The sequence below is a fragment of the Pararge aegeria genome, chromosome 8 (genome assembly GCF_905163445.1).
Source record: "Pararge aegeria chromosome 8, ilParAegt1.1, whole genome shotgun sequence".
NCBI classification, from domain to species: domain Eukaryota; kingdom Metazoa; phylum Arthropoda; class Insecta; order Lepidoptera; family Nymphalidae; genus Pararge; species Pararge aegeria.
Window position 1 is genome coordinate 3,968,125 of NC_053187.1, and position 144,168 is coordinate 4,112,292.

General features: G+C 35.1%; 10 protein-coding genes across 10 annotated transcripts; 2 read left to right on the forward strand and 8 right to left on the reverse strand.

The window, feature by feature from the left end:
* Positions 1-2,428: 2,428 nt before the first annotated feature.
* LOC120625973 (catalase-like) lies at positions 2,429-4,952 on the reverse strand. The gene is made up of 2 exons (XM_039893254.1): positions 4,869-4,952; positions 2,429-3,850 (listed from the first exon to the last, which is right to left on the reverse strand). The coding sequence occupies exons 1-2, from the start codon at positions 4,950-4,952 to the stop codon at positions 2,429-2,431; spliced, it is 1,506 nt and encodes a 501-aa protein (XP_039749188.1).
* Positions 4,953-16,096: 11,144 nt separating this feature from the next.
* LOC120625974 (catalase-like) lies at positions 16,097-18,350 on the reverse strand. The gene is made up of 2 exons (XM_039893255.1): positions 18,246-18,350; positions 16,097-17,515 (listed from the first exon to the last, which is right to left on the reverse strand). The coding sequence occupies exons 1-2, from the start codon at positions 18,348-18,350 to the stop codon at positions 16,097-16,099; spliced, it is 1,524 nt and encodes a 507-aa protein (XP_039749189.1).
* Positions 18,351-21,686: 3,336 nt separating this feature from the next.
* On the reverse strand, positions 21,687-24,180 carry LOC120625975 (catalase-like). Its single transcript, XM_039893257.1, has 2 exons — positions 24,076-24,180; positions 21,687-23,105 (listed from the first exon to the last, which is right to left on the reverse strand). The coding sequence occupies exons 1-2, from the start codon at positions 24,178-24,180 to the stop codon at positions 21,687-21,689; spliced, it is 1,524 nt and encodes a 507-aa protein (XP_039749191.1).
* Positions 24,181-26,277: 2,097 nt separating this feature from the next.
* LOC120625548 (dnaJ homolog dnj-5) lies at positions 26,278-39,814 on the forward strand. The gene is made up of 9 exons (XM_039892600.1): positions 26,278-27,791; positions 28,329-28,495; positions 29,249-29,366; positions 30,697-30,850; positions 32,163-32,287; positions 33,307-33,409; positions 34,110-34,211; positions 35,587-35,699; positions 37,397-39,814. Exons 1-9 carry the CDS (start codon positions 26,278-26,280, stop codon positions 37,521-37,523), a joined length of 2,523 nt encoding a protein of 840 aa, XP_039748534.1. The 3' UTR covers positions 37,524-39,814.
* A 322-nt stretch (positions 39,815-40,136) lies between these two features.
* On the reverse strand, positions 40,137-47,055 carry LOC120625549 (pre-rRNA-processing protein TSR1 homolog). The gene is made up of 9 exons (XM_039892601.1): positions 46,861-47,055; positions 46,380-46,647; positions 45,218-45,968; positions 44,394-44,897; positions 43,936-44,202; positions 43,457-43,546; positions 42,116-42,223; positions 41,078-41,198; positions 40,137-40,330 (listed from the first exon to the last, which is right to left on the reverse strand). The coding sequence occupies exons 1-9, from the start codon at positions 46,955-46,957 to the stop codon at positions 40,176-40,178; spliced, it is 2,361 nt and encodes a 786-aa protein (XP_039748535.1). The 5' UTR covers positions 46,958-47,055; the 3' UTR covers positions 40,137-40,175.
* A 1,533-nt stretch (positions 47,056-48,588) lies between these two features.
* Positions 48,589-57,711, forward strand: LOC120625595 (protein transport protein Sec61 subunit alpha). Its single transcript, XM_039892659.1, has 10 exons — positions 48,589-48,752; positions 48,894-48,961; positions 49,206-49,271; positions 50,445-50,655; positions 52,024-52,185; positions 52,535-52,630; positions 53,052-53,218; positions 54,236-54,376; positions 55,592-55,840; positions 56,559-57,711. The coding sequence occupies exons 1-10, from the start codon at positions 48,746-48,748 to the stop codon at positions 56,820-56,822; spliced, it is 1,431 nt and encodes a 476-aa protein (XP_039748593.1). The 5' UTR covers positions 48,589-48,745; the 3' UTR covers positions 56,823-57,711.
* An 11,995-nt stretch (positions 57,712-69,706) lies between these two features.
* LOC120626084 (midnolin homolog) lies at positions 69,707-77,307 on the reverse strand. The gene is made up of 5 exons (XM_039893372.1): positions 76,954-77,307; positions 76,736-76,823; positions 75,134-76,602; positions 70,810-70,897; positions 69,707-70,141 (listed from the first exon to the last, which is right to left on the reverse strand). The coding sequence occupies exons 1-5, from the start codon at positions 77,151-77,153 to the stop codon at positions 69,719-69,721; spliced, it is 2,268 nt and encodes a 755-aa protein (XP_039749306.1). The 5' UTR covers positions 77,154-77,307; the 3' UTR covers positions 69,707-69,718.
* A 7,639-nt stretch (positions 77,308-84,946) lies between these two features.
* On the reverse strand, positions 84,947-115,738 carry LOC120625921 (ATP-binding cassette sub-family D member 3). Its single transcript, XM_039893191.1, has 15 exons — positions 115,358-115,738; positions 113,123-113,377; positions 99,334-99,403; positions 96,854-96,951; positions 95,921-96,101; positions 94,913-94,982; positions 93,667-93,761; positions 92,925-93,042; positions 92,434-92,531; positions 91,110-91,299; positions 90,350-90,479; positions 88,924-89,098; positions 87,507-87,680; positions 86,732-86,836; positions 84,947-85,429 (listed from the first exon to the last, which is right to left on the reverse strand). Exons 1-15 carry the CDS (start codon positions 115,462-115,464, stop codon positions 85,295-85,297), a joined length of 2,001 nt encoding a protein of 666 aa, XP_039749125.1. The 5' UTR covers positions 115,465-115,738; the 3' UTR covers positions 84,947-85,294.
* A 3,495-nt stretch (positions 115,739-119,233) lies between these two features.
* LOC120625559 (heat shock protein 68-like) lies at positions 119,234-121,496 on the reverse strand. Its single transcript, XM_039892613.1, has one exon. The coding sequence runs from the start codon at positions 121,361-121,363 to the stop codon at positions 119,450-119,452; it is 1,914 nt and encodes a 637-aa protein (XP_039748547.1). The 5' UTR covers positions 121,364-121,496; the 3' UTR covers positions 119,234-119,449.
* An 11,644-nt stretch (positions 121,497-133,140) lies between these two features.
* LOC120625976 lies at positions 133,141-134,492 on the reverse strand. Its single transcript, XM_039893258.1, has 2 exons — positions 134,099-134,492; positions 133,141-133,742 (listed from the first exon to the last, which is right to left on the reverse strand). Exons 1-2 carry the CDS (start codon positions 134,490-134,492, stop codon positions 133,141-133,143), a joined length of 996 nt encoding a protein of 331 aa, XP_039749192.1.
* Positions 134,493-144,168: the final 9,676 nt, after the last annotated feature.

A 144,168-nucleotide genomic window follows, 5' to 3' on the forward strand; every position in this document is an offset into this window, starting at 1 on the left:
TGTTTGATTTTTTTATGAATAAAATGATTTGCTTGGTTTGTTATTGTTGTTAACGGTCATTATTCTTTTTTTAGAATTAAAAACATTATTCACAAATGTAAATACCTTTTAGTGTCTTTTAAGTAAATTAAGGAACTAATATTATCGAATTAGTCTTTCGTTTTGAAAATAATCTATGAAACCAAACGCTCTCTAAATTTTGAAAAATGAATAATTTAGGTTTTCCAGGAATCATTGGAAAGTGAAAGAGTTAACAATAAATATGGTTTCTATTTATTGTTTAAATATCAAAATAAAATAACGTTCGTACCCATACTTACAAAAAATTAAAGACTATTTTGACTAATTTCGATTGCAATATTATCATTAGCATATTCAATCGCCATTATTGTTTACCTTCGAACAATGCTGTATGGCGTTGGTGATAAATAAACGGTTCAAGTGCATAAATTCAGTAACTTATAAAAGTTTGAGTAGTGATAGTTTAATGTGTTAAGGTTAATTTATAGTTTATTCATTCATTTTATAATGAAAGCATATTCGTGCGGTCTTTGTTTGGGTTCAGTGTGCCTGGAAAAAGTACTTAGAGAAAACTTTAATTTCTATCCCTATATCGTAAAATAAGAAATCATTCGCAAAGGAAGGAGTGTACCAATGTTACAAATATCCCAAAAAAAGGTGATAAAGTAACACGTATGTTTAATAATAAATATTACGAAAACTTTTCTTGGCTAAGCGGCTTTGTACATACCAATCGATTATTTTGCTTTCCTTTTATTTTATTGTACAATACACGTAAAGTGTGGCATGATAAAGGATATTGTGATCTTAATAATTTTCATAAAGACGCTAAAAACATGATATGTTGGAAAAATATTATCATCATCAGTGTGCTTAGAAAATGCTGCCGAATGGTATGTCATAATTTTGTGACGTAAATCAGGGTATGTACTTTTATTCAATTAGCAGTAGATAGACGATAGTATTAAATCAATCAAAAATATAACTTTCGTAAAGTAATTTGATTATAAACCGACACACTTATCTAAAATCTAAATTTTAATTTTACTTTATGTTTGTGCTAAACACCTTGTGCATACCCTGGGTCCAAGGGCTATGCACGCCAGTGGGCGATACGGCCTAGTACGGCTAGGCATTGCGGATTCAGTTTTACTGAAGCTTCGCAGCAAACAAAAGGTTCAGGTGTTAAGAAAATAACAAAAACAGATGAAGTGATAAAAATGGCTGCTTTTATATTTATTGTTAGGTTTCAGTCAATTATCTTTTTTTTTACAAGAAGAACACATTTAAAAGAAGAATTTCGAAATAATAGATAAACACTTTATTTCATTGTTATTTGTATACATAACATGGATTAATTGACAGTAAAATCATAACCAACTAACAAAGAGGAAATATCAATTATCACAAATCTAAAAAAACATTTTTTTTTTCTATTCGAAACGTTACCACCTTAAACAGCTGCAACTCTAATACATTTACTCTTTCATTGGAAAGCTACTGTCCGTCGAGATGTGCCAAAGAACTGAATAAGAGTTTCGACGTTATGCCACGTTTGTTAATAATTTCAGGCATTTTCAGGAGCACAATCAAACAGTAGGCTTCTCAGCATACATTCAGATTAATTTCCTATATTCCGCGGTACCCAGACAAATTCCTCTCCCAATTGGAGGTTTTGCCCATAATCACCACGCTGGGTAGATGGGTGTGTGATCGCAGTAGATGGTGGCTGTAGCTCAGAGGGCGTTGCTGCGTGTGCTCTGTTCATTCACAGGTATTAAATTTTACGACGAAGAAATGCAAATTATTTTCTTGTGTGTTGTTAAGTATGAGAAACATAGAAATTACATTTACAAATCACACCGTACAGTTTGGTCTGGTATTAGCGGAAGCAAATCAGGAATTATGGTTATTGTAAATCATGGAATTCCGCAAAGTAACTGCTGTACCTTACCAATATTTTCAACGGCTTTTTTTCTGTATAGACCACAGAGATAAGCGGCACCGCCGCGGCACGTATTTACTGTCATGGCAAATAGCCGCGGCTAAAGCCATACTTGAGATGATATATTAGCAAATTTGTCCGAATAGTGTACCAGCTTGTTCTATATGAAGGACACAAGGCTAAAACGATGAGGATAAAACTAATGCTGTTTCTTTTTTTTTATCATCTTTGCCGGTATTCCGCCGTTTAGTCCACGAACCAAATTATTTAACTCTGAGAGGCGTAGTAATATATTGCTCGATTTTCATAGTTATATACATAGCAATAAAACTTAATTTTGATAAATCTATCATAAACTGAACAGATATAATTTAAATTCTAGCCGTGTACTCTTCATAAGTGTTAAACATATTTTTAAGACATAACATTTACTTCTTATACAAATAAATTAGTAGTACGATATTAATCACATGTGGTCATATTCAATCCTTGAGCTACGCGTTGTCTTAAATCAGGGTGAATTTTACCAAAGGTTTTCAACAGACTAACGCGCACTATATCTGTGACTTCCGCAAGGGATTCGACTAAATTGTTCACTAATCGAACGCGCTCATCCTCTGTCATGTCCTCAGCATATAACTCTCTAGACTGTTCGAAATTATCTGCCTTAGTTTCCTCAATTTGTATTAAAGACGGTTCAAATTCTGGTGAATAGGGCTCGGGTCCATTAAACGAGTTAGGATAGTAGTTGGGAGCATCTCCTTCATTGTCTCCAACTGGACTAACGCCGTCTCTGTTGTATGTTAATGTTCTTGTTTGGAATGGACAATTCACCGGAATTTTATTGAAATTTCCTCCCAAACGATGTACTTGAGCAGCTCTGTATGCTAATACACGCGCTTCGTATAATTTATCTGGTGCACCAAGAATACCCTTAACGACATTACCCGGACAAAAAGCCATCTGTTCTATCTCTGCATAGAAGTTTTTAGCATTTCGATTTAGGCAGAATTCACCAATTGGTACTGGAGGAAAAAGTTTTTGACTAATTTGTTTTGTAGCATCAAAAGCATCCGGTCCCATTTTATCCACATCTGTCATATTTAAGACCTGTGCGTTTAAGGTCCAACACGGATAATCTCCATCGGCAATTAATCGATACATGTCTCTTGTTAAATAATCGGGATCTGCGCTACTCAATTTATTCGCCTCTTGAGCAGTTAGGGTTTTAAAGCCTGCAGTCGGCTCAAAATGAAATCTACAATAATGACTTTCCCCATATTTATTAAAAACCTGATACGTATGTATTGCATGGCCTCGCATATTTGAGTAGCTAACTGGAGTACTGCGATCGGAAAATACTGTTAAAAATGTGTTTAACGATTCAGGCAGTAAAGACAAGAAGTCCCAAGATGTATGGATATCCATGAGATTCGACGATGGATTTCTTCTTCTACCTTGAACAGATGAACGGAAATTATGTGGATCTTTATAAAAATACATAGGAATATTAATTCCAACTAAATCTAAATTCCCATGGTTGGTGTAGAACTTCACTGCAAAACCTCGAACGTCCCTCTTTAAGTCGGAAGTGCCCTTCTCTCCTGTTGTAGTTGAAAATCTTACTGCTATTTTCGTCTGCTTTCCAACTTCGCTTAGAAAATCTGCCATACAAACATCTGTGAAATCATGTGTCACTGTGAAGGTACCGAATGCACCAGTACCCTTGGCGTGGACAATTCGTTCCGGAATGTTTTTTGTAACTAAATGATTAATACTTTCCATAAAATGCGCGTTTAGAATAAGTGGTTGATTTAACGTGCTCGAAGCTTGTTTATAGCTAACAGGTGCGCCGGTGTCAGTAGTTAATACGCCTATGGACTCCTGAAAAGGAAACCGTTATGAATAAGTGAAATACTTTACAAAAAATAGCAAAGAAATAATGTTACCATCGTCATCATCATCATAACAACCCATTACCGGCTTACCACAAGTCACGGGTCTCCTCCCGCAGTGAGTAGGGGTTCAGGCCGTACCACGCTAGCCCAGTGCGGATTGGTGGACTCCACACACCTTTGGGAACATTATGCAGAACTCTCAGGCATGGAAGTTTCCTCACGATGCTTTCCTTCACCGTTGAAGCAAGTGTTATTTAAATTGCTTAAAACGCACATAACTTATAAAAGTTACAGGTGCGTTATGAAAGTAAGTCGAAGTCATACCCATTGGGCTATCACCGCTTCTAAGAAACAATGTAAACGAAATACTTTATTTGGAGCAGTTTCCTCGGATAATTCACATAAATTCCCAATTTTTTTTTCCACTGCATTGATGATGAAGTCTAAGATGGTAACGAGCTATCCTGTTAGGGGTATGGCAATTACATTAAACACGTACCCCTAATTGGTTTCTACGAAACGCTAAATAACTTAGCGGCACGCCAGCCTAGCACCAGAATTATTAATCTATCTTATAATAAAACTGTAAGATTGCTGTCCATTTGATATATTTTCAATATATTTTTTTATTTAATTTTTGTCTGCCTGTCTGTCTGTCTGTCTGTGAGGTAGCTGATATTCCCGGTCAACATATAGAATACTTTTTATCCCGATAAACAATAAGTTTCCTCCGGGAAATGGGATGAAAATATTTATCAATTTTGCTTCATAGCTCCGTTAAATTTATTTATTCTTTTTTGAAAGTGTATACTATCAAGCATGTATTGTCTAATTTTAATGAAGATCTGATAAATATTGTAAGAGATAAAATACATAACTCTTCACAGATCTCAAGTCAGCAAGTTGCAAGGCACATGAAACAACTGTTATAACCGATTTAGTGCAGATGAAGTTGCGCCGGTCAGCTAGTTCTCAAATAAATTAATTTTGAATTTGCAACTTACCTTTGTCCTTTCCTTGAAGTCTAATATGTGGTCTCTGGCTGAATCGTATGATCGATCGTATGCTACTGCCGCGGCAGCTAACATTAACACAAAGAAAAGCATTCTAAGTGTTAAGAATTCTATCTTCTTTTACTCTTACTTCCCTACTGACTGTGAATGCAGTCTTTACTCTTACCCTACTGTCTGAGAATGCAGAACACTACGTTATAGCCTTTTATATACTAAGTATAAATATTCAGGCTATTTACTTATGTGTCATGCAATAATCATTTTGATTATACTAGTTGTTCGCTGTTACTTCACTTGTGCAAAATTATGTCGTTTATTAGCAATATCACTACTCTGATGACTGATGTGATAAATGTGTATGCCTACACCGACGCGCCGCAGAGCATCGCTCGACCGCGCTATATCTTCATTTTTTAGTCTATAATTTTCCGCAAGAATGCAGAAAAAATCAAATCCGACTAGCAGTTCCTAAAATAAGTAACTTCAAATAAAATAATAAATTTGACAGATTTGTCTTGTCGTCTGCTTTGAGAACTTTATTATTAGTATAGGTTATTCAATTAAAAATAAAACCGTGCTCGGAATATGAAATAAAAGGCCATGGTCATTCGTAGGAATAACCAACTCTTACACAACGTGTAACAGAATTACGAAATAATATTGAAGGATTCATAAGTATATTTCATGAAGAATCACCCTGTATAAATATTAAATAAAAAGTAGCATATTTATTTTTCCATACAAACGAATTCAATAAATTTTATTATATTCAACAAGTTAACTTATTACAACCCTATTGAAGATAAAAGACCGACACGCGCATAGTACCTACGCTGCCGTACCAGTGGCACTACGTACAACGGAAAGTTCCGGCCGACGAACGGAGACTAGCCCAGGAGGAGCTGGAGGTCGAGGGAAAAGAACAGAAGAAGAAGTACCTACTGTACGCGACACGTACCTAATAAAGTGACAGGAGTCTTCTTCTTCTTCTAAACTTTGGCAGTGGTTTCCTCAAAAACATTAGGTTTTCGGTTTCACAGATAAGTTCAGAGACAGTACATAATGTACCTCTAAAGCCTGTGAAGTATTATTTCGGTTTTCATTTACACGGTGTATATACTTCCCTCTTTTCTATGATACAACGCCGACGTCATGCATTCAGGCACTTACTTCCTTTCATGACTCCTAATGGATACCTTTCTATTCTCTGCCGTATGATAAGTACTATAAACGGAAAAGCATTCCTTCCTGATCCGACCAACGCCTCGATCTATGTTCAGGCATCCACTTTCCTTCATTCATTCCTGTGAGCATCATCTTTTGAATGCTGCTTAAGTCTTTTTCACGACGAGTTGCACCTCTAAGTATCCAAAGTTATGTGCGTTTTAAGCTATTAGAATATTACTTGCTTCAACGGTCATGGAAAATATCCTTAGGAAAACCTGCATGCATGAGAGAGAGGTTTATGTAATATTCTCAAAGGCGTGTTGAGTCCACCAATCCGCACTGGGCACGAGGTGGACCACGGCTTTAACACCTTTTCATTGAGGGAGGAGACCCGTATCCTCTAGTGGGCCGGTAATGGTGTAAGCATCACAAAAGCATCGATACTCTTACGGTTGGTGGTATTTAAAACCCCACGCTTCAGTTCCATAAAAAAAGTTTTTGTGACAGAGATCTCGATCTCGATCTCTGTCTCTTTTCTTTCTCCTTATTATATGTTTGTGAGAAAGAGAAGAAGAGAAAACGACACTACTACTAATTAATATAAAAAAGATATTTAATACCTTGAAAGTCATAAGAATAACGTATTATCTAGTTATCTCCTTATCAGACCACCAATTTTCACTTAACATTGAAATTTCAGATTTGTGTACAATTTAATCACCGATTTTTGACAGTTGAAAGTGTACACTGTCAAATCTTTTTTTTTTAATCTAAAATGTTGACTAGCTAACTTCAGGGTGTCGGTTTTTTTTGACGGTGTGTATGCGCATTGTTAAATTCTATTAAATTTCCCTAACGCGCCAAAAGAAGTATAACATCAAGAAACAAACATTACCAAAAATATTTTTAGGTGCCAAGTAAAATGTAAATAGTTGCTATGTATAGATCATATACTTCGCATTCCTTTATAAGACAAGTACCAGTAATTTTCTGCATTTTATTTGATGCACCGACTTAAAAATGTTGTAGAAAATACTTATTTCTTGCTTTTTAGTTGTATAAAATAGTAAGGTTTTTTTTTGTCAAAAAATATTTCACCTTTTTAGTGGGTAGATTTGCAATTATTGAAGTTTTGGTAGCTAAATGTCAACTGCTCCTAACCTTTTACAAATTATTTATTTTACGAACCCAAATGCTTGAGACGTTCTCCCGGCACTCCACCTTTATCGTGACGAACATAAATTGCTTACCTACTGTATACCATAATCTAATCGGAGCCCGTGTAGTTAAACTTATTATTGTGTAGTTCCGCTTGCCATCCTTGGTTTTCATCATTCACTTAACCAAATGGGACTTTTCGATAGCAAATGCTAAAGAACTTTGAAAAATATTCAAATTGGTATCCTTATAATATTTCATAAGGTCCGACTTTTTCTCCAGGATCCGTATAACAGATCTTGTCCTGATAAAAACGGGACCACATGAAAATTATTGCGTCTCAAACAAAAAACAAATTTTGAAATCGGTTTATAAATTACAAAGTTCTGAGTTAACAAACATAAAAAAATAAAAAATATAACCGAATTGAGAACCTCCTCCTTTTTGTAAGTTGATTAAAAAGGGTTGGAATAACTGATAGTCAACCTAAACCGCAGAATGTAGAAATTTCACTCTAGAAGTGTATTTTGAATCCGAAAATCACAAGCACTAATGTTATTTACCCAGCAAATCTCAATAATTGACTGACTGTCTCTCTGTCTGTTTTTTGCCTAGAGGCTGAAAGAGATCGCTATGAATCGATAAGGTGACCAAATTGTACCCTTTATCTAATTTTCCCTGTATTCTTATGTTCTGTTTGTTTTTCATTCATTCATTTATTCACTGCTCATTTATGGTCTATATTTCATACAATTTATTAATTGATTGTTTGTGAAATAAAGTTTACGAAAATAAAAACCCCTCAAGTTTTTTAAATACATCATAAACAGTAAACATTCAACATACAACTTGTAATGCTTTCAAAAATATTATGTAGTCAAAATGAAGGGAAGACAAAAGATGTCTTTTACATGAAAATTTTGACACTTGAGCAAAGATAAATATGTGTTTTAAACTATTTGTAAAATAGTTAATCTATAATGTTTAATAAGTTGCAAGTGTATGGTTAAGCCAAGGTCGCTTCTTTTATGGAAGCCTTTTATATTGCATTAAGACAAGACAATAGTTATTTATTCAAACAGAGAACAAACTTGTTTTTTTTTTGCGAGCGCCAAATTTGAATCCCGAGCTTCCTAGCGCTACGTAGAATCCTGATAATACTGAGAGTTTCAATGCAACAGAACGCCTAGTACACACAGTGGACAATTTTTTCCCAGGGAATGGATAAAAACCACAGATCTTCTCCCACAGCTTTATCAACACTCGGAGCATTGGCGCACAAGTGTAAATAATATCCTAATATACGGGAAACAAACGGGGGTAAACTTCTCCTACTTCCTGTTGCCGAGCTTTGACAGGTGGACAACCTAATTTTGTCCCTTGTCCGGGGATAAAATCGCGGGATATAATTTTTGTCTTCTCTGTGCTAGCCGTGCAGGAAACCAATTACTTTGCCTTCTGTAACTAATCTTCCCTACACGCTAAACAAACAATATTTTTAAATCGAGAGAAAATCGGACCTTATAATTTTATTTCTGAAACAAATCTGATCAAACCTACCCAATAGTTAAGTTTAGAGACATATTAAACATGGCATATATAAATAAATACATTTTTAAGGGGCCGATGCGAGTTATAGTATTGTGTCCATATGAAATTTAGTGCGGATGACGTGTAAACGCATTGTGGAGGCAAACGTTTGAGAGATAAATTCAGTACTACTGATAATTTTAACAATTTCAATAATTTGAACTCACAATCGAACTTGTTTCTAGTCCGAGCTCTTGTAGTAGTCCACCGTTGCGCTGCGTGTGTTGGGGCTCGCAAGTACCATTATTTCAATTAGAGATATTGGTACCATGAAGACTTCTTTCTGTGCTAAGAGGAAGGAGTGATGCATAGTGAATCCACTTTGCCGTTTAATGGAAATATGAATGCCTGAAGTAGGGAGAAGAAGTTGAATATGAAGTATTATAATATGAAGTATTGAATGATGAGGAGATGGAGACGTGATGTTGATAAAAAGATCTAGTGTTTATCTAGATCCTATTTTTTTGCTAGTTACGGAAATCTGGTCTTGTGCACTCGTTGCTTCTGACGCTCTTAAAGTCTTGAGTTATTATGGGACAACAAGTTTAGAGTCTTAGCTTAGTCTGGGTGATCAAGTGCCAGTATTATTTAAGAAATTATGAAACCTTACGGAGATATCTTTGATAGGACCCAGTTGGTTTAGTTACACTTCGTGTGACACAAAATATCACTAGCAAGACCACACAAAAAAAGTAAAAAAAGGAATAATCTTTATTGCACATTTGATAGAAGCAGGCGTTACTTTGCGGAAATCCATATTATATTATGAAAATTAAGCTTAATTTGCTATACTCCGCGAACAGTCAGGTCTTTATAATAAATTATTGTGCAATTAATATGTATAAAATTTTCACGACAGTCTTACATCGGCGGTCATTTCAATCTATCCGATCTTGAATATCTCTAGGCAATATTTTAAATGTATTGGCGGTTTTTAAAAGAGGGTATGCGCGAGTCAGTTTGCGTGTACATGCAAGGAATAAAAAACGGTCCAGTGCGGGTCGGACATGCAGGAATAGGGTTAATATATATATATTTAAATTGTTGTTAAGGTGTTAAATTGCGCTCCATGTTAGGCAGCATCTGCACTGCACTGAATTTATTATCAATTTATTTTAATTAGTTATTCTTATTTAAATGTTCCTTATTTATTTTCAACTAGCTGACCCGCGCAACTTCGTCTGTATAAAATCGGTTATTATCGGATTTAATATCTTTTAGCATAACGTAACGTACGTAACCCGTAACCAATTTAAATAATTTAAAGAACAATTTGCAGGTACATAATCAATTTTAACTATAAAACTATTTATTTGGATAAGGACCTGATAGGAACGTCACTATCTTAAGCTTAAGATTGTACCCGAGTTTTGATTGACAAATTATAACAAAAAGCGGTTATTGTGACTTAACGGTTAGACATTTAGCCTCCCGGACTTTTTTGTAGGTAATAATGGTTACTTTAAACATGTCCATCCATCCATACATACATACATACATCCATCCATCCATCCATCCATCCATACTTCCATACTCCCAAATTTTCGCATTTTTTATATTAGTGGGATGGTACGCATGCATTCGATCGTTTTCCCATATACCTTGCGACTCGCTGTTATCTGTGAAGAGTTATGTCTTTTATCTCCGACAATATTTATCACATCATCATTAAATTTACACAAAACATGCTTAATAGTATACACTTTTAAATAAAATAATAATGATTAAAATCGGTTCAAATTTAACGGAGCTATGAAGTAAAATTGATAAAAAAATCCCGGGAGAAGCTTATCGGTATAAAAAGTAGCCTATATGTTGACCCGTAATATCAGCTACCACTATACCAAATTTTATTTAACTACTTTCAGTAGTTTTCACGTGATGCCCGGACAGACAGAAAGACAGACAGACAGACAGACAGACAGACAGACAGACAAAAATTAAATACAAATCTGTTTTGGACTCAGTATCGTAAGTATATAAAGCATCCCCCGGTCAAAATTTTCAAAATATATTAAATTTACAGAAATCTTCCAGTTACAGTTTTATTATAAGTATAGATATTCATAAAAATAATATTTTTATAGATTACTTTATTATTGGGCACATTAAACGACCCGTCATTGTAGAAAGAAATATGTCACCTTGTATTATATGAAAAAAAAAATTGTTGATAAGTTTCGGCATTTATATTCTATTGATTAAGTTTCCGTTTCCGTTTTCTAGAATAGCATAAACATTTAAGTTTCTACTAATTAATTATTTATAAATTGAATTATATATAAAATATATAAAGTTATTTGTATGAGAATTTCATTTTCTTTTATTTTGTACTAATGCAAGCCGCTCTCCCCGCGTGTATGTTTTCTTCCTTACTTATCTATACTATAACATTTTATTAATCGTGCTATCTCTTTCCCACAATATTCGCACGACTATATTGTCTGAATGAGTGGTGCGAATAATATTTTTATCCCATATTAACTAAAATCAATATAAACCTAACACTAAAAATTAATAGTGTACATTATTCTACTAGTCAAGCCCCTGAATTTGATACCCATATTGTGGGAGCTGTGAAACAGTGTAATCTTCACTTTTGTGGTGGCGGCCATTTCATCAATACTGCTGACTAATTCACCTTCCAAACAATGAAAACAAAATCAAAATCGGTTCATCCGCTCGGGAAATATGCACAGTCAGACAAGTCAAAGCTTTGTGTCCGTCGTGTTTGCGTGGGGGGGTTAAAAACAGAACCAGTGTTATCATCATTAAATGTTATCACCACTACGGGTACGGGTGTTGCCTCTAGTGAGAAGGGTTTAGGCCGGGTGTGGATTACGGTCTAATAATCCTCGACTTAATTATAAAAAAAAAAAAAAATCATTTCTTTCAGGCTTTACCTATAGGAATAGAAACAAAGATGGGTTATTTTTTTGTTGTCTGTCCGAAGGATTATGAATATTGACCATACAACTTTGTTACTCAAACTATAGTATCAATAGCAGAGACCATAATTTCATTACTTACAAACTCAAACCATTAATAAAACCTTTATAAATTATAGACACTCTTATTTAATGAGGCCATTTGCATAAACCAAATGCCATTGACACTAAGTCGTTACCGACATTAATGACAACTGGTGTCACGTTCCTACTACACAAATCCGGAAATACCACGGACCCTAAAAACTTCCGACCGATTACATGCTTACCCACCATCTATAAGCTACTTACATCATACACATTTTGACATCAAAAATAACAAAAATAACTACTCGCCAGGTCAATCCGGAGATTCCCTGAAAGTTTTATTGAAATCGGTCCAGCCGTTTCGGAGCCTATACGGAACATACCCACACACTTTCTCTTTTATATATATTGAAAAATGTCTCTGAAAAATCAGTTTTTTTTTTTTCAATTATTTTTTACTGTTATTACTGCCTTAAGTCAAAAAACCATCTTGTATAATTGTAATTTACATTAAATTTTTTGTTAAGTGGTAATAATGGTGTAATTTTTTGTATTTTGGTACCCTCTTAAGTGGTTTCTGAGATAAGCAAGACACAGACAAAGTTTGCATCTGGAATTTGTTTTATAAATACACTAGCGTACCCGGGCTAGATTTTACTTTATTTTATTTAAACAAGAAACTTACATCATTAAATTTTTAATTTAAGTCTCATAATATATTAAATCATTTATTTCTCTCCGTATTATTCATTCTCTTCTATTCTTTTCTAGAGCGGGTGGAGATCATTATCTACACCCATGTACACCCAACAATAGAATATCATCATAGTAAAAAAAAGCTGTATTTGACAGTTTGACAGTTCAAAAATAGGAGTGCTCCGATCGTCACCAAACTTTACAGGGTTACTCGCCAGGTCAATCCGGAGATTCCCTGAAAGTTTTATTGAAATCGGTCCAGCCGTTTCGGAGCCTATACGGAACATACCCACACACTTTCTCTTTTATATACAGTGTAAACTCTTTATAACGTTATCCTTTATAACGATAAACTCCCTATAACGTTGGAGTGAGCCCAAGTTGGTTGGTTTGCGTTAAAACTCACATATTGAAACACTCTTTATAGCGATACGCCATTCTCTATTACGAAGAAATGTGTTCATATTTGTAGACAGTAAATATTTATTATCGGTATTATTGTTTATGTTATGTTATCAGGTAACAAAAGACTTTGAAGCTCCGAAACATCCGAGGTCGGTCTAGCTTTTGTTATCCTTAATTGCCTTGTACACGTGCAGTATGACGCATTGTTTTCTCGGAAGTGATGGTCTTCGACCAAGCATACTAGGTACCTATCGTATTATCAGTCGTAAACCTACTTTGAAACTGTTAACTTGGCCAGTAAACGGAAAGCGATTAGTGTTGACGAAAAAATTTGTGTGATACGTGCGATTGAAAAGGGAGAAAAGAAAAGTGACGTTGGAAGGCGTTTTGAACTAAGTCAATCCACTGTTGCTGTCTTGTTTTTTTTGTTCACTCCATATAACGATAACTCTCTATAACGACAAAAAATGCTCAGTCCCTCGAGTTTCGTTATAAAGAGTTTACACTGTATATTGAAAAATGTCTCTGAAAAATCTATTTTTTTTTTTCAATTATTTTTTACTGTTATTACTGCCTTAAGTCAAAAAACCATCTTGTATAATTGTAATTTACATTAAATTTTTTGTTTAATTACAGCCAACAACTGAGAAAACCTCGCCAATTAGTCACCAATCACGCTTAGCACAGTACTCAGAAAGACCCAGTGGACCCTTACCATTGGTTGATGACTTTTACGCAATAATACAGAACAGTTTGAAGGTGGTGTGGATTCATTTATCGACAGAAAGGAAACCACATCAGAACCGCATAGAAGGTAAACGTTAGGTACCGCTAACCGCAACTTTCTGCGATTTCTGAATGTATAGAATATTATCGTTATTTGTATTTGAAGCAAAATAGCCAGCACAAAATGGCGGTGCTCTAAGCGAATAAAATTAACAAATACTGTTTCATGAATTGAGTAGCCCCCTTATCAGAGGTTTATAAATAATACTTATACATTAATTTAGACATATACAGTTAAGTACAGTAAATAATTGTGTTGTGGCAAATAGATTGTATAAATTTTCATTTAAATAATTTAACATTATTAAATTTACTAAACTACCGTTTTAATGATAAGATGTAAGTAATATAAAATATAGTGCCACTAGGTACGGTTCATGAGATCCTGGATTTGAGTAACGGCCACGGGTCGGGGAAAAAATTATAGGATTCTTTTTTTTCTATTAAAGAATTTACGGTACCAACTCGGAGTTAGCAAAATTGCCACTGTCAATCCGTGCCTCAGCGAGTACGCAATCCCTGACTTGCGATAAAAGTCCTTAAAAATCACCAAAACGCATTGTAATAACATAGTGGGCTCTTAAGCCGTTTCTCCTTTGAGCGGACTTGTTTCCAGCTGCGTATTATGATGAATGAAAATATATTACGCATGTTAACATTAATTTACGAAGTTTAAATTAACGACGAAATAGAACTGACTTTGTTTAACAACCAAAAAAGGAAGAAATAAATATTTTCTGCAACATTTTTAAGTCGGTTCCAATTATACTTAAAAATGTTGTAGCAAATATTTATTTAACGAAGTCGAATCTTTCTTGTATTTTTTTTTTCATTTTTTAGTAGGTATCTTTGTAATTGTCTTAGTTATGATAGCTTAAGGTCAATTGCTCATAAGCTTTTACAAGATATAACTTTTCCCGAGGCCGGGGTGTTAATAATTGATTAGTTCTACTAGCACTTCACAACAAAAACAGTAACAAGTATACAAAAAAAAAACATGCAGTTGAATTGGGAACCTCCTCCTTTTTAACCTTCCTCCTTAAGTGAAGTATAGTATGGTGAACGTAAGTTTAAAAATTATTGTAACGCCAACATTCCGAATTCTGATTTTGTGCTTTATAACAATCTATAAGGGAAATATTGGATTATTCATTTTACATATCGTTATTTTGTATGGTACGTGATAGTTTCGAGGGTATTCATAAAGAGTTATGCATATAATTCTTTTAATGAAGAAACGGCAATAATCATTTAGAGTTATGACTATACTTCGTTTATCTATCTTATATATATTATTTTATTAATCGGCGATTAGCCTCTTATATTATCAATCATTTTCGCGGCGTACGCCAGTAAAGCTCCAAGTCGGTGTGAGATCTTTAACACACATCGTTATATTTCAGCCAGTTTACAGAAAACCATAATAAAATACACTAAAACCTTCCACAGGAGTCACTCTGTTCATTAGTAAAAACTGTACGAAAATCCGTTCGGTAGGTTTTCAGTTTTTCGCTAAGCCAGACAGACAGATTAGCTTTTGTCACTTTTCAGGTTCTCAACTAAGCCTATCCAAAAAACCACGTCAATCTAAAACGCGAATTGCGCGGATTTTGAAAGACAATTGCGAAAAATAGCGATGCTATCCTGTTGGACCTTTTGCTTTTCCGGGATAAAAAGAAGCCTTTGAGTTATTCTAGACTATATTGTATGTCCCTGCCAAATTTTAGCCAAATCGGTTCTTTCGTTGTGGCGTTAAAGCGTAATAAACATCCATCCATCCATACAGATATCCATTCATCCATACATCCATTCTCACAAACTTTCGCATTTATAATATTAGTAGGACGGTACGCATGTATTCGTTGTCCCATATGCCTTGCTACTTGCTGTTATCAGTAAAGAGTTATGCGCTTTATCTCCGAGAATATTAATCAGATCTGTAGAAAAGTTACAACCCTAGGGGTCAACGTTAATTACCTACTCCTGTAGGTAATTACCTACTCCTGTAGGTAATTAACTCGCCGATCGGCCTTAGTTAGCCTACTATTCTGTAGTACTGTTTGTACTATGGTTAAAGGTTGCAATGAAAAAAAACAATCAAATAACATTTTAATGAAATTACTTCAGAAATTAGGCAGGTACTCATTATAATTGGCATAGCTACAAAAAGTTACAAATACCTGTAAGTATATTAGATAAACATTATTTTTCTATAAATATAACCAACATTGATTTTCTGTTAATAATACCAAAATATGCAAAAGAAAATAGGTAATTTTATTCTTGGCCAAAATCTTTGTTATTTGTGATATTGAAGAGAAAATTACTCAATCCAGCGTTATCAGAACTGATGATTAAATCTGACATTCTTCAAAACATAAAATATGTTTTTTTTTATTCGGTAGAAAAGTAATAAAATGATTCTGCAAAAAGTTTAAAGGATTAATTGCTTTGCAGCGTGCAATTGAGTCCTTTAGCTAAACGCCTAGCTAAATCTGGAAGATTTGTCGTAAATATATCAACAACTTTCTTTTGAAGAAATTGATCAATTGTTTTCAAAGGCATTAACAAATTTTCACTTAATATTTCACGTCCTTCTTCGGTCAGATCGTTGTAAAATTCGACAATTTGATCAGTATTATCTGCTGGGGATTCTTTTATTTGTATCAAACCTGGGCATCTGGCTTCACTTGTGCAGTTACTTTGCTTATTCATGAGAGGTTGTGGTCCATTATACGAGTTGGGAAAGTAATTGGGATCATCTCCACCATTTTTTCCCACAGGCGGCATACCATCTCTATTATAGGTATAAATGTTATGAAGTGGACAATTAACAGGTATATTATTGTGATTTTTACCCAAACGATATAATTGTGTATCCTTATAAAATAGTACGCGACTTTCAAACAATTTATCTGGTGCTCCGAGTATACCAGGTACTAAATGACATGGACAGAAAGCAAGCTGTTCTATTTCTTCGTGGAAGTTTTTAGCATTTTTATTTAAAACAATTTTGCCCACCGGGTGTAAAGGATATTTTTCCGAAGAAAGTTTTCTTGATGGATCAAATGCATTGGATCCATCTTTGTGTACGTCATCCATGGTTAAAATCTGAACACTCACTGTCCATGAGGGAAATTCACCTCTTTTAATTGCTTCATATAGATCTTTTATTGCATGATCAGGGTCAGTAGCGCCAAGAGTCATAGCGTCCTGTGTCTTAATAGTTTTCACGCCAGCATCAGGCATGAAATGAAATCTAACAAAATGGTAATCTCCACATTCATTTTCTACCTGATACGTGTGAATTGGGAAGCCGGGCATGTGTCGGTAATTGAGAGGTATACCGTTATCAGCATAAATATTTAAGATAAAGTTTAACGTCTCAGGAACTAAAGTGACTGCGTCCCAGTATGGATTGAAGTTATACAGATTCGTACCGGGCATTCTCTTTATACCATGAAAAATAGTACTGGCACGAAGTGGATCTTTGTACAAATACATTTGGGTGTGAAACCCGGTTAAATCGAAGTTTCCTTCTTTGGTATAAAACTTCACTGAAAAGCCTCGACTGTCCCGATTAAAGTCAGAGCTTCCTCGTTCTCCTGCTCCTGTCGAAAACCTTACTGCAATCGGTGTTCGCTTCCCTGCACTCCTTAGAAATTCGGATTTACATATATGCGACATATCATGTGTTAGTTCAAAATAACCAAATGCTCCGGTGCCTTTCGCGTGAACAACTCTTTCCGGAATTCTTTCTCGATTTAATTTGGTTATATCTTGCATAAAATTCTTATTATTAGTTAATGGGCCATCAAACTCGTCTGTATAGCATAGAGGTAAACCGCCGTTTGAAGAACCCTGAAAAGTTAATAAACCATACATATATTTAAGGAATATTCTCTAGTTCGGTAGGTTTCCAGCTGTCAATAACCATTTTACTCCGATGTTCGGGTATTTCACTCAAAAACGACTCCTCGATTGCGAGTTACTTTAAATACACAAATACTATCTAAATCTGTGGCCTAAAGCTGAAATATAAAGTAAGAGTTATAAAAAAATTATATTGTTGGGATGTGAGGTTGTGAACTCGTGGGCAAAGTCACATAATTATAATGAAAAAGTTGTGTGCGAACATTATTAAAATATTTTTTTTTTATTTATTTATACTCTTTATTTGTTCACCACATCACGTTCAGAAAAACAAAAAACAAGAACAGACGCTAATGCGTAGTAGAATACAAAAGGCGGTCTTATCGCTAAATAGCGATGTTTGACAGGTATCCTTAAAATTAGAATACTAAAATGAAAAACGAAAAGGTTGGGTACACTGTTTAAAACATACATACGAATAACTACATACTAATATATAAAACAGACTACACACATACAACAATACTATTGATAAATAAAAAAATATATATACTAATCCATACTTTAGCATACCATAAATAATTAAATATGAGTTAGAGTAGATAAATAATAGTCGTTCCTATTGAGCGAGATAATGAGCCTTAACAGCAATAATAAGGCCCAGCATTATCTTTATAAAAGTTTAATTTCGATTACCTTTTAAAGTTGCAAAGCTTACCTCTGTCCTATCGTTGAAATCTACAAACTGGTGCATTTCTGGAAGCCATTGGTTGTTATCGGTCGCTACCACTGATACAGCGAACAGTAAGAGTAAGGCAAACATCCTCACTACGAAGTTATAAAGTGCCTGCTTGATTCAGCAAGCAGCATTGTGTTCAAGAATGACGTCTCAGGTCTTAAATACTGAACATCTTATTTACTCGAACACTAAATACAAATGCATTAATTATTTATGAATATACTCGTATTAGCAAATGCCCGCGACTTCGCCATTACCTAATACAACAACTACAGAAAATATATTAACAAGAGAATTTTAATACCTATTATTTGACTAACTTTGTGATTCGTCAGACGGACTTAAAGCATGTTGCCCGCGTTCTCTTCCTCGTTTATTACAGTTTTTTAGAAATTACGTCGGTCGAACGTGATTTCATTCTTCGGGATGAAAAGCACTTATCTTTTATTTTAATCTGAAGCATTAGCTATAAATGTACCAAATTGTATTCAAATCCGTTCAGTAGTTCTTGCGTCATGCCTGCACAAACCAACATACATAGAAACAAACATTTAAGTATTCCAAAAATTGCATTTTCACGTTCAATTGCTTATTTCTTAACGTCTTCCAGTCATCTTTTTGCAAAAATCTTATATGTTATACAGACACGGCTAGTCTACGATTTTATGACATGCATAGATAGATTGTAAACAAGATTTTGAGGTTCCGTTAATACATGAGCTTTTTCACAGGAGGATTCTTCTTTCTACATACACCCGAATCATAAGTGTTTTTGGCCTCTTTATTGTTATTTAGATTTATCGCATGATAGTTAAATCTAAATAATATATTATCATCATCGGCCCAACCCATTACCGGCCCACTACGGAGCACGGGTCTGTTCCCACAATGAGGAGAGGTTAACTGTTAAGGCCGTAGTCCATCACGCTTTCCGGTTGGTGGACTCCACGCACCTTTACTAGGCAGACAGTCAAGACAGTCTAAATCATTAAACATCTCTATGTAATTTTGTGTGTATGTTAAATTGTAATACGTATTTAATATTGATATTATATATTTATATGTATAGATTATAGATATTTATATATGTATGTATGTTTTAACTATGTATATGTCGTATCTATAGTATATGTACAGTATATAATTAGTAAATTTGGGTAGGTATTGCACTATCCCGTTATATGTAATATGTTTCTTCGACCAAAGGTTGTCTGGAGGAGATCGCTTTAAACGATAAGACCTCCTTTGCGCTATACATTTTGTATTATCGTTTGTTTTTTTAACCTAGCTTTCTATTTGTATGCGCAATAAAGACTTCTTCTTCTTCTTCTTCTTTACGAACAGTATGTAGAACTCTCAGGCATGCACGTTTCCTCACCATGTTTTACACGGCTTCTGTATGTTCTCAATTCTGTGACTGCAATGTAGGCAGGTCGCGTGGAGTGTAGGTAGTAATTTAATCAATTGGGTCTTGTTGCCATCCTGCTTTAGCTTATATATTTACTGTGCTTTCTGTTCGTGCTTTGGCATTGCTGAAGCATTACATAATCGCGGTTACCGCAGTGGCAGCAGCATCCTGAACGTATTATGTTAGAACTAGCAAACTGTTAAACTGCAGCTGTCAAAACATTGCCTACACATATGTCATAATTATGTTTTTACCTATTTGATTATAGAAAGTGTGCATCTACCAACAGATAAACCGACAATGCGATTGCATTTCTTATCTATATATTGTCAGTTAAAAAGTATTTCGAAGGTTGTTTTCCAGACGTCTTATGTGTTTAAACACTTGAACTAACATTAGCTATATTAATTTACCTAATTGAATAATAAACGAAATTGCTCCAATGAGGCTTCTACCAACTGACTTTTATCAGGGGAAGTTATCAAACATCATATCAATCCAATAACGACCGACTACAGGGCACGGGTCTCCTCCAGCAGATAAAAATTTATTGTCTCCCACAGCTTTATCAACTGCTCTGAGAGTTCTAAATAATATACAAATAATATATGTGTAATAAAGATCGGGGGTAAACTTCTCCTATTCCCTGTTCCCGTGCTTTAGAAGGTGGGCACGTGAATTATATCCCTTGTTAGGGGAAATAATCGGGGGATATAATTTTTGTCTCCTGCCCGTACTAGCCCTGCAGGACGAGATGTTTACGCCGTAGTCTACCACGCTGACCAAGGGCGGATTGTTGGACTCCATACGCCTTTGAAAACATTATGGAGAACTTTCTGCCATTCAACACATCGTTTTTCTTCACCGCTCAATGAAGTGATAAATAATTGTTTAAAACGCACATACATAAAAATTAGAGACGCGTTCCGGAGTTCCAACTCTTTCACCGCGAAAGGAAAGCCGAAGTTTTACCCAACAGGCTATCACCAGTTTCGATGTTTTTTTGTTTTGTTTGAAAGGATTTACCATATATGTAATTCTATGTACTCTACATTTATTGTGCTTTTCGAGACACAGTGTCGTAGCTGACCGCATGGGTAGGTAACTAGTGAGGCTCCATCGAGACAGAATAAAGGCAAAGGCCGAATCGAACCTCCATGTTTAACACCCGTCAAATTACTCCTGTCTCCCCCCATGGAGTGCGAAATAAATAAAATATACTACAATACACACATCGCCATCTAGCCCGAAAGTAAGAGTAGCTTGTGTAATGGGTACTAAGACTAATGGATATTTTTATGAATAATACAAATAAATACTTATTTAATGTCATGTTCATCACACAAACATTTTCTTTGCGGGAATCGATCAATTGCTTCTTTACAAATTAAGGTTAGGATAGAGTTACAAATTTATACTTACTTTTCATAATTGATAAACTTCTTTTTCCTTTTTCCTCTGAGCTGAGTAAAATACTGATAAATATCATCAAAAAATTAGCATAACAAATTTTCGCAATAAGTATTTGTATTAAATATATTTTAGAAAAAAATACTTACCAAAAACTGACTTACAAAGGTTCGAATGCAGCAAATCATACCTTTCCTTACTTTTTCGCGGAGTATAGCAAATACAGCTGAATTTTCATAATATATAATAGATTTCCGAAAAGTAACGCCTGCTCCTATCCAATAATTATACCTGTTACTAAATAACAGAAAGGTTTTTGTTAGAAGCGACCTACCCCTGATAATTTAGGCCCTGAAACAAAAAGTGCGTGTTCAACACAAATTAACAAATTATAATCAAAGAACTATAGTAGTAGTTAAATCATTTATTCCAAATCATGTTCAAATATTATGAATAATGTACAAGCAGGATAAACAGAAAAGCATGTACCTTCGTTCAATAACCCACAATTAAAAATTGTGGATTATTTTCAAATATAATTCACATTTTCTTCAAATATAATTTCTAACCCACAATTTCTTCAAATATAATTCTTACATCATTTAGTATTCATCAGATAATAAACCTTGTGCAATTCGACGACCAAGTTCAGAAGATATAAAAGTCAATTCTCTGACAGCTCTTTTTTGTATAAACTTAACCGCTTGACGCAAACTGTACAATATATTTCCAACTAATCTATTGAATTCTTCGTCGTTCAATCCGTTTACATAATCAGTTACTTGGTCGTAGTTATTAGCTTTACCTTCGATTAATTCAATTAAAGTAGTGCTATTATTATCAAGATATGGTACCGGACCGTTAAATGAATTGGGGTAGTAGTTAGGAATATCATATCCATTAGCCCCTATTGGTGGTCTGCCATTTCTGTTATATGTCAAAACTTTCGTATTAAATGGGCAGTTAACAGAGATTTTATTATAATTAACACCTAAGCGATAAAACTGGGACTCCTTGTAAGCGAAGCGACGCGCTTCAAATAAATGGTCAGGCCCTCCAAGTATTCCAGGAACTAAATTCGCTGGATTAAATGCTATTTGCTCAGTCTCCAGGAAATAATTTACTACATTCTGGTTTAATACTAACTTGCCCACTGGCCATAAAGGATATTTGTCCACGGGTAGGATTCTTGTTACATCAAACACGTAAGAGCCACATTCGTGCACCTGGGCCAATGTCAAGACTTGAATGCTAACAGTCCAGCTTGGGTAGTCTCCATTACCAATAGCTCTGTACAAATCTCTGGTGAAATAGTCGGGATCTCGAGATTGAATACGTCTAGCTTCATCGGATCGCAAATTTTTCAACCCAGCATCGGGTGTAAAATGAAATCGAATGAAATACGCTTCTCGAATAACATTCTCTACTTGGTATGTGTGAACACCGAAACCAGGCATGTGCCGATATCCGTCGGGAATACCACGGTCCCCGAAATATGCCATTAAATACATGAACAAAGCTTCAGGTGTAAGAGTCAAAAAATCCCATATCATGTTCGGATCATATATGTCAGTTACCGGGTTTTTACTCTGTGAATGTACAAACGATGTAAACAAGCGGGGATCTTTGTAGCAAAATACAGGTGCATTTGCACCGACTATATCAAAGATTCCATCCTCGGTGTAAAACTTCACGGAGAACCCACGAAGGTTTCGATCTAAGTCATTGCCACCTCTTTGTTGAAACGCTGGTGAGAATCGGACGGCTACTTTGGTTCGTTTGCCGACTTTACTAAACAATTTTGCTCTACAAACGTGTGTGATATCGTGTGTTACTTCAAAGTATCCCCATCCTCCAGCGGCTTTGGCATGAATGATGCGTAAAGGAATTCTCTCTCGAACAAACGATGCCATCAAGTCCATGAAATGTTCGTTAAATAACAAACGTGTGTTCAATGTAGAATTGGCGTCAGTGGAAGAAACCGGTGCTCCTGAACTTGTGGTAAGCATGCCGATCGGGTTCTAAAAAGGATGATAAAAATGATAAATTTTTATTTTATACCATTTATTATTATGCTATTACCCAAGTTATTAGTGCACACGATATCCAAATTTTTTTATAATGCGACTTTACTGGAATGGAATTTAAAAAAAATGTGGTGGCCCTTGACTGCAACCTGACCTCATGGTAAGCGATCTTGGTTTGCTAATATTAGATTAAGTAGAAATGTATAGTAGTAGCTCATAGGTTGCGTTCTGGACATTATCCATCTAATAAGTTCGCATTTCTAATGAAGAAAGCTAGTTCTGCGATGTTTGCGGTACGATGGATGATGTCCAGCATGTACTAGTGTAATGTAGCAGATACAATTTGTAGCGACTAGATGTTATGCGGCGGTACAACATCTACAGATTTGACGTGGGTGCTCTAACGAGCCTTCTCTCTCAACCGACCACAGAAGGTTTCAGGTCTGTTGTTGAGATATTTTTGCGTAGGCAGCAATAACAGATTGTATCTGTTGCATTTCTCTTATAGAAGGTATTAATATAATAATTAAGTTGTTTGTTACCCAGTTACTTAAGGGATGATGGGGCTGGCATATCCGTGTTGGAAAAGTCCCAAAAAAAAAAAAAAATGGTAAGCGATGATGCAGTCTATGATGGTAACGGGCTATCTTATTTGCCCGTCACCTAATAGGTTTGTACGCGACATCGTACTTAAACGCTAAACCACTTAGCGGCACTTGTCGGTAAGGCTGTAACTAACCACGGCCAAGCCTTCCCAAATTACCCATGCCGGGGTTCGAACGCAGGATTTTCCACTTTAAAGCACCGCTGCGCCCGCGCCAGGGTGGTCGTCAAGACCATGACACGGTATTTGCACACGGCACGGAGTCCTTTGCGAAACGAGTCATAGCGAACGATGGCAGGAACGGATCACCCGGAACCTTTGACGATGATCAAAACTTAGGTATAAAGATTTACGCCTTACCGGATTTCTCTCTCTAAACATAACTATTTGCTCCAAGGCAGGATCTCTCGACATTTGCATTGAAATCGCTGTACCAAGCAATAAAGTAATTAATAATGGAATCATTTTAAATAAAATTAAACCGCGTTCCCCAGTTCAGACAACTCGAACTACTTCTTGCGAGACTGAATAGAATGTGCATTTTTATAAGATAGATAAGTTAACAATCTGCCTACTAGCTTAATTACAAAAGAATTGTAAGGTAATGAAAACTTTGCATAAAATAATGAGTTCTAGAACTTATAAAAAAGTAATTAAGTTTTTAAAAGATTAGACCGAGCCAAATCATGTAGTGTACACTCGATGTAGGTAATAATACCTACGTCCAGCTAACGCTAAGTTACAATTAATTGCTGGTGTGTCTTATGACTAAATAAATAAACGGAAAAAAAACGCACATCATCCCAGTAGTCAGACTACGAATTTTTTTTTTCGAAAAATCTACTACACCAGATGGATTTAATCTGTGCCTCATTTTATAGGTTCTATGTATGGAGGGTAGAGGTAAGGAGAGTCATCTTATATGGGAGAAAAGTTGAAAAAGTGTCCAGTTGTTGCGCTAAATAACAGTTCAAAAATCCTCCACAATGGCGCTGGTGGATGCACAGGGTATGGTATGAACGTAGCAATCGTAGATGAATTGAAGTATGCCGAGTTAAAAAATGTAATGTCATTATCGACTAAAGTAGTTAATTATTGAGAATTTCAACAACTTACGTTGTACAAAATATTGTGGTAAATATAACCTTACTTCCTTGTATCTCCATACTTCCTTGTTTATTTTTCAAGCCTACTCTAACAATATTTATATTTGGCGCTTCTTTTAAGAGTTACCCTGATGCAAATGTGGCGCCATCCTAATTTAATACATTTTGACGACACTTATTCATATACACAGATGATCCTCCTTACCTCTACCCTATGGAGGGTAGAGGTAAGGAGAGTCATCTGTCATCTGAGTAGGCTTAAAAAATAAACAAGGAAGTAAGATTATATTTACCACAATATTTTGTACAACGGAAGTTGTTGAAATTCTCAATAATTAACTACTTTAGTCGATAATGACATTAAATTTTTTAACTCGGCATACTTCAATTCATCTACGATTGCTACATTCATACCATACCCTGTGCATCCACCAGCGCCATTGTGGAGGATTTTTGAACTGTTATTTAGTGCATACAACTGGACACTTTTTCAACTTTTCTCCCATATAAGATGACTCTCCTTACCTCTACCCTCCATAGTTCTATGTACTTTTTATGTCAATTTTCAAATATCTGGCTGGCAGAAACGCGCTAAGTATATGTTACAGATTTTTGACGGCCGATTGGCGCAGTGGGCAGCGACCCTGCTCTCCGAGTCCAAGGCCGTGGGTTCGATTCCCACAACTGGACAATATCTGTGTGATAACATGAATGTTTTTCCGTGTCTGGGTATTTATCTATATATTATAAATATTTATGTACCTATATTATTCATAATAAATATTCATCAGTTATCTTAGTACCCATAACACAAGATACGCTTACTTTGGGACTAGATGGCGATGTGTGTATTGTCGTAGTATATTTATTTATTATTTATTTAATGAGGTACGAGTATAAGAGCAAATCACTGCTTACGACGAGCTTACATTACTTATTGGCAACATAATGATATATATTTTTTTGAATATAATTTGCAACTTCTAGCAACAAAACCATTAATTTCTGCAAAAATTAGATATTTTTTGGATACAGTATATACTTCCGAACATCAAAAGGCTGTTTTTCAAAATTGTCGTCATGACTAATCTATGTTCCGAGGCCTATGTATTTTATGGACCCCTATAACTGTTTTCACTAGAGTCTAGTAGAACGTAGTTTTTGTAACCATAATCAATAATATATCGCAGTGAACAATTTACACTGGCAGCACTGGTTGTATAGTCAGCTATCTTAGTCTGTGCTGAATTGAAAAACATTAAAAAAAACAACTGACAACAACAGATAAAATATGTCAGAAAAGTAAGAAATGTCATAAATTCTTGAAATTGAAAAGACAAATATTTTAGCAAATATTTTTAAAACTAATCTATAAACTACAACAATGCCCAATCTTTTCGTATGAGTTAAATTTGTGTGTTCAATTAATTTCTGCGTGGACTAAAAGTCAATAACAATGGCAAGGTCGCCAACAGATGATCCGAGATTTAACGATAATACATGGAATTACCATGTGGAAACCGGTGAGAGTTGTACACCTGGTGGTTTAAACGAGCTAAAACAGACAGCAATGCCGTCTAGCGCGAACGCAACACCGGAAAACATGTACGCGAGGAACACATTCGGCAGTGATGTTTATAACAAGTCCTTTATGCAAAGTTCCGAGAATAGAGACGATAAGAACTCATTCACCCCAGTCCCGAACGTAAATCGTATTACCCGTCAGAACTACGGCAATGCTATGCTCAATTTAGGTAACGGACAGATGGTCAGAGTCTTCTATGATGAAAATAACCAACAGCTAATTTTCCCAATGGCTGGTCAGTATGAACTTTTCAATAATAATCAGGGCCTAGTCGACGTGCCGTTACAAAGTGCACCCTCTCACCTTTTCACATTGAACCAGGAATTTACAATAAACAATGCTCATGTGCAACCTTCTACGACAATCCAACATAGCACCTTTAGCCAGGAAAATGTGAATCCACCATCAACTATCCCAACTTCAAACTTCTTAAAGGATGTTCTGGGTAACTGGGAGCCAAACTTGAGCGGTACTTACTCCCCATTCGGACAAAACTATCCACTAAATCATCCTGATGCTCCCACTATATCAAGTAATGGTATTGAACCTTTGGTTCAAATGAAGCCTGAAAACTCACCAAAGAGGAATGAAAATGTTCCACTTGCTGACAATAACACCAAAAAACGCATAGTGGCTGAAGTCAAACCAATGCGTCCAAGTTATTCTGATGTATTAGCAAAGAACGCAAAAAATAATCCACCTGAGGCAAAGAAAGTTAAACCTCAAAATTCTGTGGAGAATAAAACACCCACTAAGCTTATTAAAACTGACAAACCCCAAACTATAAAACAGAATAACAATGACAACAAAAAATCTGACAAGAAGTTGCACTCAACAATATCATCGGGAAGTGAATCTGGTGACTTTAACACAGACGACACTGAAAAGCAACAAAAAACTAGCAAAAAAACAAAGAACAAACGTAACAATATGTCACGTAAATGGTCATCATTAGACGACATAACATGTGAGGAGGGTTTGGAACAAGATAATGATAGCCAATTTGTGTTCATTAAAACTGAGGAGAAACAGAAAAAGGACAAAAGATTAGACCAGCCAAAGAATGCTGAGAGCAATGTGGATGAAGATGATTTTAATTTAGATGAGGATGAAGAGGCATCTCAGTTTGTCCTACAGGAGGGTCAAATTGAAGGTACTAAGTCTAGAAAGAAGAAAGAGGCTCGCACCCACTACAAGAGTTCCAAAGTTGTACAGGACAAAAAGAAGAGTATCCAAACGAAAGTGAGGAGGAACAAGCCAGGCTACATGGGTCTGGTACAAAACTATTTAGAACGTTGGGGAGATGCTACCTGGAAGGCAGTTGTGTGGTTTATTTATTTACTATCAGACATATGTCGTATGAGTCTTCATTTATCCTTTGATTTGTAAGTTTGATTTTTATGTCTAGGACATACTTTAACACTATAATGTTTTGTGTTGCCGCACCGCTATAGGTCATGCTAAATGATAGATATCAATGAATGTGTAAAATTCTCTGGTTGGTCGAAGAATTGTATAAAACAATTAGGATCCAAAGTCATTTATTTCCATTTTTCATTATGTTATACTTGTGCTTTTTGACAATCGAGCCTGATCAAAATCAGACATGAAGTCAAGCTAGGGTTGAAAAGATAATATATAATATATAAACCTGGAAAATATATATTTGTAGTTGTATATAACAGGAAACTAACATGGGCACACCAATCACTACTATATTATGAAATGAAATTCAATTCAAAGCTTGTTTTTGGCTTTTATTTGTGCCAACTGGGAACAATACACTTTGCCAAAATTGTATAAATGAAGAGGGCACATAGGAAATTGATTGGTAAAAATAATGAAAAATAAACCTATTTATTACAGGTATTTTTCCGAACTAAAAATAGTTAATGTTAGTTTATCATCATATTACTTTCCAGGAGTACATCCGTATTCACGCAGACCTATGTCAGCTCTCAAGCTGTATGGCGCAGTAGCAAGGACTGGATGACCACATTTGGGAGCAACAAATTCTTTATGTATATTGACAGAAAATTTGGCAACACTCGCTTTGCTTTTTGGCGGAAAATGAAATGGTTTAGAAAAGGTAACTTATCTTTGGCACAACATCTACTTCCCTTCTACTCTGACTGGATCAGTAGATTGTATGTTGTATTTACAGCCTTGCACTGATATAAATGAGGCTTCCATCTTTGAAAATAGGACTTAGCTAAGAAAGTTAGGTAAAGTTAGCTAAGCTAAGCTACTGATTTTCAAATTTTTTTTGCTTAGTTATATTTTTGTAATGATGATTTCAATTAATCGTAAAACTGAATTTTTTTTTGTTTGTTTGAACGCGCCTCTCTCTAAAACTACCAGTAGCATGATGTTAAGTAGGCTAGAACTTTCCTCAAGAATTGGGCTATAAAAGTATGTATGGTACTTAAAGATATCAAATAAGTTACTTCAAACGAGCCTAAAATGAACTCATAAGCTTTATTTAAAGAACAGATGCTGTAGATATTAACCTAATATTTAGGGAAACATTTAAGCTACTTTGTATTCCTCCATCCTTATGGTGCTAACAAATTAAACAGATAGCATATTGTTACAATTTTTTTCTGGCAACAAAATTCACAGTTCTGGAATTAGCATTGTCAATGATTGCACATAATCATTACTGTTAATTATTAAAACCTAACACTCTCTTAGATGGTTATCCAAGTCCACCACACCATATTCTAACATTGTGATGGGTCAAAGCCATATATTCTTTGTTGATAAGTGAGAAGAATCCTGTGCCCAACAGACATAAATGAAATAGGTGACAGTGCTGATGAATCTCATTGTATTGTTCTAGAAACTGAAACGGAGGGTGGCAGTGATTCAACAAAGCTAAACTCAAACATACCACTGCCAGCGACTGGTGAGGAAGCTATGAAACGATTGCTGGCCTGTAAAGGAAAAGATCCATATAGGTAATTATAATCTTAAGGCAGTCCTGGCCGGGTGAAAAAACTCCGTATTCATACATTCAACTCCGTATTTATTCATTCATACATTACAGTGTTTTAGTTGACATCATTCCTGACTTGATACTTCTATCTTCTTCTCTACCTCTTGTTTCCCGCCATTTTATATGACCTCTCTTTTTCACCTGGTTTCCTGTCATTTTGAATTAGGAATTCAACCAACTTATATCGACCACAGATTATGCATTATTTTTACCTTGAAAATACGTTTTTTCAAACGTACACACAAAGGCAGATTTGCTAACACTTGATTTGGAGGTGAAGGAATACATCGTGAGGTGACCTGCATGCTGGAGAGTTCTCTATAACGTTCTCAAAGGTGTGTGAAGTAAACAACTAAATATTAGTATATTCAGTTATTTACTTCACAAGTCAATACACACATCGCTATCTAGTCCCAAAGTAAGCGTAGCTTGTGTTATGGATACTAAGATGACTGAGGAACATTTTTATGACTAATATAAATACTTATAATATACGGATAGACACCCAGACACTGAAAAACATTTATGTTCATCACACAAACATTCTCGAGTTGTGGGAACCGAACCCATAGCCTTGGACTCGGAAAGGGTCGCTGGCCACTGCGCCAATTAGCCTGTACTGGACCGGTAATGAGTTGATGATGATGATTGTAAATTTTAGATACATAGATAGATAGATAAATTCTTGATTGCACACAATTAAGGCATAAGGATAATAAAAATTGGAAACTGTAATACAACAAAAATAACAATGCGCAAAGGCTTGAGGCTTATTGCTTTAAGCGATCTCCTCCAGACAATCCTCAATGAAAGGATAAAATAAATTATTATGGAAACGGGATAGAGCAATATTTTAAAAATATGTCTTAATATAATTTACATATAACAATAATACAACAACAATAGCTCATCCAAATATAAATAATATAGAAAAACTATATAATTTATTATTTAATTGTATGTATATATATATATATATATATATATATATATATATATGTATATATAAAAGAAAGTTGTGTTAGTCACACCATTTATCAAGAATGGCTGGACCAATTTTTATGATATTTGATTTTTTGATTCCTGTTAGAACGGAATAGGATAGTAGAAATTATTGAAATATAACTAGCTAGTATATATATAATTAAATTACAAAGTATATATATAATTTTATGACTCAGTAGTTAAATAATATTTGGTTTCATAAAATATAAACTTCTTTTCACCCTCATTCTCTTCTCTGCACCCTAAATAAAAGTCGGGCCGTATACTTACAAAATGTCCGTTTCTAGCATCCTTGGTGTGAGTGTGACGTGCACAGATGAGGAGATAAAACGCTATTACCGCAGACAAGCATTCCTAGTGCACCCGGACAAAAACCAACAGCCCGGCGCCGAAGAGGCGTTCAAAATATTGCAGCACGCTTTTGACATTATTGGAGAACCGGTAAGTTTTATTTTCACCTCATTGCAACTTATAACAACTTCTGTCTACAAACGAAAGTCCCGTCGAAATAGGTCCAACCGTTTCGGATATCAGCCGGAACAAAAACAGAGAGTGAAGGACAGAAATTATTGTTTTAAAGTTTGAGTGTGTGTGTTTCGTAGCTCCCGAATGGATGAAACGATTCTGTTTTTTTTTTTAATTTTTATAATTTTTGTTAGTGTTTTTACCTACACTTGGAGGAATTATCAATTTTTATAAATTTAGTATGCATATAAAAACATTTGTTTTTTTTGTTTGAAAAGTGAATTAATACAGAGTGTTCCTAGCTATGTTTGATGAAAATCGGTCCAAGATAGCCGCCGCCACAAAATGTCTAATTTCATATTTTGTCACATCTCCCTCAATAAGGGTATCAAATGAAAGGGGTTGACTAGTAGAATAATGTACACGATATTGAAAATACTCTATATTTTTTTCATCGGTCAAGTGTCAGTTTACGAGTTCCCTTAACATTGCGCAACGCCAAATCGGTGTCGTAACTTTAGATGGCGCCTAATGTCGTTATTCATCATCTAAGAGTTGGTGTAACGTTTTTTTAATGTAGGCATCCGATTTGAGCGTTTTCTAGGTTTAGTTAAAGGGGGCCCCTTTTTGCCACTTTTTGTTTAATTTAATGGTCATAAATTAGTGACATATCGTCTGCGAAAGGTGCAGTAGTCATTTGTGGGATTGAGTATACGCTTTTATAATATGATTCCTAAGGTCATTTTTGGACCTACCAATGCATAAGTTTAAAGAATATGTTAAAACACATTTATTACAGCTAGGTTATTATGCAATTGATGAATTTCTTAATGACAATTTTGCCTGGAAGCATCCGGCTCCGCTTTCATCTCTCACTAATGATAGAAAAATTAATTTTAAAATTTAAAATGTAAATTGTTGATATTGGAAAAGAGCAACTGCTGATTTTCTTGCCGGCTCTTCTCGGTAGAATCTGCCTTCCGAACCGGTTGTAGAGTCACTACACACAAACAGACTTGACGTTTCAAAAGTGCTTATATTAGGCCAACTTGAAATAAATGAATTTTGAATTTTTCTTAACCTAAGCTTATCACTGGGTATGCTATCGCTGAAGATATCTATACCTTCAGGAAAGCAATTTGCATGCAGACTATGTTGTCCAAGATTAGTTATTGCATTGCAACGATGCTGCTTTGGGCAGAAATAAATACGGTGGTACTTCCCCGGACAAGCTCCGGTACAAAAAGGTGTACTTCTACTGAACTGTTTGTTTAATCGATTGTATTAGGAGCGACGGGAAGCTTACGAGCAAAGAGCGCAAGAATCGCGTAACGCGGAGGCGGCGTGGGGCGAGTGGAGCGTGCTGTTGGCTCAACTACACGACAAGATGGAGTTCGCGGCCAACACTATAAGGTATGTAGGCAATGGCGTGCATACTGCCCTCCTCAACCTATAACGTCGTTAACGTTTCGCCAAATCTGATTTTAACGCTATCTTCTTTAGTTTTTTTTTGTCTACCGATCAATCTAACCGGTATTTTCCTATTTGCTGTAGTTTTCGATATAGCAATATGAAGAACGACTTTAAATAATTACCTATTTTTATCGTACGTATTTAAGGCGTTGCAGTTTAGTAATTTTTAGCAAAAACAGCTTAGGGGGTTTTAAACAGGGTAGGCATAAATCAGAAAGATCGCATAAAATTGAAAAATTGTCCTTCTATACAAGGTGTTTGAAATTTTTAGTGTGCATCTATTAAGTGCACGCCACTATATGTAGGCACTATGAGATAAGAAGTAGCTCTCAGGGCTAGCTCGCTGAAGTGGCAGTGCTAGCCACGTGATGAAGCCGAAGGTCCTCAAGTAGAGACCGGGATACGACGAGAGATAGCCTAGCACGTAAGACTTCCGTTTCGCGGGGAGCAACTCTCTTGGCGCACCCCTTAATTTTTAAGCAATTAAATATCTCTTGTTGTGTGAAACATGATCTAATTAGTTGTGTTTTAGTATTTGGTGATAGCCTCGTGGCTAAAGCTTCGGATTTCCTTTCGTGGACACCGAGGTCGGGTCCCAGCACGCACCACTGCCTAAGAGTTCTCCATAACGTTCTAAAGGCTTGTGAAATCTACCAATCCGCAATTGGCCAGCGTGGTCAGTGGTCGTGGCGTGCGTAGAGGGTATGCACAGGGTATGCAGGTGATATAAAATGAAGAAAATCTCCGGTATGAGTTATAAATAATTTAAGGGTAGGCTTTTATGCAAAGCCAACCCTTAAGTTATTTATAACTTGTACTGGAGATTTTCTTCGTTTTATATCATCTGCATACCCTCTATGCAGATGTCCCGTGTCTTGTTGTGGGCCGATATAGGATTATAATGATGATGATTTTTTTACGTCGCCCGTAAATTGAACGTACGTGTCGCCGTTCCATAGATGTACAAACTGCGGTCGCCGCCACAAACGCGTGTTAACAGAGCGGCCGTGTTACGCGGCCCGGTACTGTGCGCAGTGCAAGATACGACATTCCGCGAAGGAGGTACGTTAAAGACATTCATACATACAATATAATAATTAATTTATACAATTAAGGTTATTGGTTTAAAAAACCGGAGAAAGATTTCTGGAGAATGAGAAGCTTTTTTAACTTTTCCTTCTCCAGAAATCTTTCTAACTCCGCATTCTCAGAAGTCCTTAGCGTTAAAAGCATAACTTGTCAAAATTATATAAAACAGTTTCAAGATGTTCTCAGCTTCGATTTTATAACTAAAACTACATTTCTTTAAAGAGACAATGAGCACTCAGTTCCTTTTTAAGAGTCAACGGGAAGTTCATAGGTATGAATCCCACTTCTGAAACCGTATTATATTGTAGGTGCTTCTGTAACGACTTATCTTTGACGATATGTAAAATATAACCGTCATCTCACAATAATGGAAACATGTATTATGTAGGAACGTATAAGTGCTAGTGTAAGGACCAAATATGAAAAAACGAATTTTTAAATTACGAACGCGTATCTTCGTGTTCTGTGCATAGAGAAAAAAGATTTATCAATCGATTTCCATAGCGAAAATCAATCGTAAAGCTTAATTTAGACGATGAGTGTTATAGACAATCCAATTTGTTCCAATACCTGTTATTCTTTCCCCGGTTAGATGATGAATATTGGTATTCCAATCTGCCGCTTCCAAAGGTTCTTTGTTTGATGTGTTTGTTTGAGTGTTTTGTATTTGCAGGGCGATATCTGGGCGGAGTCCAGTATGATGGGTCTGCTAGTGATGTACTACGCGTGCATGGACGGCGCGGTGTACCAGATAACCCAGTGGGCCAGCTGTCAGGTAAGATTCGCAGACAGTAATAAAATGACTAAAACTTTGTATTAGGTCGTATCTTTATTTGGATAAAGATTTTTGGTAATATTTTCGTTAGTGTTTCATGTGTGTTGTGTAGTGTATGGTTAGTTTAATCCTAACTTATATTATAAAAGCGAAGGTGTGTTTGTTTGTCTCTTTATCACGCCCTAATCAAGCAGCCAATTAACTTGATTTTTGGTATAGAGTTAGTTTAAACGACGGAGAGTAACATAGGCTTACTTTTTATCGCAGCAAAACAATAATGTTCCCACGGGATTTGTAAAAAAAACCCTTTAAAAGGCGGGAAACAACTAGTGGCGTGCACAGGGTTTTAGACCAGGGTATGCATAAAATGGATAAATCCTTCGCATTCATGAGTTATACAAAAATTTTAGGGTATGCAGTGCTTTTGTGCATGATAGTAGTGCATGATACTGGAAACAACCAGTTCTTCATTTTCGGCAGGGTATAGAAGCCGGGATCACCCACTTATATATACACAGAGATCGACACTGCGCCAAAATTGTCGTTACAGCATACTAGCATATCCCACTAACCTAGTTTAAATGCATCTCGCAAAAAGACATGGTGTATTAAGTTTGACGTGTCTGGATGTCTGTCTGTGGCATCGTAGCTCCCGAACGGATGAATCGAGTTTAATATTGTTTTTTTGTCTGAATGGTGAATTAGTCGAGAGTGTTGCTACGTTTGATGAAAATCGGTCCAAGATGGCCGCCGCCAAAAAATGGCAGATTGCATATTTTGTCACAACTCCCTAAATATGTGTATAAAATTCAAGGGCTGGACTAGTTGAGTCATCTTCATTATATTGATAGGGAAATATTAACTAAAGAAATGGAAACTAAAAACTTTAAAATATATTTTTGTTTTATCGGTACATTGATTTTGATTTATTTATTTAAACTCTTCATTAGTGCAACACTACACAGTTAGGAAAATAAAGGACGAATAGAGAGAAACACTTTATTAGAACGAGAGATAGATGAGAAAAGTAGAGTGATAAATGGTGCCTAAAAAATTATGTATATTTTATATTTTTTATGTAGCTCTAAGACCATTATGTATTAAGAGTTTTTTTTTATTAAATTGAATAATACATTACTTACTATTTGTTGCTCGAGTTGTTCGTCCGCGATAGTTACTGTTTTTTTTTTAGAAATCCTGTGGGAACCTTTTGTCTCGTCTTGGGTTAAAAAGTAGTATTTCACTCTCCGTCCTTTCATCCAACTGTATGCCAAAAATCAAGTTGATCAGTTGCTCAGTTAGGGCGTAAGGAACGAACAAACAAATAAACAAACAAGCGTTTATAATATAAGTAAGAATTGTTTGTCTTGTTTAGAAGAAGAATCTGAAGCAGTTAAGGCCGGACTGCCACGTGGTACAATACCGCATCGTGCTAGGAAACAAAGCGGCCGCTGCGGACTTCCATCCCAACCAGCGCCCCTCCACTGGGTAACTATATCTTCTCCCACTTATAAAATAATTACATACTTCATTGTTCGGAAAAAAAAACAATCATTTAATACGTCAAAAATATCTTTATTCATGTAGGCAGGTGGCACTTTTGATGCGTACATTACATGAGAATTACACGGTAGTGAGATGATGGTTGTAACCATATTCGTAAACTTAAAACTATCGTAGCTTTAGTTTTAAGTTTACGAATATGGTTATGGGTTATGGGTTCCAAACGCGTCCTGTTCTAAGAAGAAGCCCACAACAAACTTAGCCGGGTGTTTTCTTTTCGTTATCACCATCTCACATTTTCATTTAAAATGTTAGAAGAGTAACCTGGTTAGAGCAATAATTCACACCCAAGCTTTTTTATCGATTACGTAGTCGTTTATACTAAAATAGGACTTTTCTATAACCTTACGTTTAATACAAACTTTGATTTTTTTAAGGTACTCATATCAACTCTAAAATGGCTTCATAATTGTTTAAAATCAAAAAGTCCATCTACTCTCTTAGGAATACCATGAAAGCAAACGATTTCAAAAACAACAGAAATGAAAACTATTTTAATTCATAAGGAACAGTCTTAAAAAAAATTAGGTGTTTTTATTCATTGTTAATATTGGAAATGAGCAACTGCTGAGTTTCTTGCCGGCTTCTTCTCGGTAGAATCTGCCTTCCGAACCGGTGGTAGAGTCGCTACACACAGACAGACTTGACGTTTAAAAAGTGCTTATATAAGGCCTACATGAAATAAATGAATTTTGAATTTTTGAACTTAAATTAGCTGACTCCGCTTTTCTTTTAAAAGTTTAAATATAACGAATTGGCGCAAATGTAGATATACAAGTTGCAATAAACATCATCTTATCAAACCTTTACCGGCCCACTACAGAGCACGGGTGTCCTCTTACCATGAGAAGGGTTCAGGCCGAAATCAACCACTATTTTTACTCTTTATTTGCACACAAATAAAAATACAGAAGAAGAATAAAAGAAAACACAGACAGAAGAAGTATACAAAAGGCGGCCTTATCGCTTTGTAGCGATCAAGACTTTGGGATAAGGAAAACAAAAGTTATATTATAGTCTCAGGCATGCAGGTTTCCTCAAGATGTTTTCCCTCGCTTTTGAAGCAAGTGATATTTTAATCACTTATAAGAGAGAGTACTTTTAAGTATAATATGAAGCTTGAAGCCCTTGTATGTAGAAGAGAGGTTCCTCTCTTATAGGAGATAGTATTATCTCCTATAAGAGAGGAACAAGCTTTGTATCTCTCTTCTACATACAATAGCTTCAAGCTGAAATCCATGCTTCTTATAGGAGATACACACAATACTTAAAGTCCTCGCTTATAGGGGAGACCTCTCTCCTATAAGAGAGAGCTTTAAGTATTATATGTATCTCCTAAAGGAGATAGCAGCTTTATATCTCTCTTTCTACCTAAGAAAGCTTCAAGCTGTAAATCTCTGTCCTTTAAGAGAAGAATTGATTTATAGCGAGGAATTTAAGTTGGATATCTCTCTCCTATAAGAGAGGACTTTAAGCTTTAAAGAGAGCTATTTAAGCTGTATATCTCATATAAGAGAGGCCAAGCTATTTATCTCACCCCGAAAAGTCAGGATCGTGCCTTAAATGGGTCATTAATTAGCTGAATAATAATGTATTTTACAAAGATTTTTTTACCCTTCCAGCCCCGAAGAGTTTCTGAACAACTTATACAACAAGACCGGCGTCGCACCAAATACGATGAGCTCTAAACCGCCGCCTGCTGAAAGTGCTGACGCGAAAAAACGGCGCAATAAAAAACCTAAAGCTTAAAATAAATGCCTTGCAACTGTCCCGTTAAAGAACCTAAAAAAATACCTCCGAATCATTGATTAAACTGGCAAACTTGATTTACGGAAACTATATACAAAATAATAGATTATATTGAGTACATACAAAAAAGAAATATATTAGAAAATAGCGTTTCTTGCTTTTAATTCACTTTTTACGGCCGCTGGAGAAATTTCTACAAATGATATCTGCCTGCTGCTGTTTATCAATTATGAAACCCTCAAAAGTATATACGCCTTTTATTTATCTATACTTCATCATCTCTAATGCAGACTATAGTTTATGATTTTTTATTGTACAGCGTGTCCCGTAAATAATGAATAAAAAATTTCAAACGTAAGTGGAAGGCACTGTTCAATTTTCTAAAATCACTTTGATCAGTTTAGAGAATAAACCAGTAGACCAGGGAGGTTTTTGTTTCCATTATTTTCGCGACACGCTGTATACTACTTTTGACAGCTGTCACTGAGCTGAGTTGAGAAATGGTCTTCTAAAATTATTTGTTTCACTCACTAGTACACATATCCTAAAATTAACTGAGAGGTCTAAATAGTGGTTAACTTTAAACGTTTTGTCCATCTGTTCATCACGGAGTATGACAAAAATGCTTCATTAAAATGGTTGGACATCAAAATCTCTCAACTACGTTTAAACGTTATGATATCGTTCGCTTAAGTATGTAATTTCGATTCCGTGAGAAAACGTTCAATCATTTAAAGAAAATAACAATGTACTACCGGTTACAGGTAATTTAAAACCGTTTCCGGGCTATAGTTATAATAATAAGAATTAATAAACTCTTATTATATTGCTGTATTATTGTCGATGTAATTCCAGGCAAATATGAGGCTTAAAACTTACGCCTCAGGTTGATACACAGGGCGGCACTTGTTGCTCTGTTTATAGGCAAAGGTTGTTCCACATACAATCAGTTGGGAAATCTGCATGATATTTCAATTATACCTACAAAAAAAAATAACTTATCAATTGAAACCAAAACCAAAAGGACAGCAGTCTTCCCAATGGTCATATAGTCGTATAGACGCCAGTGAGTTAGAATCCATGTTTAGGAGTAGTGCTATTCTTCTCGCGGGGTATACTAAGAAAAGGGATAGAATAGGTTAGTTACATCAAGATCTCTCAATTGAGTTTAGAGATTTGTGCACAAACCAAGTTGGAACCGTTATTATTATTTTGATACTTTCTTTCTATTTTTAAATTGACTACGAAACCAAATAGTACAATCACGTTTGCATTCATTGAAATATTACATTATGTGATCAATAATAATAATTAAAAACAAAAAAAAATGTTTAGTTTCTTGCATTTTACAAAACAATGCTTTAGTTATTTTTAGGTTATTATTATAATTGTTTTTGTTTTTAAAATGCTAAGTCACTTGCGTTTTAAACAAATAAGAATAATTTTGACTTTGTATCGAGGAAACGTTAGTGCGTGTGAAACGAGCAAATTCTTTTTTTTAATAATCTTATTTTTTAAATATGAGTCGATAATATTGATGCATAAATATATATTTAACAACGTATAATAAGATCATAAAAAGAATCATTAAATTCCCATTGTTATGATCACAGAATTATAATTAAATTTCTTAATTAACTCATTGTTTTTGACATCTACAAGTAATAAATGAAAGATCGATTAAATAAAGTGGGCATAAAACGATCTTCCTGCGGCCACATTCTGTGGAAAGTTGCCACCAAAGAACTTGTTAAATCTATATTTTGCTTTATGAAACCTGAGTTTCCAACTGAGTTCATTTTGACCCAAAGTAATGTATAATGGTTTGGGCGATGATGACAACCTTCCACAGTGGCTAGCTAAATTTGATGTCAACTGAGATACAGAATAGCCCTGCAGTTCATATTGTATAGTTAATGACATATTTAAAATAACTTTATGTGCCAAGACTTGACAACTTAGGTAACTATATAAGAGTGAATAGGCATGTTCTAGGCAAGCGCGCTCCACCTTAGGCTGCATCATCACTTACCATCAGACGTGACTGCAATCAAGCGCTCGTCTTTAAACATTAAAAAAAACTTATGTCGGCTAAGTTAAATACTTAGCAAAGAAGTTTCCTTGCTAAATTCGGTCAATATTGTCGACTCTATACTTAGAATTAAAAGGGCGTATGCCCCACTGCCTGTACCAGAGATTACCTATCGGTTATATTATGTTAAGCTTGACAAGATAGCTGTCGTTGTCCGTGGGCGTTCGTGCTTCATGTGTCAGTAAAGATGTGGAAATGATTTTGTTTTTTATTTCTTTTCTAAAGTTATTACCATCTCAATTGATTTAATACTACGAAGCATTACATACAAAGCTTCTTTGGCGTTCATTTGATTTTTATATAAACTTTAAAATGTGATGAGACATCTCAAATATTTCTCTATTAAAAATCTTACTGTGAGTGATATACTACTAATTATTCGATCGCGTAAAAGTTAACTACTATTTATATGGTATTAAAAGAGCGCCATCTAGTGACAGTTCGGTTTAACAGAAAACTCCTTACAACTCTCGGCCCAGTCCCACGGAATCAGAGCACATAGGTTGAAAATAATACAATCATTGTGTATACATAAGTAATTTTATTTATTTTATATAAGATCACTCCATCACGTCGCTTCCTTTACGATCTCTGTCAGTAACAATGCAGTCTTCGTACGTCCATTTGGGGAACATCCGCTTGTAGAGGTTGAGAAGCACTGTGTCTTGGGATTTCAGCTGTCCATCGAAAACGCACTTCATGTGACCGTGCGTACCTGACGATATAAAAAGTTTTTTTTTATTCCAACTACAAGTTAGCAATCTCACCTGATGGTAAGTAACGATGCAGTCTAAGATGGTGGTAACTTACACGCCACTTAGGGATCGCGTGTAAGTTTTTTATACGCGATAAAAACTTCATTGTTTTTTTTTCTCAACGTTTAATTTATTTTAATACTTTAATAAATCTAGATGATTAAAGTCAAAACACTTAACTTTAAAAATTTATTACTTTCTGCAGACTGACCTTTATTTTAAACTATTGTGGTCAGAAAATTTTAATTCTAATTCAAAATTAATTTACGTTAAGACTGTGTAAGCACTTCTGAAATTTCAAGTCTGTGTGTTTCTAGTAAATCTACCACCGATTCTAACGAGAAGAAGCCAGCAAGAAACTGTTGTTTTTTCCAACATTATTATTATTATTACTATATAATAGACTAAACAGCTTTCGCTGATGCGTCTAAATCATTTCTTATTTTAGAATAATGTATCTATTTTTCAAAATAGATTATTAATGTTAACATTAAATTTAATGATCTATTTTGGAGGAAATGAACTGAGAACATGTAATTTTTTATTGGTAATGGAAAGCCAAAACAATCGATAAAGTTGGGAAAACTTGAAAACTGACAGACTTTTGTACTAACCCTGCTAAAATTTTTAATGACTAGTAAAAAAAAAATGAACAGTTGGATTTTATCAGGATCTCGAGATATGATAAATATAATCAATTTCCTTACCTAAAGGTTCCTTTATGTGTCCAGTTCGGCCATACTTAGTTCTTAGCTTGCACGGTTTGAAGTATACAACGTCATCTCTATTAAAGAACATGAATCTTATGACTGCAGATTTCTTGTTGACCTGCAAACAATACACAAGTTTGTCAAATGGTTGCACATATTAACTAAGAAATAATGCATTTAAAAGTTCCTTTGAATACAAAAAAAATTTATGTTGTCATCAAACGTCATAGCCCTCAGCTATTAATGTGTTTGTGTCTTTGTATATTTATTGACACAAACAGACTACCAGTGGAATATACAACACGGGCTTTTGGTGTCGAAGGTTAAAAATGTACACAAATTTGTTTTTTTTTTCTTTTGTCACAGAGGGCAACGATCCTGCTTTCTGAGCCCAATGCTGTGTGTTTGTGGGATGAACATGAATGTTTTTCAGTGCCTGGGTGTTTATCAGTCATCATCATCACATCAACCGATAGACGTCCACTGCTGGACATAGGTCTTTTGTAGGGAGTTCCAAGTTCCACGATTCTGAGCCGCCGTTTATCAGTGTTTATATATATTATTCATAAAAATATTCATCAGTTATCTTAGTATCCATAACACAAGCTACGTTTACTTTGGGGCTAGATGGTGATGTGTGTATTGCCGAGTACATTTATTTATTTTTTGATCTATCTCTCTGTGACTGCTTTGTTGGTCTCATGGTTAGAATGTTTAATAACGATGATCTGTAGTGATCACAATGTGTAAGATCACAAGTTTGATTCCCAGGTCGAGCACAAAATAGTTATGTATTGGCTTTTTATTTCCAAAAATTCCATTTTCAGTACAAACCTGGTGTAAGGAAATTGGCCGTATCCACTATGTTAAGCCATTGGCCAAGGTTGTTATCACTAACATATGATACTAATCTTACCTTTGTTAAAGTAGAGTGGTGGGTTTAAGCTCTAAATCCTCCTACGTTCAAGGAGACATACACCCAGCAATGGTACTTAAATAGGCTGAGGGTAATGAATGCTGTTTTTATACTCTTACCTTATAAGGATGTCCAGAAAGCACTATCCTTTTAATAACTAATCTATCGGGGTTGCAAGACTGTAGCACTCCCGATGCAACCAACTGCAGTTTTGTGTTCTTCTTCTCCTGAAATACGAATAATGTACATTAAGCCAGGGCTTCGTAACCTGGGGCCGTAGAAAGTACAGAGGTGCACCTCTCTGTCTGTACTTCAAGAAAAATCAAGAATTTTTGATAGTTATGGTGCTGAGATTTATCACTTTGTAGTGTCTCATTTATGCGCCTATCTGCCTGACTAACAAGCTAAATTCAAATTCAAAATTCATTTTTTCCGACATCAACAATTTATATTTTACATTTTAACATTATTTTTTCTATCTTGTGAGAGATGAAAGCGGAGCCGGGTGCTTCCAAGCAATCTTGTCATTAAGATATTCATCAATTGTATAGTAACCTCACTGTAATAAATGTGTTTTAACATAGCCTTTAAACTTATGCATTGGAAGATCCAAAATTACCTTAGGGATCATATTATAAAAGCGTATACTCAATCCCAAAAAATATATCTATACCTTTCGCAGACGATATGCAGATGTCACTAATTTATGACCATTTCTTGTAAACTACTACCTATCTATTTTAACTAGCTTAGGTTAGTGGGCGGGCGAGCGCCGTGATGAATTGCTTGCCATCTAAGTGCGCCGCTAGTTTAATAAAGTTTGGAACCCCTGCATTAAGCTATTACGTCCAGATTAATTTTGCTAATCCATACTTAATATTCTAAAAGCGAAAGTGTGTCTGAATGTTTGTTACCTATGTTAGGCTCGACCGATGAACCTATCTGGATGAAATTTGGCAAAGATTTAGCACAGTAAAATTTACCCGCAGGATTTAACAAAATAGCATTTGCTACCTATGGGTTGACTACTTAGCTTGTATTGGTGAAATTTTGCATTGGAATGGTTAACATCCTGGAGACAATCATTGGATACATTTTATCCTGGGTTATTAAAGAATGCTGGATTTATAGAAAAAAAAAAACGCAGTGGACAGAAAGTCTAGTAGACTTATGAAATTGATAATCATAATAAATTTGATTTGAACCTTTCAAAAATAAAAAAGCCAACTTTCTACTGCACAAGTTACTTGCATGTAAGTTGCATGCAATACTGAAATTAATGTTAGTCACATTACAGAATTCTTGCTATTCATTATAAGAAAACACTTCAAAAAATGTTTTTGACTGAACTTAAAAGTGCAAGCCAATTTTGATGGCATGTAATTTATTTGCAAGATAATACATTAAGCAAGAAATTGCACAATAGGAATGCTGCATACAGGAACTATGAAAAAACTTACCTTAAAACATAAAACTGTTGACGGACTGAACTGTATAGGTGCAAAGAAGGTAGCAACACATGTTGAACCGGGTTGGAAGAATCTCTCATACTAAAATGACAAGTTAGTGCGTTAACCATCTGATAATAAAACCAGTTAATATCAACAAGAGGCTGACTTTCACTAAACTGAACCATCAGTCGATACCGTAATTAGTATTTTTGAAAAAACTAGAAATGACAAACAGTAGGTATGTCAGGTTCTACGTTTAAATATTCAATGAAAGCTTGAAGCTTTGTATTCTGTGTCCTTTTTTTCTATTTTTTAAGTTTATCTTGTTAGAATACCCTTTTTTTATCTATCTTAGATGTCTATAGAAGATTAAGCACAATTAATTTTTATTCAATATATATATATATAAATGTATATGTATAAATGTTTTACATAGCGCTTAAGACAATTTTTCTACAAATTAATTTAATAGGAAAAACAAACTTTACCTTGTGTTTACTTCCATTTGTATGCTGACTAAATATGGGATTCACAATAAATCTCCTGTATCCTACTTGGAAGATCAATCTTTCTTTACTTTTAATAGGTTCATCGCTTACACCAGTCCGTTTCAACACAACATTCATCAAAGACATTTTGTGTTCATGTGGTAACAGACCAAATAATGACATTGGAGCATTTGCATTGGCATTGTGGTACGCCTTCCATACGTCTTGGCGTACCCCTTTAACATGTACTGTTATGTAAAATCCATACTGAAACACATTGAAACATATACAATCATTTTACAATCAACTGTCTGTTTAATGCAAAAATAGTTACAATTAAGTCTTAATTTAATGTACTAAGTAAATTTTGCATAAAATTTGTTAAAAATTAAATACAAGCAATTTTAATATTTTAAATAAATTTTATTAAAATCACTATAAAAAGGTTATACACCTACCATATTTATTAAACTATCCTCAAGTTCCTTGAAAACCCTCTTCCTTGTCCGTTCATAATTCTCAAACTGAAATATCCTTGCATAATCAATAGGAAGATTCTCCTTCGGATCCCAAGCTGATGTCCTAAAGGACTCCAACCCCCTGAACCTCATAAATCTTTCCCTTGCTGGAAAATCCTGTGGAGTATCAACTTCATCAGGGAATTGTTGATCTTCCCTAGCTGCAGCAAGTTTCTTAAGCATCTCATGTTCTTCATAAGAATCAATAGTTGCATCATATTTCTCATCCGTAGGTCCCATTTCTGAATCAGCAACTGATTCAAAATCATTATCTTCTCCATCCACCTCTGGATCTGAGTCATCTTCCTCACAGGACATGAATTCTTCTTTATCATCGTCACTTTCTTCACTCTCCTGATCAGAACCATCACCGTCGCCTTCAGCATCTGACTCAACTATCCAAGCTGCTTGATAGTCTGACCAGCCTTTGGGAACCTTTTTAACCTAAGCAAAAATTTAGAACTGTTCATCAAAAAAAATACATGAAGTAATATGATTTCATCTATCTACATAATTTTATGAACAGAATGTAATTGAGAATTGTAACATTTTTAAGAATATGTTGTAAACTACTTTGGAAGTTCATTGGTGTGATTTCTTGGTTAAAATAAATTGATCGTCATGACCAAAACATGAAGAAGCTTGAATTACAAAAGTTAAAATAAACCTTTTCTAGTTATAACCATCCCAGATAGCGGTCTATTTGACACAATCTATTTTTTATTAATTTAGAGTTTTATAGTTAATATTGCACAAGTATTTACCTTTTTCTTCGTGTCCATATTGGCTTCCTTAATTTCGTCCTCTGTTGGCCAAGTCTGTTCTGCATCCATGGGATCTGGAACATTCTCAGTAACTAAAGACTCTTGCTTTGCTGGGTCAGCTACTTGTAAGACTGATACTTGAGTAATCTCTGCATCCATTGTATCACTCTTTGTATTTTCTTTGCCTGTATTTAATGGATGGGGATCATCTAACCCATCAATTCTAGACATCTGAAAATCTCCCAAACCAGTTATATGAATCAAACCATTCACATTTAATGGCATGCCGCGTAAGTAGCCACTTAATTTCAATGTACCACAGTCACCTTCTGCATCAGGTATGTAATCAACCTCTTCTGCAAGCATATAAGGTCTTTTTTCTCTGTGATGTATTACATTTTGTTTCTGATTACCTATTCGACGTAACACATTTAAGCCATCTGAGCTTTTGTCTAGTTGCATAATCTTTTCTTCTGGCAACCATTTAGATATTAGTTTTTGTACATTTTGCTTTTCAGTTGTCCTCTTTTTAGGGTGGACACCTTCTATATCCATGGCTACAACAACTGGGGTAGGCATTCCTTGGGCCATAGACAAAGCTAGAGCCTTCTCACCCCACTCATCCACTGGCTCATCAAGGGCTGAACTGATGAATAATACTGTATCAGCAATTTTAAGTGCATCTATGAGACTGAAGTCATTGTGTATTTCAGGACAGATGAATGAAAATCGCTGCTTGAAGTTTGGTAACCTTAAAATAGTATGTCATATTAATAATGTATTGAGAAAAGGTAATAAGACAAGGTAACGAGAATAATAAATGTTAGATAATGACTGTGATGAACATGCAGACAATAACCCACCGAAATTCAAATTATTCATTTGAATATTTTATATCAAAGCTCTAAGCTCTCTCCTGTAAGAGGTGTCCTGTGCCCAGCAGTGGGACTTTAATAATCTATTGAAGATCTTGCCTATCACATCAAATAATTAAAAAAAGTGTGTTTCTTATTTGCAGGTTTTTGATAAGTTGTTATGTGAAACATGGAATACTGAATTATTACTTCTTTGTCTACATTTAATTACTTTGTAGAGATAAACAAGCAGCTTCATTCAGACTTGGCTAGTTTTTTACAGTATGTTTTTGTGGGATATATCTTACCCAACATGTAGGATGCCATTTGGAGATTGACTGACAATTGCACCTTCAGAACAAGTCTTCAAGATAACCAGTGCAGATTGGACATCTAGCTGTGCGTTCAGTGGCACAAGACAAACAAGAAAAGGTGGATTACGATTACCGCCTAGTCCACGTTTCTTAGCGAGTACTTCATCGCGTTTATTTTTACGTATTTGTAATGCTTGGTGACGCCTTTCCTCCTTCTTTAGTATATGACGATTGCGACGCACAAACTCCTTAACTACTTTACCTAGAATTAATTCGAAACATTAACACAATACTGGTTTTAGAGGAAAATAAAAAATTTACGATACTCACGACTGGAGGTACGATAGTAACCTAAACATTAGATATAAGATGATTATCAAATCGATCCACAACTTTTTGAGGTATATGGTAACAGACATGCACACAACCTCTTACAAGATACTATTTCTATAGGTAAAAATAGAGATAACCTTACCTTTAACCGCTGCCGAAATTCCCCTTTTCGATCGATGACGGGACTTGTGTGATTTGTTACTCTGCTTGAGATTTCCGGCGCGATGTGGCTGCTGCATTTTAAATTATAATATCAAGGGAGTTCATAAAGAAAATTAGGCAAAAAAAGTTAATATTTTCAAATAAAACACACATGGGTCTATTTTAAATCCTACAATGACAGTGACTGATGGGACTCTGACACTGACGTCTGACAATTCACATTTGACGTCAATGTCACTTTATTTTGACATTTGAGGTTCTAGAGATTAGGTTTTGTTCCCTACCTAAAAGATGATAGTAGAATAACATGATGAAATGATGATGATGAAATCTATGCCTAAAAGTTTCTATCTACTTAACTTAATAATTTATAACCTTGTATACCGATCGCAATCGCTATGGAGTAGCCTCGCATGATTATTTCCATCTCCGAGGGTAACAATGATAGAAAAACTTTATTACAACAAAAAGCTAAGAAATAATACAAGAAAATATAGTTCTTAGAACATAGGAAAGTGGATGTGTATTCGTGTTAGTTGATTCGGAATAATCACTAAAACATATTATAAATTTTAGAATACATATCACATATTTAAACAAAGCGAAGCGGAGATATCCTAGTGGGTAGAACTTCAATTTCGGGCGAATCTCAGCACGCAACTTTTCTAACTTATGAACGTTTTAACCAATTATAATATCACCTGCTTGAACGGTGACGGAAAATATCGTGAGGAATCCTGAATGCCTGAGAGTTCCCATAATGTCCTCAAAGGCGTGTGGAGTCTACCAATCTGGGATATTGGATAGAAGCAGGCGTTACTTTGTGGAATTCCATGATATATTATGAAAATTTAGCTTAATTTGCTATACTCCGCGAAAAGCTGGTGTAATTTATAATTTTTCCAATCCACATTTGACGTCACTCCACACCAAACAGACCTTCGGCAATATGACCCCTACGCACTTTTCACTATGAAACCCTTCAAGATCTCCTTGAGGATGATCCATCTTGAAGACAAATAAAGCCACTCCATTACATTTCATTTCTAACGGTGGCAGCGGGCTGCGAACGAAATTTCGTTATTACAATGATACAGAAATCATAACATATGGATAGATAAAGACAAATTTGGAAATCGACCGTGTATTTAAACTCACCTCAACATTAATTAAAACTAGTCTATATACGGATGTAGCAGTGTAATTGAAAAACAGTATCGTCTTCACTTCAGTGAGTAAAGCTGAGCGTTAATATTTCGGCTTGGGCCATGATTCACGATTGGTTGTAAAGTCACTACAAACGGACTCACTTGACGTTTCAAAAGTGCTTAAAAATTGTTGTTTCGGGTTTTTTGAAAACCAATTTGGTATCGAAATTGTAATGAAGCGTTTAAATCATAACCCCTTTTAAATTAAATGCTTTATGATAAGTTCCAATAAGAGGATTGCAGTACACTAATTAAGCAATCACTAGAGTGAGTTGCTATATTTTACAACGTAGGAATATGGTCTATTTCTTCTTCCGACGAACACTATAGATAACAAAAAAAATACTTTTTAATAATAATTTTCATTGACATTATATTAATCGAAAACAGGGAACTTATTTCGAGAACTTGTCATATCGTTAATATTTATCGATTAAGCCTGTAATTGTTATGGCAACATTTCGCACGCCAACATCACAGGTCACGTGACGTGACGTTGTGGACGTGTCATTTGTGGACGGCTCGTTGGTGGCTTTGCGCAGGTTCATTTTTGTAAAAGTCTTGTTGGAGTCTTATTATTGAACAAAAGTTGAATGGTTTCATGCGAATTGATCAGTTGTTAATTTAGTTAGGATAGTTCAATCACAGTAAATCAAAATGGGAAGTGAGTATCTATTGTATTTAAACGTTAAATACCGTGTATATATAAATAGTAGACACGTATTGAGTTCGCCCTGAAATTGTGTTGAAGATGAAATTAATGTGTTAAAAACTGGTAAAGTAACTCGTGTTTTCCATTTTTCAGTCAAATTCCTCGAAGTTATAAAACCATTCTGCAGTATATTGCCCGAAATAGCGAAACCGGAGCGAAAGGTAAGTTGATGGGATTTAACCCCTTTTTATTTTACTTTCGAACCCAAAATGTATGTGGATGTCCTAAAAATGCAATGAAAAAGAAGTAGATTAATACACAAATTTGATTTTTGAGTTTGCTGATACAAGTGAAAGTATAACCTAAATGTGCAATGAGTACCTACCTAACTGTTAATGGTAGCAACATGAATTGGCTGTTTTCGCTAAATCAGGAAAGTTTTAACAAAGTTGATTTTTCTTTCAGATACAATTCAGAGAAAAAGTATTATGGACAGCTATCACACTATTTATTTTCTTAGTATGCTGCCAGGTAAGCAGTTTTTTATACTTATTATCTCCATATGTTTTAGTCGCTATTCTAAAGCTGCCTGCACAAATGATGCCAGATGTCCCACTGCTGGGGTCAGGCCTTGTCTGTGAAAATATTTTTTTACTGTTTAGGTCCACCGCTTTTATCTCATCAAAAGCTGCGGGCAATATGATGTTAGGAACACAGCATTTCCACTGTATAAACTCAAAATCTATTTACTAAATTTAGATATCATCACTGTAAACTAACTATAAAGTTATAATGAACATCCTGTACAGTTTTTTACTGAAATTAGCTATTGTTGAATATTGGAATAACAACTGTATATTATGTTATTGTTGCATATGATACACAATCCCATTTAGAAAGGTTTTGAATTTTTGAATTGATATAAGATTTGGTGGTTAACTATGGGCTATGATGATGATGATGATGATGATAAGATTTGGTCATTACACAGTATTTAAGTTATCACAACATTTTTTCTAGAATCAATTATGAAAAAATATCCCTCAATATAAAATGAAATTTAAGCTTAAATGAAATTTAGCTGCCTAATATCTACAAAAAGGATAATTTATTTATGCTTTGTTTTCACAGATTATATTAGCAACTTAAGCTTCATTTTCATTGTTTATCATGCAAAGTAATTATGCAAAATCCAATACTTTCTAAAATATTTTTGCAATGCTGTCCAAAGTTACTGTGGTTCAGGTAAAATATACTATAGGGTTTTAAGGAGAAATTTTGATGTTAAATGCAGTTTGCTGCAAACCATACTCTATTTTAATAAAAACTAGACTACTATTTAAGGCTTATATAGCACACTCTTACCGAGAATTACATTTACTGCATCAATAATTAAATATATTAATTGGATTACTCATCAAGTTACTGGTTGTATCGATTCAATTATTTCTTTTACTAGCAGGTACATGCAAATTAGGGCCTCATAAGAGAGCTCAGGGTATATCAGAGGATTATTGAGAGAGTTTGTGCTCAGAGTATCTCTATTCTTCTGTGTGGGTCCCAATTCCTCAAAAGCTCGGCATGGGTGGCACCCCCAGAAGTTGCACTGTCAAAATTAATGAAGATCCTACAGTTTTCCTAGTTAAGGTTTTGTTGTTTATGAGATTGTAAAAATGCATGCTTAATAAAGACTTCTAATTTCAGATCCCATTATTCGGCATAATGTCATCAGATAGTGCGGATCCTTTCTACTGGATCCGTGTGATCCTGGCCTCAAACAGAGGAACGCTCATGGAACTTGGTATCTCTCCCATCGTCACATCAGGTCTTATTATGCAGCTGCTAGCCGGTGCGAAGATCATTGAAGTTGGTGACACCCCAAAAGACAGAGCATTGTTTAATGGAGCTCAAAAATGTAAGGGTTTTTTTTTAATTCAATGACATTTAACTATATACATTGTTGTTTTCTGCAATGAGGCAAATGTAATTTTTGACTGTAACCTTTCCTAACAGTATTTAAAATTTCTTATTCACACACTTTATTTTGAGAGAGAGGACTTATTGAAGAATTCCTACAGTATCATGAATAACTTAAAAGCAAGTGAGAATAAATGAAGTTATTGTCAATATTGAAAATACTATTGTATTGTACTAATATTTGCATATCTGTAGAGAAGCTTGCCAAATTCACAAAACAGTTTTAATTTTAGGCATATTGCCAAGAACTTTCTCCTAATTATTATTATGTTCTATTACAAACGCGTATTATGTTTTATTATACTGATTCTGCGCGACTTCGTTGTCCGTAAATTTTTCACATACAGTTTTCATCTGCTTTTATACACAGTATATCCTGACATACCAAGTCGCATCGCTCACCCACTGCTTCGTGTTCGCTTAGCGTCCTTACTTTTTTTTTTGCTTAGTTTCTTACAGTTGTAGCATGATGATAAATACATGCCTTTTAAACTTCCTCAAGAATTGGGCTATCATCAAAAATATTTGTCTATAGAAGAAAAACATTTTGCCAATTCTGACGTGATAACTATTGATGGGCGGTTGCTATATGCCTAGGATCTCCTTAGATTAGGTGTTACTTATTTAGGCATTGCTTTGTTTTTGGTTAGTGAAAATGGGCATTAGTCATACTTCTCCTTTTCTTGGTTTCTTCAATTTATTCTTAACATCATGTCAAACTTCTTTCCTCGTGATCAATTTGCTGAATGCTCTCATATAGGTCTTTTTTATAATCCCATTTATTTTTTAACTATCAGGTGAGTAACTGTAAACCTTTGGAAGTGTTATTAATTGACGAATCCCTGGCGTAGCAGAGTGCTGTGAAAAAAAAAGTGAGGTCGAGCTTTCGATTGTCGGAAGGGGCAATCTGGAAATTTATAATTTCAAAATTTTCTCTGGTCTGGTCTGGTGGGAGGCTATTTAGCGTTCCGATGTCACGTTAAAACTGATTATAGGTTTCTTGTAACTGCCATAATGTAGTACAGTTCTGTATATCAATCAACATTTTACACTAAAAATCACAACTTACAAGCACTAAAAAAAAAACATTAGATTATTTCTATTGTTTTTATACCAAACCATTTTTAAACAATATATTATAATTATTAAAAAAGTACAAAGGAATAGCTTATCCCTTAAAATATATATATATCCTTTTATATATTTACACTTTTGAGTAAGGTAAATATATAAAAGTAATGTAGGGGACTTTTGAGCTTATTTAAAAGATTATCTATACTTATGTGTTTTTTTCACTTGTCAACAGTGTTTGGTATGGTGATAACAGTGGGGCAGGCCATTGTATACGTAATGACTGGTATGTACGGAGAGCCCAGTGAAATTGGTGCTGGAGTGTGTCTGCTCATCATCATACAGCTGTTTGTTGCTGGACTGATTGTACTGTTGTTGGACGAACTTTTACAAAAAGGTGAGTTTTTATAATATAGATAATATCTAACCTTTTTTTATTAGGGCAGACCCGGTCACATGTTCCTGTGGTTATCATGTTCAAATATTAGGTTCTATTGGTTTTATTGAGCATTGGTAAAGAATTATGAAGAGTTCAAAATATTGCAATTATAAACGAAGGACTAATAAGAAACACAAATTTAAAAAAAGAAAAAAAAGAAATTGGTTCAGCAGTTCACCCTGGCAAACATTGGAATTATATATAACAGATAGTTGTTTTGAAGTCTCAGACAGATACTTTATTTATACTGAATATAATTTTTGATTAGTGAGTAGTGAGACAATATTATAACAATTCTTTGTTTCAGGATACGGTCTGGGCTCTGGTATCTCCTTGTTCATTGCTACAAACATTTGTGAAACTATTGTATGGAAGGCATTCTCACCTGCAACCGTCAACACTGGTAAGTCAATAATTTAATTTGTACTCAATAATGGGTCTACTAAAGCTGCTTTAATAAATATTGCATAAATATTGCACATACTGGCAATTTATAGGTTTGTTTCCAAGAATGATAACACTGTAAAGTCACAGGAAAATAAACCTTATACCACACAATTTAGATTCGCAAATTCAGTGCTTTGGACTTTATGCATTTTTGATTTATTTTTATTTCACAAACAATCTGTGTGCATAAACTTCAACTTTAAAACAAGATGACGTGTTTCGATTCTAACAATCGATTCTTATACTGACATACTAACAGTAAAAATGGGAAAGTACTCATGTAAGTGTTTAAAGAAGGAGTCTACTAAAATTCCTTGGCGGGAAATTCTTTTTACATATCATCTTGAACAAACGATATAACTTGTTATATATTTCAGGTCGCGGCACAGAGTTCGAAGGCGCGGTCATAGCCCTGTTCCACTTACTAGCTACCCGGCCTGACAAAGTCAGGGCCCTGCGTGAAGCCTTCTACCGCCAGAACCTGCCTAACCTCATGAACCTGCTCGCCACCGTCCTCGTCTTTGCTATAGTTATATACTTCCAGGTAAGATGTTCTTATTTTTGTACCTTCCAACATCAGAAGTGGGATCGGCATTTGCAATAATTATTCGCACATGAATAGAACATTTATAATAATTTTTTTAAGGTAATAAGAAATGCAAAGGAAAATTTGAAATAATTCTTGTAAATCTTCTTACTGGCCCACTACAAGGCACAGGGACTACGGCCTTAAACCCTTCTCCACAATGAGAAGGGTTTAAGGCTCGGCCGCAGACCACCACACTAGCCTAGTGTGGATTGGTTGACTCCACACACCTTTGAAAACACTATGAAGAACTCTCACTATGATTTACATATATGAAAATTTAATTTATGTTCATAAAATTATAACAAAATTTAAAAAGAAAATGGACTGTAACAATATAAATATTAGAAGCAAAAATAAACTCGGTGTGCAGTTTACTAGGCTACACAAAATTGCAAATTCATTCAAGGGCAATTGTATATTATTTTATAACAAATTACCAAATGAAATCTTTGAGATGTCTCTCAATAAGTTCAAAGTTAATATAAAACGTAAGCTTACAGAAAAATCCTATTATAATATTAAGGATTACTTAAACGATAAAAAATGCTTGGGTGTGAATTGCTCTAGCTTCATAGCTAAATAAATATACTGTGAGATGGTGATAACAAAAAAAAAATTACCCCTTTTGTTGTGGGGTCTTCTTAGACCAGGGCGCGTTTGGAACCCTCGTAGCTTTAGGTTTAAGTTGGCGAACGAAGTTATCACTATCCCCTTACAATTATGTAAACAAGTATTTATGAACGCTTTATAAGTGCCTGTGATAGGCCTACATGAATAAAGAAATTTTGAATTTGAATTTTGCAGGTTTCCTCACGATGGTTTCTTGCACCGTTGAGTCAGTTGATATTTTAATACTGAAAACGCACATAACTTAGAAAATTTAGAGTTGTGCGTGCTGGGATTCGATCCCCCCTGAAAGTGATGTCATGTGATGTCAGCCATACAGCATCCAATTTTCTTTTTTTTTTCTAGGGCTTCCGAGTGGACCTGCCCATCAAGTCTGCTCGCTACCGCGGCCAGTACTCATCCTACCCCATCAAGCTGTTCTACACCTCGAACATACCCATCATCTTACAATCTGCGCTGGTTTCTAACCTCTACGTCATCTCACAGGTAACAACCTTTTGAATTTCAGTCGTATCCACAAACGTACTATGAAGTGTGACAGTGTCGGGATACATAGTGTAGTTTACGAATTAATCAGATTATTGAAAGTTATCGTAACTTATCGATAATCTAAAAATATGGACTGATAAAAATGCATATGTTAGTTTCGGTATCGGTGGTATGAGAACCGCAACTTAAGACAGAATGGATTAGGGCGATGAAACAAAAATGTTGACTTTGCTTCAACGAAAATAACTTAGAAGAAAAGACACAATCATCGTCAATTTTGGAAAAAAATCTATATGGTCGAATCAATTACAAGATAGTAAATATTTCGCACTGTACTTAAATAGTATCAAATAGTAGCTTGTGTTAGGGTTACTAAGATGACCGATGAATATTTTTATGAGTAATACACATAAATACTTATAATATACATATAAAAACCCAGACACTGAAAAATGGTGATAACAAAAAAAAAATTACCCCTTTTGTTGTGGGGTCTTCTTAGACCAGGGCGCGTTTGGAACCCTCGTAGCTTTAGGTTTAAGTTGGCGAACGAAGTTATCACTATCCCCTTACAATTATGTAAACAAGTATTTATGAACGCTTTATAAGTGCCTGTGATAGGCCTACATGAATAAAGAAATTTTGAATTTGAATTTTGCAGGTTTCCTCACGATGGTTTCTTGCACCGTTGAGTCAGTTGATATTTTAATACTGAAAACGCACATAACTTAGAAAATTTAGAGTTGTGCGTGCTGGGATTCGATCCCATAACTTAGAAGAAAAAACACAATCATCGTCAATTTTGGAAAAAAATCTATATGGTCGAATCAATTACAAGATAGTAAATATTTCGCACTGTACTTAAATAGTATCAAATAGTAGCTTGTGTTAGGGGTACTAAGATGACCGATGAATATTTTTATGAGTAATACACATAAATACCTATAAAATACATATAAAAACCCAGACACTGAAAAACATTACTGTTCATCCCACAAACATTTTCCAGTTGTGGGAATCGAACCCACGGACTTAGACTCAGAATGCAGGGGCCTACCCACTACACCAACCGGCCGTCAAAGTTGCGAACGCTTGAGAATCGTGACGTTAACGTATTAGCTGCGCAGACATTGCAGAAACGCTAACGCTCGCATAACGCCTGTGGGATCATTCTATGCCAATGGTCGCTAACAAATGAATTTAACTCCACAGATGCTGGCTGTGAAGTTTAGCGGTAACTTCCTGGTGAATCTTTTGGGCGTGTGGGCGGACGTGGGCGGCGGCGGCCCCGCTCGAGCCTACCCCGTGGGCGGCCTGTGCTACTACTTCAGCCCGCCGGAGTCGCTCGCGCACATCGCCCACGACCCCGTGCACGCAGTACTCTACATCTTTTTCATGCTGGGCTCTTGCGCCTTCTTCTCTAAAACGTGGATCGATGTTTCCGGATCTTCTGCTAAGGATGTAAGTTGATGTATTCTCTGTTGAAGTATGTGCATTGTGCACGATGTAATCGGACATTTTTAAATGAACCATCTTTAAAAAGTTTAAATAGCATTGGACATTACAGTTAAGCTATAAACCATTAACTTTATATCAAACCGGTTTCTTGCATAGTAACAGAAAAATTTAAAAATAACTTCTCCATCCCATTCGCTTCTTTGCATTTTTATCATTTTTAGTCGTACCTACACTAGAAGGAAATACTGCTATTTGTTTTCTTAATACTGTTCTTTAATATTAAAACAAATTTATTAACCTATGAAACCTTTTTTACCACATCCACAAATAATGTTTTGCGAAACCCTATTTTCTATTCTCATGATCATAACATGGTTGATTGATGTTTTGCAGGATATCTTAATATATATAAATCTCTTGTCACGATGTTTGTCCGCGATGGACTCCTAAACTACTTAACCGATTTTAAATTAAATTGGCACACCGTGAGCAGCCTGTTCCAACTTAAGAGATAGGATAGTTTAGATTTTTAATTATAGTCGCAATTTTATTTTATTGCAAATTATTTTTCTATAATTAATTGACAGTCACATGTTATATACATATAATACTACTATACTAATTTAAGGCTTAGCGATACTGAATGCTTTAAAAACAAAAAATCAAACGCAGACGAAGTCGCGGGCAACAGCTAGTAATATTATAATATTATTCCTTCCAGGTTGCAAAACAATTGAAAGAACAGCAAATGGTGATGCGTGGCCACAGAGACAACTCAATGATACACGAGCTCAACCGTTACATTCCAACCGCAGCTGCCTTCGGTGGTCTCTGCATCGGGGCTCTATCAGTGCTGGCTGACTTCCTTGGTGCGATTGGCTCAGGCACGGGTATCCTGCTAGCTGTCACCATCATATACCAGTACTTCGAGATATTCGTGAAGGAACAAGCAGAGATGGGTGGCATGAGCACACTTTTGTTCTAAGTCTTACATTCAAGTAATATCTGTACAACAAATTGATGTTAAATTGGCACAATTAAATTGAAATCTCTTCTCGGTCTTGTTAAGTTTATTCCGAAAACTGATTTGATGTTTTATTATTGTTTTATCTAATTCTTCTATTTTTATCTCTTTCATTCTACCTTGTACATTTTTTTTATATCTAGAGTTCTGTTGTAACATGACATTAGTATATGACATACTTTAAAAAATAAATTATAAGGCCACGAGTAAAGTTAAAACTTTGTTATAGGTCACTTTGGGTTGTAATAAGAATTGTACTTTTTCACGAGCATTGGATGAAGTTGGGCCAATAAAACCAGATTACTTAATATATAAACAACTCTGACATTATGATCATACGATTTTAACTTATGCAGTAAGTTTTGTTAAAAATCTCTATCCCGTCCCACTGGCTTTACTTTAGGTATTATAATTAAGATGATCTCGACTTAATGTTCAGTTTTGTTGTACAGGTATATACTGTGAATGAATACTCTTTAATAGTCTCATGTCTGTCGGAACAACCTGGGTTTTACCGTTCTATCCTTCTTCTATGACATTAAAATCTTACACGAAAAAATATTTCTTCGTCAGATCTTACTCACGTTTGCGACGTCAAATTTGGTAGTTTCTTGTATGAAGAGATGTCAATTTCGACGTCGCAAATTACTTTTCGTGTGTAGTTACGATTACGATGTTATGGAAACTCCTTGAGTTTGTCATGGAGCCCTATTATCATAAAGTCGTGTACATATTTTTGAAAAATGTTGCGATTAAATGTGGTCGTTCCGCCCGGTTTGCGCGTGAGTGATTTGCGTGGGTTATGTGCTATTTATATGATAAATTTTAATAATAAAATAATTTACCGAGATGTACAGAGTTTTTCTTTGATTTTTTTAAGACTAAAAAAGGCTTTCGCATACTATATCGACTTGACACTAACTTTTCTCAAATTAGAGCATGAGTCTAAAAATTGTCAAAATAGTCTAAGACGAGTTCCCAATTTGTTGTCAATGCGTTGACAAATCAATCTCGCGGTTATGACTAGTCGGCAACGCGTTAACTGTACACTGACGTGGTAGGAGTGTTAGTCGACGATAAGTACTCTTACTATCAAATCGAGGAGTCGTTTTCGAGAATCGAAACTACTGTAAAAGCTATATTGACCTAATATCACACGTGATCGGCCGATTAATAAGCGAAGGCCTTGCAGGTCTGACGTCACATTTTTGCTACATACACTAAAATTGTTTCACTCGTGACCCCAGATTTGGACGTTAACCATTAGAGATATCTTGTTTGAAATTTTTTATACAAGGAGTAGCTGTCAATATTTTAAAAATATATAGTAACAAAATTATCAATATTTTCGCTGAATTCAAAGTCTTGTTGAGAATATCCGGTTATATTTGGTTTCTTTAACCTTTCGCTCTAATTATTATCTGACACATGGATTCCTTATTACTTAGGAGTCGCGTCGCTATTGCAAACAGTACCTATTGCATTAAATATGTTACGTCGTTATTTTATCATCATGATAAAATCAACATATGGACGTCCTCTTCATTATCAACATTCCTAGAAATAGGTCTCTACAAGAAAATTCAATTTTCCACGGTCTTGTGCCGATTCTAATCAAATTTTATATCGCAAAAGAAAAATCATAATCTGTCATAAATCGTGGTGACGAGTGTGACACGTTTTGAGCGTCAAGAGTGTATTGTGACGGAACAACTTAATTTTTTTTCTATGAAATTGAATTGAATTTCTCGCAATCCTGTATCCATTTTGAGTTTCTTTACGCTGACGTTTAAGTAGAATTGGCCTAATTTTAAGACATAGAAATACCATGAATTTCACTTGTATTATTTGAAACTGACTGGCATAGAATATGGTAATTAGTTGATTAAATTTTTGTATGTTTTTGTTAAAGTATTGAACAACTTAATAAATTTTATAGTATCTACCATGTATCTACCGATCTAAAGTTGTTCATCTCTAATTAAGCATTTTTAAATATAAGTAAAAACGATTTTAAACTAAGTTTTATTGTTGTTATAGCATATCTAATGTTGTTTGTCTCTAATTAAACATTGTTTGAAATTAATTATTTTTCCCAAGTAGGGGAATATATACTAAAACGATACCCTATTGGTTTAGCGCCATCTAGGACTTTTAGCTGAAACAATCGATTACTAGAGCGAGCCCATAATATCAGTATTAGAAGCGGTACATTTGCTCACTCGCAATCAAGGAGTTGTTTTCTTAAAATGGATGAATGCAATAAAGCTCAAATTTGCCTACAAGTTTTTGGCTCGGACAACGTATGTATAACCAATACCAAAAGTACAGGATTTGCGAGTCTAACGCTTGTGTGATTAGGCCCATTTTACTTTGACGTTTCAGAGATTAATACTCTAAAACGACTCCACCGAGCAAATCTTGTCCTAAGTCTATTGCACTATGAAATGTGTAAAGGACGCAGTGCAATAAGTACCTACCTACTCTGTAATGGTAAATTGTTCCACTAGGGGGTAAAGCAATGTCTTACGTTACGAGGAATTTTAGAATAACTCCCGAGCGTAGCGAGAGTCATAATCCTGAGAGTAGCGAGCGTTAAGAGGCACCTCGCGAGGCAATAGAATCAAGTTTAGGAGGGTTTTTTTTACAATTTTTACTCTATGGTTCTCGCTTCAGTCTGGTGAGTGACAGGGATGCCATCATACGTTAAAGCGAGATAGCAATATTAGATTGAACAAATTTTATTTAGATACGCCGTGCGTGATGTTCCTTATTCAAATCGTAAAAGCCCCTAGGGTCTCCCGTACAATATTACTTACCCTCTAAGTCAACAGGATATATTGACATACTTGACCTTTCAATACTAGGCTTTGTAATAAGGCATTGTCAAACAAGTGGTATGAAAAATTACATAAAACTTCTAAAATACATTACACACACTTAGATTATATTTTTTTGTTATCAGTTTTTTTAGACTTAAGTTCAACGGTTGTTTATTTGAGTTTTAATATAAAATTCTTATAGTATAGGTATGTGGTGTTATTCTAAGATTATGAATCCTGGCTTACCTAACCCGAATTTATACAAATATAAACATGTAGGTGTTTTCTTCACAGTGCATATACGCATAGTAAGTTCCATCTCGAACATATTACCGAAAAACCAGCTTTGGCTTGAGTTTTCTTTGCATTGTATTTCTGAGAAAAAAAGTTGCATTTGTCACCCCGTGAAGACATTACAGTTCCGCAATTTGTCTCCCCGGGGCTATTAAAAGAATTGAACAACAACAAGTAATTACAAAAAATATAACATTAAAATAAGCTATATAAAATTAACAATTAAAGAAAAAACAATAATAATAAAAACAAGTAAAAATTCCAAAATAATAAAAACAAAACATTTAACCAAAAAATTATTATCTTAGATCACCTACTCTTTAGTAACATTTTAATTGGTTTTTGAAGCTGAAGCGGCGGGGTGTGAAATATGCCCAAATTGTCTTTACCTAACACTGTACTCTATGCGTGCTAAAGTATAATAGAGGTTAGTTATACAGCGTCACGTTTGATTCAAGGACAAAATACCTTATTCACTTCAACGATTTATACTTTTTTGAAAGACGATTATGACGAAGTAGAAACCTATAGTTGCTTGAGACTTGAATGCACTGTGAGACTTCATAGTAATATTTCTAAACAGGAGCTGATTCGGTTGTACATATCCTACTTGCGACCAATGTCGAGACTAGATAAAATTTAACCAGCATGGTGCGTTATGATTGGTTGGTTTGTGCCCGCCATTTTATGGCTATGCCAAAAACCGTTTAAAATAGAGGTATCGGTACGGTTAGCGAGAAATTGGTATTTCAATAAGTAACGATATGCCTCAGCCGAGTCGGAACCATAGATTTAAGCTAATGTTGCATTAGAAATTGGAAAAACAATTATGTATATGCAATCAGTAATTCTCTTGTTCTAAATGTTTGATATATTCAATATTCATATCATTAGAATGGATAAGTAAATAATATTAAAATATTGTTGGAAATATTTCCATTGTTCTTATGATAACTGATAATTAGTATTGTATCTACGTACCACATCATACTACATGTCTATAAAATAAACAAATCATAATGAAAGTTTTTTTTTATACAATAACATTAAACATGTACCTAGTAGTAGTAGGGCTTTTGGTCATAGCTCGTTCGGGGAAGTACAGCCACCATTCTTCTTACTGTCGCTGAGCTTAATTGCTGTATTCCGAAGGAAATTTTTTTTTTTTTAAATTACAGGCACATGAGGCTTAAAACTTTCGCCTCAGGTAGATGCTTGCGTGTGTTGCTTTTTCTAGGCGATGGTTTTCCACGAAAATGATTACTATAAAAAAACTGGGAATGACTGAAATCGAGATGTGACACATTTGTTAAACGTGCAGTACCTGAAATTTTATTTATATGGAGTCTGGAGTGCGAATCAAATACCATTTTAAGTAGGTAAGTAACTTTATTTTTCTTACTATACATGCAAAAATACAAGGACCAAAGAAACCCAATTGGCGATTTGTTAACACTCTGTAGAACTTAGTTGGATGATACGAAAAAAAAATCATTTTTTAGTTACATATCTCTCATGGATACGGTAACGAAGATACAAACACAATATTACGAAGGATATATACAAGATACAATAATTACATAATAGGGTCAATGAGATCTTAATATTTCCAGATCGGTAAGAAGTCCCATCCCTACAATATTAGTCCGAGAGCTGGTCTTCGTTCTAGTCGTAGTGACCATTCGGATATACTTTTGTTTTATTTTTGTCAATTTTACCGAAACTTGGTTTTGCGATTAAATGCCACCAAAAACAAAACATGTAAAAAATGTATCGCCCTAATAATCTCGCATCGCATGAAAATACTGCACTGCAAATCGCAAAGTGTACTGCATTTCGCAAAGAAAAAATTATATTAAATAACATTGTATAGTCTAAAGGTGCTTTCTTGCTACTATATAAAAGGAAAAAAAATGTATGATCTATACCTAGCAAGCGAGTTTTCATCAGATGTCGACGTTTTGAGGTCCTAGAAAGCTTTCCTGACTATTCTCGCGATGGTGTCATCATGTCTGTATGTATGTATGTATGTATGTATGTTTGTTTGTTTGTTTGTGTGTGTGTGTGTGTGTGTTTATGTAAACCTCTCACAACTTTGAACGGCTTGACCGATTGGATCGCAATTGGCATTTGAAAGGGCTTCACTAAACTTAGATTTTCTATGAACGTGACAATCGTATGATTCGTTCAAAAGTTATAGCAATTAGATAATTAAAAAACAATGTTTTATGAAACTTCTATCAGACTTTTGAGCTCGAAGAACAAAATAAGTATGGAATTAGCGGGAAGTTGCAGGGATTGTTTTTAGGTCAAACTTTTCCAAATTTTTTTACCTTTTTTGCAAATTTTTTTCGCATTATCATTAATTTGTATACACAACATATTATCTATACATTTAGAACAGAACAGTTCATTAGGTAGGTAAATCAAAATTTGACAATTGGTGCCCGTTACCGTATGGGTGTTGAATTGAGATGACAGGTCGCGAGAATGCACTTGTTTGCACGAAAATTAGGACAAATCACACTGATTTAAACGTTGACCAGCTCTCGAACTATAAAAGAAATGCCACACATAACTTGGAATTCAAACACTCATGGCACAACACTTATTTGTTTAATTTACACACATCAATAGGCACTTTGTCATCGGCTATGTAATGAAATATTATTGCTTTTTTATCAGAATCCTGGTTCAAATAGTCACCTGATCTCTTTCTTAGGTTGATCTTGTCAATGTTATTTGGGCAAAATAGGTCACGCTTTTGAAAAAAAGTTTCTTAGAAACACTTGATTGGCTCTTGGATTATAATTTGTGTTTAGAATTATAAAGTATGGCATAAAGAAACAAAAACACAAAGAGCACAAGCTAAGGCTGTGTTCAGATAAAAGAAACCTGACGCGCGTTACAGGTTATAACTTGGCGGTGACTTGCGGTACGCAAAACTCCCAAGTTAAGAGAATTTCAGTTCCACGTTTCCTTATTCAAACAGACAGTAAACAGTCTTTTTTCCTAGCAAGCGTTAGATACTGCGCGTTTATGATTGGTAAAATGTTTTTAATGCATAAATGATTTGACGCACTTTTTAAAAATGCAAATCATATCTTGCCACTTGAACGATTTTAAAACGACTTAATGAAATTCAATATACAAACAAAAAACAAAATTATTACCGACAAAAGCGGTTAAAAATTTAGGTACGTCAAAATATTAGTATCTGAACAAAGGCGTAATAAGTACGTCTTTAAAAATATATAAATAATTCAAGGCGTCTGACCTGATCTGTGACCAATTACAAGAAATAAGGAGGCGCATATTTGCATTGTTGCTCGCAGAACGCAGAATGCCGCTGTGGACGCAGGTTAAAAGTCTTGGTTAGATCTAAACTTTAGTGCTTTGTTGTATGATGGATTCATCCTAAGGCAATCCAACCGTACATCTATTGATATGCTCACTTCACTGGCATCGGGCAATTACCGTTAACTAAGTGTAGCCGGCAGTATAAAAATAACTTTTTTTTTTAAATATATATTTTTTACCGGTAATTGTGCTACGACTTCATAGCACACAAATCTATAAAAAAAAAAATTAAATAAATATTTTAATATGAAATTTGTTTTTGTCTGTGACACAAAAACGACAGTAATTATACATGATACTTTCCCAAAGCCGGCTTTAGGCGTGCCTAGAGTATTTGAGCCCTTATTTTTTATCTTCACCTCTCTGTCAGAACTCAGTGCATCGAATAAAAAAGGAGTCGGAACCATATAGCTCAAACTGGCCAAACCAACTCGACTCAAATTAAAGTATAAGAATTTGTGCTTTATTTCATGTGTTATAAAGTGTTATTTTAAACTGTGACAAAGCTCACATTTTCAATACCTACTATAATTTCAGCCGAGTCGGTGTGTGCAAAATCAAAAATACTAAATATTAGATAGTACACGTAATAGCTTATTCTCTTAACCACGTTAAAGAAGACTAAGTATATTTTTAAAAAACCGACCAAGTGCGAGTCGTACCTAGGAAGGTAAAAACAAAATAAATTGAGATACTTTTATAAAAGCACAAAACTAAGCTACGTTTGTGTAAAGCATTATTGCCGAATTTAAAAAAAGAAGTGGTAGTGAAATGTTTTGACCAATGGGAGAATATTTACTATTTATTATAAAAAAAAATTTTTATACATTTATCAGAATATGTAAAAAAAATTGAGGCTGAGGAAATAGATATTTTAGAATGTAATTTAATTATTGCTCGTTGACGCGGACTTGGTCAGTTGTTTAATACATATTCCTAATAATAAAATATAAGCCCTTGTACACTAAAATTCTTATCTCGTTATTTTATTTTTACTACAACAGCAATATTTATTAAACGATCAGCAAAATAGTATTTAGTAATTTTGTTGTGCACAAATCTCTAAAATTGGCACATCTAGAAGCGGTGCCATCTATTTCAACATGTTCTTTGTGAACAGCCTAGTGCTATTTTAGAGTTACTTTAGGATTAGTATAGCTTTTTGTTATGGCGCTCCTCCGAGAATTAATATAAGTGAATAGTGGTTGCCGGTGTTCATACAGGAACATGCGGGTGTACAATAACGTATCAGATTGATGTACACTTGGCTGGGGCTGCACGTTATAGTACGTGTTGCTGCGTATGCTACTACGAAATGTTTCGCAGTTTATAAGGGATTGTTTTCCACTTCATAAAGTTGGGCATCTAAAAAAGACTTGCCAATTATTTATTTTAGAGATTTGCGTAAAACAATAATGGCATTAATAAAGTACAAACTACCACTTCTATAATTTACAACTAAGTAATCTGCGCAGATGATATTATCGTAAACGCGAAAATGTTTTGACCAATCACAACGCAACACATTTTCAGCTCCACGCGTTGTCACCAAAGATCGGCAAATTATCACTGGCGCCAACGGCGAGAATTGTTCGTTCTGTGTATGTTTTTTCTTTGGAAATATAACCCGCGCCATTAAAGAATAGATTAAAAATGCTTCCGACTTTGTTGCATCTCTTTCGCACAATAGCCGGGCGTTCGAATAAGATGGCTCTACCTAGAGTTAACTAATGTCATCTCCAACGTGTCGAACCTAACAGTTACCAATGTTTGGAAGGGACCAACATGAGAAGAAGGGGTTACGGACGTAACATCTGCGCTCGCTATTAGTTTTTGCGTTCGCGTCCGCTGCTTACTTTATAAGCGTCCATTTCATTGCTGCGCAAGCGAATGTTGTCGTGTAAATGGAACCGGTATTAAATTTAAAATAAACTTCTTATATGGTTGATGAGATACAATTTTTAGCACAAATTAAACTTTAGTGTCCAATCATTAAATAATTTTAAAATCATCATAATGTGTATGCACAAAATATTACATCTCTTATAATCAGTTTAATACACAAACTGCATCAGTTCAGAAACTATATTCTAACCCTTACAAGCATAAATATACAGTCTAGTTTGATAAGTAATGCTTTGCCTGACGTCAAAATTATAATATCGTTGTAAGATTAAAAAAGTCATCGTGTACACACATAAATTGGAAACAGATAAAGAAATTACGCATAAAGCAAGAAATATGCAACAAAATACATTTTTAACTGTCAGTGTTACTTATAGTATTAAGTTCTCTATAAAAGATTCTGAAACAATTAAAAACTGTTAAAACAGCCAATGCCTTAATTACCATAATTTCATGCAAAATGATTTCGATTTCTTCTGCTCAAAGGTTGAGTAAAAACTCAACAGACAGACATATTCTAACTGCTGGATGCGTGGTATTTGGATGAATTTCAAAATAAGAATATTTTCATTTACGAAAAAGAATTTATTATTTATCTTGTATGCAAACGTATTAACGAGGTATAACACTCATGTGTTACTATTATCAAACCAACGATTTGTTATAAAACAGTTGCATAAATAACTATGAATATGTTACTATTAAATGAATAAAATATATTTTTTAACTTTCAGTGTTATCTACATTAGTAATGATATCAAAGTTATCAAACTAGACTGCAGTTTAAATATTTTACAAATGATAAGGAAAGCACTTCTATATTTAACTTTAATTACATACAATGTACAAAGCTAGCAGTAGGTAACGCAATATATATTCATAGGATTTTTATTGCATCAAGTATGTATTGGTGTATTAAGTATTCGCTATTAAGGTGGCCCTAGCCAGGCGTATGTCCATTCAAAAGTTATAATCATTCTACAATTATAACATTCCCTAAACTAAGCAAGATATAGCTTTATCTGCATTCATCATTATCATCTTCAATCAATGGATGCCCACTGCAGGACATAGGTATTTTGTAGGGAGTTCCAAATACCGTCTTGTCTTATACTAGCTTGGGTCCAGGGGCTCCGTGCGACTCTTTTGATGTCATCCCTCCACCTCGTATGGGGCCTATCAGTGCTGCGTTCAAGTTGCATTTGTTAAAAAGAAAGAAAACGTTTATTTGTATTTACAAAAAAAACCTTAAAAATAAAAGTTAGTCTCTAAAAAATTACAAGTATGATGTTGTCCCAAAAGAGTTGTTATTCAAAAAATTATCTTTTGGTTTCAGTTCATTGCAATGATATTAATTTATACCATAATAAATGATCCATTAAAAAAAATCAAGCTAAATCGACGGCAACTTACATAAGTTATAAATCTATTTATTTATGTATACACCTCACCTCTGTGAACATACGTCATAGAGTGATAGGTTATGCGAAAATAAAACAACATCTTGCTTGGTATTTAGAAGAATTTATAATAAATCCATACTTATGGAGATGCGGCTGGCTAGGGCCGCCTTAAAGTAAGTAATAATAAAGAATAAATAAAAAAAAACTAAAAAGTCGGGTATATAAAGGAAAACGTTTATTTTAACAACTTTTTTTTTCTTTTAGTAAGTAAAGGAAAAAAACAAAGAAACAACTAAAAATAACAGTGCCAATTAATTTCTAATAAAACATGAAGTTCGAACCCCAAAATTTTCTAATTTATCTTAAGCAAATAAATATCACTTGCTTTAACGGTGAAGGACAACATCTACATGCCTGAGAGTTCTCCATAATGTTCGTGTTCGTGGTGGACTACGTGCACACAATTGGTTGCTAATGATGTGCGCCTAGAAGCGCATACCCAGTTGTTATCCTACGTGCGTTTTTATACGTTTCATGCCAACTCGTGAATTTTTAGTAAGTCTCAAGTCAGAAGAGTACATTATCATTAACAAATTAGCGTCCCACCACACGGCACGGGTGTCCTCATAGAATGAGAAGGGTTTTGGCCGTAGTCTACCATGTTGGCCAAGTGCAGATAGGTAGACTTCAAACGCCATCGAAAACATTATGGAGAACTCTCAGGCATGCAAGATTCCTCACAAGCTTCCCCTATACCGTTAAATCCAGTGACATTTAATTGCTCAATATGCACATAATTTAGAGACGTTGAGATGCGTGCCAGGGTTGAACCAGGTCCCCAAAAGGGAAGCGGAAGCCATACCAACTAGGCTATCACCGCTTTTTACGCACAATAGTATTAACGTGGACTTCGTCCTCTCTAGACTACATGTAGTTATATAGTGAGCCGTCTGTCGGGTGTGATAGGTCCCCTCCCGCTAACCGTTGTGGTAGCCCGACTCGGCTTTACTTGCGCGCCGCTACGTTCAATGAGAATTGTATTAAGAAGTTGACTCGCTATATGCTCATCTCAAACGTTACGTCTACGGCTGAGACCTAATCGGTATCAAATAGCAGAGCGTGAAAAATACCTCGTAACGTTTATTAATAAGTCAGATAGAGCGTAGTTCGACAGTTGATTTTACTCAAGAGTTAAATTAGATAAGACTTATGTCAGACACATAACTTTGTTTCAGCTGTCTTAAGTCTGAGCAAAGCCAAAGTACTTTCTATGGATTTCAGCTAAGATGCAATTTAATTTAGGTACACATTGTATCGGAAGGCGAAATTCATGAACTTCATGTAAAAAAAGGTGACGAATAATCCTTAGTATAAAAAAATAATAATTAAAATGTACATGAATCAACAGCGATCTCAAAATCAACTAGGTACACGTGTCTAAAAAAAAAAAGTTGTCTGTCCCAATAAAATAATAAAATATAATCTAAAATATAACAACAAAACTCCACTCTGTCCGCACCAGGCAACATCAATCATATACCCTATGCGATTAGGCGGAGTCTACACGAGCGAGGAAGTCGCTGCGTCATTACAGTATAACTATGGCAAAGAATTGAACCATAGATATGCCCTGACACCTAAAACTATGTTACTATATATTTATTAGAAGGACACATCTCGCCAATGAGCGTAGAGCATATCTATATCTAGAGTTAATTTTTTTTTAAATTTTAATAAGCATATATAGAGTTTTCACTAGATTCATCTAAGTAATACAAAGATGCAACTAGTAGAACTATATCTATCTCTTAATTATTCCTGTACAAGCTACTTTATTTGACAAATAATCCTTCATCATCCCAGGGCTTAGGATTAAAGGCGATTTAATGTGAGATCTATCTCTTTGTCATTTTAATTTGGATAGACGAAATCGCAATTTATTTTTTATTTTTAATTCATTAATACTAACGACATGGGAAGATACGGGTATTAAATTTTTATAATTTTTATAATACAATATGAATGGCTGGTTTACCAAGGTGGTAAAGAGGATTGGCAAAAGCAGTTAAACATCGCGGTGCGTTGCCGAAATCGAACTTTGAATCTTCTATAATGCTGCTTACCGATGCGCCACAGGTCGTAGACTTCAAGGCCTTGTTTCTCTTATACATTATATCCTTAACACACTCCAAGCTACAATTTGTTACGTAAAAACCTAGAATACTTACATGGAAAAGTTTGGGAACTTACGTCACAAAAAGCATTCCGTGTTATTATTAATTAAATGACATAGAGAAAAAGAAGCCAGAGTTAATAACATCTCAAACGATTGATCGTCATACAATTTGACAGCGGAACCGCCGCGATAGACTCGCTCGTGAAGACAACGCTTTACTTAAATTATCAACTAAGATTTCGCTAATTTATATTCCGTCCATTTGTACATGCGTTAATAGCACTTAATTTTTAATGTCTACTCCTCGATACTATTAAATATGGTAATTTAGAATATATAACAAGGGCCCTGTTGCTCTGTCACTTTCTGATCGTAACACTTGACCAATCTGACGTTAAAACTGACAGCACATGTATGTTTGCGTCAAAATGTGCGTCACAAAATAATTTTGACAATTAGTTAAGATTTTTAGCACATAGAAAATCAGGGCCAAGGTTTCACACTTCATTTGTAGTGCTGAAGCGACTTACGTTACTAGTGCACATCGAATTTATTTCAGTACGCGTCTAAGTTAACTTAGGAGATTAAAACAAAACAGATTTCAAGGTTTTTCGTTCTGCAAAAACAAACAATACTGTCCTCTTTAGTATTCTGCTTTCCCAGACTAGTTTTTAAAAGAATTTAAAAACCGGGACTAAGGAATTAATTTTTTTAAAGATTAACAGCACAGGGATTTTTTATGTTGGTTTTTGAATCATGCAATCTTCAATTACATTCAACTCTTGGTTTTCGTGTTGCTGTACCAACTGAGTACAATTTAGTTCACCAACGTCCAAATGCCCTCTGCCAACATCTAGAGACAATGCAGAAACTAAAAAAAACTACAAAACAATCGTGTTAGCCAACTGTGTCTATCTCCTCGTTGACCACACTTGCCTTCTTCGGGGGCGAAATACTTTGCGGTGTGGTGTACGGGAGGGTTTTGAGCTTGCGGGCCTCCCTCCTTTGCTTTTTCTGTTGCATCACCAGTCTCAGCTGCTCGAGTTTGCACTTCGTCTTGGTGTTCTCGAGCTCTAGGGATTTGGCTGAGTCGCAGCTCTTGCATATCCTGCCGGCTAAGAGGTCGGGTCTCCTGTCGCAGAAGATGCAGATGTTCGGGTTGAGTCGAATGCAATGGCAGTTTTTGCGGGTGCAAGTGCACTTGTCCGGTACGGATTGTAGGTGTCCTTGGCAGTGCCCGTCTGGACACGGGAGCACATTGCAGCCGAGGCATTTTGAATGATCCTCGATGCCATTGGCTGTACAGAAATTTGGCTCCTTCTGGAAATATGTTCAAACTAACATAACACTTGTTCCTTAAATCCTTTTAAGGGGCTCTATTACTAGTGTAATTGTGAGTCTAATCTAAGGAGCGGTGATAGCGCATTGGGTAGGAGCTTCACTGATTATTTTCCTTCACGGGTTGAACTTCTTCAACCCGTGAAGGAAAATACCTGCATACCTGTGAGATCTACATAATGTTCTCATCACATCAACCCATTACCGGCCCACTACAGGGCACGGGTCTCCTCCAACAATGAGAGGCGGTAGTCCACCACGCTCGCCCAATGCGGACTGGTGGACTCCACACACACCTTTGAGAACATAGAGGTACTTGATGGGATTCGAACGCGCCCCCCAAAGTGAAGTCATGCTCCTACTCACTGGGCTATCATCGCGCTTGGCGGCAGTGTTTTTTTGTTTTTAAATATTTTTACAATGTTTACGAACTAAAATTTATTCTCTTATAATGTAAACAATTAACATTTAAAAAGAAAACACATTTATTGACTATTGACAAAATTGACTTTCAAATATATTTTTAATAATACGTCATGTAAATTTAAAAAAAAGTTTATTAAATGAACTGCCATATTGCCATCAGTGCAACGGACGGAGTGTAAATAGTATCAACGTAAACAGTGAACAGAAAATAATGCAATATTTACCGTTGATATGGCAATGGGCGGCGCGGCACACAGCAGGTCGTTCAATATGTGGATTATTGTAGATATATCCCTCTTTGGTCGTCCGAATCTGCAATTAAATTGAAAGAAAAACAACCTAATTATTTTTTCTTTTTACGTCGTCTTTATCTGCGCACAAGAGTTATCACCCTGGCCACTTCACCATCATGATCAACATCATGGTATCATTTATCAACCCATTGCCGGCCCACTACAGGGTACGGGTCTCCTCCCACAATGAGAAGGGGTTAAGGCCGTAATCCACCACCCGCTGAAAAAGTCTCCAGACAGGGCGGTGTCTACTAGGGGTTCATAACCATTAAATTATGTAAGTTAAGTACGAAAGGCGAAACCTGCATGCCAGAGCGTCCTCCGTAATGTTCTCCCAAGGCGTGTGAAGTCCACCACCGCACTTGGACTTGGCCAGCGTGGTTGGCACCGGGGAGAAATCCCTTTTAGTGCGACTTTCTCCACGATGCGACTTGCCAACCACGCGGATTGAGAATACCATAGAGAATTCTCAGGCATGCAGGTTTTATCAGGATGTTTTCCTTTACGTTAAAGCAAGTGTTATTCGATTGCATAAAACGCAGGTAACTCCGAAAAATTAGTAATGCATGCACATTAAAACTGGTCCAGCCTTTGGTAAGAAATGAAATGAGAACTACGGTTTATAACCCCCCCGGTTTAGTGTAACATGATTTTCATAAACAAGAAAGCGATGATAGCCTCATGGCTAGAGCTTCGGCCTCGCTTTCGGGTGGACAGAGTTCGATCGGAACGCACCTCAGAGTTTCGTGCGTTTTCAATTTAAGCAAATAAAATATTACTTGCTTTAATGGCGTTAGGAAAACATCGTGAGGAAACCTGCATGCCTTAAAGTTCTCCATAATGTTCTGCAAGGCGTGTGAAGTCTACCACTCTAAACCTTTCTTATTCTGAGAGGAGACTCGTGATCTGTAGTGGGCCAGTAATGTGTTGATAAATGAAACAAACAGTTCTTATCTATTACAGTTTCGCTTAAGAAATTGATAAGTATTTCCTTGTTGAGTGTTAAAACTAGTTTTTTCTGGATACGATTTCATTTGAGGATTATATTATTGTTGTAGATTTTATTTGTTTATTTAACAAAAGTACAGGTTATTTCCAAACTTTTAATTCGTTGTTTAAAAAATCTTTTCCTCACTTATAAAATGTAAAATATTAATATAGTAATACCTCTTTAAGGAAAATGTTTTTTTATTTTTTATGCACTCGTTTTTGTTCTGCCCTTTAAAGATTTTACACTAACAAGCAATGAGAAAGATTGTTAAGTTAACCGTTAAGTTAAAAAAATAGGGTATAGTAAGTCAGGAGTCAGTGAGATTTTAATTTTGCATGTTATGTTAGGTTTATGTCTGATTTCTTTCAGTAAAAACTATGGCAGTGGTTTACTCAAAAACTATTAGGTTTTCAGTTTCACATATAAGTCTCAGAGACAGTACAGCCTGTGAAGTATTAGGGTTTTAATTTACACGTTGTATATTCCTACTATTATTATATCAAATGTAATTATTAAAAAATGTCACAGTTTCAGCTAATGTTTATTTAAAGTAAGGTTTTCTCAGTGATTCATTTCATTTAAATTATGTGATAAAAATATACTAGGGATTTATAAATCAGCAATTATAGAGTACTAAAAATTACAACAGTAATGTTAAAATCTTTTTAGTTGGTAACATTCTGAATTTCCGTATGTTACTCTCTTAAGGTGTAGGCGGGATTTTCCATACAAATGTATGGAGAATCTCTCTAGAACATTCATTTTTTAATGGTTCTTCTTTTCCTTGAAAAGACAATGAGTTAAGAAAATCTGACACTTTAAAATTACAAAATAAGCACTGTTTTTACCACAATGTTTGTTAGAGTACCCATTGAGATCTGTTTGGTCTGGAGTATAAGGATTAAAGAAATTATAATTTACACCAAATAGATACTCCCGCTTTTCGCGGAGTATAGCAAATTAAGCTAATTTTTCACAATTTATCATGGAATTCCGCAAAGTATCTCCTGCTTCTATCCAGTGATGATACAGCCTAAGATGGTAATGAGCATTAGCCTTTTAGGGGGTACGGCAGTTATATTAAAACGCCTAATCGGTTTCTACGCGACATCGTACCGGAACGCTACCTCGCCGGGTATCGAACTCGGGATCTCCCACAAAGAACCAAAGCGCTCGCCCCTGCGCCAGGAAGGTCGTCAAAAGGGGGAGAGAGAGAGAGAGGTTGTCGCAGCTAGTCTATTAAGTTCGGAAATAACGGGGGGATACGTACATACAAACGAACAAATGTCGATAAACAATAACCTTCCTGTTGGGTGAATAAAATAAATAAATAAATAAATATACTAAGACAATACACACATCGCCACCTAGCCCCAAAGTAAGCGTAGCTTGTGTTATGGGTACTAAGATGACTGATGAATATTTTTAGGAATTATATATAAATAAATACTTAGAAAATACATATAAACACCCAGACACTGAAAAACACTTATGCTCATCACACAAACATTTTCCAGTTGTGGGAATCGAACCCACGGCCTTGGACTCAGAAAGCAGGGTCGCTGCCCACTGCGCCAGTCGGCCGTCAATATTATAAGCTAGAGAAGTTATCTTTAACACATTAGCTATGTAGCGATAAGACCGACAAATCGTAGTTCTGACAACTTGGTTTTACTGCTATTTTTCTCCATACTGCATAATAAAATTGTTTCTGTTCATTTAACTACTTTTATTACGTGTCAATTTGATACTCTATTTATTGCTTTTTTTTGGTTAAGAAATAACTATCATAAGAATGTAATGGATTTTACTAATAAAGGTTTAGTATGTCATTTGTCTTGTATGATGAATTGCAGCTGATTTTGCTGATCCAATTAAATTTAGCGGACTTGACAAATAACTCAATAACACAACAATAACAAGTAATGATTGCACGCGACTTTGTCAGAGTACAATATTTAATACGTAAAATTTTACAATACAAACTTTAATACACCAGATGGTTAATTAAAAAACACATATCGAGGTACTTTATTGAACCAATGCCATTATACCAAATTTCGAAAATCTGTCACAGATATAGATTGCTTCAAAAACAAAGAACACAAGTATGATTTTTTAAAAACTCTATAGAAGTAGATTTTAGATGAACTCCTTAGCACAAGCAAAGCCATTAAATGTTAACTTATATTTAAAAAAAATAGTTTTTATATTTTATCTTAGGAACCACTGATCCAAATTAAAAATTTGACCGGAGCATCAATGAGAAAAAGTCGTAAAACGGGAAAAATATTCCTTTTGAGTTTCTAAAACATTTATAAATTCTAAAAATTGTGACAGCATATATCTGTCTTCTAAACGAAGTAGCGGGCAATAACTAGTTAATATTTAGTAACAATTTATAAAAATATACTATTATAATTGTTTAGAAACAATCTTATACTGCTGTAACTATTCTTTCACATGTAAAAAAGTCAAATTACAAACAGACATTTTAATATTATTTATCTGTATGTAAGTATGTATTTGTATAGGTGGAAAAAGTATGCTTTAATTGGGTCGCACGCGTCGTTTTCGTGAAGAATAACATAAAAATTATATTGAAAGTTTACTATATGTGCAAGAACATCACTGATGCAAAAATAAAACCATTATCCAAAAACTAGCAGTCCCGGAGAACTTTGTACCGCGGATCACTTTTTTTTTTTGATAAATGTTATATTTTAATACTTTTTATCCTATTCCTGTCTAAGAGGAATCCAAAAAAATCAAATATCACAAAAATTGGGCCATTCTTGAGTTATAAATGGTGTAACTAACACAACTTTCTTTTATATGCATAGATAATCAAATTATTTTATGGGATGTCTAGATAGTGGTCAAGTTAAAATGAGTTATCATTATTTGTTTCAGTCAAATTTTGGTCAGTCATTGTTTAGTGACATGTTTGCAAGTCTAATATAAGCTTAGTACCTAGTAATGTAGATCATGAACTCTCCTTGCATTACTTGTAGTTTATAATGTTGACAAATAGAATTGTACATCGTCGTCTGTACAATAAAAAAAAAAATTATCATAATATATGAAGAATCACATATAGAGTTAAAAAAATCCTATTCAAATAAATACATTTTGTTCAAAGTCCCTGGATTTGATTCTATGTTCCTTAGATTATAATTTAGCATTAATGTTGGGAACTGTACCTAGTACCTACACATGAGGAAACACCCTACTATATTAGTTTATTTACAAAAAATGCATTACCTGTCTTGGAGAGCTGGATTTAGAGTGCCAGAGAAGGTACCAGAATAAATGCCCTTGCCATGATGCTTCATGGTCTCGATAACAGCTCCCGGGCCAAGTTTAGCACGATCAGTCTCTTCAGGTGTTCTGAGATCAATCTTGTTTGTGAGAACCTCCTTAGATAGTTTCTTTAACTTCTGCGTCAAGTTCTTTGAAGCTTCAATTAGAGCCTTAGTGTCTACTGGTGGGGTTTGTGATACCCTCTGTGGTTTTTTTGGAGCATCTGGAGCCTTGAAGGTAACCTGCTTGGACGTTGAAGGTGTTGAATTGTCTGCACTGGCATCAATTACTTGAACAGGTTTCTTAGCACTTGTCACATATGGTTCAGTTCGAGATGTAGAGGGCTGGGGACTTGTTTCAGTTTGATTAGATGTTTTCTTCTTCTGTTTATTTACAACAGATTGAATAAAGGTTTTTTGTTTATTAAGGCCAATAGGATGTTTGAATTTTGATGTTTTATGTAACATGTATTGGAAGCGTTTGCTTTTTAAAGGCTCGTTTAAACTCTGGAAAGATGGCAATGGGCCAGCAGATGACTCCTGGGTTCCGTGGCTTGTGGTGGCAAGGTTTGAAATCTCTCTGTCCATCATGGATTCGTCCTGATCATCAAACAACCCTTTGTCCACTGCATTGTTAAACAGATTTTCCATTGGGTACTCATCAATTGTGCTCTCAGCCAAAAAGGAGCTCTGATCAGAAAAGTTGTCACTATCATCACTGATTGAACTATCTGGTGTATGTGAAGTTGTTGGGCATGCTTTGTCAGCCATAGCACTAGTAGAGGGCACTGCGTCGGTGGCCAGAGTGGCAGATTTATTACTAGACAACAAGTCTATTAAACTATTCTTTACTGAAGTTCCTAGTGTAGCCTCTCTGCCTTCAGAGGTAGAAACATTGATTGGACTAGACACCAAATTTGATAAAGATTTAATAGGGGACTGTTCATTCTCTAAAGATGTTTCTGTTAAATCTATTAATGTACAGTTTGTGGTATCCATTTCTTCCTTATCATCACTTGATGAGGACTGAAACTGTTCTTCTGTCATTTTCTGGTAAAGGCCGAGAGCATTTTGTAACATATCTATATCCTGCTGTTGTAGAACACTTTTTTGAGCCTCCTGTTTACTCTTTTCACTACGTGGAACAGAATTCTCAGACTGTGTGGATTTCTGTGGAGTGACCTGTGGGCTTGGTGTGTCTTTGGATTCACACTTAGTGCGCGCTGCATTTTTAGCCTGAGTGTTTCTCAGGTGCTGCGCTATTGAGGAGGCTGTGGTATTCAATGTTGACAATTGAAGCTGAATGAGCATCATATGGTCACCCAGTCTCATTGTTAGATTCAATGGTGACTTGCCACTGAGGAAGTCATTCACTTGTGTATCATTCAAGGACTCTAATGCCTGCATCACCGAGTTTTCTGGTCTTTGACTCTGAAAACGAGATATGTAAAAAGTGAACCTGATATTAGTCAGCAAATGATAAACTGCTATTGATACATTGTTGTGAAACACGTGATTATCATGGTGCACTGAATTAAGTTTCGAAACTGTGTGACGTACTCACCAGTAAGCCAGTCTCGACGCTCGGCAGTAAAATAATACGCGATCCGTCTAGCAGACCGTTCTCCTCCAGGGTTCCGTCCCTCAGTTGTCTGCGAACACGAAATTATTTATCAATAATCGTGTCAAAGGACGCGGATGCGTCATCGTATCGACGCAACTTATTTCCGTGATACCTATGTTTAACAATAGATGCTTGGCGTCCGACGCCTCCGTACTCACCTTTCGCGATGTAGAAGGCATATTCGATCCTTTGACACTTTAAGTTTCTTTGAAACGAGCTTCTTCAGATGCTCCACTGTGTTTTTACCGTTCAGACTGATGGAGAAATTGCCACCCGTTGTCGTTTGTATATTTAGCGTTATGTCCGTAGAATGGGGCGAGCCACACCCGTAGACTTCTGTTCCAGTTGCACGTTCCATGTTTTACACATAAATTACACAACAATTTGATTTTTAACTATTTCAACAATGCACAACTTATAGGATTACACAGCTATTTTATTGCAGGATAGAAATAACAGGGTCACACGCTAGACCCCCAGATTTGATGTGGCCGCGGTGTGGCCAATCTCCATCGCCGATTTCCCGTTATTTTTTTTCTTCAACAGCTGATGCGAAGCGATGTTCACTTTACGTTCCGGTATAAATAGTTTTTGTACGATAATTATTGGTGTAAAATTCGTAAATCATTTATAGTTAAAATATAAAAGTGTTTGAAAATATTTGAAATTAAATTTGATATAGTCAATAAATATTTCTTCAAAAATAATCCATTTAGTATTACTTTTGAGAAAAAATCTGCGTAAACCAGATGGACAACATCAAACGCTTTGACGTCACCTACTATTGTGTCACTTAAGCTTTGTGCGGGAGATTTGAAATTTAGAATTCAAGGAACTTCATGGGTTTATCAAAGTAGCAATATCGTAATCTATAATTTGTACACTTTTAAAACGTACGTAAATATTTTCGATTTGGTACGAATATCTTGTTTTACACATAATTTTCCTTAATCGATGGATATTACAATGTTCTAATTAAATAATCTTTAATGAAAAAACTCAATATTCTAAATTATTGTTTTTTCTGAAAAACTTTATTTACGAATTTAACTTGCAAAAATGTGTATTGGTATGCGTTTTAATATTGCGCTAAATTCAATGGTCACTAAATAATATAACCAGTTTTTTAAAATCCATAGGTACTGCGTTGTTAAAAGGTTATTATTGTTTTAAAATACAACCGTCAGATGTAAGGAACGCATTCTAATACCGTTCTAAAAGTACTGATGTCCTTATCTCAACGTCTCATATGTAAGCTAATTTGACAAGACTAATTTTTGTCTGGTTTGGGAGGCTTCGGCCGCTAGTTGCCAAAACTAGGCCAATCGATCTAGCGTTCTGGTAACATACGGCGTATAAATCGATTAGCAGTATGTAAATATAACTGTAATAAACCATAATCATGACAGTTTAGCCCACTACCATCTTTAGACTGCATAAACAATTACCACCAGAAGAGATTACAGCTTGTAGTGAATTAAAAAAAAATACTAATTAATATTTTATTCATGTAGTATTGTACACAGAATTGCCACCAATTGAAGGAAAGGGATTACAAATTAAACAAAATATGTCCTCAACCTCCTTTATTATCCCAGCACCCACCAATTTTATAAAAAAAACAACATAAATTTTACATCTATCACAGCAACTTGATAACTTTATAAAACGATCGACAAAGAACATTTTTTTTCATTTAAATTAAAACATGAAATAGTTCATTTTCTTAAAAACATCTTATTTTTGTCCTTGGCATGAAAGCTCTATACAAAAAGATCACTTGCTTTTAAGCCATACACCTATGTAGTTTTTCCCGTGGAAATGGTAACATCATCTAGGTTCCGCGTCCTGGATTCTATGTCCGGGCGTAGAATACTTTTGAATGCAAGCCATCTCTGTGCCCAATTTCGTCAAGACAACAGATAGACACATATTTGCATTTATTTGATAACTTTAATCGTGTAATGTTTGGCTCATTCAACATCATGCCATAAAAAAATAAAAAATAAAAATAAAAAATATGCCATGACGATTAGTGGGTCGATTTTCGTTAATGAAATTTTCGTTAGGACGATCTCAACGCCTAAGCGTTCGCAATTTGGGGGATAGTATCATAAATTGAGGTAAACATAAAAATAGACAACAATAGATAATGAGCTAAGTGAAAATAAAAAAAAGTTAGAATCTATGTATAACTATACTAATACATAATATAAATGGCCAGATGCGTTTATTGGGTTGTTCTTATTACACGCAGCAACTACGATATTGTTAAATAGACGGAAAGTCTTTTTTACGCGTGCAAAACCTAATAAAAAATAAACAAGGACATTTACGAATTATTAAGTTTATCATTTATCCTACAAATAATATGATTAAAGTGTTACTTCAAATCAAACCTGTTTATTAACTCAGAAATGGGAATACCCACACTTACTTACGCCATCTATAAGAAACGCACATTAAAGATCATACGTGAAACCGATTGAAATGTTCAGTGTCGATTACATTTTTATAATCCATGATTGCTTTTAATAATAAAGGAATAAAAATAGAGCTGGGTATTAACTATGCTCTTGAACCTGCAAAGCTGACTATATCTTCACCTACAATGTTGAAAAGAAATTTACTCTAATAATAATTTATTTACTACATAATATATCTATTATCTACATTTGGCTTACATATTTGGCCAGTGTGAGCGCTAATGGCACCATTTGTTAAATGATGCCAGCAGCGTTCACCATTGAAGCTAGATTTTTTTTACCTAGATTGCGATTAATCGAGATAAAATATTTTAAGCGTTTAAAAGATTTCAGATATATTATCAATAGTCCATAAGCCTAAATTCGTAAAGAAAATAGCAAAAAAATTGAGAGCTTTTTAAACTATGTTTTAGCTTCACCCCAGTCTGGAGAAATAAGTAAAACAAGACAAGGTTACGAGTCTGACATAAATGTCACGTTATAACTCTTAACTTTGACTAAGGAAATGTTCACTTTGTAAACATCAGCCGAAGTGTCGCGCTGAGCAGTTGGTTTGCGAACATAGTACATACCCATTTTAACATTCACGTGCTCACGGAACAACAAGTTAATTATATTTATTTTGTGATAACCATATTAATAACAATAAAAAGCTAATAATACAAAGGACTTCAATATTTCGAGGGGTGTCTTTTTGACGGCTTACAAAATATAAAGTTGATTACTTTTCCTGAAGTTAAATTCTAGTATACTACTATTTTCTCACCTATCTATAATAAAAGCAATTATTTTAAAGCGTGCAGTGGCAAAACAGAAAAAACAAAGTTTAATAAAATAAATATAAACAAATAAAAGAAGATATATTCTTTATGCAATACTTAAATAAGGAAAAATTATTTTTATTTTACAGTTGTTTTGCTTATCATACTTTAAGCTTAAAAGTAAAAAAATAACATGGTTTTCATTATAAGATAGAAAAAAACTTTGACTATAATTTGTTTATCGTTTCAGTTTTAAAGAAGTAAAATGATTTAGCGGATGAATTAAAATATAAATAATACATAAAATGTTTGTATTGCTATAAGTTCCATTAACATAAAAGTTATATTTTTGTAGGCCGGCAAAAAAATGCTCTATTTGCATATCCTTTGCAATTTGTTAAATTAAAAATTTTGATCATTTTGGCAAATTAATCAAAAAAAACGTTAATTCTAGCAAAATATTTTACTAACTGGGCAATAAGGCTGGAATCAAGAGCCGTACAGCCAGCTAATAAAAAACTAAATCCCACTACATTTTGCTAAGACATCATGCAATAATTGAATTACTTAACATAAGTAACATAATATTTTTAATGTGTAATCAACAAAAAAATATCACAAACAATCACTATGAATGAATAAACATTGTTATGACTATGTAAAATTATCTACATCGTAGTTATTTTTAAGAAAAATAAAATATAATTTATTTTGATTTCATTTAATACGTTAATATATAAAACCACACCATTCATGGTATCATTAATAGGTCCTATAGAACTAGAGTGTTGAAATTTACTAAAGGCCGGCCAGCAATATAAGACAAATAATGTTAAAAAATTTTGTATATAGATAAGTGTAGAGATATTCGCACTAACAGCTGTATTAGGCCCGCTTGCACCAATAAAAAATACCTAAAACCGGCAGGGTGATTCATCATATCAACCGACAGATGTCCACTGCTGGACATAGTTTGTAGTGAGTTCCAAATTCCACGGTTCTGTGCCGCATGAATCCAGCGGCGACCTGTGACGCGCTTCATTTCGTCTGTCCACCTCGTTCGATAGACCAACGCTGCGCTTACCAGTGCGGATCTGCCATTCAAGCACCTTGGGACCCAAACGTCCACCCCTTCTTCGAACTATGTACCCGGCCCATTGCAACTTCAGCTTCGCGACTCGTTGAGCTGTCGGTAACCCTGGTCCTTCTAAGAATCTCCACAGTTCTAATTTGATCGCGTAGAGACACTCCGAGCATAGCTCTCTCCATCGCCCGCTGAGAGACTCTGAGCCTTCTTATGAGGCCCATGTTTAAGGACCATGTTTCTGAACCATGGCAGGGTGATTACCGGCAATAATTATACAAAAGTGACGTTCGACAGCAACAGACAATTGATCGAAAGTAGCTAGTGAGAGATACGTAATCAGACTGCGGGTTTTTTTGACTTCGGTTTTAATGGTTAACATTCTAACTCTATACTGAGTTGAAGCAGTAAAAACAAACACAGAGTTAGCTAGCTATTACTGTCACATGTCTTTTGTGTTTTGAGCACGTTTTAAATAATATTCATTTTGGTTATTTGATTTTTGAAGCTATTCTTCAATTGCATTGTTAAAACAATTAAAAAGTTTGTTTTCCCTGTTGTCAAATAACCTCTCTCATAACAATCAATTTTATCATTACTAATCCGGAATCAGTAAAAGTAATTAGAAATTTAACCGTACAATGTCGGCGGGTTAAATGTTTTAGTCCCTTACAGTTGGTGGCACAAGACATGATTAAAATTGAACCCTTAGCAGCTAAGTTAACCAAAATAACCAAGAATGGTACAACCAGGCCTCACTCCATCAATAATATATTTACAAATTCAAGAATATAATAAATCAGTATTAATATGTCCGCAAAATGAGAAAGTAAACGATGTATTGACAAAGAAAGAATGCCAGTTTCTTTCTTACATGTCTCAAAGTTTTTTTACATTCTTTATCTTGCCTTGTTGGCTTTACTTAACATAATGTGCCCTTAAAACAAAGATTTAAATCGTAGATATGCTCAAAGTGTTTTTATGTTTAATATTAATATATGTTAGAACCGTACTCCTCTTATAACTTAGCACAGCTACGTGTTAATAGCTGAAAATAAGACTTGCAGAAGGAATATCGATACAATGATATTTTTACTAATATATCGATTTAAAGATGTTTTTTTTACGGTATTTCGCAAACGCAATAAATATGTTTATTTCTTTATATATAGGTTCAGTATAATTTGTCCCCTAAATAATACAGGAGATTTCACCATTCAAAATGTAGCGAGCATATCTAACAATTTAAGTATTTGCCTTATAATTAGCCATATATATACTATTATACATAAATAACGGCTGAGGTCTAGTTGATTTTCGCCGTTTAGATAATATAAAATCTAGATAACAGTTTTTTCAACAGGTTTAAATTCACGGAATTTATCGTTCCGTTATGTGCCGTTGTTTATGTATATATGAATATACTCACGACAGTTCCAACTCAACACGATTTTTTTTTTTAATTCAACTATTTTAGAGACATTTAATAATATAAATAGCGTGCGAGGCACTTTTTAATATTATAATAATATAACATTGGATATTTTAAATTTTGTAGAAAAATGTATACATAATTTATAATATTGAATTATAGACATTTTGATTTTTTTATAAACTAATTTAGTAGTTAGATTGTACTAAACAAATTCAAGTTTGTAGCAAGTTTTATTAACGTAGAATTAATAATATTAAAATCTGATAAGTCGGGTTTGATGATAGACTCATTAGCACCAATATTTCGGGCATTACTTCATAGTCTCACAGTTGATTAGAATTAGACATGCCTTAAAACATTGGGTATTTAAATATAAGACTTTTATCGAAAAAAAAAATTTATCCACTACAAGTTAGCCCTTGACTGCAAACTCGCGTGATTCTAAGTGATGGTGCAGTCTAAGATGGTGGCGGGCTAACCTGTGAAAAACGTGCGTGAATAAGATCCATAGACGCTGTTCCAATGCGGAATGGTAGGCTTTAGTGTTTATCACCATTTAAAGTTATAAATAATAACTATTGCGAGGCACGTGGGTGGAAAGCCTTCATGTCTCAAGCGGCTGGTACTTGTAAAGTACAAACAATACAACCCTGACCCATGAAAACAGTCTATTAAAACCCTAAGGTTTCTACGCGTCATCGTACCGGAACGCTAAATCACTTGGCGGGCACGTCTTTGTCTGTAGGATCAGACCAGAGAAATTTCAGAATTATAAGTTTTTAATTGCTTCCGCTGGGTATTGTACCTGGGACCTTCCACTTATAAGACCACAGCGATAACCACTGCGCCGGGAAGGTCGTCAAAACTTGTTTGTTGGAATCTACTGTGCGTTCCGATGCACTGTGAGACTTCATGACTATGTAATTGAATCTGGTTGTTAATACCAAAACGGAATCAAACCCCAGCCTACCCTAAGAGCAGTGGCGTGCACTTCATACATGCACAAAAGCACTGCATACCCTAAAATTTTTGTATGAATCAAAAATGCGAAGGATTTTTCCATTTTATGGCACCTTCCTTCTTTTTGCACACCCTGGTAAAAAACCCTGTGCACGCCACTGGTTGTGCACACCTAAGAGTATTTTAATGTAATTTTGTGACCGATTTACTTCGCTGTTTTTTATTTTGCATCCTTAGAATAATGGTACTACGTGCAAGAGGTTGCAGCCAACTTGATGAGTTTCGTTTAGTAACTGGGCTGCAAGAGCCTGCAGTTTAGTATACAGATTATATAAGATTTGTTCACTCGCAATCGAGTCGAGTTTTCGACTGTGGAAATACCTTGAACATCTGAGTAAAATTGATCTTATTTGCAATGTGTTAAAGCTTAAAGGAGAGTGCCAGAACACGGTTTCGTTAGGTGCCTCATTCAAATTGGTAGCCTTAACTTCGACGGTAAAAAAATCTAAAATTCATTAGTGCTGTTACTTCGATTTTACAGAGTTTATAAACAGATTTTACAGACTTGAAAACGACTGCTAGAATGCTAGCGAGCAAAACTTGTGCAATCCGAATTAAACGTTTTGTCGTCGTGGAAGTTAGCGAGTGCAGGTAGTTGACTATATTACATCCCGTTAACATTACAGTCGGCTAAATTGTAGTGGAAAAAACAGAAAAAAAAAGTGACGCACCAAGTAAAATACGTCCTAAAGTTCTAGGACCGGCAGGCGAAAGCACATAACTAAAAAAAAAAAAAAGTGTTTAATACAACAAAAAGATTGATTTTTAACTTCCCAACCCGCCAAATAAGCCTTTATTGGTGCACCCATAGAAATCTTAATTACCGGTGGTATTCACTACAAACAGACAGACTTGACGTTTCAAAAGTGCATATAGAGTAAGAATACTAAAAATCAATGAATTTTGAATTTTTAAACTAGAAATGCCCTGTAGTATTTTAACTGAAAAAACAAAATTTGTAGCCGAACGACTGCGGAGTGGAAATACCTACCTCGCATTAGTAGCCATACAGTGCTATTTTTCACATCGGCGTACACTTGTTGTTTTTTTTATTCCACTACAAGTAAGCCCCTGGCTGCAATCTCACCTGGTGGTAAGTGATGATGCAGTCTAAGATGATAGCGGGCTAACCTGTTAGGGAGTATGGTAGTCATACCCCTAATTGGTTTTTAAGCGGAATAGCACTGGAACACTGAATCGAATAGCGGCACGTCTTTGTTAGTAGGGTGGTAACTAACCACGGCCAAAGCCTCCCACCAGACCAGACCAGAGACAATTCAGAAATTCCCAAATTTCCCCTGCCGGTAATCGAATCTCGGGACCTCCTACTTAAATTCATAGCGCTCACCGTAACGCCAGGGAGGTCGTCAAGATTTAAAAATAACAATAAAGTCGCTAACTGTTACAGATGTTTTGTTAAAATTCGAGTGCTGCGAGTGTCATTTGCGTAACGCGTAAAAAACATTTTCAGTGACGGTTTTTTTTTTTTTAATTTAGTCGCTAGTTTCTGAAACATGGCTTTTTGAGGTATGTGCCTTGGTCTGCCGTAACTACCAAATATCATGAAGTGTAATAAGGATTTAAACGCATGTTTCTATATTATAGATTGTTCCACAATTTGCAAGTGCGCGGTAGAAATGGAAAGTATTATTGCTGGTTACGTGTATAACGTTGAATTCACATGAGTCTTATAACTATTGTTGTGAGCGGCGATCACGAGCCGAACTCCTTCGTTTCGCTGTCGATTTCTTCGAACACGTAGCCGCCCCGACCGTCCATTTGCAAGTAGTGGTCGTGGTGCGCCCACAAAGACTTGCGGTGGGAGACCGTGAACAGAGATATACCCATCTGAGGAGCAACAGACGGAACATTGTTAAAAGAACCTTATTACTGTATACTTAAAGTTCAAAGTCGCTAGCAAAGTAACGCGTAGGTATTGACTTAAATACGAAATACCTACGAGATAATAAAGTAATTCTGATAATCCTTTGCCGTGTGGTGACGGCAGATCAGAGTACAGTTGTCACCACCCCTCTTCATCCCGCAGGTGTCGCGCGGATAATAAAAAGCGGTGATAGCGCAGTGGGTAGGAACTCGACTACACTTTCGGGGGGCCGAATTCAAATCCCAGCACGCACCTCTGACTTTTCTAAATTGCTTCTATGGTGAAGGAAAACATCGTGGGGAAACCTTTATGGCTGAGAGTTTTACATAATGTTATCAAAGGTATGTGAAATCCACCAATCCGCACTGGGCCAGAGTGGTGGACTACGGCCCTAACCCCTTCTCATTGTGGAAAGACCCGTGCCCATGATGATGAAGACAATGATCGATGTTGTAAGTGATAATTTAAATCGTAAATAAATATATGAACGCCGATCGGCGCAGTTTGCAGCGTCCGCTTTGCTTTCTGAGTCCAAGGCCGTGGGTTCGATTGCCACTACTGGAAAATGTTTTGTGCGATGAGCATGAATGTCATTCAGAGTCTGGGTGTTTATATGTATATTCTAAGTATTGATGTATATTATTCATAAAAATATTCATCAGTCATCTTTGTACCCATAACACAAGCTACGCTTACTTTGGGGCCAGATGGCGATGTGTGTTGGCGTAGTATATTTATTTATTTATGTGTTTATTTAGCAAAAACACATACCGTGAAGACATTACAGGGTTTGATTAAAGCTACAGCAGGGCTAGGAGACAAAAATTATATCCCCTGGGGATACAATAAACGTGTCATCCTGCTAAAGCACGGGAAAAGGGAATAGGAGAAGTTTACCCCCATTTAATATTACATATATATTATTTGGATATTATTTCCACTTGTGCGACAGTGCTCTGAGAGTTGATAAAGCTGAAGGTAAATTTTTATCCTTTCCCCGGAGAGATAATTTTCTCCTGCCCATGCTTGCCGTGTTGGTTGTCCAATTCCTTATTTATATCTATATACAAAAAAGAGAGTTGTGTTAGTTACACCATTTATAACTCAAGAACGGCTGGGTCAATTTTTATGAAATTTGATATTTTGCATTTCTCTTAGACTGGAATAGGATAATAACAATTAAAATATAACATTCATAAAAAAAAAATGATCTGCGATACGAAATTCGCCGGGACAGCTAGTTTATTATATATTTTCCAACACACCTCTCGACAGTACTGGTACATTTGACCTTCCACGTCAACGGAGACGGCACTCGTACACTCGTCCAGGATCGCGAATTGCGGGGCGTGGTAGAACAAGCGGGCCATCTGACATACAAATCACGAAGAAATATTAAGTGTATCTATATTATAATTATCATTTAATATTATAAACAGGAAACATTTGTTTGTGCTGAATAGGCTCCGTAACTACTGAACCGATGTTATTCAGAAAGGCGACTTGCACAACTGAAAAATGTTTGTGAAGTCATCTTAGTACCCATTACACAAGCTACTCTTACTTCGGAGCTAGATGCCGATGTGTGCACTGTCGTTGTATATTTATTTATTTATTTTTCAAAATGAAGTTTAGTTATCAGGATGTAACAGAGGCTAAAAATTATTTTAAAAAAATCTTCAGATCTTCAAGAGCCAGACCCAAAGGAGCAACATTTTGCCTATAATAACCAAAATGTTGAAAATCAATTAGAATTGTGTGCCGGGGTTCGGACTCTGACCCCCTGCATTGCTGTAGTCCTTAACAATAGGCTACCAACACTTCAATGTCGATACAAATATCAGAGAATTATGTCAGCCATACTGGTAGGTATAACTTTGGCTTTAATACTAACTTTATCAAATAACTATCAAAGTCAAAAAAAATATAATTATTCAAGTGGCACTTTTGATAAGAATTACACGGTAGTGAGATAATGGCGATAACCACATTCGTAAACTTAAAACTAAAGCTAAGTCAAAAACAAACTCTGACACTCACAGCTATCCTCTGCTTCTCTCCACCGGAGAGAACATCCATCCAATCTTCGACGGCGTCCCAGCCCCCTTCCCGATTGGTCAGGTAAGACAACTGTACGATCTCCAGGAAACTGTTCAGCTCTTCATCGGTACGCCCACGACGTAACATTTCCTCTCGCGTTTGCGGGTAAATAACCTAGAATTGTTATTTTTCTTTAAAGAAATGAAGAACCTGTATACGAAACGTTTGAAACTTGGGTAATAGACTCCTGCGACCTGTATAAGAGAGGAACTAAACTTGCATAAAAGACACTTGCGATCTGTATATAAAAAAAGTACTAAACTTACGTAAAATACCCTTGTAACCTGTGTACGAGACGTACTAAACTTGGGTAAAAGACCCTGCGCCCAGAATACGAGACATTTGAAACTAGCAGAAAAGACCCTTGAGATATGTATACGGGACGTACAAAACTTGTGTAAAAGACTCTTGCGACGTGTATATTATACTGTACTTAACTTGGGTAAAAGACCCTTGCGACCTGCATAAGAGACGTACTAAATTTACATAAAAGACACTTGCGATCTGTATATGAAAAGGTATTAAATCTGCGTAAAATACCCTAGTGACCTGTATACGAGACGTACGGAACTTGCATAAAAGACACTTATTTTCCGTATACGGGACGTACTGAACTTGCGTAAAAGACTCTTGTGACGTGTATACGAAACTGTACTAAACTTGAGTAGAAGACGCTTGCGACCTGTATACGAGGCGTACTAAACCTGGGTAAAAGGCCCTTGCGACCTGTATACGAGACGTACTAAACTTGCATACAAGACACTTGCGATCTGTATATGAAAAGGTACTAAACTTGCGTAAAATACTATAGTGACCTGTATACGAGACGTACGAAACTTGCATAAAAGACACTTATTTTCCGTATACGAGATGTACTGAACTTGCGTAAAAGACTCTTGTGACCTGTATACGAGACGTACTAAACTTGCATAAAAGACACTTGCGATCTGTATATGAAAAGGTACTAAACTTGCGTAGAATATCCTTGTGACCTGTGTACGAGACGTACGAGACGTCGTTTAAACTTGGGTAAAAGACCGTTGAGACCTGTATACGAGACGTACTAAACTGGCATAAAAGACACTTTAAGTGAGAGCAAAGTGAGCGCTCTCTTGTAGCTCGGGATGCCATGTATTTTATATTTAAAAGTAAATGTTGCAAGCAATAAAACATGAACCTCCAATCCCGCTTCCTTGTCTTCGACTTATGAAGGATGACTTTAGCAATAAGACCGTCTTTGCACACAACTGTAAAGCTTTTCAATAAAGTTTTCTAAATAACCAAATATAAAATAAATCATTCCTTAATGTTTTAAAAATAAACATGAATAGTTTAAAATAAACGCTGCTTCACTAACCTGATCTCTAAATGTACCCAGAGTCATATACGGTCTCTGGGGAACGTAGAACAGTTTGCCTTTGGGCGGCTTGGTGAGTGTTCCACCAAATATTGGCCAAAGTTCACCCAACATTCGGAACATAGAAGATTTGCCGCATCCATTAGGACCGCACACTAGTACGTTGATGCCGGATCTAAATGGAAACGGATGTTTTTTTTTTAATATTTTTTCAAGTTTTTTGTACATTTAAATGAATGTGTAGAATATTGTACAAGTTTATTACTGTATATGGTTAATGTCCTTAATCAATAAATAAATAGCTCTCAGTGAGAATGGGTGCCGAGTGTGAGATTTCCCAGAGCGCCACCTAGTGGCAATTTATATACTGTTTCCCAGTAGTAGTGGTAGATGGCGCTGCTTCAATCTATTTGAGAAAGTGTGTGGGTATATTCCGTATAGGCTCCGAAACGGCTGGACCGCTTTCAATGAAACTTTCAGGGAATCTCCGGATTGACCTGGCGAGTAATCCTGTAAAGTTTGGTGACGATCGGAGCACTCTATTTTTGAACTGTCAAATGCAGCTTTTATTTACTATAATGATATTCTATTGTTGGGTGTACATGAGTGTAGATAATGATCTTCACCCGCTCGAGAAGAGAATGAATACGGAGAGAAATAAATGATTTAATATATTATGAGACTTAAATTAAAAATTTAATGATGTAAGTTTATTGTTTAAATAAAATAAAGCAAAATCTAGCCCGGCGAAGCGGGCTGGGTACGCCAGTACCATATAAATCGTAGTTAAGTTCCACGTGATCGTAGAAGTAGGGCATGCAAGGAGCATGTCGTGCGACGTGACGCCCTGTGTCGTCGACCTTTGGCGTAGGTGTCCTAATGTGCCTGTAGCTACATAGGCAATCACATCCTTGAGAGCGGAACACAGCAATGCGGATTTTTTTTTTTTAATTCTCCAACGTTCCTTGGAGCAACCCTTTTCCTCAGACAAGGTGGTAGGTTATACATCTGGTTTACTATTTAAGACCGAGCCGATTAAAAGCGGCTTGTCCGGGGAATTAAATATTTTTTTTATAAAAAAATTATTTGTAGTATTATTTAATAAATAAATTTATTTATTTATTTCCCCGAACAAGCTGTTACAAAATTATCTACTACAACTTAAGAAAGCACTAGAAAAAATTAAATTAATACGCATGTAATAAATAAAACGTACAAACTGATACTATAAACCAAACATTTTTGTAAAACCTGCAGTCTGTTCTTCTCTTTTTTTTCTAATTCTAAGGTTTCCTGGCAGAGAGCGCAGGTAAGCGATAAGGCCGCCTTTGTATTCTACTTCTTTTTTCATGTTTTTTTTTTTCTTGTATATATTCTTGATGGTTTGGTGCACAAATGAAGTGTGATAATAATATTAAACACTCACTTCACTTCGAAGGTCAGCTCCTTTATGAGGATATCTCCATTGGGTGTGACAAGTGGAACTTTATCGAACCGGATGATCTTGTCCTGGTATACGATGCGACCTGCGCCCGGTGTCAACGCCATTGGTGGAACTACGGACAGACAAAAGGTTAGGTGATGAAATACAACCTTTCTTTCATCCTTCATCATCACCATCATCACATTATTACCGGCCCACTACGGAGCACGGGTCTCCTCCCACAATGAGAAGGGGTTAAGGCCGTACTCCACCACGCTGGCATAGTGCGGTTTGGTGGACTCCACACACATTCGAGATCATTATGAAGAACTCTCAGGCATGCAGGTTTAATCACGATGTCTTCCTTAACCGTTGAAGCAAGTGATATTTTAATTACTTAAAACGGTGCTGGGATTCGAACTCGGTGCCCCGAAGGCGAAGTCGAGCTCCTACTCAATGCGCTCAGCATCCTTTCCTTTCATCCTTACTTTATAATATACAGATAAACACCCATACACTGAAAAAAAAGCATGTATGTTCACACACACACATTTTCCAGTGTTAGGAATCGAACCCACAGCATTGTACTCAGAAAGCGGGGTCGCTGCCCACTGCGCCAATCGGCAGTCGAGTGAATAGTATTTCAAAGTAGTTGGTTATATCCTAAGGAAAACAAGTAAAGTTAACATCTCAAAATTAATTATATGTATATGCGACGTAAAGAAAAGGCATTAGTATGTAGGAGGTAAAAAAAAAAACTTACTACCACCATTGCTATGCCTTTCGACCATGGTCCGGCTGTAGTTTCCTTTATTGACATCTTCTAGAACGTTCTTCAGTTGCGTCACTCTCGCAGTCAAACCGGCCAGTTTGCTAAGCTCTCTACCAGAGAGAACCAAACGGCCGATTCCCTCCGCCATTTTGACGAGCATACGTCCATAAGTGTAATAATGCTGAAAATGTATGTATAGTTTATTGATAGAATAGAATAGAATTTGTTTATTTATTTATTATACTCTTTATTAACATATACAAAATATATAACATATAATAAGAACAGAAACATAAAGAATGTAACATTTATATTTATTATATTCATAAAAATATTCATCAGTTATCTTACTACCTATAACACAAGCTACGCTTACTTTGGGGCTGGATGGCGATGTGAGTATTGTCTTAGTATATATATTTATTTTATTAAAAAGAAAACGTTTTTTTTTCATCTGTCAAGTGACAGTTTACGAGTCTTTGCGATCCGCCGAATCGATGTCGTAATTTTAGACGTTGCATTACGTCTTTACACATTACATAGGATTTCTTGATTTAAATAATACGTTAAGCTAGGACTTTTCAATCTATGCACCTCGAAACTTGTACTTCAAGAAAAAAAAGAAAACTATTTTTTTTAAAGAATTTGTGCAGCGGATCACCAAGCTCAGCCACCACATAGTTGGGGTAATTTTTTATTATTTTTTCTAAATTTATACTAATATTTACTATGGTTATGGTGATTATTTTGGTTGTATGTATTAATTTTTTTGTTACTTATTAATACTGATATTTCTTCCAACTGTAGTTTTCTAAGCACTTTAATATAAAAATATAACACTAGATTACCCCTAGAACTATTATAACGGTAAAACGAGTGTCAAATAATTAAAATTGGAATTTCTAAAAACCACTATACCGACAAACATTGTAATTATCTATTTTTATGTGCTGTTTTGGGTTGGAAATTAACTGATAAAGGAGAAGCAAAAAAATCTGCTACTTATTTAAATGCGTCAAGATTAAAATTTGGTCTTCCTCATATTTCACCGATCATTCTCAAAAGCGCGTCTCTTCCACACCACGTGACTTTGGCGAAGTAAATCGTACCCAATTGGTACAAACGCAAGCCATTAAAAAAAAAACACTACATCATTAGTTCAAGAGACACTCATATGTCACATTAGGCGCTTCAGATCAAAATTTTAAGCTGTCATTTGATTGATGACAGTCTAGTGTTAAAAGTAGAGGAAAGTTTCTAGGACAACCAGTCCAGTGTTAATAAAAGAGGTCAGTTATGTTACGTAAATACATACCCTAAATCTGTCTTGCTCAGTACCCGTAGTTAATAGATTATGATCCTTCACGAAGAAGGGCCGCGATACTGCGTAGAAGCCAACTGTGATAGCAACATCTGTAAAAAAGTGAGTCAATGTCAACATCTGTAAAAAATGAGCAAAGAGAGCCAAAAACAATTTAATTGTTTATGGTTGTGTGTGTATATTTTTTGTGTACGTTTTCAGATGTATATGTAGGTTTTTGTTATCTCGCGACAGGCTGTCGAACGGCGTAAATCTGGCAATCACTGCTGTCAAACGTCGCTCCATTCAACAAATAAAGAAAAGTAAGGTTTGACAGCAGTGATTGCAGGATTTACTTATCAAATAAGTGTATTGTCATCAGTCCTCGATACACCTACAAAGTTTGAACGAAAAACGATCGTTTGAATAATCAAAATCAAGTCTAAAGGAGTCGCTTACAAACATACAGGTGGAGCGATTAAGCGTGTAATAAAAAAACCACTTACATTTAGCCACAATGTTGTCGATGAAGCCCATGCCAACGCGGAAGTTGAGGAAGTTCCTCAAGTGCCGCGTCAGCTTGTAGAAACTCGCCAGAAGGGTCAGTTGCTCTCGATGGTTGCCCTGATCAATCAACCAATCAAATCGTTATTTGAGTAAATATGATAACAAGCGAAATTTCCAGTCCAGACCAACGCTGAGATTTCCAGTGTCGCCATTCCAACACATTTTTTAAAGTTAAAAAAAATTGAAACCCCGACGTATGTGTGCGGGCGTTCGTGCGGGCCTCGTAGCTCCCGAACGGATAAACCGATTTCGATTATGTTTTTTTTGTCGGGAGTGTTCTTAGTTATGTTTGATGAAAATCGGTTCGAGATAGCCTCATATTTTCTTCTCCAACTTCCTCAATATGGGTATGAAGTAAAAGTGCTTGATTAGGAGAAGAACTCTACGCGAAATTTCGTATCCAAGATGGCCGCCACCACAAAAAGGCGGTTTACCTTTTTTATCACAGCTCCTTCTATATATACCTCGAAAACAACTTGCAACTGCCGAGGGTTTTTTAAATTTCGGATTTTATAAATCTATAATTATAATTGACAGATCAAGCAGATGGCTTATCTAAGGTTATTTTAAACAAAACTTTAAAGGAAAAAAAACTGTCCCCACGGGATTAGTAAAAATTCGTAATAAACGCGGACGAAGAACTTGGCCAACAGCTAGTTCGTAATAATTTAATTAACTTACTTGATAGAACGCGATTTCTTCAGAGTTTGTGATGAGCCGCGAGTTAACGTATCTGAATTCACCTTCTAACTTCTGTTCCTGTACAGTCATTCGAGCTAAAAAAAAAAAGGAACAGGTTAATTCATATTCAACTAGGCAATGGGTAATCCCAAGCACGCACGTCTAACTTTTCGGAGTTATGTGCGTATTTAATTGAGGCATTTAAAATGTCACTTGATTTAACGCTTCAGAGGGAGCTTGTGAGGAAACGCATGCTTGGCAGGAGGAAGATAATACTTCAGAGGATTTAGAGATATACTCTTTACTCTCATTGAGACTTATCTCTGAAACCGAAATGCTAAATTTTTTGAGTAAACCATTGCCATAGTTTTTACTGAAAGAAATCAGATACAGCCCTAAAAGCACATGTAAAAGTAAAATCAAATGACTCCTGTCCCTTTAGTAGGTACAGTACGATTTAAACTTAAATGCGTCTGCGTGAAGTTAGCAGACGTGCGCTGTTACCCTCCCCGCTACACCCGACAACCAAAATGTGTGTGGTGCGCAACGTCGTGCTCAAACTTCAGGGTACTGTACGCGTCGCGTAGCGTAGGTACTGTGTACGTGTCGGTCTTTTATCTTCAATAGGGTTGTCATAAGTGAACACTTAGAATGTTTTGCATTCGTTTGTATGGAAAAATGAATATGCTTCTTTTAATTTAATATTTTTACAGGGTGATTCCTTGTGAAATATACCTTTGCACCCTACAACATTATTTCGTATTTCCGTTACACGTTGTATTGCTTATGACACTAACAAATAACCAGTGGCGTGCATAGAGGGTATGCAGGTGATATAAAATGAAGAAAATCTCCTGTACGAGTTATAAATACTAAAGGGTAGGCTTTTTATACCTTTGAAAATGCTTATCCTTAAGTTTTTTATAACTCGTACTGGAGATTTTCTCAATTTTATATCATCTGCAAACCCTATATGCTGCAAATAATGTAGTTTTCTACTCGTAAAACATTTTCAAAATCGTATCAGTAGATCCAGTGATTACCCCCAACAATCTTACAAACTTTACCTCTTTATATAATTAGTATAGATTAATGTTATGTTTGTAGAAAATCGTTCAAAGATGGCCGGCGCCACAAAAAACATATTATTGTACATCAAGTGGTGCTACGTATGGTATACATAGACAAACAGCTACAACATCTAAGAAAGATTAATTATTTAAAGATAATATAGCTATTTTATTACCTGTAGGTTTTCTTAGATAAGTGAGGAATATACCGGAGAAGAATAGGTAGGCCATCATGATGCCGGGTGTCTGTAATAAAAAAAAGAAATGATCTATAATGAAATCTATATAGAAGTAAGCGTTACTTTTTGTATGTACAATAGGCAATTAGATTAATGTCCTTATTAAAATAAACCGACAAACTGCGAGTTACACTTTTTTTTTTTTATAAAGTCAAAGTCAAAGTCAAAAATATCTTTATTCAAGTAGGCCCATAGGTGGCACTTTTGATGCGTACATAAGAATTACACGGTAGTGAGATGATGGCGATAACCACATTCGTAAACTTAAAACTAAAGCTACAAGGGTTCCAACGCGTCCTGGTCTAAGAAAAAGCCCACAACAAACTTAGCCGGGTGTTTTTTTTTGTTATCACGATGTCATTTTAAATATTATTATAATTGACAGACTAAGAATTGATGGCCGATCTAAAGCTAACCGGTTCTTAGAAGCATTTAGTCGCTCGGTGGACGCGATGGTTGTTAGCCACCTAAAGTGTAAGTATCATAATGTCCAGCGTTAGAAGGTTATTTTTTTTTTTTTGTATTTTATTTATTAACTCATTACACATAATATACACCACAGGTCTTAATTTAAAGGTTTAAGCATAAACTTATAAGAATTTTTCCGTACACCCAGCCGTTGACAAATTCTTGCTTTGTTAGTATAATAGTTTAGTATATTAACATTATTATTAAACTCTTTATTTGTATACCACAACATTAACATATTTAAAATATAACAAAAACAGAAACATCGAAAGAAGTAGTAATACAAAAGGCGGCCTTATCGCTTAATAGCGATCTCTGCCAGGCAACCTTAAACATTCACAATTACAAAAATCGTTACTTATTCACATTACCGTTTAGAATGGTCGACAATGATAAATGTAAAAACCTTTTGTTTACGTTCCATAATTTATATAGCTCAGTATAGGATATTATTATATATGAATAATGGGAACTCACAGAGGGTCCCAAATTGACTGTCAGTCTGTACAAGTATATGGAGATGTCCAACAATGGCTTGCTTATGTTACTGTAGAGGTCTATGACGGTGTCGCAGAACTTGTCTATATCCGTGGTCAAGAGTTGGTCCGCGTTCGATATCCGGTTGTCCAAATTCGTCACTTGGTAATATGTGAATCCTCTGGAAAGAAAAATGTGTTTTCACACCAATCGCACGACAATGCTTTATTACATAGCCTAGTATTTATAGGTCTAATTGAAAGGTCAAGTATTTCAATACATGCTAAAGGCTTAGCGTAAGTAATGTTGTTCTGGGGTCCCTAAGAGCTTTTATGATTAGGGACAACGCGCACGGCGTGTCTGAATAAAATCTGTTCATTCTGATATTGCTATCTCGCTCTAACGTATGATGGCGTCCCTGTCACTTAGCAGGGCCTTTGAAGCGCGAACCATAGAGAGATTGTAAAAAAAAATCCCTCACAAACTTGATTTTATTGCCTCGCGAGGTGTGAAAAGTAGAGTATTTAACTTAGGGTAAACGTTGCTTTCCTTTTGGGCGCCCCTAAAACGCATTGCAACACTCATACAAATTTTTGGAAATACAAAAAAACCTTCAATGACCTGATAACTATGTCCAATTTTGTTTAGTTTTCGCTTTAGGACAGTTCACTTGGCTAAGATTTCCATTCTCGCAAACGTGGTGTCGCTTTCGAGTATTGCAACACTGTAACGTCAAAGCAAAATGAACTTAATGATACTCATTTTAGAGTAGTGAATTTTGTTTTTTGGCAATAGCGTTTGCTGTGGAAGTTTGGACGAATTTGAGTTGTAAAACAAGGGATATAGATTTCATTTAACTCTTTCGTTATCGATTATCGATGGCCGAACCAATATAATATCTACCTTAACAATCATAAGACAATAGGTACTCACTTCAGGTATTGTTGATACAAATGCAATGAGAGATTGGTCCGCAATCGTAGTTTCACCTCACCTATACTCCACTTCAAAACATTATTTACTACTGATATCTGAAAAAAAAAACAAAATGTTTAGAAAGGGTAAGTGTAGTTTTCGTTGGTCTACGTAATCGAATTAAACTCTTCACTAGCTCAATATTTCAATAAAGAAGCGATCAGCATAGCTCGGAAAACCGATGGACGCTGGGGTCCCAAGTTACTGGAATAGCTTAGCGGTGGCAGACTCTCAACTCTACTGTAAAACGAGTAACATTAGGTCCATTTTACTTTGACGGTATAGTTTACTTAGCGATTGCAAGCGAGAAAATCTTGTACTAAGGATCTTGTACGGAAACGAAACGAGACGCAAGGAGCCGCAAGCGGACCGAGACTGTGGAATTTAAAACTGTTTATAAAACACCTATGTCCAGCCGTGGAGGTCAATCGGTTAGTATAATTAACATCGATAAATGATTCAAATTCAAAAATGTTTTATTCATGTACACCTTATCACAGGCACTTATGATGCGTTCATACATTTAACATGTTAACACTAATGTTATGTGATGGTGATAACTGCATTCGTCAACTTATAACTAAAGGAGGGTTCCAAACACGCGCTGGTCTAAGAATAGCCCACAACAAACCTAGCCATGTTAAAAATGAATAGATATTGTGAAGCGAACGTATATTTTCCAACAATTCGACCAACAAAAAAATCAGCGCCACCTCTGAGAACACCAAGGAACTACTACGGACACCGGATGAACTACCGACTACGTCATATTTTTGTCGTATAGTTTCACGAAAATACCGACTGATAGCCCATGTTAGTGATTCATTATAGCAACCAGCTGTTGGCCGCGTTCTACGTCCGCATTTTTTACAAATGCCTTGCACCGTTAGGACAAAAATTAGTAATTATTACTTTCTAACCTTTGATGAGTACAAAGGGTAGATGCCAAAACTCAAGTTGATCGGTTGCTTAAATAGGGCGTAATATACGACAATCAAACGTAAAAGCGTCGCATTTATAATTTTAAGTAAGGATTAGACGAAATCTATTTGTATTTAAAAACATTATTCTGTCTATAGTGCGGATATAATGAGAGTGAGGTACTAACTACCGTTAAACCTTTAACCTTTCCTTTGAATTAAACCTTTGCCATTCAAAAATAATTCATCATTATTATCGTATCTAACCTCGACATACTCGATGTTTTTTTAATTAAATTGAAACCTACGTAATTCTAAAACTGAAACCTTGGTGTTTACTTTATAATAGATTTTACACAACTCCACAAAGGATTTAAGTAGATACTTTGCATAGGCGGTATGACCATAATTTTATGTATATACACAATATTAATATATATTTTTGTAATTACACATATAGTATGACGATGCAACTTAAAGTGTTTGTGCACATTTTTTTAGCAAAGTCACTGTCAATAGAATGTGTATATTATGCCTAAAAGAAAATGTGTCAGTAGCAACTATATACCACTGCTTCCTGGTGGACTTACTACGTAATTTGTCCTAATAGTAGGCCACGTAGGTTCCTGTTTATCTTACTATGACTATATACTATTTAATTGAATTTATGTCCATAAAAATATAACAAAATTTTAAAAGAAAATGTACTGTAACAATATAAATATAAGAAGCAAAGATAAACTCGTTGTGCAGTTTACTAGGCTACATAAAATTGCTAATTCTTTCAAGGGCAATGGTTTATTATTTTATAACAAATTACCGAATGAAATCTTTTAAATGTCGCTCAATAAGTTTAAAGTTATAACATTTGATAAATATTTAGTCAGAAATATGGTTAAAAATAACACATTTTCGCTGTGAAGAACTTCGTAGATTTAAAAGAGTTTGAAAATTAAATAACAGTTGTTGAACATAATTTTGGGATTAACAAATTTATTTTCTGAATATATATTAGCTATTTCTATTATATATTCTATTTTTTTAACGTCTCTTATTATTTAAACAATTATTACTTTTTAATAATTTTAATTAATTTAATAATTTTTTTAATAATTAATTTTTAGTGTAAATTATTATTTAAAAATAGAACAAAATAGAATAAATAAAATAGTTATATGCTTAATAAATTATATGCTTTTTTAATATTTATAAAAAGATATTCAAACTAGAAAGTTATTGATTTTTTTCATAATAAGACATGTAAAAAAAAATAAAGTGTATAGTGTACATCGATCTGGACGCAATTAAATATAGCGTAGGTACTGCATACAAAAAAACTTTGCTGAAATTCTTGGATAAACTAAACTAAATGTACTTTCCATGTTCGTTCCTAGTCAGTGGTACAGATGCGTATAAATAAATAAAAATAACATTTTTTTAGGTTTTAATTTTCATCGAAGTGCCCCGCGCATATATTCTTGGGCAAAAAAAAAGTCTTTATATCTACATTATACATACCATTGGCATAGCCATAAATAGCTTTCCTAGGAGCATTCTGAAATCGCTGAGGTTCATTGTGATTATAGACCTGAAACAAAATAAAAATACTTAGTTTTTCAATCCTCAGATAAACATAGCGTTTATCCCGTAGATAAACATTAAACATATATAAGATAAGATACTGAATTCGATTTTCAACGGTCGGAAATTGATTGAATCTTTACAGCTAGTTCCCACTTGTCGTGTGTCGGAACCGTATATTAATCGGATGTCTGCGCCTTTGTTCACACTTTTGGTTAATAATCGGTTGTCGGCCACGGTTGAAGCTAATACCAATTTTTAGCACTCTACGCAAAGCAACTAAGTACGATGGACGTCGATGAAGTTCTTGTTGTATTATTATTTAAGAAGAAAACAAAGAAAGAGAGCCCAGAAAACACAATATTGACTGCACCCAATCCTGAGGGAAAGATTTAGTTTGGGAACATATCAGAACTTAATAACAGAATTGAGAAGTGACAAAATTAATTTTTCAATTATTTTAGGATGTTAATAACTACATTCAATCGAATATCAGTACGCAGCATAATAGCATAACTACATACCTATACTACCAAAATAAAAGATTATCGGCACCGACATCTGACAAATGTGAATAGCGACATTCGTACTCATACGTGGGCGAGATCCGACACGATTGTTTTCCGGGCGTAGTGGGCTGGCAAAACACCCCGACATTTCTTGTCGGCGCCGACACAAATACAACACAATAAAATACTCTGCCACTGGAATCTCCGATTAATATACGGATCCGACACCCGACAAGTGAGAACGAGCTCTTAGATCGTAATAGTCTACTTAGCAAAACCCCTTCACTTAGGCATAAGCTTTACGTTACTGAAACCTTTTATTTATTGCACGATTTAGTTTGTGTTTGTTAAGATTTTTTATTAATTTTTAAAACAAATTCGATGACAATAAAAAAGGTTTAGGTTGGGTTAGGTTGCTGATTGTAGCTTTTTTTTTTAAATCTGTGGTTAATTTAATTATAGACAATGCTCGATAAATGAGACAAAACAAAAAATAATCTCAATATTGGTGTGGAGTTATAATTATTTTGGGAACTTTATTTAAATACCTACATTCCTAATAAATAATATATTAAAATTAGAAAAAAAACCTTTTTGGACAAATCCTTTTTATAATAAGCGTACCCCACTACTATAAGTTTCCGATCAGTATCATCTAAACTTGTAAGTATAGATGAGGTATATTTACCAAGGCCGTGGGTTCGATTCCCATAACTGGAAAATGTTTGTGTGATGAACATGAATGTTTTGCAGGGTCTGGGTTTTTATCTATATATATTATAAGTATTTATGTATATTATTCATAAAAATATTCAACAGTCATCTTAGTACCCATAACACAAGCTACGCTTACTTTGGGGCTAAATGACGATGTGTGCATTGTCGTAGTATATCTATTTTTTTATCTACTTATATTTAGGTATCCTTATTTCCTAGTAAACCACGATTTGTATGCAAGCACCTAGGTACCTGTATTTTTATCGAGTCGTTAAACTGCTCGTATCCATTAAACTTACATTAGGCTGCACGCGTATAATTAACACATTGTAAGGTTTTAATATTACATTACATGATATGGTTTTATGGTTAGAGGCACATTATATTTAAATATTTCTTAGTTAAAAATTATACACATAATTCAAATAATATTGAATAGCTATTCGCAAGACATTTCAACTTTTTTTTTATATTTTGGTTATTATATTCCTAACTGCTTACGACTTCGTTATTGTTTTTAATTCTGCTATAGCCGTTAGTTTTCCCGAGATTAAAAATATCATGTGTCCAGCATGACTAGCAGGTTACAAATTTTTTTGTCTAAAAAGTTATATAGAACGGCATCTGTAATCGATATTGAAGCCAAAAGCTTTTTTTTTTTTATGTGTCTATTTGTATCTTGGCCGCCATACATTATTTAAGAGGGTTCATACATTTTCTGCGAGATTTCTACCCGTAGGCCCATGCTTGGTAAATGAATAAACTGTTGAAGAATATAAATATTTTGCCCTGTGTCCCTGTGGAGAAAAAATATCCCCTGCCCATGCTAAGGCCGTGCAGGATGCAAGACATGCTAAACTTCTCTAAATAGTTCCGTTTTCCCTATAAATCTATTTTAGAATCATCATTAGGTGCCATCTTCATATTGAAGTTCGGAGGTCAGTCGGTGGAAAATCGAACGATGATGTGCAATCTTCTTTAATATCGAATAGGTATGTTCGGTCTACTCTCTTATATCGTCGAACCACTTCTTCCACGGCCTCCTAGTTGCTCTTTTCCCGGTAATTTTCTCTTCAAGGATCAACCTTGGAAACTCGAACAGGGATCCTCTCTGTAGGTGACCGAAGAACGCAACCTTCCTTTGTATGACGGTTGTCATTAGTTTCCGTTGGCATTTAGCCCTTCCCATAATATTTTAAACATTTTTCGTAATGACCACATCTCAAACGCTTGCAACCGTCTACAACTTTCCCTCTTTAAAATCCATGTTTCTCATCCATATAAAAGAATACAAGACATAAGCACTTGAGAACACGATACTTCGTGGGAAATAGAATTTCCCGCTCGGAGATTGTCACCCTCGTTCACCGGGCACTGAGGGTATGTTTAATTTTCTCAGTCATGCTGTATGCTGTATTTTAGAAGAGAGAGACAACGGGACTATTCCGAGAAGTTTAGCATCCGCCGATTATGTCGATGATCGACGTACAAAAATTAAGCATTTTGAGGCGTGTGGTTGAAATGCTGACCATTTCAATTGCCTTGCGGTACTTTGCCGTCACAGCGCACAACTGTTACGTCACTAGCGTCTTACTTTCATTGGCCTAAAGGTGGGTAAGCATAACCGGAATTTATATGTTAATTAGTAGCAGTTAACAGGTGACTGTCCGCGCAGAATTAATGCGCTCCCGTTAAGATGAGGTTCAAGCAACATATACTATATTATTAAATTTATGAATTTCTTTACAGCAGTTCTTTGCTTTTATTATATAAAATATATGTTACGATTTACCATATTTCTAACTAAATGGCTATCCACTATACAGGATTCAGTAAATTTTTCTTGAGAGATAAAACTACGAAGTTGTCTCTAACGAAAATTTTAAGCACCTACGTTTTTCTTAGAAAGCTATTAAATAAAACAAAGGTACTACAGATACTTTCTCTATGTGTAGGTAGGAACACTTTAATAAAAATATAAAAAATAGAGAACTCGGCGACTCCTAGAATGCATCAAAAATGACAGTAAGTAACATCGGAGATTATTATATGAACGTGTTATTGGATTATACTATGCAGTTATTTGAAAAACACAGACAATTTAAATTTAGTTAGCACTTTACATCGCATATGTCAGTTGGGGTAAAATAGTGCGCCAGATAATAAATATGTCCACTCATTTACTCGTCTTGTCGAAATAGTACGAGATAATGTACGATACGAATCGTTTTCGGATGTTTAGCTTTAGACTTATGCTATAAAGACAGCTAGCTTTTTGCGACATTTCAAAAGAACTTATAAACTGGGCCTACTAGAAATAAATGAGTTTTGAATTTTTTGCTAAATTGCGAGATCTACCTCAATGGTAGGTAAGAACACTACAGGTTCAGATTATTTGACTATCAACTATAAATACGGTCTCAATGTGCGTTGGGTCAGAGCTTTTGTGTATACATTACGGGCATGCCTATTTCAGCCGCCGTCTTAATGGCGTCGTTTATAGTGTTATTATAGGCACATGAGGCTAAAAACCTCAAGTTGATGTGTATAGGGTGGCATTTTGTAGGACCTGCGAAGGTGGCTCTGGTTATAGGCTATGATTTTCTGGTTTTACCAACAATCATGTTGGATATCTGCTTTGGCCCACTGTGCACTGTGTGTTTATAGACAATGGCATTACTCCATATATGGCCAGTAAAATATTATTCTTCTCCTTTTCGCGCCTCTCCACAACAGGAGGTTGGCCGTCAGCTCGCGGTCTTGCGCCAAACAATGTTTCCACGCTATAGTAACAGGGTTTTTGTTTGATGGCCGTCAAAAAAAACTTGTATAAGGTATGTAGGTAATATCCATTAAACGAATAAATAGCATAACTTTTCGCAATAGGTAGGTTAGCTTGATGTTAAGACGCTCAGTTGAGACGTTAATCTTGGATTACTAGAAGGTTTTGCTAAGTAAATGTAAATAATTAAATACCGAGGACTTTGCAAGTAGTTTGCGTGTACTTATTTATTTAAGGCAAGACTCTGGGAGACCTAAATACGATGCTCGATGGCCTCAGCAGAGCTTCTCAACAGGTTGGCCTACGAATGAACATGAGCAAGACGAAGATTATGTCTAATGCTCATGTTCCGCTTCAACCAGTAATCGTTGAGAACACTGCACTCGAAATTGTTGACGAATACGTATACCTAGGACACACGATCCAGTTAGGTAGGTCCAATTTCGAGAAGGAGGTGAACCGCCGAATCCAACTCGGATGGGCAGCGTTCGGGAAACTCCGTGCCATCTTTTCGTCAGAAATCCCTCAGTGCCTGAAGACGAAAGTCTTCGAACAGTGCGTGTTGCCAGTGATGACCTATGGCTCTGAAACATGGTCGTTAACTATGGGCCTCATAAGAAGGCTTAGAGTCACTCAGCGGGCGATGGAGAGAGCTATGCTCGGAGTATCTCTACGCGATCGAATCAGAAATGTGGAGATTCGTAGAAGAACCAAAGTTACCGACATAGCTCAACGAGTCGCGAAGCTTAAGTGGCAATGGGCCGGGCACATAGTTCGGAGAAAGGATGGACGTTGGGGTCCCAAGGTGCTGGAATGGCAGCCCCGTACTGGTAAGCGCAGCGTTGGTCGACCCCCAACGAGGTGGACAGACGACATTAAGCGCGTCGCAGGTAGCCGTTGGATCCAAGCGGCTCAGAATCGTGGAACTTGGAACTCCCTACAAAAGACCTATGTCCAGCAGTGGACGTCTATCGGTTGATGTGATGATGATGATGATGATGATTTATTTAAGTTTTAGTCGGCACGTAGATTATAACGCAATATGCTTTAGTTAGGGGTTTATCATCATCATCATATCAACCCTCAGAAAGACAAGGGTTAAGGCCGTAGTCTACCACGCTAGCCAGGTGCAGTTTTCTAGACTACACATCGTTGAGAAAATTATGGAGAACTCTCAGGCAAGCAGGTTTCCTCACTATGTTTTCCTTCACCGTTCTTAATTCCTTAAATTAAAACGCACATAACTCCGAAATGTCTGTGTTGCTTGCCGGGGCACGAACTCGGTCTCCACGAAAGGAAAGCCGTAGCTCCACCCACAAGGCTATCACCGCTTCATTGTCTCATAATACCATAGGAATCATTGCTATACCACTACCATTCGTGCTTGTTTAATATTGTTTTATTATTGGTTCAGTTCTTGAAATTGGTAATATACGGTACGACACGACGACGCCGCGTTCCGATACCCCGAATTGGGGTATGGCTTTAACTTATCCACCATAACGTTTGCCCGCTACCATCGTAGCCTGCATCATCAGTCAAAGCATGAGCAGGAGACAATTATATCCTTGGGGAAAGGATAAAAATTTACTTTCTCTCACAGCATTATCAACTCTTAGAGCACTGGCGCACAGGTAATAATATCCTATATGTGTAATAATAAACGGGGGTAAACTTCTCCTATTCCATGTTCCCGGCCTTTAGGAAAAGGACACGTTAATTCCATACCTTGTCAGGGGATACAATCGGGGGATATAATTTTCATTTCCCACCCGTGCTAGCCCTGCATGTCGATTGAAGTCAAGGGCCAATTTACAGTAGAATAAAAAAATCCACTTGACCTAGTAACCTAATTGTTGACGATGTCGACCCTTTACATCTAGCAATAATTCAAATAAGGGAAATGAAAGTATTAATTTTCGGATTTTTACCTTCGGGCCTAATGTTGAGGTCACCAAGATTTGCCATATAGATTTTGAATACAATTTGCAGTCAGTGAGTGTCCCTTTTAGTATTGAAACACGCTTTGGAAGGTTATTTCTTTTTAATGCGTTTATATTTATTTGCAGAGAATATTGCTATAGCCACGGAATTCAGAATATACAGAAACCGTGTAGGTACACGATTAATATTGAAGAATCAAAAAGCACTCCATTTCAGTAGTTTTTCTGGAACATGCGGTTAGTCACTTTTATATCATTCAGCAGTTGACAGTAATTATTTGACCTCTAATGTCCTAAACGTTACAACCATAAAATGGGAAGTTTGTGAGCTAGCACCATTCCGCGCGTGTGAAGTGAGACGCGCGCGGAGCGTTCTCACTGTTTTTGGAAACAACGCATGCAATTATACCTGAAAGAGGGTTCTGTATCTTCTTAGTTCTGTGGCTTTAGACATTAGCTAGGTTTGAACTTGTGACCTCATTACCGCCGTTACGTAAAATAATAATAGAATTTTGAATGAATATAAAACAGACTTCATTATAAGCAACCTATTTGACTAAAATAAAAAAAGTGAACGTTTCTTTTCTTGGAGACAGAGTTCTATCCCCGGCATCAACTAGTAGTGATTTCGGAGTTATGTGCGTTTTTAATTTAAGAAATTTAAATATCTGTGCTTTACCGGTGAACGAAAACATCGTGAGGAAACCTGCATGCCTGAGAGTTATCTATAATGTTTTCAACGGCGTGTGGTGTGGGGTCTCCCGATCCGCACTTTGCCAGCATGGTAGACTACGGCCAAGCCCTTCTCATTGTGGGAGGAGACCCGTGCCAAGTAGAGGGCCGTTAATGTGTTGATCATGAAGATGATGAAACCGCTAACGATACGGCACATCTTGTCACCGACCCTCTGTGCTACTACAACTATTAAAGATTCGGTTTCACAGATAAGATTTAGGGGCAGCAAGTAATGTATCTCTAGAGCGTGTGAAGTAATTATTCAACTTCCATTTACACGTTGTATAAAATAAGGACCTACCTATACCATATTATGGAGATAACTGGCATTAATATTATCTGATATTGATTTTTGTTTAAATAAATTAGATATCATTAATCGATCGGCTTAAATTATATAATTGTGCACAGTGGCGTGCACAGGGTTTTTGGCCAGGGTATGCATAAAGAAGGAGGGTTCCATAAAATGGAAAAATCTCTCGCATTTATGAGTTATACAAAAATTTTAGGGTATGCAGTGCTTTTGTGCATGCATGAAGTGCACGCAGCTGATTGTGCACCATCTTGTATTTGCATCACGATATAATATGAACAATAAGGTGTTAGTCTCGTTAAGCGGTGATAGCCTCTCCTTCTTGGCGAAGAAAGTTATGTGCAGCAATAAAAAAATATAAATTGAAAATTTATAAACCCCGTTTTCATAGTGTTTTGTATTCTACTAGTGAAGGCCTTTCATTTGAGACCCATATTGAGTTGTTAGCTAGTTGTTGCTAGTTAAAAATATGTGATAGGTACGCTATTTTCTGGTGGCGACCAGTTTTGACCGATTTTCGTCAACCATGGTATGTCCTAACTTGAATGCCCGAGAGAACGCTAAGTTCTCAGAGGCGTGAGAAGTCTACTTATCCGCACTTGGCCAGCGAAGTGGACTAAGGCCAGATGATGATGACGATGACTGTTTGTTTGTATGAGGATTTTATATATTTTTTGTTTTGACGGCCGATTAGCGTAATGGGCAGTGTTTTCTGTGTCCAATGCTGTATATTGTTACGAAATAAATGGTTTTAAGTGTCTGGGTGTTTATCATTATTATTAATTATAAGTATTTATGTAGGTATATTATTCATAAAAATATTCATCAGTTTTCTACGTTCCCATAACACAAGCTACGCATACTTTGGGACTAGATGGCGATGTGTGTATCGTCCTAATATATTTATTTATTACAATATACATATATATACAACGTGTAAAAGAAAACCGAAATAATACTTCAGATGCTTTAAAGGTACATTCTTTATTGTCTCTGAGACTAATCTGTGTAACCGAAAACCTAATATTTTTTGAGTAAACTTCTGCTATAGTTTTTGATGAAAGCAATCAGATACAGCCCTAACATCACATGCAAAATTAAAATCACGTGACTCCTGTGACTTTATTAGGTACGCGTCGCGTAGCGTAGGTACTATGCGCGTGTCGGTCTTTTATCTTCTATAGGGTTGTCATAAGTAAACACTTAAAATATTTTGAATTCGTTTGTATGGAAAAATAAATATGTTGAATGCAGAAATTATTTTGTGTAGCATCTAAATAGATAGCGCTAGTTATAGGCATCTGTTTCTCTCTCTCGCCAGCCTTGTCCAGGTAGCCCCAACAGCCTTGATAATATCGTCACTCCAGCGACGCCGCGACATTGACATACAACGATTTTATAAATGACAAAGAAAAATAACAAAAATAATTAAGATTAAATTTAAGATAGCAAATTATTGTAAAATTTTTGACATACACAAACTGACTAAAATTACAATGAATAAATGTATGAATTACTATGTACGACTAAAAATTGTTATTGACTTAAAGTTGGAAATAAAGGCTTTATTATTATTATTATTATTACTATTATTATTAGTTATAGGCATAATGATATTCAGTGGCATGCATTGGGTTCCTTACCAGGGTATGCATACTGCAGGGAAATTGAATATAACGGCTAAAACTCTCCTCCTATACGGGTTATATAATATAAATTTTAGGGTATGCAGTGCTTTTGTGCATGTATGAAGTGCACGCTACTGATCATATTATGTTATGGTGGTAACAGACCATGTGGTGATGGCAGATCAGAATACAGTTTTCACCACCCCTACTCTCTCCGTGGGTGTCGTACGAGGCGATTTAGGGATTATAACGGAGAGCGGGCTGCAGTGCTCTCTAAGCTACTACTACCATTTGCTGTGATCACCATCACGTATGGCCAGCATTATATGCTATTGATTGATATGGTGATCACAAAAATAATACCCAGTTGAATTTTATGTGGGCTAGTTGGTAAACTACATTTTGATTATTCATAACAGTAGTTTCAAATCGAGGAATATAACAACATAAAACAATGAAAAAAAAATGTACGGTCATTACAAAATTACATATGTAAATTTCGCCTGTGAATAAAGGAATTTTGAGAGTCCAACCAACATACTTCTTGATAAATGATTTTATTATGATTCTCTTCAGTACAAGTTAGCTGGTGTTACCACCAGATGATGCAGTACAGATGCAGTCTAAAATAGAAACGGGCTAACCTGTTGGGAGTGTGGCAGTTATATTGAACCAATACCTCTAATCGGCTTATACGCGGCATCGTACCGGAACGTCTTTGTCGTTACATTAATAAATAGCCACTGCAAAGCAACCAACCAGACAAACCAAACTTAAAATTTATTTATTTGTAAATAATTGCATGTAAGTCGAATTGTTAGCTAAGGAAACCAGAATAATAATGAGGTTTCTATATAATAGGTAAGTACCTTTCAGTTTTCCTCAATTTGTATATGTATTTAAAGACATGACAATATTAGGTACAGGCAAGTGAATTCTTCCTTCCTCTATTCGCTTTGAAACATAACATTTGCATTCATCATCACCATCACCAAAATCTCAATCACCAAAAATTTCAATTTTGAACCAATTGACGTCCACAGCTGGATGTATGGAGTTATAATATCCACGGTCCTTAGCTGATTTAGTTTTGCGCCTGGTTGAGCTCTGATGTTGGTAACTCTAGTTCTTTTTATATTAAAAATGGAAGGAATCATCATAATTTAAACCAATTGACGCCTACAGCTAGATATATTGGCTGGAATGAGTTTAATTCTTTGACAGCCGATTGCCGAAGTTTGCAGCGACTGTCTGAGCCCAAGGCCGTGGGTTCGATTCCTACTACCGGAAAATGTTTGTGTGATGAGCATGAATGTTTTTCTGTGTCTGGGTGTTTATATTATGCATGCAGCCGCCATTATGCATCTCAAAAATGGGAAAGCTACCGGTAGAGATGCAATCCCGATTGAAACACTAAGGGCTTTAGGCGACATAGGTGTCAATATCTTCCATATCATCTGCACCAAGATATGGCAGTCGGGAACATGGCCATCAGATTGGACTCATACGGTTTTTATTCCTTTACATAAAAAGGGTTCCACTAAGAAGTGTAGTAATTACCGCCTTATAGCACTTATATCACATGCTAGCAAAATTTTGCTACACATTCTAAATGAGCGACTGAAGACCTTTCTATCAAAAGAGATAGCACTAGAACAAGCCGGATTTGTTAAGGGAAGGGGTACACGTGAGCAAATCCTTATTGTTCGCCAGATTATAGAGAAGGCAAGAGAATTCAACAAGCCGACCTATATTTGCTTTGTTGACTTCTCCAAGGCATTTGACTCTGTGAAATGGCCTAAACTGTGGAACGTTTTGCTGGACATGGGTACACCTCAACACTTAGTTCATCTTCTAAGACGCCTTTAGAACATCGGAAGATGGAACTGCATCGGTGCGGACGGATGATGTTTTGTCAAAAGACTTCCATCCCAGTGCAGGTGTGCGTCAAGGATGCATAATATCACCGCTTTTGTTCAATGCTTACACCGAGCTCAAAATGCGTATTACTCTAGAAGACTGGACGGACGGTGTTTCTATTGGTGGCTACAAGATATCTAATTTGCGCTACGCCGATGATACCACCCTATTTGCGACCAGTGCTCGTCATATGGAAGAACTACTTCTCAAAATGGAGCGCGTAAGCCTAGAGTTCGGATTAAAGATTAACCTCAATAAAACTAAGATGATGGTTGTAGACCGAGCCAACAATAACTCGCCAGAAGTCACCCAGATCGCGAACTGCGAGGTCGTTCAATCATACATATACCTTGGCGCTTTAATTTCGAACAATGGAGGTTGCGTAGAAGAAGTAAAGCGACGTATGGCGATAGCTAGAACTGCGATGGACAGGCTTTAGAAAATATGGAAAAACAGGAACATAACAAAAGCTACTAAGATCCGGCTTGTTCAAACACTTGTTTTCCCCATATTTTTATACGCTGCAGAGACGTGGACTTTGCGACTAGTTGAGAAGAAGAAAATTGATGCTCTGGAGATGTGGTGCTGGAGACGAATGCTGGGAGTGTCATGGACCGAATTTCGTACCAACATCTCTATACTCCAAGAAATCGGGATTAAAAAACGTCTTTCGGCGTTAGTATCGCATCTTAAAATTCTTCGGGCACGTCTCCCGGCGTGAGAGTGACTCCATAGGGCGTCTTGTCGTGCAGGGCAAGGTGGAGGGCACTAGAGGTCGAGGAAGGTCACCCATGCGATGGACCGATCAGATTAAGTCTGCTGTGGGTGGCCCTTTGCACGAGTGCACCAGGCTTTCGGCCAGCCGAGAGAATTGGCGGATGCTCGTGGGGCGTGTGACATCTGCCCTCAAAGATGCTTAATGATGACCACGACCACTCTGCCAAGAGTGTAACGACAAAGAAGAAGAAGAAGTGTTTATATATATTTTCTAAGTATTTAAGTATATTATTCATAAAAATATTCATCAGGCATCTTAGTACCCATAACACAAATTATATTCATGTATAATATGACCGATTAATTTATTGCTAGAAAGGATTGAGTGTTATGCATACAATAGCAGCTCTCCAACCCGGTTTGAACTTTAATCACGATTAGCAATTTAAAACACTTTTTCGGACGGGAAATTTCTGGGACCATGTTTTAATAGTGACCGTGTCGTAATAAATGTTTCATGTGGCTTGTTTAGCTCGATTTGTCTAGCCTCCAAGGCGAAAATCGAATGTTTGAACATTGATAAAAAAAAAACTAAAATTTAATATAACAATTAATTTATTACCGAAAATCTAAGCTCATCATTTTTAAATTAAAAGAAGCAGAAGTTTAGCTTGACCGGCAGGGTGATTACGTATCTTGCGACAGGCGTAAATCTTGCAATTATAGTTGTCAAACGTCACTTTTGTTTATTTATTGGAATATGGAAAACTGTCGTTTGACAGCATGAGCAGTGATTGCAAGAATAACGCCTGTTGCAAGCCTGTCGCGAGATACGTAATCACCCCTGCGGATCTAGACATAAATCGCCTTGGATTGCCGAAAAGGAAGCATTTCTAACCCTTAAAATTGGATTAATGATCAGAATACAATAATTATTGTCTTCTTCCTGCGGGTGTCGTACGAGGCGACTTAGGGAATATAAAGAAGAACGGGCGGCAGCGTCCTCTGTGATACTACTACCATCTATTGCGATCACAAACCCGTCTGGCCAGAAGAGTGGTGATTATGGGCAAACCCTCCTCTTGGGAGAGGCTTGCTATAGGCTATTATTTTGACGGCCGAGTGACGCAGTTTGGGTTCGATTCCCACTACTGGAAAATTTTTGTGTGATGAGCATGAATGTTTTTCAGTGTCTGGGTGTTTATATGTATTTTCTAAGTATTTATGTACATAATTCATCAGGCATCTTAGTACCATAACACAAGCTACGCTTACTTTGGGGCTAGATGGCGATGTGTGTATTGTCGTATATTTGTTATTTATTTATTATTTATTAATGTTGTGTATGCCGTGTGGTAACGGCACATCAATATAAAATTGTCACTACCAAATACCAAATAAATGTATTCAATAATCTCCCTTAATGCTACAATCTAAATTTTTCCATGCTCAAGGTTAAGAGAACAGAATTTTTTATCGTATTATTGTTATTGTATGGTTAAAAAGAATTAAAACTTTAATTAGCTTGGGAAACTTCTTCAACATCATAATAACGTCGACAGCGTCATCTTATCATGTAATATATTTACTTTTTTATTAACTAAAAGTAAGCTCAGTAAAAATGACAAATGATTCGTCGCGTCATATTTTGCAGGCTACATATTTTGAATCCCGTGAATTAGGCGAGAATTCACGAGTTCAAATGTGGTGAAGAAGTTTAAAGACTAAGTATTTTCATCAGCACCCTGTGATTCGCGATGTACACTGCGTGTGTACGGCACGTGCAGGGGCTTCGTAGTAACCGCCGCCCGCCTTTCGGATACATTTAAATTACACCAACTATTTGAGCCACTAACTATTTTGTTGAGTATCATAATTATACAGTGTCTCTTTCCAACGCTAAAAGCTCATGATATAAAGAAAAAACCAAAAGATAAGGGTATTACCAGACCAATCGATCGATTGTCAATCGTCGGCATTGGTCAACGTCGATCGACTGGTCTGGTAGCTTTAATTGATCGACGGATACCGTTCGACTACCCAATCGTTCGACGGCATCGGTCGATGTTGATCGATTAACCTCAGCTATATTCCATCAGTTTCTTTCGAAATGTATTCACAAAAGGACGCGTTGTTGTTGGCCAGTACGATGTTGCTCGTACTATTAAAAAAGCAGAAGAATCTGGATTCGACCGTACGCGGGCGAGCAGCAGGTAATAATGGGGAGCGGTCGGCCCGCGGCGCGACTAATCAAGAAGCTCGATCGACAATCGATCTATTGGTCTGTTAAAAACAATCGATTGACGTCGACTAATGACCATCGATGATTGGTCGATTGGTCTGGTAACACCCTTAGGTTTTATTTAATACAGAAATTAACATAAGAAAACAGTAGCTATCTCCTGACACTGACATGACAACAACACTGACATTCTTTATTTGAATAAAAGAAGAAAACTTACCCTTCAACCAAAGTTGTGTGCTGTATAAGCCACAGGTCGCACAAAGTCCTCGAAATCAATGACAGAGCAATAAGGAACATGAAGGCGCTTTCCTTCGTCCACAACCCTGGTACCATGATGTGCCATAGTACTTTCAGTTCTGCAAAGAACCGGGCATCAACTTGAGCTTTTGGTCCCTTTCTGTCTTTGTCTTTGATCATATATTGTACTCTTTCTTCAGGCGATAACTGGCCAGGTTTCCCTTTTTTTGGTTTCCTATAAAGAAACATGGATGATTAAAAAATAAAACTGACTACCTACATTGAAAATCTTTAGATATAATTAGCTAAATGTAACAAATCATTATGAATTGTTAAGATTGTAGAAAGTTGACAGATCTTAATTCTATAAAACTTTACAGTACTTGCTATCATAGCAATTTTTAATTTCAATATTCAATGTTTTTAAACAAAGCTATTTACAAATAGTTAAGATTGTAGAAAGTTGACAGATCTTAATTTTATAAAACTTTACAATACTTGCTATTATAGCAATTTTTAATTTAAATATTTAATGTTTTTAAACAAAGCTATTTATGAATAGTTAAGATTGTAGAAAGTTGACAGATCTTAATTTTATAAAACTTTACAATACTTGCTATAATAGCCATTTTTAATTTAAATATTTAATGTTTTTAAACAAAGCTATTTACATAATTCAAATCAGCTTTTAAAACTGCAAAATTGAAAGGCAATGAAAATTTGCCTTAACTTTTCTACAATCATGACAAAAATTGATAGTATGAGGAATGCAACATTAAACTTATGAACGCTGTACTGCATAAATAAAGCTTGAATAGACAGTGGTTAGTGTATGTGTAGTGTGATCTACATATTCATATAAATAGTGGATATTATAGAAGACCCCATAGCAAACAAATCCACACTGCCTGGCAAGGCTTATTTAAACTAAAACCAATTAAAACTGAACTCAATTCCTGTCTGCAATGTCAAAAAGACAAATTTATTTTCAGTATCTATCAAACAATTAGTGTACCCTTAATACATGTTATTTATTATACAGAGTTACTGTTATATTGGTAACCAATATATATAACAGTAACTCTGTATAATAATTAAAAGAGTTTTCAAATTTGTATATTTTATTAGAGTATTATTGGATTTATTATTTTTATACAAAATTACTAGTAGTTCTCTGAGACTCCGGGTATAAAAAAGTTTCCTATATATACTTTAATCTAGGATTTAACCAAATATGAGATAAATATATATATGGAACCCATTGCTTTGCAATGATTGTTTATCAGCTATTAAAGTTTAATATATGTATATATTTAGTCTATAGCCATACTCAAAATGTGGGCTGCAATTTACATAAAAAAAAGAGAATTTTATATATTAAATAAAACCAAATTCCTATTTTAGTTCCAGATTTAGTTGACAGTCTGAGATGGACCAAAGACCAAAGTCCATCTTTCAGGTCTATTCCTGTTTATATCTGGGCTTGGAATTTGAGGACCACATTCTACATTGATGCAGTGCAGCATTGCATGTTTCAATTTAATCAATAATAATGATAATAAATAATAAAAAAATGCCTTTATTACTGATTTACAGGCCTTTTACAATTTACAAAAAGCAATATGTGCACATTGATTATTTTCCAAATATGTGTATTGCAAACACTTATTTTTATTACTTCTTTTTATCTTTTCTGAACCACAATAATCCCTCCACAGTTTTCAAGTCATAGGACCAACTTTTATGTTGTCTTTCGCACTCTTACTTTTGGTATTAAACAGTAAGACCCTTTGATATTTATAAATTTTTCAGTTTTCTTTCTTAGTATGTGATCAGTCCAACACCATAATAATTTCATCAATACCTATTATAAATTTTTAAGCAAATCTTTCTCCTTTTCAAGCTTAATACACTATAGATTTTATTTAAATTTGTTAAAAATACACTTTCCATCCTAGGACAGTAAAATGGACCCAAGAAGGCTCAAAAGTCGAAATAAATGTAGATAAAGTCAGAGCCTAAAGCAAGTGTTTTATAGTTTAGCCCCTGATAGGTGCATTAAAATAATTTCCCTTTTATTCTAATGTTCCCTCCCTATCTATTGCACCTTAATTAAAAAGTTTTACGACTTTAATTAGCCAATAAAGCTAAAGGTAAGTCAAGAAGTTCACTAGGTGAATGGAAAAAGATTATGGACAAGTTAATGATAACTTACCTTGACTTTAAAGCATTCCTAATTACCCAGGCACTCAAAGCCGCGGATGCAGCTAACCCGATTTTTACATCTGTCCTTGAGGTAAATTTACTAAAACTTGGTGCCATTTTAGCAGTTAAATTAAATTGGGGAACGTAATAAACAAGTTTTTATGCTCAGCGAGAACACATTACACCATCGTCAACACTATTTGTACACGACCAATCACCACATGCACTTTACACAAATACGTAATAATTACGTAGTGAATGGAGAAATGAACATAGATAAGTTGTGAACTTTGTTGGCGGAGCACTTTTTAATTGATTATTATTAGTATCATCAGACGAGCTGTCAGTCGTTCACTACACTTTGTAATGGAAATTTGTGATTGGAATAATTCTAATTTCTATAGCCTATTGCCTTCATTGACATATGATAGAAACTTGACATTGACAGATGACAGCTGATCACAGGTAGTTAAAAAGCCAAAGACAAAATGTTCTAACAACAATCCCAGAAAAATACCTAACGATAACAGACGAATGAACTTTCTTGCCTTTGATAAACTTCGCGGCAACAAGAAAGTTAATTCGTCTGGTGATCTCTATACTATTATAATAGAGGTCAGTGAATAGTATAATATATTCATACAATGAATAGTAGATTTCATTGATTTCATCTTATTCTGTCAACCCATTACTGCCCTATTACGGATCTCCTTTACTTTACTTTGGCGAACTCTCGACGCACATTCAAAAGAAAGCTAAAATGGTGTCAAAATAATGAGGACGCTATTAAAATGGACATATTAGCGACGTATAGAGCTGATAAAAATTTTGTGAAGTTTTGGAAAGCGACTAAGTCATTTAGTAAAAAGGATAGTAGGCCGGTAAGTGTTAATGGTGTACAAGGTAGCAGAGAGATAGCCAACGTATTTGCCAAGCATTTCTCTGTTGAGCCCTTAGACGTAGCGCATGAGCTTAACCCGCAGCTTTCGATATCATCGTGCAAAACTTTAAAGTTCAGTCCAGCGGATGTCTTCATGACAATAAAAAATATGCAGCGGGGTAAGTCTCCCGGGCATGAAGGCCTTAGTGTTGAGCACATGCTTTACGCTGGAGACAAGCTGTACGAGGCCCTATCAGTGCTGTATAATCTGTGCATTAAACATGGTTACCTTCCGGCAGATATGCTCAAGACGGTAGTGGTTCCTGTACCGAAAAACAAAACGGGGGACATGTCAAGTCTCTCTAATTATAGGCCAATTTCGTTGGGCACAATTGCAGTTAAGGTGTTTGAACGGCTCCTGCAGCCTGAACTGGTGAGTAATTTTAGGTTAAATGACGCTCAGTTTGGTTTTCGTCCAGGTCTTTCTACAGACTCTGCTATCTTGACTCTTAAACATGCTGTGAATTATTACAAGAAGCGCGATACTTCCGTATACGCATGTTTCTTAGATCTTAGTCGTGCGTTTGATCTCGTTAATTATAATATACTGTGGCGAAAAATGTGCGACTCGAACGTACATAGCAGTATTGTTCAGCTAATGAGATACTGGTACGAAAACCAAAAGAACATGGTACTTTGGGGTGACTCAGTATCTTGTGAGTTTAGATTGGCGTGCGGTGTGCGTCAAGGTGGGCTGACCTCTCCGGATCTATTTAATCTCTACGTCAATAACCTGATCGAGGAGCTAAGTGGCACTGGCATCGGATGCCATATTGGTGGAGTCTGTTTTAACAACTTAAGTTACGCTGATGATATGGTGTTACTTAGTCCCTCAATAAATGGTATTCGAAAATTGTTGCACATCTGTGAGGAGTATGCGAGGAACCACGGTTTAAAATATAATGTTCGAAAATCGGAAATGGTAGTTTTTCGAGCTGGTAAGGGTCCGGAGAGGATTCCACCCGTACTTTTGGATGGAACACCAGTTCAGGTTGTAGAGCAGTTTAAGTATCTAGGTCATATGCTGTCGGGATCCTTGAGCGACGATCTGGATATAGAACGGGAGTGGAGGTCGCTGGCCATTCGGTGTAACATGCTCGCTCGTAGATTCGCTCGGTGCTCTGAGGATGTTAAAATAACTCTGTTTAAAGCTTATTGTTTAAGTTTTTATACTTCGCAGTTATGGATCAGCTACACCAAAAGATCCTTTAACACCCTCAGAGTCCAGTACAACGACGCGCTCCGCGTTTTGTTAAAAAAGGCGAGGTACTTCAGTGCGTCGGGCATGTTTGCCGATGCCGGAATCCCCGACTTCTACGCTGTGCTCCGTAAGAGAATTGCGAGTTTCTGGGAAGTCGTTGTAAATTCCAACAATAAGCTCCTTAGAATCGTCGCTCAGGCATCCCCTGACAGCGTATTTATTAAACATTGGCGAAAAGTGCACCAGTTTCCAAACACGAAATGATATAAAATAGTTGGATTTTAATTTTAATTGAAATTTAATTTATTTTTTAATTGAAATTTAATTTATTGTAATTTTTAATTGTAGATTTTAATAAAATTTTTTTTCTCTTTATTTATTTATTTTTAAAATCGGTCTTATATTTATTATGTGTTAAATTTATATGGGTCCCCGACCTGAAATAAAATGATTTTATTTATTTTATTTATTTTACCCTTAATAAATGGAACCCTTATGATGGGACTTGGTTCGTCCGTATATCTGAACCATTATTACTAAGTTATTTGTAATTCCGATGATTCCGTATAGATTATATTAGTACTTGGTATTCCATTTTATGTAGTAGCAAGGAAAATAAAATCAATTTTCTATACTTTAGTTGGCACCGACTTAAAAATGTTGTAAATATTGTTTCTTGCATTTAAGTTGGATGACAAAGTCTGTTCTTTTTTGTAAAAAAAAGGAAATGCAATCAAAATATAATATGTCAACTGCTCATAGACTTGTATAAAATATTGTTTTTCTCGAAGCCTGTTAATGCTTGAGGAGTTCTCCCGACACTTCAACATCAGTTTATTGTGAGCATAAATTACTTACCTACTATAATCGAAGTACAACCAGTGTACCTGTTACACAATAATATCTACTTATGATGGAGATCACGGATGGCCACCGGACAGTTTACTTGACCAAATGGTGCTTTTCGGTAGCAAATGCTCAAGTTACTTTAAAAAATATTTGAATATATATATATTCAAATATTTTTTATATATATAGCTATTATATTTGAATAGTTCCCTCGATTTCTTCAGGTTCCCTTCAACAGATCTTGACCTAATGAAAAAAGGACCACATAGGAATTTTGCCGTCTAAAACAAAAGAATAATTTTGCAAATCGTTTTTAAATGGCAAAGTTCCTTGCTAACAAACATAAATAAAAAACAAAACAACCGAATTGAGAACCTTCTCCTTTATTGTAAGTCGGTTAAATATTTATAATATTTAGTATTATTATCGTCTCAACCCATCATTTGCCCACTAAAGGACAAGGGCATATTAAATATGTTTATATAATCTGACACGCCGGGGTCCTCTCTCAGAACAAGAAGGGTTTAGATTGTAGCCCACAAAGCTGGCCAAGTTCGGATTGGTAGACTTCACACGCCTTTTGAGAAAGTTATGGATAGGCTCTCTTTCCTCGCGATGTTTTCTTTCACCGTTTAGCTTATGCAAGTTTATTTTAAGCAGGTGATATTCGAATTGCATGAGTTAGGTGTAGGTTTGAATGAAGTATACATAGTGTGAAGTCTACCAATCCGCACTTGGCTAGGCTAAGTGGTGGACTACGGACTAAGTTTTTCTCATTCTGATAGAACCCCACATCTTGTCGTGGGCCGCTATTGGGTTGATAATGATGATTATATAGATTATGTATGTATAGGTAGCAAACTATTAATTGCCTAACGCAGAAAAAAAAACCAAAATGTATTCTTAGTTAGATATTTATTGTTATAAAACTAACAACAATTAAGATCACCTGTTGGTTTTGAAATGTCCTTAATTAAAATAATAAATTAACTTACATTACATATTTACAACTTTGTACATAAATTACGAACTAATCAGTCGAAGCTTTTCATTATTCTACTTATGTATCGGTGAAATGACATGATGATGATGACCACCGAGGTAGTTTAGATTTAGTCGACTTCTTCCACCGTCGGCCCGGAGTGGTTGTTGTGTGTTTGCTGCTGGTACCCGCCGGGCGCCGCTCCCGTCCCGGCTCCGGCACCGTGCATCTTGCTCATGAGCGGCGAACACACTCGCTGTACGTCCTTCATTTTCTGCTCGTACCCCTCCCTGTCGGCGTGCGCGTTGTTGTCGAGCCACTGGAGTGCAGCGTCGCACTCTCGTCGCGCCGCGTCTTTGTCTTGTTCGCTAAGCTTGTCGCCAGCCTCGTCAAGTGCCTGTTTCACGCCGAACAGGTACGACTCGAGCTGGTTGCGAGCCGCCACTCGCTCTCTCAGGCGGTCGTCCTCCTCCTTGTACCGTTCGGCCTCCGCCAGCATGCGGTCTATCTCGGCTTGCGACAGTCTGCCTCTGTCGTTCTTGATGACGATATTCTTACTGCGACCCGTGCTGTTCTCCTTGGCAGACACGTTCAGGATGCCGTTAGCGTCGAGGTCAAACGTAACGTCTACTTTGGGAACACCGCGCGGCGCGGGCGGTATGCCGGTGAGGTCGAAACGGCCGAGCAAGTTGTTATCTTTGGTCATGGCGCGTTCACCCTCGTATACCTGGATGGTTACCGCTGGCTGGTTGTCAGAATAGGTGGTGAAGGTCTGACTTTGCTTGCATGGGATTTTGCAGTTTCGCTCGATGATCTTGGTCATAACTCCCCCGGCGGTTTCGATGCCAAGAGACAGCGGCGCCACATCTACTAGAAGAACGTCCTGGATTTTGCTGTGTTGTTCCCCGCTCAGGATGGCTCCCTGGACCGCGGCGCCGTACGCTACTGCCTCATCTGGGTTGATGGAGAGGTTGAGCTTCTTGCCACCGAAGAAGTTCTGCAGCATGTTCTGTATCTTAGGGATGCGTGTTGAGCCACCGACAAGCACGACGTCATGAATAGAGCTCTTGTCCAGCTTAGCATCTCTCAGCGCCTTCTCGACTGGCTCGAGCGTGCCACGGAATAGATCCGCGTTCAACTCCTCGAAGCGCGCTCGTGATACGCGAGTGTAGAAGTCCATGCCCTCATATAGTGCGTCGATCTCTATGGTTGCCTCGCTGCTTGAAGACAGCGTGCGTTTGGCGCGCTCGGCAGCGGTGCGTAAGCGCCGTAAAGCGCGCGGATTGCCTCGAATATCCTTCTTATTCTTCCGCTTGAATTCGTCTGCCAAATGGTCCACGAGCCTGTTGTCGAAGTCTTCGCCGCCGAGATGTGTGTCGCCGGCAGTGGCCCTCACCTCAAACAGCGAACCCTCGTCGATAGTGAGCACAGAGACGTCGAAGGTGCCGCCACCGAGGTCAAATATCAGCACGTTGCGTTCTCCCGCGAGGTTCTTGTCGAGCCCGTAGGCCAGCGCGGCGGCGGTGGGCTCGTTAATGATTCGCAGCACGTTAAGACCAGCGATGGCACCCGCGTCCTTGGTGGCCTGGCGCTGCGAGTCGTTGAAGTAGGCGGGCACGGTGACGACGGCGTCGCGTACGCTGCAGCCCAGGTATGCTTCGGCGGTCTCTTTCATCTTCGTTAGAACCATGCTGCTGATCTCCTCAGGCGCGAACCGTTTCACCTCGTCTTTGAACCGTACTTGTATTTTCGGCTTGCCACAATCGTTCACGACTTTGAAGGGCCAGTGCTTCATGTCCTGCTGAATCTTCGGGTCGTCAAACTTGCGGCCAATCAGTCGTTTTGCGTCAAACACTGTGTTGCTGGGGTTGAGAGCGACCTGGTTTTTGGCCGCGTCTCCGATGAGTCGCTCCGTGTCCGTGAAGGCGACGTAGGATGGTGTCGTTCGGTTACCTTGGTCGTTTGCGATGATTTCCACGTTTCCATGTTGCCAAACTCCGACGCAGGAGTATGTCGTTCCAAGATCAATTCCAATTGCTGGCATTTTCTTGACAGGATATTTCTTGTTGTATTCCCAATAAGTCAATTATAATTTGTAACTCTTCAACCGTATTAAGTATGTTTAGATTGTTTAGTGATTTTACTGAGTTCACTTCAGAGTTCTTCTCTTCACTTCGTGTTTCGAATAAATACATGCCTTGGCGCGCTTACCGGCCGCTTTTATAGTCGGACAACCTCAGCCAATCACAATCGAGAAACTTCTCGAACCAGGTCTCATTCACCAATAATATTAAAGGTAACGCCGAACATTCTAGAAACGTAATTTTATCTGACCAATAGCCGTTCACGTTACTAATAAACAAGAATAGAAATATACGAATGTAATATGTGAGACAAGGATAGCGTATAATTACGCTAACCAATCGTACAGTAGCCGAACGTTCGCGACTTTACCGCAATGCGGGGTCAAGAGCTATAATGTTGCTAGTGGCAACGGTGTTCCAATTGTTTATGGAGTTTACAATAAAAATAATGATTCAAACTTTAGTATTACTCGGACAGTGTCTCCTTCATTGTTTTCCATTTATTGTCATTTTTTATAGTAAGAATTGTTATTTACTAGATTCTGGCCTTGCGTAAATGTAAATTTTATATAGTTTTTCGGGTTATACTCTTTTAGAAGTTATTTTCTATTCCTTGACAACAATACTCTATTTCAGAAGACGAAGAAGAAGAAAAGGTTCCCACCCTATATTCTTTCCACTTAAAAAGTGTATGAAAATTTTATGACGATCTTAACTACTGATCAGTTGCGTAGTTAAGACGTGAATCAAACAAACTCACATTCACATTTATAACATTAGTTAGGAATTGATCTTGAGGTAATAAATTAATGGAAGCAATAATAAGGATTTTTTTTATCGTGTTTCAAGCAAATCAACCGATAAGTGGCGGAGAAATCAGTGTAAATAGACAAAAAACCCACCAAATTGATAATTCCCAGCCTTTTTACGAAGTTAATTAAAAAATTAAACGCTTCTTTAAAAAATATGTGAATGTATGATGTATTTATGATTCTTCATTTATTCCCAGTTATTTATGTATGGACGCAACTTTGTCCGCGTTTGTTAAGATTTTTAAAGAATCGCGTATGAGCAGTTTATTTACACGAGCTTTAAATTATAAAATGTCTATCTTCAGTATGCAAGCTATTGTTACAGTGATTTTATAAACTTGGTAAATAATTAAACTTTTGTTAACTATAAATTCATATTGGCCAGATATTTTATTAAAATGATTAGGTGTTTTACAAATATGCTGATACTAAATATTTAATTATTAAATAGTTTTCAAGAAATAAATTATATTTAATTAACAACCAATGATCATGACATTGCGTTGGCGGGTATTTCGATATAAATACGACCGTATCCATACACTTCAGTCCTACATGAACTCGAAAGATACCTCTCGGTGTCTTAGTTATTTTATCACTATATAAATGCATAATTTTCTAACGCTCCATTTGGCTGTTAAGGCTATTAAAATTAACACTTATTTTAACCATCCTGAAACTGTGCCCATGTACATGTACTGTGTGCATTTTTGGGATACGAAGTATCCTGTCTTTATCCTATCTTTATACCAAATCCCATCAAGGTCGGCAAAGGTTGAGCCCAACATAGATAATAATAAACAAACGGACAGACAAATTTTTGCAATCAACATTACCTACCACAGTTTCATCTCACTTGTTATGTTTCAATCACTGTCACAATTTACTGTTAATAATTGAAAGATGTGTGACTGCACCATTAGAAAATTGAGGATTGAGCTGGTCAAGGAACACTGGCTGAAGTTTCTTAAGTATAGTTCAACGGGTGCATACCACGTAAATATTTTGATATGTCGATATGTCGACCCAGTTACATGGATCGTGGCCACGACGGGACCGGGGAATGTTGATTAACCACGAAAATCTTAGTTTAAAACTGGCTGAAGTTAGTAAATGGATGGGTGACCAAATGTGGGGGTTTGTAAGATAATTAAGCGTACTTCAGTTTCAGCTTCTATTACTAACGACTAAGTCATCGTTAAATTAAGAGTCAAAATCATACTCTTAGTTGATTCGTACGCAGAAGGTTAACCAAGGAAATTTCTAACATTTTTCATGAATTGTTACGGTTCGCGTTTCAGTTATATATATTTTTTGGAAGTTGTGGGGGCTTTAATGATAATTTGAGCTGGTATCCCCAGCAATGCGCCATTTGTTACCGAACATTCCCGAAGCGCTCTATTGATCGGCTCCTGGCTTCAGCTGTCTGGGATGTTTTTGCTTCTTTTGAATTCGGTGTATAGGCTAAGAGACTACAATATAATATCATTAATGTTTGCTTTGTATTAATTTTTTCGCACAATAAAGAGGGGTATAACTTTCTCATAATAATAATAGTAGTATTATTAACGAAATAATCTCATAGAATGAAAAGTGTCCTTCAGTGCCACAAATTTTACTGCGTTAAAATTAAAAAAAACAAATCAGAGAAAAAGCAATAATAAAACCGTTTTGATACTTGATAAAACTTTACGCAATGATGCATTAACGGCCTCGTGGGAAAAATAAAGACGACCTCAAGGACGGAAATTAGTAAGAAAAAAAAACATCAAAGGACAGTCTCGGAGAAATACTTTTTACAATTTTACAGATTTTATAACACGCAAAAATTGTTTAATAATTTCACACTGGTTATCTAACGATATTAAAAATAGCACTTATTAAAATACTTTAAGTTATCATGTACATCTAGATTCTAGATAATTGAAGTTTCTATTACCTTAAAGCAGTATTATTCTAAAATTAATGACGCTTTTTTTACAAAATATAATCCTTAATTTGTTCGAGACGCCAGTTTGTCATAAATCTGACAATTTAAATTGCTATAGGTGTGTACTTAAGTATAAAATTAGCACGTCGAAGACACCAGCTAGTGATATAGAATATTGCCGAGTACGCCATCATCATCAACCTTCTATCGTACGCTGCAGTGGGCTGGTACAAGTTTCACAGGGTATCATTGTCTTGTTACTCTAATTTAAATTTGCAGAGATAAGATATAAGTAATCTGACACTGCAAGCAAGTCCTTTTTTTACAATTCTACTTCATACGTTACATCGAAATCGATTAGCCTTATTATGAGTTTAGCGAACATCGTTGGTCTAATGGTTCAAATTTTCAACTACTCACCATGAGGTCCTGGGTTTGAATCCCGGGTCGGGCAACTAATTATTAGGTAGGTACCTAGGTTGTGTTCTTTCTGCTAAAAGAATTTTACTTACCAGTTAGGGCTAGGAAATTGCTGTGTCAACTCCCGTGCCTCAAAGAGTTCTTTAAACAGTCTTCACTTGTTTACTCTATCTTTCTAAGTTGAAATAATAACTTTTTCGTTAAAATTACCTATTAAATTTAATACTCCTAATGACGTTTAAAAATTTTTTTAACATAATGTTTTATTTTCATTATTAGCAAAACTGCAAAGCATTTATGCAAAGGCTAAGGCTGTTTGTTTAACAGTAATAAATATTCGTTAAGATCTTAGACTATACCAATGCAGTGGAATATTCTCGAAGCAATCGCTTACTCGCTTATACTTATAGCAGCGTCTCTTTCTCTCGGACAAAGAACATTCTAGAACGATTAAGCGACCATATCTGCAGTGACGTCAAAATGCGTAGTTTCTTATCCGACAGAGAGCCTTCGCAATTCAGCCGTGTAAATAATCGATGCGGGGGACAAGCGGGGCATATAAAAGCTCAAACTTGGCGATGGGGCTGCGATACCTTTTCCATTAGTGTAGTGGTAAGGTTCAGATACGATATGTATTTTAGAATAATTTAGATTTTGCTAAATAGCCTCCTATTTAGTAAAAATGTAGTCAGAATAGTGTTAATTTTAAATACAACTATGTATTGGAATTCGGAGTATTTACGAGGTGGCAAGTTCCGTTAGAATAAGATGGCGGAGTCATCGCCCGGTTGAAGCGTATATCCTTGATAGCCCTAGAATCCATCCCAGAAAGGAGGCTTAAGGATAAAATGTAAGGTTGGTACAATTTTCAACTATTTTTTCTTTTTCACATTAAATTTTTTGAAGATTTAAATAAAAATGTAATTGCGTTGTTATGTGACCTTGAGTCGGTCAATATTTTTCGTTTGTTTGATAACTTAGGTATAGGTATATCTATAACGTAGTAGGTACATTATTGGAGCTTCCTGTATTATGTGGATTTTCTTTATAATTGTCATTAGACAAATTAGGTACATAAGTAAAATAAGTCTACTTATAATATAATTATTTTACGAAACAAACAAAAGACCTAAGTAATTGCCACTAGAACAGCTGTTCCAGCGGCCATCTTATTTTACACGACCGTTTTCTATTCTTTTTCTTTTTGCTTTATATCTAGATACCTAGCTACCTATTCAAGATTTTTTATCGGCCGAATACCCAGATTCATAACGTAAAAAATGGTTTTAATTAAAAAAAATAACAATAGCACAGGTGTTAAAATTATACTCCTACCAGAAATACGAAAAAATAACATCGTTCGCTCCCGTGTCCATGTTTTATTTAATTCTCCATCATTAGTTAAATCTATAAAATACACGTAATCTGAACATCAACTGAAGCAGTTGAATTTGAATCTTTCATGAAACGACCAATAAACGTGACTTATATACCTACAGAATACAACAGCTGTGTTTCAGCGGCCATCTTTTACACGACCTCAAATTATGAATGTTTATAAAGCTCGGAAGCAATACAAATATGGATTTTAATCGGTAAATAGTTGTTTGAGGTGAAAGTATAGGATAAAATTACGTAGGTTACTTATTTACCAGGATAGTAACATTAAATTAATGCTATACTAACATTAATTTATAAATAAAACTGTAGGCCTACTTCGGTAATTTTATCCATAACTACATTGTCATAATACCTATTATGTGGGTTTTCCTGAACTTAACGGTATGACAGTATCATTTGCGACTAATTATAGGTAACTGATCTAACCAAAAGCATAGACTTGTAGCTATTATCAACTGTCTGCGGCCATCTTTTGTTCGCACGACCACCTATCTTTAGGTATTATATTCAGAGCTCAGGTTGCCTTTAATAGATAACTTTTAGTGATAAGGCCGCCTTTGCACTTTATAACTAAGTACGTGTTGTGTTGCAATAAATTTTTCAATTCTTTATTTTCTTAACTTTATAGCTCAAAATAATTTGCCAAAATGTCTATTACTATGTACCTATGTATCATAAGATAGCGGAAAAATCACAGAGCGCGCGTATCATAGCGGCCATTTTGTTTTAATCCCTAACGGTTAGGGTTAAAGCTTAGGCCTTAGAAAATAATCTAAAAGCAGTTCAACAAAGAAGACAATATTTAAAACCTTGTCGCTATGAGTTGCTTCCACGGGCGATTATATTTTAACAACTGCGTTCAAAAAACAAAACAAGATCTAGAAAGCAAACATAAAACTGCTGCATAAACAATAGCCAACTAAGTACGTCATTTAATTGCTATTTTATTTTAGAACAATAAGATAATATATTTTTACTCAATCGTTAATATATTTCAATAGCGTCCCATAAACTACAAAAGTGTTAAACTAAAAAGCAACTAGGTACCTATCTACTGCAAATAAATTAGACAACAAGCAAGAGAATCTTAACATTTTTATAATAATTCGTAGAAAACCAAAGCTCTTATAGGTATAGCGTTAAACGAAGAAAACAATAATCGCTTAAATCGGGTCAGTAAAGGTGTTTGCAAACAATATTTAACAGTAGCTAATGTTCATTAAGAAAGACATTTATATATTTAATAAAAGTGTGTAAACAAAAATCCAATTGTTGCAAGAACATTAAATAAGTAGCTAAGTACGTTATGAAGAAGAACAATTATATAATTGCCATTTAATATTAAAAAACAACTGTAAAGTTTAAACAAAAAGCAACTACGAAGCCCTATTATTTTAACAGTGTTCAATAAACGAGAATATTGTAAAAACAAATAAGAACTACTGCACATGAATTGGAAAAAAACAGCAATTCCATAATGTGCACCGAAGGAAACAATGTAATATTTTTCCATGGGGCAATTATATTATTCAATGCCCTCTCACTTTAGTCGGTCTCTCATGAATTAGGATCGTGATCACTGCTATGGCGAGTAAGTAATCTTGTGATATATGATGTCTCTGCATCCTTTCTCCATCACCGTGCCTTGTAGAAGGTACGGACAGTCCTACAATACAGTCCTACGTTTAATGAATAGATGCAACAATTTAGAGAGAACAAACTGGCAAACGTTAGACAACAACTAAATTACTTTATGAATTTTCATAATTGGCGTTTAATATTGACAACAGCGTTCAATAAACAATGAACTGAACGAACATGCAACTATTTCAAGTAGGTGTATTAGACTTAAAAAAAACATTTTTATAATCGTTTGATAACCAAAATAATTTAATAATGTTTTTAAACTAATAAAAATTTTACTGAATTGATAATACTTTAATGACAGACTGAACGTAATATAAAATAATGAGTGATAGTTAGTACATATTTGAAATTGAAATTACATTTTCATGCTCATGAAAACATTTATAAAATGTGACTGCAATAATTTGAAGTAGGAATAAACTTAGACTGCAATATACTAGGTTACATAAAATTCACAATTCGTTTAAAGGACATTGCATAAAATTCTACAATAAACTACCCATTGAAATCTTGGAGATGTCTCTTAAAAAGTTCAATGTTTGTATTAAACGTTAGCTTATAGAAAAAGTCCTATTATAATATAAAGGACTACGTAATCGATAAAAAAGATGAGTGCGTTCGTGAATTATTGCTCTAACCAGGTTGCTCTTCTAATAATCTCTTTTAGATGACAATGGCAGATGGTGATAACAAAAAAAACTTGGACGGGTACGAAACCCTCGTTGCTGTAGTTTTAAGTTCCCGAATATGGTTATCGCAATCATCTTGCTACCGTGTAATTCTCATGTAATGTGCACATCAAAAGTGCCACCTATGGCCTACTTGAATAAAGATATTTATGACTTCTGACTTTAATAACCTAGGTAATTACTTATTTAGTTTTGTTTATTATTGGGCATTACTATCGTTACATTTATGTACTTGTTTTAATAGATTATATATTTACAGAATTGACAAGCATAAATTTCTCATTTATTCTTTAGTAGATATATACAGTAAATACCGTGGACTATGAATGAATGAATGAATGAATACACTTTTATTGTACACCACAGAGAAAATTTACAGAGATACAAATACAACAGTACAATAAGGTAGAACGTACAATTTGGCGGCCTTATCGCTAAATAGCGATCACTTCCAGGCAACCAAAGGCATACAAGAAAATGTTATAAGAAATAAGTAGGTGGTACAACAAACAAAATTAAATATTAGTCTATTAGACTATCCAAAAATAAATTTAATTACTAGACGAATGGTTCAGCATTCTAGCGTATAGTCTTATTGTTTTAGCCTTTTTGAGTTATTTTCTTATGCTGTCAATGTATTTAAATACTAAAGGTTTGACCTATGGATAAGCATTCTACCTTTTCTCTGCTGAGGTGTGCGATATTATTTATCTAGCCCGCTTAAACTGTTTCCCCGGCCAACGCGCTCCAAAGATCAGCTTGTTATATGTATTCACGAGTTAGTTATATATATGTTGTTAATCTCTGGTGAATATATATGTAGCTATATGCTCAGACTCTAAACTTTGAAGGCTGCGGCGTTATTTAAGTGAGATTCGATCTTACGTATAATGCATATTGAGGTAAAGAAAATACATAGCATAACATTTTTAACGAAAAGAAATAGTTTGTATATTCACGAGTTAGTTAGAGTTATTTAATATTCTAAATTGTTGTTAATCTCTGGTGAATATATGCTCAGACTCTAAACTTTGAAGGCTTCGGCGTTATTTAATTGAGATTCGATATTATATATATATTATTATAATGCATATTGAGGTAAAGAAAATACATAGTATATATTTTTGACGAAAAGGAAGTCAGAGACAAAGGATTTATAAATGTAAGAAACTGCTTAAAATGAATCGGTAACTAAAACCAAATCAATAAAATCAAATAGATTAAATCAGATAGACAAGAGAAAATATTGGAACCAACATTAAGATAATAAATTAGAATCTATTTATGAATCAATGCGAACTTCATTAGTAATAAAATAAAACAACTTATAGTTTTAAGTAAATGATATGTTAATAATGTAAACTATTACAAAAACAAACAAGTAAAAAAAAACATATCGTAAAACTTTATAAATAGACAAAAGTATAAAAAGAAGATAGACTTTCAATATAATTGAGAACATTCAGTTGAGTTATTAAAATAGGAATATATTTAGGTAGGGGAATATCTTTTCAATAATAAAATGTCTAAATGCCCAAGGAAATGTGTGTCCAGCTATGATACAAATTAATTGTCTCTGCAACATGAGATAAATACAATTCGCATATAACAATATTATCAACTAAGACCGTCTATACATTAACGACGAATAATAAAACTTGGACATTACTTAGTTTATTAATTACTGAAAATAAGTGTATTTTACTTCGGAAATATAATATTTAATAGATAACAAACACTGAAAAAAGAATAGAATACAGTGTAAAAGTACTTTTAAAGAATCATCGTAACTAAGTCTTCCTTCGCATATTTATTTTTATTTACTTCATTAAGATGGTTAAATATTTAGATATTAATTAATCATAGATTTATATTAACTGATTATAAGAAAATTAAGGAAGTTTGAATGAGCTTTTATATGGTTTTGAAGATATTTCATTCATAGTTTCAGTTAGAGCTGGATAAAAAGCCTCAAAAGGTGAATGTCAGATTTGTTATAATTTATTACACAAGGTGAGCAAATCGATGACTGTATGTCTATTTCAGTCAAGTTGTAGCATCACTTACGGATTCAGGAAGTTTCTTAATTTAGTTCAGATTTCCACATGTTTCACAAACTTGAAATTTATGATTTTGCAACTAGGTACTTGCAATTTAATGTTCACCTGTTATTGCTATGCACTATCTAGATTATGATGAAGGTGTATTATTAGGAAATTCAAACGACCAAGAAAAAAGGATTGTACTTGCATCATTTAACTTGGTGTAGTTTGTAATTTTTAAAGCTTTAAGCAGAAGTAAATAAAGTAGAATAAATATATATACAATAAATTAATTCCTTTGCTACAGATACAGAATTCTATACGGGGAAAATATCAAAAAAACAATTCGGACGATTGTTAGTGAATTATTTGATATGAATTTGGCTCATTTCACAATGTGAGGAAAGCGTCGAATCGATCTATTTATAGTTTAATTAACTTCACGTGATTTGACTTTTAAATTTTTTGATCATTTGAAATATTAATTCAAGAATGAAAATAATTGAAAGGTACGTAATAATATAAATTTAAAAAGTCAAAGTCAAAGTCAAATATTCCTTTATTCAAATAGGCACATAGATGGCACTGAAAATGAAATAAGATTGAAAATGAAATAAGATTATAAATGCTTAGGTACTCGGGGATAATATTACACATTACGTTATAGATTTTACACTTTTTTGTTTTACATTAGTATATTACAATCTAAGTAAATTATTTAAATAACTAGTTATCGTGTTGTTACACGAAAGACGTACTTGCATAACAATTTGTTGGTGCAAGAAGATTTTGAATATTGGCTGTTCCCCAATTTAAAAATTATGAATAATGTGTGAACTAAAGGTAGAAACGTAATGGTCTATTGGAACTCTTAAAGCTGCTATTTTGGCATTTGGCGGTATTCCATACGGTTAATAAGTAATAACTATATTGTTCCGATAAAACACAGCACATGTAGGTACAAGAAAATTGAGAATTAGGCTTAGTTACTAGGAAGAGAACAAAAATAACCCTTTTGAAAAATTAAAAATATACGTCATACAATGAAGATTGAATATTATGTAATTATTTTGGAAAAGATATACTGCGAAATAGTTACAATCATTGACACTGCTGTATTAAAAAATGCATCTTCTTTTTAATATTATATTTAATAACATTTTACAAGTTTATAAGTATCTACCCAGATCAAATACTTAGGTAGGTATTGAGGTATTAGTCCATAAGATAATCTGTTAAAAGATATATATATATATTCTGTGAAAGTTCTTTAAAAGTAAATAACTAATGAATAAACTGTTGCGTGAAACACAGTTATACGCAAATAACAAATTATCATCATCATCATCATCAGCCTATCTCAGTCCACTGCTGGACTAAGGCCTCTTCATTTGCACGCCATCTCGGCTTATTGCTGGTTAGCTGCATCCAGTTCTTCCCTACTGCCTTTACAATATCATCTCTCCATCGAGCTGGTGGTCGGCCAATGCTTCTGTGTCCAGTACGCGGTTGCCAATCCAGAATCACTCGGCTCCACCGCCCGTCCTCCCTTCGACATATGTGACCCGCCCAGTTCCATTTCAGGGCCGCTGCTCTTTGAACGATGTCAGTGATTCCAGTTCGGTTTCTGATCTCTACGTTGGGAATCTTATCTAATAGAGACAAACCTAACATCGCTCTTTCCATTTCCCGCTGAGCCACTTTGAGCCGGTGCACAACCTTCTTTGTAAGGGTCCATGTCTCTGCTCCATATGTCATAGTGGGTAGGACACACTGGTCGAACACTTTGCGCTTTAAACATAAAGGAATGTCTCCCTTAAGGACGTCTGAGAGTTTCCTAAAGGCTACCCACCCGAGTTGGATGCGTCGGCTAATCTCTTTTTCCTGTCCCTCCTTGCTTAAGGTTATTGTTTGTCCGAGGTAGACATATTCGGAAACACACTGTACCTGGCAGCCGTGGACAGTAATATGGGCAATGTTATCCCGACACATTACTTTCGTTTTGTTGATGTTCATTTTAAGTCCCACGGCTGTGCACACTGTATGTAGCTCTTCCATCATCGCCTGTAGGTGTTTTAAGCTTTCTGCTGTAAGGACAATGTCATCAGCGAACCTCAGATGAGACAGTATTTTGCCATTGACGTTAATGCCTTTCGAAGACCAGTCTAAAAGGCGAAAGATATCTTCCAGCGCTGCAGAGAATAGCTTTGGTGAAATTGTGTCGCCTTGGCGAACCCCCCTAAGGATCTTTATTTGGTTTGTCAGTTCGTGTAATTTAACCTGTAGTGTAGCACCGCTGTAAATTTCTCTAATTATTTGGACATATCTGTCGTCCACTAAGCAACGTTGTAAGGCATGAAATATTGCCCAGTGCTCTACGGAATCAAATGCCTTCTCGAAGTCTATAAAAGCGAGGTAGAGAGGACGGTTGTATTCCCCACACTTTTCTATAAGCTTCCGGATCGTAAAGATATGATCTATGGTTGAGAAATTTGATCGGAAGCCAGCCTGTTCGACTGGTTGTTCAAAGTCCAGGCGCTGTGTGATTCTTATTGTTAGCACTTTCGTAAATAATTTATATATGTGGTCTAGGATTGAAATAGGTCGGTAATTCGCTAGGTTGGATTTGTCCCCCTTTTTGTGGATTAGCGTTACAACAGCGTTTTTCCACGATTTGGGCGTTACACCTTCGTGTATTATTTTATTAAACATAAGTTGTAGACGCTTACGAACAGGTTTACCACCACATTTTACCAATTCAATCGGGATTTGGTCTTGCCCGGATGACTTTTCGTTTTACATGTGCTTCAGTGCGTTACTTATTTCGTACAGGCTTATATCCGGGAGGTCTTCAGTCCTACGTCTTACTAGTTTTGCCCTGGGATCTCTTCCTCTGTAGGTCGTCGGTTCTGGTGTAGTAGTACTGTAGAGATCTGTATAAAAGTTCTCTACGGTTCTCAGGATTTCATCCCTATCTTCTGTTTTAGATCCATCTGGTCTCAGCAAACTGTATATTTGGCCGCTACCAGTATTAAATTTCCTTTGGAACACTTTTGGACCTCTATTTTCTTTGATTGTATCAATGATGGTATTTCGGCTATATCTCCGTAGATCGAGTCTTATAGATTTCCTCACCCTCTTGTTGAGCTGCCTGATATTTTGGTTCTCTTTACTCATGTTTAATCTTCTTTCATCGATAAGTGCTAGTGTGACATCGGATAAGACTCTGTGTCTAGTGTCACTGCTGGTCAAAAACTTCTCCGCTGTTCTTTTTAAAGTTTTGCATGTATGCTCATTGAGCTCATCCACAGACCAAGCAGAGGTATCCACATCAAAGGCTGTTTCTAGGTCTTGTTGATATATCTCCCTCTTTTCTTCTAACGATCTGAGATTACCTCCTGCAATTCTATTCGAACAAAGTGTTTCTCAGCCTTCCTTACATTTATATGAATTTTAGCCCTTACAATACGATGGTCACTTCCAGCACTTATTTGATTTAAAACATTTACATCGTAGCAAATATGTTTTCTATTACAGAGAATATAGTCTATTTGATTCCGTGTTCGCCCATCTGGGCTTTGCCAAGTCCATTTTCGCTGGTCTTTTTTCTTAAAGAAAGTGTTCATCGCAAATAATCCCTGCTGCTCGAGGAAATTGGCTAGAATTTGTCCGCGGTCGTTTCTTTGCCCTAACCCGAATTCTCCAACAAACTTTTCACGGGGATTGCGTGGACCAATTTTAGCATTAAAATCACCCATAACTATTGTGTAGTAGCAGTAATCATCTGTAATACCTTTTTCTAAGTCTTCATAAAAAGACTCAACTGTCTCGTCCGAATGAGAGCTAGTGGGTGCGTAAACCTGGATGATCTTCAAAGTATACCGTGCGTTAATCTTAAAAGTGGCATAAATAACCCTGCTTGATATAGCTTTGACCTTTTTGAGATTGTCTGCTAGAGATTTGTGTATCAACATGCCAACTCCACCAGTTGAGCTATCCTCATTACCCTTAAAATACAGGAGGTGCCCCGAGGTCAACTTTTGTAGATCTTCTCCTCTGCGTCTTGTTTCACTTAGGCCGATCACATGCCATTTTATTCGTTGCAAGACTACATTTTCCAGTTCACAGAAGCGGTCATTTGTCATCATAGTGCGAATGTTATACGTAGCCAGGTATATCGTTTTATGACAGCTATTCCTGCTCCAGGGATTCTTAACAAATTATAGCTACCAAAAAATTATTATAAGTTATGCTTCGGTACTAAGAAGAGTTAACCAAATAAATATAAACTTCTACAGCTATAGCTATAAGCTAGTCAAATAAATTAACTTTAAGATAGTAAAAAGTATACATTATGATGTATTATATTATATCTGTAAAATATTGATTAAAAATTTTGGTAGGTAAGATGTACTAGGATATGTTATTGTCCGTACGGCAATACAACATGCATCACCTAACAATAAGCAAAAAGGCCAATATATGACAATTAAACTAATAATATCTTTCTAAGTGTAAATAAGTAACTAGATCAAATAGGAAGATGTAAGTCCAAATAACCAAAGAACTAGCCATAACATAATAATTAGGTAAAGGTATAATTCGAAAGTTCAATGCGTGTTTACTTTAAACCCCACTGTATTATAAAAGATATTTAATAAATCATGATACACTAAAAAAAAAAGATGATAAAGAATTATGGTTTTAATGAAAAAGTATTTAGTATTCATTTTCGACAATCACAAATATGTATTAGAACTTGAGAAGATTCTCTAATAACGATTTTATGTGTATCGCTTATTTAATTTATCAAAATAAGGAAAAAAAACTATATAAATGTATTAAAACTAGATAAAGCCAACTATTCTTTAAGTTATATATAAGGAATAGTTGGCTTTATATTAAAAGAAGTTAAGAAATCATTATAATTTTAATATAATTTTACGAGCGGTCTAAAACTCTTGCATTAGCGAGAGACGCATGGGAGGAAGGTGGGAGCTAGAATCGCGTCAGATTTTGTTTCGCAAGATGATCAAATCGATGACTAAGCAAAGATCTGTTTAGAAACTAATTAACGTTGCTTGCGTATTCAGGAAATTTTATAGTTAGCTGTTTTGATAATCGTGTTTCATAACATTTTCAAGGTTAATATATAATATACATACAGCAGCAGCGGCAACATATAAAGCAGTTAAACACTTTAAACGTATAAAAGTTTTAGCAGTTATTTATTTAATAGGTAATTCAAATGATAAAGAGAAGTTGGTTTATGAAATAAAAGTATTTTCAGTAAATTAAATAAAACATAAATTTAATTTACAGAAGTGAGTTCATGAGTTACTCATCTATTTAATAGAATAGTCACACTTGTTTTCAAAATGGCTTGCTCAGTGTTTTTATTTTATCGTAGACTGTTAGAAGGTATAGGAAGTTTGTGGTAATTGAAGTTAGAGTAAATCTTATTACTAGCTTTCCCTGCCATACTATCACCGTAAAATATAAAACCGAATAAATATTTAGGAAGGTTGAAAAAAAGAGCTATCAAAGCAAACCAATTTTTCCAACAAAGAAAAGAATAAGATTACGTTCAATCATACAGCGTTTGTAGCTTAATACTGAGAGTTTAAAATAGGTTTTATATTTACATGAATATTTTAGTTTCATTTTAAAGAAGCAAAATTTTTTAGGGCATACAAACTGAACTCATCCTTTATATGATATTAGAAGAAGAATTAGAGAATTTTTATTCCTTTACATGATATGATAAGCGAATTGGCGAGTAAGCGAGCGTCCTATAAGAAACGAATGATATCATCGTATCAAATCAATTCTTTACGTTACAGACTGCATATTTTCAGTGTTTAGTCTTTGAATTCAAATCACAAAGAAAAAGTTTAAATAATAATCAATTGAATAGGCAACAATGTGAGTGTTTTAAAGAGAGAAAAGATAATATGTAAGTTCTTAAAGAAACAAGATATTCGTGAAATAGTAATCTTGCATAAAAATGATGTAAACAGCAAACGGAAGTTGAGAGTATCCATTTATTCTTATAGTTATTGTTAGTTTATTATCGTTAGAATTAAAACATAGAGATCAAACTCCTTAGGACAAAACTTTTTGTTTTAAAGTATTCTAAAAAAAAAATTTAAATAAAAATTATTAAAACAGCAAAATTATGGTCATTAACATGCGTAGATAAGAAAGATGACTTAAGTAGGATCAGTACTTTACTTATATTGAAAAATATACGTAATATAGTTAAAAAGCTTAAATAAGCTATAATAGTGCTTTAAAGTATTCTGAAAAAAATATTTAAATAAAAATTATTAAAACAGCAAAATTATGGTCATTAACATGCGTAGATAAGAAAGATGACTTAAGTAGGATCAGTACTTTACTAATATTAAAAAATATACGTAATATAGTTAAAAAGCTAAAATAAGCTAGAATAGTGCTAGAAAAAACGAAATCATAAATTTAGATTTATTTATTTAAGTGGACAGTAAACTACATGGATATTAATCCGAATCCCAAGATAACTTATTGATTTTACTTAAACGAACTTCTTATAATTATAAGTAGTTCGTTTATTACATTCATTTTTATATCCTTATCCTGTCTTGTAAGTTTCATCTACGTTAATAAGACAAAATTAAAAATAATAATTTAAATCTGAATGATATGAATAGTTTGTTCCTACGTTCGAACACAATAACCTTATTCAAACGTACAAATTCTTTAATTATTTTGAAGTCTTAATAAAATAGCTGACATAAGTAGATATGATGTGGCACAAGAATAAACAACAAAATGAAAATAATTTATTATTTTACTTACTTTATAAATAACAATGAGTACCAGGAAAGAGTATTACAAATTTATACACCAAAAATACGTTATATAATATAAAGTACGAAAAAGTAAAGTTAAAAAATTAAGCACACAAATGTTAAGGTTAAAAAATTTCGAGTATGAACTTCATGTAACAGGTACCTCACAAACAAATTAAGAATTAAAATAGTGGACAATGCTCTGGATTAATGGTATATATAGGTTAGAACCTTACAATTTTAGATAATCAAGTTCAAACATACTATGGAGTAGGTATACAATTTAGGTTTTGTCGATAGGTTTACTGAGAATTACAATAAGATTAGGTAGCTTGGTTGCGTGTTGTTATGTATATAAGTATAGATAAATAAGTAATTAATATTAATCTTCTTGAATTTATTTATCAAAAAATAGTAAGTATGATATTATAACCTGTGAATGATATAAGTCATAACAAAAAGAAACCTATAAAAAGTAAATAGCTATATATAAACAACATAATTGAAATCATTTTCGAAATCATCCGTGAGAAATAACAAATGTTAATAGAGAATGGTACCTAAATTATAACAAACACATACACACACAGTCCAAAACAACTGTAATAAATAGATCTAGCTTAGACTATGTAAATTAATAACAAAAATAACAAATATGGCTGAAGAGCGCAGGATAAATCTAAAATAATTATAGAAGTAAGAAGTTAACATAAAAAAAATTAAAAAGGAAATTGACAGTAACAGTTGTGCAGTTTACGAGGCTACATAAAATTGCTGATTCATTAAAGGGCAATTGTATATTATTTAATAGTAAATTACCGAATGAAATCTTTGTGATGTCTCTCAATAAGTTCAAAGTTTATATAAAACGTAAGCCTACAGAAACATCATAATATTATAATGTACTTAAACGATAACAAAGCTTTTGGGGGTGAATTGCTCCAACTTCATAGCTTAATATTAATTTACTGTGAGATGGTGATAACAAAACAAATTTACCCGGATAAGTTTTTTGTGGGCTTCTTCTTAGACCACGGCGCGTTTGGAACCCCTACGAGGGTTTAGATTTAAGCTGGCGAATGAAGTTATCACCATCCCCTTACAATTATTAAAACATATATGTATAAACGCTTCAGAAGTGCCTGTGATAAAGAAATTTTGAATTTGAATTTATAAGATGATAGGCTTTAGTCTTTACAATAAATAAAGGACATTAAAATTACAGTTCTAAAGTTAGGAGATTTAGGTTCAGAAATAGGTTTCAATAAAATTAAAATGAGTATTGCAGTTAAGAATTTTACAAAACGAAATATTTACACGGAATTAATCTGAATTAAATTGCTCGAATTCATTATTTAATTTTTTACAATTATTATTATGACAAGTTTGAAAACATAGTAGTATTGCAAAAACTTAAATCATGAAATAGCTACTATACCCACATCATTTTAATAATATAGGAAAAAGAACGCAAAAGTCAAGTTTTGAAGTAAAACTTCTTTAGGCGCGACTAGGATGTAACTTAGATTTTTTTTTTCTGACGGAAGTAACGCTTACGTGAGACGTCTGTGTCGTTACCGCTATTTAAAAATAATTATTTGGATTGGTCGAAAGTATATGTCATATACTCCACGCTTCTTGACTTACGCTAGCTAGTGGCAAATATCAAAATCAATTAGGATTATTTATTTCCAATATTTTAAAACGTATAAATTGTGAATAGCAAAGTGAATAAAATTCAACAGTTTAAAAAAAAAATTAAATAGCAATGTTTTAAATATAGTTGATAATTTTTCTGACGAATGCGACATTCAATAATATTAAATGACAAGGTTATATTGACATGTGCTGATCTAACCTTCTATTTTCTACTCTCAATTATTCTATTTAACAAATGAAAATAATTTATAGTTTGAGAAAGTGATATTAATGAATTTTATATAATAGTCCCAGGAACATTTTACTCTTTCATCAATAATAAATAATATATTAAATTTTTACTTCAATCGCTCGTAAAGGTTACACGCACACACTTTTTTTTTAAATAGTAATCTTTTTAAAAGGACTCTATACTTAATAGGCCAGTGTCTACTATATAAGCTTTAAAATGGCACCGTCGTGTTTAAGAATACATACTGCAGCTTACGTTAAGCTTGGTTATAATTTAGTTTATAGTTGAGTTTATAATTTTATCATTCAATGGTTCAAAATGTTAACGAGTTAATGTAAATTTAAGTCAAAACAAACAAAAAGTTAAGTCGGAACGTTAAAATATTTTTGTTAGTTATTAGGAGCTCAAGAGTTTCATGAGAATTACGATCAATAAATCGATGGTAAAATACTAGTTACAATTCATTTGATCTTATTTATTAAGTTTTATAATACATGTAACACAAAGATATACATATATATATATATATATATATATTGTAGCTATCTTTTTGTGTTATATGTATTATAAAACAATATATTCAGGGAAATCAATAATTTTTAAAGGATTGCGCATAATTTCATAACTTCTTGTAAACCCTAATAACTGTGAAAGTTTAATGCATATACACACATCGCAATACAATTTTTTAAACGATGGCCGGTTGGCGCAGTGGGCAGCGACCCTTAGTCCAGTTTTTCAGTGTGTTTATATTATATGAGATATGCCTCCTGTTTTTAAGCTTACAATGTATGCAAATAGTTTAAGCCACTTCACTTTTTAGACATTTAGGAAGTTTATAGTGTCATAAAATAAAAGAAGAAGAAAAAGTTTATAGCATTTATAGTTACAGATATTAAATAGATATGCCGTCTTTTTGTTTTAGTTCACTACAGTAGGAAATCGTTCTAGTCAATTGACTATTAAGATACTTATCAACGTCTGTATGTAATTAGGAAGTTGTACAGTAAATGAACCTTTGTTGCCTTCGTTTGTTTCAAAACCTTTGCACGATTCACAATCTTAGCAAATCGTGCGTGCCCATTAACTATTTAGATAATCATGTGCATTTACTCGGAATTATAGTATTTATAATATAATATTTTAAACGAATCGTTAGTCGTCTTCGGTATATTTATCACGTTAGTAAATCGTTCGGACCCAAGACTATTTAGATACTAATTGACATTGCTACTACTATGTTACTATTAAGGGTGTTTTATAGTATTTATAATATCAGATTTTAAAAGAAACGTAGTCGTGTGTTTTAGCTTGGTAAAAGTTAGCAAATCGCTCGGTGCATAGGCTACTTAGAATATTATTTATACTTGCAGATTCTCGTACTGGATCGTTGTCTTCATTTTGATTCACAATGTGTAACCGTAGATTGACTATTTTGGTACTAATTACATTGTATTCAGGAAGTTTTATATTTTATATACTTGCAGTTTTGAGGTGAATCGTGATATCCTCTTTGTTTTATTTTACAACGTAAGAAAATAGTTGACGTACGAATAAGTACGTTATATAGTATCAAATTTAAAATGGATCGATTGACACCTTGAGACACCTCGTCTCCGTGTTTTGTTTTATGTACTTATGAACCCATAGCAGGTAAATAATTCTCGTCAGTATAAATTTCTTTAAACTGTGTTTCTGACTTTACACTATGTAGTGCTGATGTTAGAAAAATATTGTCTGTGAGTTAAATGTTAATATGACAGTAATGAGGGAAACGGTTTATCATACGATGAAGATTTAGGTCAGGATCATTGTTAGGCTGACTTTATAATAACGACATTAATATTCTTCAGAAAGTTAAAGCTGTGTGTACCTATATCCCAAGATATATTTTTACGCTTATTAATAGACGTCTATGACATGAAAATAGAATAATTTAGGACTTTTTTACACAATATCTATTATTATCACAAATATTCAATGTATTACAATTTCTTAAAGAATCCATATTGCAAACGAATACTCTAGAAATCGAAACTTAGATTTTATCCCTTGAAGTGCTTTGGAAAATGACATTCCTAAAAATATTGTATGTGAAAGAATGACTAGACACCTACTTGGCTTTCAATAATGTATTGGTTGCTGCTGACCTTTCAAAAAATCGATGTCTTCATGAAAAACAGTTGAATAGTCAAATCAAACATATTAGCTCTAAATTTCTTAACTCACATTTTCTAGATATTACCTATTGTAATAAAACGGAATTTCGTAAATTAATTAACTTTAAACTTGATTGTAGATTCTTAACTGATAAAAACATGAAAGTTAAAGAAATTTATTGTCGCACACAACATATTTCTAGAGACAGCTCATACCATATTATCATCATCGTTTAAAGAAGGCACAATTCCAAAAAACAATTCCTTACTACTTTCATAAAATGTCAACAGCAAGAAATTTAAACAAAAATTTGACTATATCAGACCAAACCAATTACAAAAATATTAATACGTCAATATGTACAATAAATCGTACCTCATAAAAATCTGATATCACAGACAAACAACCGTTTTTTCGCGAATAAAAATTATGTAAAACTTTTTCAACTTAACGTACAAAGCTTAAAATCAAAAGTTAATGATACAGAAATTATAATAAACGAAAATATGTTTGTTGCTTGAGTGAAACATTCTTGAAGGGTAATGAAACTAATATACTTCAAATGGATGGATTTGAAAATCCATATGTTATCAGAATCTTCCATAGAACGTATTTTTGAAGGTTGTTTGTTGTTTTGAGTGATACTTCCTCAACTTAATTACATTATTATCTCAATGTACAGAATTAAGAATAACTTCTTTACAAACTTATATTAAAAACTAAGAATAATAAACCTTAGCTATTCATACTAGGTGATTTCAATATAAACATACTAGAAAATACAAAAAAAAGTGAAATATTTAACTTTACATCCAACAGTTAACGAAGCAACTAGAATCACACGCCTTTCTCGAACCTGTATAAACAATATTCTCACTAATAATAAAGAATATGAAGCAGAGATAATAAAACTTGGCTTATCAGACTATACTGCTCAAATAATTAAACTAGTTACTAATTAAAGTTTTAAAGAACGCTTTTGGTTTATTTACAAAAGAAATATAGATGAATGCATAGAAATTTTTCTCAAGTATATGTCCCAAATTAGTTTTTCGGAAGTCTATAACGAAAGTGATCCAAATAAAGGTTATAAATGTTTCATAGATTTAACTCATGTTTAAATTATGTATTCCATTAGAACGAGTAAAAATAACCTACCAAAGAAAACCAAATTGGGAAACAACAGGTATAAAAATAGCAAGTAATAACAAAAGACAAATGTTCTTAAAATTACAAAAACAAGAATGTTAATAATAAAACACTATCATATAAATACAAAAAGTACTGTAGTACAATAAAAAACGGTGATTAAATACTCTCAGAGAAACTCGAACATTAGTTATATAAATAAAAGCACAAACTAAAACAAAGCTACCTGAGGTATAATAAAACAAAATACATCTATATAATGACTACAGTTGAACATATTAAACACACAAATGAAACTATACATGATCCTGAACAGATCAAGCCAAATTATTGAATAACTATTTTATTAATTTGAATAAACCTTCAGAAAACAATCTTGGTAATTAAAAGCCAGGTAACTATAAATTATGTTAAAGTTTCTTTCTTGGCTTAGTAGACTTAATTGTAATTCACAACATAATTAAAAAACTAAAAAATAAAAAAAGCTATGGTCATGATGAAATAGTAACACACCTCATTAAGAAAGGTGCGTTTTATATTATTGAACCACTTACGTACTTAATAAATTTAACTTTAGAAAGTGGTATTTTCCCTGATGATCTCAAAAATTTACAAATTAAACCATTACATAAGAAAGTTCCAAAAACATAATGTCAAATTATAGACCCATTGCCCTTTTACCTACGTTTGCAAAAAATATATGAAAAAGTAATACATCATAGAATCATATCCTTCTTAAATCCCAATAATATACTAAATTAAAATCAATAAGGATTACAGAAAATAAAAATACAAATACAATTTTGGCCGTTTTTAAAACATTGAAAATGGTATGGGGTGATCTAAATAATAAGAACTATTGCATTGGTTTGTTTTTAGATTTATCGAAAGCTTTTGACTGCGTTGTTCATAACGTTTTATTGTCACAATTGGACCAATGTGGTATACGAGGACCTATACAAAAGCTATTGCAATCGTACTTAATAGAGAACAGCCTATTCAATTAGATGTATATGATTTTGAACTTAAAACAATCGTTAGGGTCCGTATCAGAAAATAAGAGAGTTCTACTAGGAGTGCCCCAAGGCAGCGTTCTAGGAACGCTTTTATTTTTAATTTATATCAACGAATTACCAACAATCATAAAACATTTATTCATTATGCATGCTGATGATGCCACTATATTTATCTCTAAATAAAATCTTACAGAAAATGAATTTGAAAATAAAATTAATAGGGCATTAAATAAAATAATAGAATGCCTATCATATTTAAATTTAAAAGTAAATTTGATTAAAACAAATATAGTTCAATTTTTAACTATAAACAAGTTCCTCTGAAACTAAATATCACACACGGAAACAATCAAATAGATAAAGTAGCAGAACTACGTTTTCTTGGAATAACCATGGATGCATATTTAAACTGGAAAGCCCATATTATTAAAATAAATAAAAAAATGTCAAGTGCATATGTCAAATGCACAATGCATATGCATTATCAGTACTTTCAAATAAAACATCAGAAGAAATTACAAGAAATGCATACTATGGTTATGTTTATCCACTTTTAACATACGATATTATATTTTGGGGTAATTCGGTAAATAAAGAATCTAAATTTATCTTACAAAAAAATGTGTAAGATTTATATACAATTTACGATACGACGAATCGGTACGAAATGTTTTTATAAATAAAAAATATCTTACAGTGACTTGCCTATATATTTTGGAAATCTGCATTTTTGTTAAAATGAACAAGCAGTTTTTTGTCAGAAAATATAAAGATA

What these genes read in the sequence shown, in the direction of transcription:
- LOC120625559 (XM_039892613.1), bottom strand. Translation starts at nt 121,363, where the DNA reads ATGCCAGCAATTGGAATTGATCTTGGAACGACATACTCCTGCGTCGGA.
- LOC120625595 (XM_039892659.1), top strand. An exon ending in GTTTAATGGAGCTCAAAAAT is followed by an intron (nt 50,656 to 52,023) that starts GTAAGGGTTTTT and finishes ACTTGTCAACAG; the next exon opens with TGTTTGGTATGGTGATAACA. An exon ending in ACCTGCAACCGTCAACACTG is followed by an intron (nt 52,631 to 53,051) that starts GTAAGTCAATAA and finishes TATATATTTCAG; the next exon opens with GTCGCGGCACAGAGTTCGAA.
- LOC120625976 (XM_039893258.1), bottom strand. Translation starts at nt 134,492, where the DNA reads ATGATGACAAATGACCGCTTCTGTGAACTGGAAAATGTAGTCTTGCAA. An exon ending in CTACTACACAATAGTTATGG is followed by an intron (nt 133,743 to 134,098) that starts GTGATTTTAATG and finishes ATAGAATTGCAG; the next exon opens with GAGGTAATCTCAGATCGTTA.
- LOC120625975 (XM_039893257.1), bottom strand. Translation starts at nt 24,180, where the DNA reads ATGATTCCATTATTAATTACTTTATTGCTTGGTACAGCGATTTCAATG. An exon ending in TGTTTAGAGAGAGAAATCCG is followed by an intron (nt 23,106 to 24,075) that starts GTAAGGCGTAAA and finishes CATCCTTTTTAG; the next exon opens with AACCCGATCGGCATGCTTAC.
- LOC120625921 (XM_039893191.1), bottom strand. Translation starts at nt 115,464, where the DNA reads ATGGCACCAAGTTTTAGTAAATTTACCTCAAGGACAGATGTAAAAATC. An exon ending in AGGAATGCTTTAAAGTCAAG is followed by an intron (nt 113,378 to 115,357) that starts GTAAGTTATCAT and finishes GTTTCTTTATAG; the next exon opens with GAAACCAAAAAAAGGGAAAC. An exon ending in TGTACCAGTACTGTCGAGAG is followed by an intron (nt 85,430 to 86,731) that starts GTGTGTTGGAAA and finishes GTTGCTCCTCAG; the next exon opens with ATGGGTATATCTCTGTTCAC.
- LOC120625973 (XM_039893254.1), bottom strand. Translation starts at nt 4,952, where the DNA reads ATGTTAGCTGCCGCGGCAGTAGCATACGATCGATCATACGATTCAGCC. An exon ending in ACTTCAAGGAAAGGACAAAG is followed by an intron (nt 3,851 to 4,868) that starts GTAAGTTGCAAA and finishes TTTCCTTTTCAG; the next exon opens with GAGTCCATAGGCGTATTAAC.
- LOC120625974 (XM_039893255.1), bottom strand. Translation starts at nt 18,350, where the DNA reads ATGTTTGCCTTACTCTTACTGTTCGCTGTATCAGTGGTAGCGACCGAT. An exon ending in ATTTCAACGATAGGACAGAG is followed by an intron (nt 17,516 to 18,245) that starts GTAAGCTTTGCA and finishes TTAACTTTTCAG; the next exon opens with GGTTCTTCAAACGGCGGTTT.
- LOC120625549 (XM_039892601.1), bottom strand. Translation starts at nt 46,957, where the DNA reads ATGCAGCAGCCACATCGCGCCGGAAATCTCAAGCAGAGTAACAAATCA. An exon ending in AATGGCATCCTACATGTTGG is followed by an intron (nt 45,969 to 46,379) that starts GTAAGATATATC and finishes TACTATTTTAAG; the next exon opens with GTTACCAAACTTCAAGCAGC. An exon ending in ATATGGACACGAAGAAAAAG is followed by an intron (nt 44,898 to 45,217) that starts GTAAATACTTGT and finishes ATTTTTGCTTAG; the next exon opens with GTTAAAAAGGTTCCCAAAGG.
- LOC120625548 (XM_039892600.1), top strand. Translation starts at nt 26,278, where the DNA reads ATGGCAAGGTCGCCAACAGATGATCCGAGATTTAACGATAATACATGG. An exon ending in AAAGGAAAAGATCCATATAG is followed by an intron (nt 29,367 to 30,696) that starts GTAATTATAATC and finishes GTCCGTTTCTAG; the next exon opens with CATCCTTGGTGTGAGTGTGA. An exon ending in TTGACATTATTGGAGAACCG is followed by an intron (nt 30,851 to 32,162) that starts GTAAGTTTTATT and finishes CGATTGTATTAG; the next exon opens with GAGCGACGGGAAGCTTACGA.
- LOC120626084 (XM_039893372.1), bottom strand. Translation starts at nt 77,153, where the DNA reads ATGGAACGTGCAACTGGAACAGAAGTCTACGGGTGTGGCTCGCCCCAT. An exon ending in TGCCTTCTACATCGCGAAAG is followed by an intron (nt 76,824 to 76,953) that starts GTGAGTACGGAG and finishes TCGTGTTCGCAG; the next exon opens with ACAACTGAGGGACGGAACCC. An exon ending in AATCCAGCTCTCCAAGACAG is followed by an intron (nt 70,898 to 75,133) that starts GTAATGCATTTT and finishes ATTTAATTGCAG; the next exon opens with ATTCGGACGACCAAAGAGGG.